This window comes from Bufo bufo, chromosome 8 (assembly GCF_905171765.1).
Source record: "Bufo bufo chromosome 8, aBufBuf1.1, whole genome shotgun sequence".
NCBI classification, from domain to species: domain Eukaryota; kingdom Metazoa; phylum Chordata; class Amphibia; order Anura; family Bufonidae; genus Bufo; species Bufo bufo.
Window position 1 is genome coordinate 191,701,729 of NC_053396.1, and position 141,632 is coordinate 191,843,360.

Here is a 141,632-nt window from a genome sequence, read left to right on the forward strand (position 1 = left end):
TCCACGGCACAATGAATGGAGCTGTGTAGTTCTGGCACCAGAGCTATTGAAGAATAGCTGATCGGTGGTGTGTCAGACCCCCGCCACTCAGATAGTGATGGCCTATCCCAAGGATAGGCCTATCACTTTGGAGTCAGGCTCCCTTTACTTGGGAGTCAGACCTCCACCCATCTCATATTGATGACCTCTCCTGAGGATAGGTCATCAGTATGTAAATCCCGGAGAACCATTTTAAGGTTCCCTACACACATGATTTAGAACTAGCATTTTTTCTATACCACATGCAGTTTTTATGGCATTTTTTTTTTGTAGCGTCTTTCCCCCTATAGAGGAGAACTGAGAATGGGAGAAAAAAAGGAAAAAGCTTCAGCATCCTGTTTTTCCCCAAAAAATGCCAGTGACCCTAAAAAATACCACCTGATTGATAAAAAAAAACAGTAGCAAAAAAATTGCTTTTGTGTTCTACGTTTCATATTTTCCATAGACTCTCAGCTAACATCTTGAGATGCCGTTTTTACAGCAAGAAAGGCACCAGAAATGCACACAGCTTTTTGTGGCAGTTTTTAATGCAGTTTTTTGAGCCAATGCCAGAAGTGGGTTTGAAAGGATTTAGACATATAATGGAAACTGCACTGCTCCTTCCTGCTAGATCCATTTGTGGCTTCTGTTAAAACAACTGCCACAAAAAAGCTGTGTGTGACACCACCCTAAGGGCTAGTGCACACAAACGCAATATACGGGCACTGGGCGTGAATGGGTCCGCAATCCGCAAGGTACGGAACGTAAGCCCACGTAAGCACTACAGAGCGCCTCTGCACCGCAGTGAGGACTTGAGAATCTTGTGGAGAGCTGTTCACTATGGATCGTTCTTGTTTTCAGTGCTTTTGATAATGCCAGTAAGTCCACACAAAGGCACCTGCAGACCATGCTACCAATGGTGTAACTGTGTAGGAGGAGCCCTGCAATCTGAATACATTCCAAGCCGAGGGTTTCACAAGCCTGTACTAGAGAGCTGTCAAGGTGAATCCAGCACAACTTCTCATAAGACTTCAATTTTTATTGGTCATAATTAAAAGAATCAGTCCATAAAATGCATAGTCAAATGCAACGCGTTTCAGACAAATTAAAGTCCTATGAGATGGGCTGGATTCACCTGGGCGGCTCTGTTCTGTGCACCGTCCTGGCATGTAAGTATCCGGATAAGGAGTAGTGGTGCGGTGAGCTGTAAATCTTAAGACTGTATTACACCAGCAGATAATCATTGCTGAAAAGCTTTCTTATGAACGCTCGTTAGCGATGAACGCTCGTTAGCCGTCTAATCACAGCCTGCTGGCAAACGATGATTTTTTATGGTGACGAGAGATGGCATTAGCAATCGCTCCTCCCCATGCTGTCGAGGAGATCCCTGCATGTTATAGCAGCGATCTCCTCCACTGACGAGCAGGTGATTGTTGGGAAGGAATGCTTTCTTTCCCACATTCGTCAGCTGCATCTGCTGGTGTAATACCAGCCTTACTCTCACGTGACTCCTGTATGTAAGACTTACTTGGTGTAGAAACCTGTCTGCAAGGTCATTAAAACCTCCACGCTTTCCTCCACGCACTTCATCGGCTTCACTGAAAGGAATGCAGATTTTCTTTGGATGCTTTATCCTGCATTTCAGTCATTTGAGCTATTGGTGTTTATGAAGCATTTATCATAAACCAGTACTTGAGGTTGTAAATGTGGAGAAAAACATTGCTGCGTTCTCCCTCTTGTTCATGGTCTGTGTCTCCTATTGTAGCTAAGTCCCATTCCATTGGGGTCCTGCATCATTTTAATGGGCATCAGTATCTTTGCATGGTGGCTTTCTGATAGACCTCTCAGCCCAGTAGAAATGCAGTTGCTTGAAAAGGGACTGTCGTTTGTCCCAACATGTTCCTTCAGTCTCTTCGATTGGGTCAAAGATTTGACCCTTTTCGTGCGAAAATTAAAGTGGAAAAAGTTATTCGCGACACATGGCAGACAGCAATGTGTGGAACTGGGTATCGATATCCAGGAGTTATCTGATGTCCGTCTCCTGGCAGGGTCAATGGAGGAAGTGGGGAGAAATTTAGGTGAAGGGCCCTTCACTGACCTTAAATTTCCACCCATAAAGAACCCGCCTGTGGGAGACGGTACACCCATGAATAACTTCCTCAGTGTGGTAACAGACCAGCTACGCACGCTGGAGAGTCAAAGATGGGGCACTTCCAACTTATCCAAGGCTGAGACTGAGACCCATTTTTCCCTTGAACGTGATTTTTCGATAATCATCAAACCTTCTGACAAAGCGGGGAATGTTACCATCATGGGCCGTGAGCAATACAAAAACGTGTATAAATATTTTAAAAGATGATCAATGCTATCAGGTTTTAGCTAACAATCCTACTGATGCCTTTCAGATCAAACTGAGAAAGATTCTATCGGTGGCGTTTCAGAACAAGCTATTCAATCAGACTGAATTTTCTTTTCTGTATCCAAAGCACCCCCAGACTCCATGCTTCTACAGTCTCCTTAAAGTCCATAAAGGTCTTACCCCTCTCAAGGGGAGACCTATTGTCTCGGGGACGGGGAGCCTGGCACACAATATCAGTACCTATGTGGATACGATCCTCCGACCGTTTGTCTTGGCTCTTCCGTCCTATGTCAGAGACTCTATGGACGTGATTAAGAGACTAGAGGGGATTCAGCTGAAGAGTGATACCCTGTTAGCCAGTCTGGATGTGGAGGCGCTCTACAGCTTTATACCCTATAACAAAGGGTGTGGAGCTGTGGCGCCCTTTTTATGTCAGCATGGGACACATCTATGGTCACATAACGAATTTGTGCTGGAACTGTTCCAGTTCATTCTGGAGCATAATGTGTTTCTTTTTGACCGCCGCACCTACCAGCAGCTCAGGGGGTTGGCGATGGTTAGCCCCTGTATACCCACTTATGCCAACCTCTACCTGGGCTGGTGGGAACAGAAGGTGTTTTTTTCTGATGAGACTAACAAATTGTCACCGCCAGATCTCTGAGAAGTTCTGATAGACGTTCTTCAGTACCTCCTGCATGATGTTCTTTTGTTTTGGTTTCGCTTTGACATCTCTTCTCCCTCTCCCAGCTGTCATCTATTAGCAGTGATTGCCTCCCTATATATCTCCTCCCATACTGCTTCACTTTGCGGTTTATACTACTTCCTGGATTCTGTTCACTGCTTGAAGTTGCTATTGCTGGTTCCTCAGATAAGTCTATTTCTTTATTTGTGTTTTCCTGTTGGCTTGATCCTAGGTGACCCTGACTCCCTCCGTATTAAGTGTAGGGAGCCGGTGGTCGTGTCCCCTCACTATTATAGGGTGTTCAGGTGTCACACAGTCGAGGTACGTGGACATGCAACTTTCTATCATTGAGATCTTTGCATGGGCTGAGCAGCCAGGGAGATCTCTAGGGCTTTAATAGGGCTCACCCTTTTGTTCCTTAGTTTGGGATCAAGTCAGTCGGATCTTTATTTGTTACTTCTTGTTTTCTGCAACGCCATCCATGACACAAATGGGCGGACCATATTGGCCTATGGCTACGTCACATCGATGACGTTTTGATTCTCTGGTCAGGGAACATGGAGGATTTTCACAACTTTGTGATGGACCTGAAAAAGAAAGAGTTGGGCCTATTTTTCACGTCAGAGATTCATGTGAACCAAATTACATTTCTGGATCTCACCATTTTCAGGGACCAGGCAGAAGGTCTTGGGACACGTCTCTTCCGCAAAAAAACGCCACAAATAGTCTACTGCAGTGGGATAGCTGCCACCTGATTCCTCTTAAAAGGGGCATCCCGAAGGGGCAATATTTAAGATTACACCGCAATTGCTCCAAGTTAGCGGATTACCAGGTGCCAGCAAAGGATTTGCAGTATCGATTTCGAAACAGAGGTTACCCACAACAGATATTAGGACAGGCATATCATTATTCCCTAGCTGCAGGGCCGGTTTTAGACAAAATGTGGCCCTGGGCAAAATCAAAAGTGGGGCCCCAAATCTTGTAATAATGGGCTAAAAACACAGTCACATTCCGTTGATTGTGAACATGTGTGTTCCCTCCATTCTCCAGGTCAGTATGATTACAGTGATACCACATTTATATAGTTTTTCCTGTGTTTTAAAAACTTGGGAAAGCATTTTCTTTTCGCCATATTCTGACCCCCCAAAACCTTACTGCCGCCGCCCACCATGCCCCGCACTACAGCATGCCTTGCTGCCCCTCCCACCCTCCCTGCACTGCAGCATGCCTCACTGTCCCTGCTGCCCACCCTGCACTACAGCATGCCTCACTGTCCCTGCCGCCCACCCTTCACTACAGCATGCCTCACTGTCCCTGCTGCCCACCCCACTCTACAGCATGCCTCACTGTCCCTGCTGCTCGCCCCGCACACTGGGCATGCCTCACTGTCCCTGCCGCCCACCCCGCACTACAGCATACCTCACCGCCGCCATCCGCCCAGCCTCACACTACAGCATGCCTCTGCTGCCCACCCAGCACTACAGCATGCTTCACTGTCCCTGCTGCTCACCCCGCTCTACAGCATGCCTCACTGTCCCTGCCGCTCGCCCCGCACTACAGCATGCCTCACTGTCCCTGCCGCCCACCCCGCACTACAGCATACCTCACCGCCGCCATCCGCCCAGCCTCACACTACAGCATGCCTCTGCTGCCCACCCAGCACTACAGCATGCTTCACTGTCCCTGCTGCTCACCCCGCTCTACAGCATACCTCACTGTCCCTGCCGCCCGCCTCGCACTATAGCATACCTCACTGTCTCTGCCGCCCGCCCTGCACTACAGCATACCTCACTGTCCCTGCCGCCCACCCCGCAGTACAGCTTGTCGTTGCAAGCCGGCCACCATGATTTTGGCACAATTACTCCCCCCCCCATTTTGGGGGGGAAAAAGTGCATCTTATAAAGCGAAAAATACAGTAGATAGATAGATAGATATGAGATATATAATAGATAGGATTAGATACGTAGCTAGATAGATATGAGATAGATAGATATGAGATATATAATAGATAGATAGATAGATAGATAGATAGATAGATATGAGATATATAATAGATAAGATTAGATACGTAGCTAGATAGATATGAGATAGATAGATAGATAGATAGATAGATAGATGGTCTCACCTACACACAGCATATATACAGTTACACATACTGTACACTTGCTTAGTACATATACACCTACTTGGGGATGTCAGTCTCTTCACATAACTTTGCTGTTATCCAGGTCTGGGAGAACTCAGACAAGTGCTGCAGATAGCAGACTGTGGTGCTGTGTGGGGGATGGGGGCCAGGAATCTTCTGCTTTCTACTGCACCAGGCAGTGGATCCCCTGTTCTATGACCCCTGAGAGCTTGTGCCATGTTGGAATTGCCCAGAGGATGCCTGTTAAGGCCCACCATCAGAACTGCAGCATCAGTGACAGAGAGCAGTAGAGAAGAAATGAAGCTCAAGAGAGCTGGTAAGCAGACAGCGCCCCTTACACTTTGCAAGTACCATGCGCCCTGTACCGCCTCACAGTATAGCAGCGCAGCGGCCGGCTTAAAGGGGTATTCCCATCTTAGACAATGGGGGCATAATTGTCTGATAGGTGCGGGTCCCACCGCTGGGACCCGCACCTATATCGAGAACGGAGCGGGGAGATATGCCCCCATTGTCTGAGATGAGAAAACCCCTTTAAGGCTAGGTCTACTCGACAACATTTGTCGTGCCACAATTTTTATAATGATAGCCTATGGTGTCGCACTGCAACATGCTGCGACTGCGACGCAACAGACTGTTATTATAAAAATTGTCTCGCTACATTGGTGCGACACATGTCATCGTGTAGACCTAGTCTAAAAGACAGGAGGAGTTCCTGAGTCTTGGCCCCTCGCGCCTGCATGGTTAATTAGCTGGCCCAGACACTGCAGTTTAAAGTGCAGCTGCCCGCTGGCTTCCACAGACGTTCAGCTGAACAGAAGCACTGAAGGAGGGGGCCCCTTAGACAATGGATGCCCTTCTGTCCAGTTTCCCCCCCCCCCCCTCCCCCAACGCCGGCCCTGCCTAGCTGTTAATCGGGACACTTTGCTTGATCCCAAGCCTCAGAATCTGGAAAATTAGCAGGTCCATATTATTGCTACATTTGATGAGGCACATGACACTGTACGAGAGGTCATAACACGTTACTGGGGTATCCTTAAGGGACCCAGATGTAGGGCACTTGGTTGGCAGTAAACCGGCCATTACTTACAGACTTGGGTGCAATCTCAGAGACAGGTTGGTCCACAGTTTCTTACAAACCCCTCCGGGTACAACCTGGCTCAATACGGGCCTCACGGGCACATTGTGGGAATTGTGTGGAGTGCGGCTCCATTAGGTCAGGCAATAGTTTCATCAGTACCATCACACAGAGGAGATTTGTAATCAGATCCTTCATCACCTGTAGAACCAGGGGAGTCATTTATCTGGCTACATGCATCCAGGCTCGGACTGGCCCACCGGGAAGGCAGGGGATTTCTCAGTGAGCCCCCAATCTCCTGCGCCCGAGATAAGATGGAGGAGTAATTATTTCTCCTTTCTCAGGAGAGATAATGGAGAGCACCCGACAGTAGTAGGGAGGGTGATGAGGGACTGATGGTGCCCCTTACCCTTCCCAGGTTATGAACAGGCCCCCTACCTGGTTATATGGCCCGGTGGGCAATATATGGCAAATGAGTGGTGATGGGATGGAAAGGGTTAAAGCGGAGAGTGGTGTGGCTATGGAGAAGGAAGGGGAGGTGGCAATTGCAGGGGATATATACACCCCCCCTGCGCCTGCCTCTTCCTCTGTTCGGCGAAGGCAAGCTGGTAGGTTCTGCTGGCTGCCTGTCCCCAAAAGAGCTATGGCCGCAGGAGACGCTCACCTCCGCGATGCGCTCCTGTCAAGGTTTAGTGAGGAAGGGGAGGGCTGGCTGCGATCCTTTTTAAGCAGCTTGAGCGCTCCCGCTTCCTTTATCCCTCCTGTGCCGCGATGCGGCATCTCTACCGGCACCGGTCTGACTCGTCTGGAACGCGGTGTACAGACAGACTCCCCTGAAGCGCCTGAGGACCCATCTGAAGACGACGGGGAGCGCCATCGAGAGGATCTGGACCGCCTACCAGTGCTTGAAGTGGGCCGGAACGCGGCGGTACTCAGTACCGCCACTTCCAAAAATTGCCCTGGAGAGTACCAGCACCTCTCCGTGCGCCCAGTACGTGGGTTTCCGGTACCGGAGCGCAGGGCCGGCCTTTGGGGTGTGCGGGCTGTGCGGCCGCACAGGGCGCCATAGTAACAGGGGCGCTGGGCGGCCGACAGCTCGCAATGTAATATGCGGCAGGCGAGGCTGAACTTGTGTTCTCCCTCGGGGCGCCCCCTCCATCTAGCCCTCCCCTGTCTGACCTGATTCGTTCCTCCTCCCCTGTCTGACCTGCCTGCTGACCCTGCCGCTGCCAATAAGAAGAGAGACTGGAGGAGGAGGGGAGGGGCTGTGGCCACTGCGCCACCAATGAAGATAACTGACCTGAATACAAAAACAGGAGGCGGGTGCTGGAATCAAATAGCCGGCACCCGACCTCTGTGACAGGGAGCTGCGATCAGCTGCAGTTGAGTTAACCCTTCAGGTGCGGTACTGGAGGGGTTAATTGTAGCTGATCGCAGCTCCCTGTCACAGAGGTCGGGTGCCGGCTATTTGATTCCAGCACCCGCCTCCTGTTTTTGTATAAGAAACGTTTGTGGCACAGTGCGCCCCCCCAACACCCCAGTATAAGAAACGTTGGTAGGCAGTGCGCCCCCACCCCCCCCCCTCAGTATAAGAAACGTTTGTGGCACAGTGCGCCCCCCCCCCCCAACACCCCAGTATAAGAAACGTTGGTAGGCAGTGCGCTTTCCCCCCCAAACACCCCAGTATAAGAAACATTGGTGGCTCAGTGGGAAGTGCCAGTGAGGGTTAAAAAATAATAAAAATTTTTTAACTCACCTCCTCCAGATGATCGCGTAGCTGCCGTTCTCCTGTTTTCTTCAAGACCTGTGGTGACGTCACTGAGCTCATCACATGACCCATTACCATGGTGATGGATCATGTGATGCTAACAGTGATGTCACCACAGGTCCTTTGACAGGTCATGAAGAAAGAACAGAAGACGATCAATTGGAGGAGGTGAGTTAATTATTATTTTTATTTTTTAACCCTCATTGGCACTGCCCACTGCGCCACCAATGATTATTATATTGAGGGGGGGCCCACTGCGCCACCAATGATTATTATATTGAGGGGGGGCGCACTGCGCCACCAATGTTTATTATATTGAGGGGGGGCCCACTGCACCACCAATGTTTATTATATTGAGGGGGGGCGCACTGCGCCACCAATGTTTATTATACTGGGGTGATGGGGGGGCGCACTGCGCCACCAATGTTTATTATATTGGGGGGGGCGCACTGCGCCACCAATGTTTATTATACTGGGGTGTTGGGGGGGGCGCACTGCGCCACCAATGTTTATTATACTGGGGTGATGGGGGGGCGCACTGCGCCACCAATGTTTATTATACTGGGGTGATGGGGGGGCGCACTGCGCCACCAATGTTTATTATACTGGGGTGTTCGGGGGGCGCACTGCGCCACCAATGTTTATTATATTGGGGGGGGCGCACTGCGCCAATGTTTATTATATTGGGGGGGGGGCGCACTGCGCCACCAATGTTTATTATACTGGGGTGATGGGGGGGCGCACTGCGCCACCAATGTTTATTATACTGGGGTGTTGGGGGGGCGCACTGCGCCACCAATGTTTATTATACTGGGGTGTTCGGGGGGCGCACTGCGCCACCAATGTTTATTATATTGGGGGGGCGCACTGCGCCAATGTTTATTATATTGGGGGGGGCGCACTGCGCCACCAATGTTTATTATACTGGAGTGTTGGGGGGGCGCACTGCGCCACCAATGTTTATTATACTGGAGTGTTGGGGGGGCGCACTGCGCCACCAATGTTTATTATACTGGGGTGTTGGGGGGGCGCACTGCGCCACCAATGTTTATTATACTGGGGTGTTGGGGGGGCGCACTGCGCCACCAATGTTTATTATACTGGAGTGTTGGGAGGGGCGCACTGCGCCACCAATGTTTATTATATTGGGGGGGCGCACTGCGCACAATGACGGGTTAGGGAAATTTCACAGCAGAGTGCGCATGCGCTGGGAGCCTCGCCGGCGGTTAGGGTAGGGAAAAATTATGGGCCAGTGCACAGGTGCGGTGATCGGATGGATGTTCTCAGCAGGACACCGGCCGACACTGCGCATGCGCTGGGAGCCTCACCAGCGGTTAGGGTAGGGAAAAAGCACTGACCCGTACATAATTTTTCCCTTCCCTAACCGCTGGTGAGGCTCCCGGTGCATGCGCAGTGTCGGCCGGTGTCCAGCTGAGAACATCCATCCGATCACTGCGCCTGCGCACTGGCCCATAGTTTTTCCCTACCCTAACCGCCGGCGAGACTCCTGGCGCATGCGCACTCTGCTGTGAAACTTCCCTAACCTGTCATTGTGCGCCTGCGCGGCGCTGCACACCTCCTCACGTCATGTCCGGTGCGACCGGAAGTGACGAAGGTAGGGAAATCTCACGAAGTAGGGAAGTATAACATTACACCGGCCTTTGGGGTGTGCGGGCTGGTAACTACTTGGTTGGATAGTCAGCCAGCCTATGCCATGATGCCAGCAACAAGCAGTGTTTTTTTGTTTTTTTTTGGGGGGGGGGGGGGCGCCACAAGGTTAGCTCGCACAGGGCGCCTGGACACCTAAGGCCGCCCCTGCCGGAGCGCAGCGGAGAGCTGGCAGTATCTCCTCCCTAATGTCGTTGGCTGGGCAGCTAGTGGAGGGGGGCGGGTCGTTGCAGAGTACGGCTCAGGCTGGCGCAGGCAGGGAGTTGACCTCACGTTAGGTGACGTCAACTCCTTCCCGCGCGCCTGTGACTGAGGAGCGATCAGTGCGGCGACCAGTGACTGGTCCTCCTTGGAGTCAGGAGTCGGACGGTGCAGCAAAGAACATCGACTTTGCTTTGGAATCCAACTTCTGAAGAGTACTGGTGAGTGACAGGCACCCCCCCTCCCCCCACACACATTAGTTCCTCTCTGTACCAGTACCCCCCCCCCCCCCCTGGCAGGGGGGTACTGGTACAGAGAGGAATTAATGTGTGTGATGAGGGGGGGGGGGGGGGGTCTGATGTGCAGGGGGGTACTGGTACAGAGAGGAACGAATGTGCGGTGGTGGGGGGGGGGGGTACTGGTACATAGAGGAACTAATATATATGTGTCTGATGGGTGGGTCTGATGTGTAGGGGGCCCCTGCACATCAGACCCCCCCATCACACACATATATATTAGTTCCTCTATGTACCAGGACCCCCCCCCCCACCACCGCACATTCGTTCCTCTCTGTACCAGTACCCCCCTGCACATCAGACCCCCCCCCCCCCTCATCACACACATTAGTTCCTCTCTTTACCAGTACCCCCCCCCCCCCACCACCACCACACATTAGTGCCTCTCTGTACCAGTACCCCTCTGCACATCAGACCCCCCATCACACACATATATATTAGTTCCTCTATGTACCAGTACCCCCCCCCCCCCACCACCGCACATTCGTTCCTCTCTGAACCAGTACCCCCCTGCACATCAGACCCCCCCCTCATCACACACACACACACATTAATTCCTCTCTGTACCAGTACCCCCCTGGCAGGGGGGTACTGGTACAGAGAGGAATTAATGTGTGTGTGTGTGATGAGTGGGGGGGGGGGTCTGATGTGCAGGGGGGTACTGGTACAGAGAGGAACGAATGTGCGGTGGTGGGGGGGGTACTGTACTGGTACATAGAGGAACTAATATATATGTGTGTGATGGGGGGGTCTGATGTGCAGGGGGGGGGAGCACCGGCGCCTAATAGAGTACCGGCACCTCTTTTGGCCCACTTAAAGCACTGCCGCCTACTATGTCTAGAAGAACGGGAACCGCGCCGCGAACGACGACTACACCTCCTCACTCCTCGGGTGCCCCTGTTGGATGCGGTGGGGACACCGCAAGTGGCTGCTGTACCTCCCCCTACCCCTTTTGCTATGCCGATCGGACCGCGTTCTGCCCGCACTCACCGGCCTCCGGTGCATTTGGGGCACTCACCTCCTCACTCCTCGGGTGCCCCTGTAATTGCCAGGGCTGTGCGCAGGCGCGAGACCTCTGGACGGCGGCCGGAGTTGGTTTCGCGCCGTCGGGGTGTAGCTCCGCCCCTTCCGCTTCCGCCTTCCCCGCTTCAGCATCGGGGTGATTTAGTGTTGCCGTTGGAAGGAGTGTTCGGTATGGGTTCAGGGAATAGCGCTCCGGATACTGGGGATCGCCCATTAACCCCTCCGGATTCACAGCAGACCCATCTCCCTAATTTCCCTCCTTCAATGCCAGTACAAAGGGATGCGTTCCCTCCTTTACCTGGGGATCCGGGTCTAGGGCATCCAGCTGCGCTTCTGCCGTCCCCTTCTGCTGGGGTTGTACCTGTTATTGCCCCTCCTCAATTACCTATTATTACCCCAGCTTTGCAGCCACCTGTGGTCCCCCCCCCTCTGTTCGGTCACGCAGGCACAGGGAGGTGTCGTTGTCCCCCTCCTCGTCAGTGGACGTCAGGAGCAGGGGCCGGCGGGACCGCTGTAGTCGTCGTTCGCGGCGCGGTTCCCGTTCTTCTAGACATAGTAGGCGGTCCAGATCCTCTCGATGGCGCTCCCCGTCGTCTTCAGATGGGTCCTCAGGCGCTTCAGGGGAGTCTGTCTGTACACCGCGTTCCAGACGAGTCAGACCGGTGCCGGTAGAGATGTCCAGGGCCTCTAGCCTGAGAACTTTGGCAGATCATAGGGATGTCTTGCCTGTACCTGCAATGGCGGCTCCGATGCCTTCTTCTGTTGGTGAGTACCAATATGCTGGGGCTTGGTGGGTCCAGTGCCGGGCTTGAAGTGTTATTGAAGTCCTTATTGGAAAAATTGCCATCCTCGTTTTCCCCTGCAGCTTCAGTGGCTACGGCGCCGGCAGCGGGGCCAGATTCACGGGAGGCCTTGTCCCCCTCTGAAAGGCCCCCTCCGGTGTTGGCAGGAGTGCACAAGGATTCTTTTTTCTGTGGGGTTAGTCCCTTGGGTTCGCATTTAGAGGAGGCGGTGAGGGAAAAAATTTGGTCCAACCAATATGTGGACATTTGGTCCCTGATATCGGTGGACCAACACACGGTGGGGAAAGAAAAACGTTTTTTAGATAAGCCATATGATAGGAGGATGAAGGTGTCCAGGACTATGGACAATTGGTTACAAGCGTTCGCAGTTTTGGGTTGCGTTATGGGGCAGCGTCATCTTGAGCGCTGTGCTGAATTGTTCATATATTTGGACACTATATATAGTGCTTATAAGGCTCATGGGGGCAGTGCGTGGTGGAGGTATGATGAGGAGTTTAGGAGACGTTTGGCGCTTCAGCCGGTGCTGGGGGGTGAAGGCCACGGATGTATGGCTTCGACTGATGGTGTCGCAGCGTCCCCCTTCCTTTCCAGGGGCGGCCGCTGGTGCTGGGGCCTCCACAGCCCAGGGACCAGTGGCCGTTAAACGACCAGGCGCGTGCTGGTTGTTCAATGAGGGTTTCTGCAAGTATGCCGGTTTGTGCAAGTATAAGCATGAATGCTCAGCTTGCGGGGGCCCTCACGCGGCAGGTAGATGTAATAGGTCCCAGGTTAGGCCCGGAAGAAACCCCACGGCTTTTGAGCAAAAGGACGCCAGTCAGCGTAGTAGAGATGTCGCCGTGGCTAGGCAGGTATCCTAATAGGGAAGCTGCGGTAACCCTTTACAATGGTTTTTCTGAAGGTTTTTTCATACCATTTATTCTTAGTCGGTCCCCGGTTTACTCTGATAATCTTAAGTCTGTTAGAGAAAATCCGGAAGTTTTAGAGACGAAGTTGCGGAAAGAAGTGTCTGCAGGTAGGATGGCGGGGCCTTTTATTGCCCCACCTTTTTCTAATTTAAGGGTTTCACCGTGGGGTGTGGTTCCTAAAAAAGAACAGGGAAAATTTCGCCTCATACATCATTTATCTCATCCCCGGGGTACGTCCGTGAATGATGCTATCCTTCATGAGGAAGCTTCGGTGACATATGTATCGTTTGATAGGGCGGTGGCGTTGGTGCGAACAGCAGGGCAGGGTGCCCTTATGGCAAAATCTGATATCGAATCCGCGTTCAGGCTTCTGCCCATTCACCCTGACTGTTTTCATTTGCTTGGCGGTTGTTTTAAGGGCCTTTTTTATTACGACATGTGTTTGCCTATGGGGTGCTCCAGTTCATCAGAGTTTGAGGGTTCTATGGTAGCAGCTAGTTTCTGTTTAGCCTTTTTTGCGGCTCTGAGGGTGGGTGAGCTGGTGGCTCCTTCGAGTGCTAAGCCTGGGGGTTTGTTAAAATCGGATGTTGTGTTGGGTAATAATGCTCTCAGAGTCCATATAAAGAAGTCAAAAACTGATCAGTTGGGGACTGGGGCGTGGTTGCCGATATTGCCAGTTCCGGGAATAGCTTGCCCAGTTAGGTTGGTTGGCGAGTATATGGCTGTTAGAAAGGGAGGTGTGAATTTTCTTGCGCATGCGGATGGGTTACCGTTTACAAAATTTCCGTTTTCGTCAGTTTTGCGCAACTACTTGAGGCATGCGGGGGTTGTTCCTGGTGAGTTTGGTACTCACTCTTTTCATATAGGAGCAGCTACTGAAGCGGCTAGGGCGGGCCTAGCTGAATCTGAAGTGATGCGTATTGGTAGGTGGCGATCTGCCTGCTTTGCGCGGTATATTCGTCCGGATTTGCTAGTTTGAATTATTCTGTTAAAAAAAAAAAAGAAAAAAAAAGTGTATTGGTGTTTACAGTACGTATTGTGGTATGTTCATCATTGTCTTTTTTAGGTGCTGTTCGTCCGGTGGTGTGGTTGTTGGGCCACTCTTATATATGCTGGGCTGCACAGAGAGCGGAGCGGAGGCCTGGAGGTCGGAGCCTGGGATTCAGGGAAGTGGAAGTTTTTTGGAAAGGAATAAGGGGCCTTCGGTGGTCACAGTTGTTACCTGAGGTGGTTGATTTGGGTCTCCGGTCAACTGGTCCGGTAATACTGGTGATTCATGCTGGCGGAAATGATCTCTGTGCCCTTCGGCTTACTGAATTGATGGCGCTCATGCGCTCTGATCTGGAGAGGTTCCCGGCCTTCTTTAGGGAATTGATCATTGTATGGTCGGAGGTGGTTCCCCGAGTGGTATGGCATGGGGCACGGGATAGTGAGGCACTAGAGAGGTGCCGGAAAACGTTAAATGCCCGCATTTCACGCTTTGTGCGATCTCGAGGTGGTATAACGGTCCGTCACCGCCAATTGGAAGGAGACAACAGGGCGTTGATGAGACCGGATGGGGTACACTTGACGGAAATCGGTCTTGATATATTTCTGTCTGGCATTCAAGACGGGATAGAACAAGCTTTCTTTTTACTGGGTGGTGGTCGGAGTCCTGTGTAAATTCGGCCTCCTCCGTGGCGGCAATGTGGAGAACAGGAGCATGATGGGAGCAGATTTGGCGCACGTGCCCTCTGGTGTCCAGGGGTTGGCACACGCACAGAAGGAGTGGTTGGAGGAGGAGTTTAAAATTGCTTTTATAATGTGAGCTGTGGCCGACAATCACCCAGTAAATGAGAGTTTTAAAGTTGAACGATGTCCGTGTCCTTTGTCTTAGAATAAGTTAATGATGGGGGGGCCTGAAGGTATGTCTTATCCTAACCACCTTTTTTCCTGAATACCAACAGTCTGGAGAGCACCCGACAGTAGTAGGGAGGGTGATGAGGGACTGATGGTGCCCCTTACCCTTCCCAGGTTATGAACAGGCCCCCTACCTGGTTATATGGCCCGGTGGGCAATATATGGCAAATGAGTGGTGATGGGATGGAAAGGGTTAAAGCGGAGAGTGGTGTGGCTATGGAGAAGGAAAGGGAGGTGGCAATTGCAGGGGATATATACGCCCCCCCTGCGCCTGCCTCTTCCTCTGTTCGGCGAAGGCAAACTGGTCCCGCCCGCCCTCCCTTGTTGAGGTTTTGATTATCTTGTGTTTGGATGGTCATGTTGTATTTCCTTTTTTCGAGGTTCCTGGTTGGTGTGGAATTCGGAAGTCACAGCTGGCGGCAATGTAGAGAACAGGAGCATGATGGGAGCAGATTTGGCGCACGTGCCCTCTGGTGTCCAGGGGTTGGCACACGCACAGAAGGAGTGGTTGGAGGAGGAGTTTAAAATTGCTTTTATAATGTGAGCTGTGGCCGACAATCACCCAGTAAATGAGAGTTTTAAAGTTGAACGATGTCCGTATCCTTTGTCTTAGGATAAGTTAATGATGGGGGGGCCTGAAGGTATGTCTTATCCTAACCCCCTTTTTTCCTGAATACCAACAGTCTTATTGTAACCACTAGGTGGCAGTATCACACAGTGATACAGTACATTGTACAGGAGGCCCTGCAGTATCTACTAGACTTCTGGGGCTGCTGGCTGTGAAGGAGGAGAGAACGTGTCTGCCTCCTCCTGCCCTCCCTGCTTTCAGGAAACCGTGGCTGCTGGAGAGAAGGACTCCTCTGCGGTGCGGTCATATTCTCCAGTATTGACACGTATGGTTTACATGGCGGCAGTGATGATATTCCGTATTTACAGACATCAGTGCTGCCATGTAAAGAGATACTGGTGGTGGAGTGGTGGAGGATTTAAAGGGGTTGTGCAGGTTTTCAAGTTATCCTCTCCACACCATAGGGCATAACTATATGATTAGTGGGGTCCGATTCTGCGACCCCCACTGATTCCAGGAACGGGTCCTGTTCCCCCTTGTTGATGTGTGACAGGCCACACATACTCCCTGCTGCTCCATTCATTCTCTTTGGGACCACTGGAATTAGCCAGCGCTGTACTCTGCCATCTCCAGCGACCCCATAGAGAATGGATGGAGAGGCAGTGCATATGCTTTACCTGCCACTCAATTTAAGAGTGGGGATCAGTGGTGGCTCCAGCGTTCAGACCCCCACGGATCACTTAGTTATCCCCGATCCTGTGGATAGAGGATAACTACAAAAGTGGACACAGGCCCTTTCACAGGTGAGCATTTCTATTTTAGTTTGACACATTTTGGGCCAGATTTTAAATTTTTTTTTACACCCAAAGAAAACCTTTAAGGATAGGGGATGTGAAAAGGTAAAACAGCTATGACACGACAGGTGATAAGTGTCTGATTGGTGGGGGTCTCACTGCTGGGACCCCCATGATCAAGGGAACGTGGTCTTAAAAGGATTGTCTCACTTCAGTAAGTGGCATTTCTCATGTAGAGAAAGTTAATACAGGCCACTTACTAATGTATTGTTATTATCCATATTGCTTTATCCTATTCTATTATCCTTTGCTGGGTGGATTCATTTTTCCATCACATTATATACTGCTTGTTTCCATGGTTACAGACCACCCTGCAATCTATCAGTGGTGGTCGTACTTGCACACTATAGGATAAAGCACTAGCCTATGTGCGCTCCCATGGTCCCGGCCACTAGAGAGGCTGACGCTTTTGCCTATAGTGTGCAAGCACGACCACCACTGCTGGATTGCAGGGTGGTCTGTAACCATGGAAACGAGCAGTGTATAATGTGATGGAAAAGAGCCAATATGGAGACTCAGAATAAATTAGTAAGTGCCTTTTGTTAACTTTCTCTACATAATAGATGCCATTTGTTGAATTGAGACAACCACTTTATGTGTGCTACACGTAATAGGGTTAGGCAAAAAATGTCTTGGTACGTGCATTGTGTGTTTCCTATGTGTGATAGGAACTGCATGTGTCTTGTTTCTGACTGACTTAAGAGCAGGATATCATATACAGTACAGACCAAAAGTTTGGACACACCTTCTCATTCAAAGAGTTTTCTTTATTTTCATGACTATGAAGGCATCAAAACTATGAATTAACACATGTGGAATTATATACATAACAAACAAGTGTGAAACAACTGAAAATATGTCATATTCTAGGTTCTTCAAAGTAGCCACCTTTTGCTTTGATTACTGCTTTGCACACTCTTGGCATTCTCTTGATGAGCTTCAAGAGGTAGTCCCCTGAAATGGTCTTCCAACAGTCTTGAAGGAGTTCCCAGAGATGCTTAGCACTTGTTGGCCCTTTTGCCTTCACTCTGCGGTCCAGCTCATCCCAAACCATCTCGATTGGGTTCAGGTCCGGTGACTGTGGAGGCCAGGTCATCTGGCGCAGCACCCCATCACTCTCCTTCATGGTCAAATAGCCCTTACTTTCAAAGTTTTCCCAATTTTTCGGCTGACTGACTGACCTTCATTTCTTAAAGTAATGATGGCCACTCGTTTTTCTTTACTTATGGCTTTTTTCTTGCCATAATACAAATTCTAACAGTCTATTCAGTAGGACTATCAGCTGTGCATCCACCTGACTTCTCCTCAACGCAACTGATGGTCCCAACCCCATTTATAAGGCAAGAAATCCCACTTATTAAACCTGACAGGGCACACCTGTGAAGTGAAAACTATTTCAGGGGACTACCTCTTGAAGCTCATCAAGAGAATGCCAAGAGTGTGCAAAGCAGTAATCAAAGCAAAAGGTGGCTACTTTAAAAAACCTAGAATATGACATATTTTCAGTTGTTTCACACTTGTTTGTTATGTATATAATTCCACATGTTTTAATTCATAGTTTTGATGCCTTCAGTGTGAATCTACAATTTTCATAGTCATGAAAATAAAGAAAACTCTTTGAATGAGAAGGTGTGTCCAAACTTTTGGTCTGTACTGTATGTGTAAGGCTACTTTCACACTTGCGGTAGCAGGGTCTGGCAGGCTATTCCAGTGGGGGAACAGCCTGCCAGATCTGTGCTTACGCTAGCCCACCGTGCCGCCAGAGGTCCGCCGGACAAGCGTTATCATGGATGTGGCAGGCTGGACAGGTTTCAGGGGATTGAAGTGATCAGAAGATCACCGAGAGGAGGAGACGACAACAAAAAAATGCTCCAGAAAGAGGCGCAATGGACGTTCAGACTGCGGACTGTGCATCTAGAGAGCCTCAATGAGCATATTTTGTTTGCCTGCTTCCTTTGAGATCCCTCAACCCTGTATGATAGGATACAATATGTACCCCTGCCTTTGTATAACACGTTTAGCGGGGTCTCTCCGAGATGTTTAAATTACATCTCGTGCCTGTATCCTTCCTCCCGTAACAGAGGTCCGGTGGTAATACTTGCCCTCACGCTAGCCTCACTGACCTGGTTAGGCAGTGACAACTAGTAATACAGGCAACAAGTGATTCTGTAATGTTAACTACGCTTCTAACGGACATACAGTGGATATAAAAAGTCTACACACCCCTGTTAAAATGTCAGGTTTCTGTGATGTAAATGAATGAGACAAAGATAAATCATTTCAGAACTTTTTCCACCTTTAATGTGACCTATAAACTGTACCACTCAATTGAAAAACAAACGGAAATCTTTTAGGTGGAGGGAAGAAAAAATATAAAAATAAAATAATATGGTTGCATAAGTGTGCACACCCTTGAACTAATACTTTGTTGAAGCACCTTTTGATTTTATTACAGCACTCAGTCTTTTTGGGTATGAGTCTATCAGCATGGCACATTTTGACTCGGCAAGATTTGCCCACTCTTCTTTGCAAAAACACTCCAAACCTGTCAGATTGCGAGGGCATCTCCTGGGCACAGCCCTCTTCAGATCACCCCACAGATTTTCAATCGGATTCAGGTCTGGGCTCTGACTGGGCCATTCCAAAACTTTAATCTTCTTCTGGTGAAGCCTTTCCTTTGTTGATTTGGATGTATGCTTTGGGTCAGGGGCGGGCTGGGACGGGGGGCAGGGAGGCAATTGCCCCCCAGGCCGCTCTAAAAAAACGTCCTCTGGGCCGTCTTTAACAAATATTTTAATTTTTTAAATTTTTTTCTCAGGGCCGCGCCACCGATCACCACAGGCGGCCCTGGATGTAATTGCGGCGGCAGTGGTGGCGGCAGGCAGTAGGAGATGAGCGCTTCCATTGTAGAAGCACTCATCTCCATATTCATCTGTATCTGATACAGATGCCTGTGCTGCGGCGGGGCAGAGGAGGGAGAGGCGTCTGTTCTTCTGATAGGCCGCAGGCACTAATGCCTGCAGCCTATCAGAGGCCGGCTCAGGCAGCGCGATGACGCCATTATCATCGCACCGTCTGAGCCGGGCAGCACACAGCGGGGGACACAGGCCGGAAGAGGCCTGCATCGCATCGCTGCTGATGGAGGTAAGTATTTGTGTTTTGTTTATTCTTTGCGGGGGGAGCTGGCATTTCTTACAGCCCCATTTTTTTGGGGGTGGCATTCTGGGGTCATTTATTTCTTGCCCATTTTAGGTGGGGCACTATGGGGGCATTTCTTACTGGCACATTATGGGGGGCACCATGGGGGAGAGGAGCACTATGGGGGAATCTGGGGGCTCTAAAGGGGATTTTTTTTAAATTTATTATTGGCACATTATGGGGGGCACTATAGGGGAGAGCGGCACTATGGGGCATCTGTTGGCACTATAGGGGCATTATTTGGGGGCACTATGGGGAAGTGGGGGCTCTAAAGGGGCCTTTTTACTGGCACATTATGGGAGGCACTATGGGGCATTATTTGGGGGCACTATGGTGGAGTGGAGCACCATTGGGGCATCTGGTGGCACTAACAAGGGGTATTTTTTACTGGCACATTATGGGGGAGAGGAGCACTATAGGGGCATCTGCTGGGGGCACTAAGAAGGGGCATTTTTTTACTGGCATATTATGGGGGACACTATGGGGAAGGGGGAGAGGAGCACTATGAGGGCATTTACTGGGGCACTATATAGGGGTATTTTATACTGGCATACATTATGGGGACATTAGCTCTACTGCGGGCACTAGTATTTCATGTACTGTCATATTATAGGGAGAATTATTACTACTAGGAGGTATTATGCGGAGCTTTACTATTACTGGGGGGCTATGAGGAACATGATTACTAGTATGGGCACTATAGGGGCATTATTACTACTAAGTGTGCTCTGGCAGAGAATTATTTCTATTGGTGGGATTTTGGGGAGCACTGTTACTTTGGGGGGCACCCTGGCACAGTATCAGCTTAGCACAATTATTTTTGGGGGACATTATCTTTATACTATTAGTGTCTGGGCGCAGTTATTTTTTAGAGCACTGTGTGCCACTAATTGTTAAAGGGGGCACTATCTGTGTGGTATTAGTATTTCCAGGGGGACTGTTTCTGCAGTATAGTATTGGGGGTGGCAGGAAAGGGTGTTCAGAAGATGTGAAGATGATGGAAATGTGGGAAACTAATGTCTGTTTGTCAATCTCTGCAGAGACGGGAGATGGCTGAAAAATCATCATGGCGGTCTGGTCTGAATGAAGAAGATAAAGAAAGAGAATGTCTGCAACAAAGGTGACATCACTGGATGTAAGAGGTAGGGGGCGCTATGTAGGAGAGGAGATGCTCCGGCTCCTCCCCCTGCCATTTGCAGAAGGAGGATTCAGAGCTTGGTGAAGACTGTCAAAGGGGGCAGCAGGCCACGGGCTGGTGGCAGATGGTGGGGGGGAACCACAGGCCTTGAGCAGGATCTGGGGAGGGAAGAGAGCGGAGGAGATTCCTGGCTGTAGCCGGCTGTCTATTGTATAATGTGAAGCAGGCAGTGCAGCCAGGACAGGTCCTCCCCTCTCCGTATGATGTGTAGAGACAGGCCTCAACAATAGAATTTCAGCTGTACAGTGTTTGTTGGGAATGGCCTATTATATGTAGGAGGGGCTTTTAATAATGGGCGGGGCTAAAAATAGGCCACTTGACTGGATTTGCCCCCAGGACTAAGGCTGCCAGCCCTCCCCAGTTTGGGTCGTTGTCATGCTGAAAGATGAAGTTCCTCTTCATGTTCAGCTTTCTAGCAGAAGCCTGAAGGTTTTGTGCCAATATTGACTGGTATTTGGAACTGTTCACAATTCCCTCTAGCTTAAAAGGGAACCTGTCACCAGTTTTATGGTGTCCTAACTAAGGGCAACATAAATGATTGATTCTCTTAGCAAAATGCTGGGTCACTTTCTTTAATTGACCCAGTCAATCTGCCAACATCTTGTATTGAAAATCTCCAGCTGATAATGATGAGTCATGAATATTCATGAGCTCCTGACTCTCCCCACCTACCTGCTGCTGATTGACAGTTATTTTCCATATGAATCAGCAGCAGGTTAGAAGGGGAGTGGCTATAGCTGTTAAATAAATAAACGCTGGACTCAATGACATCACGCTGGACTCAAATCAGCTCATTAGCATGCGGCATGTGGCATCTTTGTGTGTATATTATGAGGTAACCATCTGTCACACCAGTAAGTGAATACATCTAAGGTACTTTTTAGTAGTTAATGATTGTATATAATTAGTTAGATTATAATCAAATATCCACATGACAGGTTCCCTTTAACTAAGGCCCCAGTTCCAGCTGAAGAAGAACATCCCCTTGGCATGATGCTGCCACCACCATGCTTCACTGTGGGTATGGTGTTCTTTTGGTGATGTGAAGTGTTGTTTTTGGGCCAAACATATCTTTTGGAATTATGGCCAAAAAGTTCAACCTTGGTTTCATCAGACCATAACACCTTTTCCCACATGCTTTTGGGAGACTTCAGATGTGTTTTTCAAAATGTAGCCTGGCTTGGATGTTTTTCTTCGTAAGAAAAGGCTTTCGTCTTGCCACTCTACCCCATAGCCCAGACATATGAAGAATACGGGAGATTGTTGTCACATGTACCACACAGCCAGTACTTGCCAGATATTCCTGCAGCTCCTTTAATGTTGCTATAGGCCTCTTGGTCCCTCCCAAACCAGTTTTCTTCTCGTCTTTTCATCAATTTTGGAGGGATGTCCAGTTCTTGATAATGTCACTGTTGTGCCATATTTTCTCCACTTGATGATGACTGTCTTCACTGTGTTCCATGGTAGATCTAATGCCTTGGAAATTATTTTGTACCCCTATCCTGACTGATACCTTCTAACAATGAGATCCCTCTGATGCTTTGGAAGCTCTCTGTGGACCATGGCTTTTGCTGTGGGATGCGACTAAGAAAATTTCAGGAAAGACCAACTAGAGCAGCTGAGCTTTATTTGGGGTTAATCAGAGGCACTTTAAATGATGGCCGGTGTATGCTGACTCCTATTTAACAGGATTGTGAATGTGATTGCTTAATACTGAACACAGCTATATCCCCAGTTATAAGAGGGTGTGCACACTTATGCAACCACATAATTATTTTTTTTTTGTTTTCTTCCCTCCACCTAAAAGATTTCAGTTTGTTTTTCAATTGAGTTGTGCAGTTTATAGGTCACATTAAAGGTAGAAAAATGTATGAAATGATTTATCTTTGTTTAATTTGTTCACCATCACAGAAACCTGACATTTTAACAGGGGTGTGTAGACTTTTTACATCCACTGTATGTATGTTGTCATATGACATCGTCCCCTGGTTAGCCTTTGATTTGGTCTAGAGCGCTTGCTCATTCCGCCGTCACCAGGATGTAGCCTCACGTCCCTGGAGACGAGGTTGTTACTTTATAACATGCTTTTGGGCTCATGTATTTGGATTCGAGCGGACGTCACCAATTCACCTCCTAAGCCCATCATCCCTAAATTCTGTCCAATATGCTTTAACCTTTGCTGCACTTATATGGTTAAAGCCGCCGCACCGATCCCTGATTTGTCTATAGTGTTTTACACTTCCTTGCTGGATCGCCCCTGAGATGTCAGCAGGTATGATGGGAGGCGTTACATCGTGGTTTAGCCGCGCCTCCCCGCCCCTCATTGGCTGGTTTAGGAGCTTGACCAGCTTGAAGGGAGGGGTTTCTTTGATTTAACCTGCGCTTTTGTGCGGCCGCGTCACGGCCATCCTAGCGCAGATGCCGCCAACCTCATAACACGAGGTGGATGGCGTGCTGCATGTTTGTTCGTCTTAGCTCAATTTACCCTGTGTTCCCGATGAGCTACAGATAGGGTTAGTTTGAGGAAAGCGGTGCAGATAATTCATTACACCAAGCTCTGAGCCGATGATTCGGCGTTCATTTTCTTTACAGCTGGAGGGTTAGGTGCAGACATTGTATTGAGTGGTATCCCATTTTATCTAAGATTAAAGGACCTTATCTAAGATTAAAGGACCTTAACATGTATAGCTTGGAAGAAAGACGAGACAGAGGGGATGATAGAAACTTTTAAATACATAAAGGGAATCAACAAGGTAAAAGAGGAGAGAATATTTAAAAGAAGAAAAACTGCTACAAGAGGACATAGTTTTAAATTAGAAGGGCGAAGGTTTAAAAGTAATATCAGGAAGTATTACTTTACTGAGAGAGTAGTGGATGCATGGAATAGCCTTCCTGCAGAAGTGGTAGCTGCAAATACAGTGGAGGAGTTTAAGCATGTATGGGATAGGCATAAGGCCATCCTTCATATAAGATAGGACCAGGGGCTATCCATAGTACTCAGTATATTGGGCAGACTAGATGGGCCAAATGGTTCTTATCTGCCGACACATTCTATGTTTATCAGGCAAGAGCATTTATATCCACATTGATGGAACTTTAGGTCCTGGATCATTAGGTGCCTCAATTAGTCTCCACCACCAGTCCAGCTCAGTCCACAGTTGCCACAATGCAATCGTTGACAGTACCACATGTCTTAATTCTATCAATTAACAGATAGATTAGCGAACCTTGTTTGGCCAGATTGCATGCAACTGTGTACTGGTTATTATTTGGTGTTGGGTGCATTTTTGGTTTTTGCACACAGATACTCTCAGTGACGTTATTTAATCCACTGAACTTCACTGAGGCGTATACTATCTCGAGCCAGGCCCTCTATGATCACCTTAGCCTTAAGATACCTGATCACACAGGTCTTTCCCTTCTATTTATTTTATTGAGCATTGCAATAAAGTATTTTAGTTTTAGTTTTAAACGTTCCTCTTGGGCAGTGATTGGCTCTCTGCAATAATATTAAATGTTTGCCAGACTCCTTGTCTCCCCCTTAACCTTCATCCTCGGATTGGCTGGAGTGACTAAGTGATCCCTGTAGCCAAGGGCGGATTGGCCATAGACCTTTCAGGGAAATTTCCCGGTGGGCCAATGCCCAGGGAGCTGTCCAGGTCCTCCTCTCTGCCACAGACCAGATACATAATGAGCTCTCAGGGGTAATTAACCCTGTGAGAATCAGGTACTCATGTACCCATGACCGCATATGCCCCTCTGAATTCAACTGCTAGACAGAAAATGGCTGCTATTGATGGCCACCATAGAAGGACAGCTTTTGGGGCAATATACTGTACTGTAAGGCCCCTAGCAGACGAGTGTTGGTCACGCTGCGAGTCCACAGCGCAGCTCCGGCCTGAACTCCCAGCACTGACGGGGTCACATAGCATTATATTGATTTCTGATGCTATGTAACCCTTGCAGTTCTAGAATGTATTGGATAACACTGGCATAATGCTGTCAGTTATATACAATACATTCCAGAACTTTAAGGGTTACATGGCATCAGAAATCAATATAATGCTATGTGACCCATAGCAGCGCTGGGAGTTCAGGCCGGGAGCTGCGCTGTGGACTCGCAGCGTGACCAACGTTCGTCTGCAAGGGCCCTAAGGGTATTGCTGAACCCAGGTGTTGCCCCGTCTTCAGTCAGTTTGGACCCATTTATTTCTATGGGACTGCCGAAAATAACCAAGCATTGGCTCAGCTATTTCTTTTAGCCCCATAGAAGTATTGAAAGGGGGGGGGGAAGGCTTGCCACGCATGCGCAGTCCGATCTCCTTCACTTTACGGGCTCTGTTCTAGAGATAGATACGGGTCCCAGAGGTGGGACCTGCACTTATCAGACAATGGAGGCATATCCTAGCAATATGCCCCCATTGTCTGAGATGACACAACCCCTTTAAGGGATTGTGTTATCTGAGCATTGGTGCCATATCGCTAGGATATGCCATTAATGTCTGATTGGTGCAGGACCCGCATCTATCTCTAAAACAGAACATTAGTGGCATATCCTAGCGCAGTGGTGGGCAAACTTTTTAGTCAACTGAGCAAAATATCAACAAAACCGCGATTGAAATTTCTTTTAAGAGCCAAATTTTTAAAACCTCAAATATATAGGAAGGTACATTGTTTTTAGTTTCAATAAGTCCGCTGATGATAATCAATATGAAGAAGACAACTAGCGTAGTATGCGCATAAATCCATCAGGGTGACATAAACTTCAGGTGAAAACATAAAAAGACTATCAGCCGCAAAAGACACACTATATTGAAATTGCCTCAGGCGGCACCCTATTTTTGTGGGGCTTAATAACTAAACTGCAATATCTCACCTTTCTACAGTTTGATCATTGCATTGTCCATTGGTGAATTATAATACATCACTGCATTGCCTTTGGAGTCTGCACTTTTTATGTTGGCATCAGACTTTGCGCATGACATAAATGATTTCTATGTCTCATGTTTTAAATATTTTTATTGCGTCAACAGTACCAGTGAGTACTATTAGAGTGTGTTTTTACATATTTTTATATGTACTTTCTGGTATTGTGATCTTGATTATTATTTCATTTTTATAATTTTTTATTTTTTATTAAACTTGTATGCAGAGCCAGTGCAAGGTGTGCACGCCTATTTTATTACTTTTTCTGTTTAAATAGTTTACATGCCATGTAAATGATGATGCCAAATAATTAATGAGAGTCACCTGTAGAAGGAGGTAGCACACTTGACTATGCCTACTATGGCGTCATGTTTGTAGCACAGCAAGCGCCTGCGGCGGTGTTCTGTTATATTTCCCATACCCGGGAACTTTCACTACCCTCGTCACTTCCTGCTGTGACGCAGCACGTTCCGACGTTTGGAAGAAGGTGTGTACACGCAAATGCGTTCCACAGGCAAGAAGACTGTAGTGCGTGCTTCACAAATCAGCAGGAGGGGTTGGTCTTTCAGCTATGTGGGAGCCCGCACCTGTAAGTGCATTCAAGGGGCTAAAGAGCCGATTGTGGCTCGCGAGCCGCGGTTTGCTGACCACTGTCCTAGCGATATGCCACCAATGCTTGAGATAACACAACCCCTAGGATGTGCCTCCATTGTCTGATAGGTGTAGGTCCCACCTCTGGGACCCGGACCTACCTCGCAAAGTAAAGGAGATCGGACCACGGGGGAGATCGGCCCCCATTAATTTCTATGGGAGTGCCAAAAATAGCCGAGCAACGCAGTCGCCTATAAGTCCTATAGAAAAGAAAGAGAAGCACACTGCACCTATCAGACAATGAGGCATATCCTAGCAATATGTGTAACACCCCAGAGTGGTGTTACCACTGCTTCACCTTGCTACTGTCTTTATTGGTCTAACCTCATGTCATCTTGTGCATTTTATTCCAGGTCCTCCACACTGCATTTCTAATGTCATGCAACTGTTCATGTAATGTGCCTGGTTCACCAGCAGGTGGCAGCAAATATGGCAGAGCTATCTTAGATAGAATGGAACCTTCCATTCCATCCTAACCCCCCCCCTGGAGAGAAGTGGGCGAGTCCCACTTCCTGCAGGAAGGGTCGGGACCAGTTTCTAGTTAGTCTAGCTTATCCCCTGCTAGGGGACAGGTGTGCAGGGGCACGTCTCTGCTGGACGTGCCCATTGCCAGCCAGAGCACCCTCAGCTCTGCTGGCCATGGAGGCCAAAGCTTAGAGCCTCAGGAGCTAGGAGGAAAGTGCCCTGGCCTAATCTAGAGAAAGACCATACAAAGAGAAGTGCAGCATACAAGAAGAAGCAAAGATGAGATACTCAGACCCCTTGTGAGACCATATGCTGGTGCGGTTGGCCCTGGGTTCCTCCTAATGCAAGACAATGCTAGACCTCATGTGGCTGGAGTGTGTCAGCAGTTCCTGCAAGATGAAGGCATTGATGCTATGGACTGGCCTGCCCGTTCCCCAGATCTGAATCCAATTGAGCACATCTGGGACATCATGTCTCGCTCTATCCACCAACGTCACGTTGCACCACAGACTGTCCAGGAGTTGGCAGATGCTTTAGTCCAGGTCTGGGAGGAGATCCCTCAGAAGACCGTCCGCCACCTCATCAGGAGCATGCACAGGCGTTGTAGGGAGGTCATACAGGCACGTGGAGGCCACACACACTACTGAGCCTCATTTTGACTTGTTTTAAGGACATTACATCAAAGTTGGATCAGCCTGTAGTGTGTTTTTCCACTTTAATTTTGAGGGTGACTCCAAATCCAGACCTCCACGGGTTGAAAAATTTGATTTCCATTTTTTTTATTTTTGTGTGATTTTGTTGTCAGCACATTCAACTATGTAAAGAACAAAGTATTTCAGAAGAATATTTAATTAATTCAGATCTAGGATGTGTTATTTTTGTGTTCCCTTTATTTTTTTGAGCAGTGTATATAATATGTATGTATTCATTTATTGAGCCTTAGTTAGTCCTTCGCATAAGACAATCAGTAGGACATATATATATTTGTTTATATTATATTGTTATATGTTACGAAGACATGTATCCAGTATATTGTATATATTTCTCATTAGAAGAGTGTCTGTGAAGATGTGTGTTTTGTAACAATTAATCACATCTTTGGTATGACAGAGGAGGTACTGATATCTCTGTGAGAAAACAAGACCATTTATGATCCATAAATTAACAGTGTGAGAAACGTTCAGAGAGACGCCTAGAGGTCTGTCTCTAATTGCTACAAGTGTCAGAATTAATCCCTATGTCTTTGAATTAAAGCTTCTAAGGTCAAAATGTATATACAGACTTACATAAGTTAACCCTTTATGCTATGATGCAAATAGCTTACACAGCAGTGCCACCTAGGTATCAGTAGGTGACATTACAACAGTAGCAAAAGTGCATTCTGGGTAAGGTTATGATGTCACATTTTTTATCAATGGTCACGCCCATCCGACAATGATTGGAAAGTTCCAAACTAGGAAGGTGTGTCTAACTGATAAGTTTGTGATCATAAGCCATACACAAGAGGTAGAGAAGGGAGAAAAAAAAAGGAGAAAGGAAAAAGAGAGAAGGAGACAAGTAAAGCTCTCTAGAGGGGTTTATCAAGATGAAAGCCATGATGAGATGCGCTATGATGGACCGCCCAGCTTTCCTAGGAGCAGAAGTGAGATTCCTACTAGGACTTGGTAAGAGACACAGAAAATGATATTTCATTTTATTAAGACTAATTTGATAGTGTGGGTGAAATTATACCATCTAGATTGGCGAATAAATAAATAATTAAATTAATTGATCATCTCCATATTGAGATGCAGTCTTAGGATATTGTGAGGCTTCATTCTACCTGCAGAAGAATCTAGACTCATAATCTAGCAAAGCATTAAATAATTGCTTATATATATATATATTTATTGATTAGAACATTCTTCGCCAAGCTAAGTGATGGATTCCCACAGGAAGGACTTATTTCAAGTCCTTCCCATTTAAGATATGGTCTAGCAAAATCCTAGATCCCTGTTATTTTTCTTAATAGTCTCACCAAAGTTATATGTGTGAAAATAGTCCAGGATGGGGTGGAAAGATACAGTTATCGCTTCTAAGTTATATCCTTGGATGGAAGTGCCCATCTTGATATCATGAGGTTTTCTCTGAACAGAAGTAATGTATATAACTTATGTTCATATTTTGATATCCTAACCTTATAATAGCTTGGTTATAATGTGACAAGTTATTTCCACTTACATGTATTGTTAAGCTTGTAATGCTTTATATTAACGCTATATACAGGGTGGACCATTTATATGGATACACCTTAATAAAATGGGAATGGTTGGTGATATTAACTTCCTGTTTGTGGCACATTAGTATATGTGAGGGGGGAAACTTTTCAAGATGGGTGGTGACCATGGCGGCCATTTTGAAGTCGGCCATTTTGAATCCAACTTTTGTTTTTTCAATAGGAAGAGGGTCATGTGACACATCAAACTTATTGGGAATTTCACAAGAAAAACAATGGTGTGCTTGGTTTTAACGTAACTTTATTCTTTCATGAGTTATTTACAAGTTTCTGACACTTATAAAATGTGTTCAATGTGCTGCCCATTGTGTTGGATTGTCAATGCAACCCTCTTCTCCCACTCTTCACACCCTGATAGCAATACCGCAGGAGAAATGCTAGAACAGGCTTCCAGTATCCGTAGTTTCAGGTGCTGCACATCTCGTATCATCTGAAGGCAATCGTCTATGCTGTAAAGATACGAGATGTGCAGCACCTGAAACTACGGATACTGGAAGCCTGTGCTAGCATTTCTCCTGCGGTGTTGCTATCAGTGTGTGAAGAGTGGGAGAAGAGGGTTGCATTGACAATCCAACACAATGGGCAGCACATTGAACACATTTTATAAGTGGTCAGAAACTTGTAAATAACTCATGAAAGAATAAAGTTACGTTAAAACCAAGCACACCATTGTTTTTCTTGTGAAATTCCCAATAAGTTTGATTTGTCACATGACCCTCTTCCTATTGAAAAAACAAAAGTTGGATTCAAAATGGCCGACTTCAAAATGGCCGCCATGGTCACCACCCATCTTGAAAAGTTTCCCCCCTCACATATACTAATGTGCCACAAACAGGAAGTTAATATCACCAACCATTCCCATTTTATTAAGGTGTATCCATATAAATGGCCCACCCTGTATATTCATTTGCATGTATCATTGTGTTTATTTACTTATATATGTTTATAATCTTGTAACCAATAAATCTGCATATTTTTATAATACCTGTGTATTCTTGTATAATGCAGAACTACATTTTATCATTAACGTCATCTCACGTCAAAAAGAACTTATTTATCTGAGGAAATAGTCGGACTCAGATGTGAATTTTATCAATTAGGTTGTCTACAATTCACCAGGTCATGATTTTAAGAATTTATGACAAATTTAATAAATTTTATTTTTTTATGGTTAATTATTTTTATGACCATAATTAATAATTCTTAATTGAATTATTACCCCCCGACATATATATAGAGGGCCCTAGGGGGAGTCACCCATTGCATATGCCCCCATTGTCTGAGATGATACAACCCCTTTAAAGCAGGGCATACACATTCAATAATTGTTGGCCAAAGGTTCATTTGACCGACAGCAATCTCTCCCTATTGCCTCCTAGCTTCTCCATACACATTTGGCTCGGCCCAACTTGTATGTGTATTCAATTGGGAGAGTGGAGAAAGCTGCTGCAGTTCTGGCAGTGGCTTATCTTGCTGGAGAACAAAAGGATCAGGCAAAAATATTAATTTCGCCATTCACATATCTCCCTTAACATCATCTGTCCGAGGAGAGTCTGGAGCTCCCCAAAGACATTGATGGGTCAGCCGAATTTGCAGTTCTTGGTGGGTTCAGTCAACAAAAGTATAATGTGTATGGCCAGCTTTAGATATACAGTTATAAAAGCGGCTGATATTCCTGAGGATTTAATCCTGGAACCATGGCCTGATCTTCCTTGGCGACTTTCAGCAAGGAAAGCAATTTCTCTTCTCCATTTTGGCTCCCATTTATGAGCGCAGTGATTTACTCTTCCTTTACAAGGAGCTTTTAACCACCTCCTATAAACAGACCCGCAGAACTGTTTACACCATTACCAGCTGGATCCATATTGTGCTTCTGTATAAACTTGCGAAACTTGTATAAAAATATTTTGTCACCTCGTCTTCTAAGAAAAGACACAATTAAGCCTTGATTTATTGTGAGATTTTCACAGATTCCATCTTGAGGCAGCTGCGGGATATTGCAGAAGAAAGATCATTCATGAAATGATCTGACGTGTACGTAAAAATAAATAGCGTGGGTGAAATGCAGAATGTGAGGTAGGAAAGCCCTGAGAAAGCTGCTCCTTTAAGGGTTGTCTCACCTCAACTTTTCCATCAGTTGAATACAGCCAGCAGCAGCCACTGTGGAGGTAAAGTATATGATATATCACACATGTATAAAAGGGTGTCTGATAATTGAAAAACATAAATATGAATAAAAAAATCTCTATAAGGATCCCTAATCTTAAAGGGGTTATTCAGCTTTATAAAAGCGATGGCCAGTCCATAGAACAGGCCTTCAAAACTAGATCACCTGGGGTCCGCCTCTCAGCTGTTGAAGGGGTTGTGGTCCTTATGCATACTCAGAATACCAAACTTTTTGTAGCGAGCGGTTGCTCCGAGTACTGCCGCGGTGCCCCATACCCATCTGAAAATATATACTGTGCAGTGCGATGTAAACATAGAGCAGCGGGGCCCCTTCAAACACTTGATCATCACAGTTGTCAACCGTGCTGAATCTTTAAGGGGTTGTGCCACGAAAAATATTCTGCATTTTTCAAACCAGCCCCTGGATATGAATACTTTTGTAATTCCATGTCATAAAAAATTTAGTATAGCCACTGAGCTATTAAAAAAAATGTATCTGTATAGCGCCACCTGCCGTTTGTTTTTTTCCCCTCTTATTTCTTGTCCACCTCACCGAGGTGGTCACACATGCTCAGTTTAAATCTTCAACTGCCACCAGCCGGATCTACTGTTAGAAGCCGTGGTAGTTACAGGTAAAGAGCTACAGCAGAAAAGACACTCCTCCTGAGATGTAGCAGAAAGATCACGCCCCTCAGCTGCCAGTTGGAACAAAATCTAGCAGAACAATTGGAGCAATAAATGGGGAGATCTCTGGACCCATGTGAGGTACAGGGCTAGTTCTAGCTTTGTTAGAAAGAGATTGTATTGTACTATAGGATGCCTGGTTTTCATTTTTTACATCAATCATGGCATAACCCCTTTAACAGATTGTCCCTAATTTTCAAAGACAAGTACCAGTAAAAATTCATACTGTTCTGGCCCAAAAGGAGTGTGACTTATGCAAGCTCCACTCATGTGGGCATTCTCAGGGTGGGTTTGGCGGTGTTCCTGGGGTGGGGCTTGCATGCCCCGGATTTATAAACTACAGTGTTGGCAAGTATGCATGGGTGTGCTGAGGGTTGGACCCCACTGAGTTAATCATAATAATTTATCTTAAGGATAGGCAGAGGTGTACTTACCATAGTGCAGATCACACAACGGCTATGGGGCCCAGCGTTACCCTGTGTATGCACTCAAACACATACGGCTATCTTTGGCCAAAACCCTGGGATTTTTGTGGTGTTGGACAACTATCTGAAGTGTATGAGGGCCTGTAGATTCTCCCCTGACAGCGGAGAGAATAATCACGCATGATAAATTTCAGCACCCTAACCTCTTGTTTTGGCAGCGGATAAGTGTCCCTCCTCTTGCAAACCGAGCATGCATCTGTACGAGGGAGATAGAAGGACTATACTTATTTACTAACTCTTTAGAGATACAAACCTGACGATAGTTTAGGGTCACTTCACCAGAGCCAGTGGGGTCCGCAGCCTGGAACTTCTCTGCAGAGCATAAAGAAAATCATCGTTTTTGAACTTTCAGAAACATGTCACCTCTTAGTTACAGATCCATATAAGCAATGAATCAATATATTATTCTTCAATATTACTATTTTTACTGAAAATAGTCTCATTTAAGAAAGCGGAGGATGATCTTATTAGTATTAGTTATGGATAGCTCATTCCTAATGTCCACCATTGAACACAATCTCATTTTTTAAAGGGAACCTGTCACCATGAAAATGCTAAGAAATCTGAAGTCAGCATGTTATAGAGCAGGAGGAGCTGAGCAGATTGATATCCAGTTTTGTGGGAAAAGAGTCAGTAAAATTTGTATTTTATTCATTTAAGTTTCTGCTCATTCTGGGCTTTGAAGTCAAGGAGATTGATAGTGATAAGTGTATACACAGCTATAGAAGGAAGGCTGTCAATCACTGATAGGACCGCCTCCTGGACTTCAAAGGCCAGAATGAGCATAGAATTAAATGGATAGATTACAAATTTTACTGAATCTTTGCCCACAAAATTATACACTGCTCAAAAAAATAAAGGGAACACTTAAACAACACAATGTAACTCCAAGTCAATCACACTTCTGTGAAATCAAACTGTCCACTTAGGAAGCAACACTGAGTGACAATCAATTTCACATGCTGTTGTGCAAATGGGATAGACAACAGGTGGAAATTATAGGCAATTAGCAAGACACCCCCAATAAAGAAGTGGTTCTGCAGGTGGTAACCACAGACCACTTCTCAGTTCCTATGCTTCCTGGCTGATGTTTTGGTCACTTTTGAATGCTGGCAATGCTTTCACTCTAGTGGTAGCATGAGACGGAGTCTACAACCCACACAAGTGGCTCAGGTAGTGCAGTTTATCCAGGATGGCACATCAATGCGAGCTGTGGCAAGAAGGTTTGCTGTGTCTGTCAGCGTAGTGTCCAGAGCATGGAGGCGCTACCAGGAGACAGGCCAGTACATCAGGAGACGTGGAGGAGGCCGTAGGAGGGCAACAACCCAGCAGCAGGACCGCTACCTCAGCCTTTGTGCAAGGAGGAACAGGAGGAGCACTGCCAGAGCCCTGCAAAATGTGCATGTGTCTGCTCAAACGGTCATAAACAGACTCCATGAGGATGATATGAGGGCCCGACGTCCACAGGTGGGGGTTGTGCTTACAGCCCAACACCGTGCAGGACGTTTGGCATTTGCCAGAGAACACCAAGATTGGCAAATTTGCCACTGGCGCCCTGTGCTCTTCACAGATGAAAGCAGGTTCACACTGAGCACATGTGACAGACGTGACAGAGTCTGGAGACGCCGTGGAGAACGTTCTGCTGCCTGCAACATCCTCCAGCATGACCGGTTTGGCATTGGGTCAGTAATGGTGTGGGGTGGCATTTCTTTGGAGGGCCGCACAGCTCTCCATGTGCTCGCCAGAGGTAGCCTGACTGCCATTAGGTACCGAGATGAGATCCTCAGACCCCTTGTGAGACCATATGCTGGTGCGGTTGGCCCTGGGTTCCTCCTAATGCAAGACAATGCTAGACCTCATGTGGCTAGAGTGTGTCAGCAGTTCCTGCAAGACGAAGGCATTGATGCTATGGACTGGCCCGCCCGTTCCTCAGACCTGAATCCAATTGAGCACATCTGGGACATTATGTCTCGCTCTATCCACCAACGTCACGTTGCACCACAGACTGTCCAGGAGTTGGCAGATGCTTTAGTCCAGGTCTGGGAGGAGATCCCTCAGGAGACCGTCCGCCACCTCATCAGGAGCATGCACAGGCGTTGTAGGGAGGTCATACAGGCACGTGGAGGCCACACACACTACTGAGCCTCATTTTGACTTGTTTTAAGGACATTACATCAAAGTTGGATCAGCCTGTAGTGTGTTTTTCCACTTTAATTTTGAGTGTGACTCCAAATCCAGACCTCCATGGGTTGAAAAATTTGATTTCCATTTTTTTATTTTTGTGTGATTTTGTTGTCAGCACATTCAACTATGTAAAGAACAAAGTATTTCAGAAGAATATTTAATTAATTCAGATCTAGGATGTGTTATTTTTGTGTTCTCTTTATTTTTTTGAGCAGTGTATATCAATCTGCTTAGCTCCTCCTGCCCTATAACATGCTGCCTGCAGCTCAGACACCAACTTCAATGTGACAGGTTCCCTTTAAATCCTAATAGATCCACCATTATGGGCTCATTCATTTCTTAATATATCTTTCTAACATTCAGAGTTCAATTTTTCTGATGCAGAGCTCCAAAATCCCTTTGAAGACACAGGATTATAAAACAGAAATGTGATTACCTGCAGCAACCACCAGGGGGAGATTTTACTGCATACTGTTTCTACATTGAGCTCAATAATAAAATAGTATGCGCTAAGATTGCATGCTCCCCCTAGTGGTGGCTGCAGGCAATAAAAATGAAATCACTTAAAGGGGTTCTGCACTTTCATTTAACTGATGATCTATCCTCTGGATAGATCATCAGCCTCTGATCGGCGGGGGTCTGACACCCGGGACCCCCGCCGATCAGCTGTTTGAGAAGGCAGTGGCGCTCCAGCAGTGCCGCGGCCATCTCACTGTTTACCGCCGGCCCACTGACGTTACGACTAGTATCAACTAGCGTGGGCGCGACTAAGCTCTGTTCACTTGAATGGAGCTTAGCCGCGCCCACGCTATTTGACACTAGTCGTGACGTCAGTGGGCCGGCGGCCCGGCGGTAAACAGTGAGAAGGCCGTGGCGCTGCTGGAGCGCCGCTGCCTTCTCAAACAGCTGATCGGCGGGGGTCCCGGGTGTCGGACCCCCACCAATCAGAAGCTGATGATCTATCCAGAGGATAGATCATCAGTTAAATGAAAGTGCAGAACCCCTTTAAAGGGTTTTTCAAGTACTTTAATTTTGGTGGGCTATCCTCATAATAGGTCAATAATATCTGATCAGCGAATTTCTGACACCCCACACCACTGCTGATCAGGTGTTCTGCAGAAGCTCCATCAGCTCCAGCACAGCTGGTTACTGCAGTGCTGCTTCTATCGAGCTGTGTAGTCCAGTTGTGGCGTGCCGCCCCCCCGGGCCGATCGGATCCCAGTGTTTAGGAATGCCGAATGGTATGTTATTGCCTTAAAAGTTTGTGTCACGGTGCTCCTACCTGGATACTGTCGCACCCCGGGGTTAGGCTCCGTAGCAACAAAGGAGATGTATTGGTGGAGTAAGTAGAGTCCAGAAGTTAAACGGTTTTACTTGAATAAACTTGCAATAAACTTGTGTCATCCAAACGATATTTGACCTTTATCTTGGCTCCAGCAGGCTAAGGGTAAACTGGCAGGTAAACTTGAATACTTTGCTTTATCTCTCTGTCGCTGTGCTGATCTCTGGCTTCAGTCTGGTTCCTCTCAGCTTCAGTTACTGTTTCTTAATAGAGTGAGGTATCCTGTGACCTGTTTTGCTGAGTAGGGGTCTTTGGCTCCATTTTGCCTCTAAGAGGTACTAAGTCCTTTTATATATCAGGAGCGGGCTGCTCTTTGAGTTACTTTCCCAAAGCTTCTGCAGCAGTGAGTGGAACCGCCCCCTCCCCACGCCGTGCTACTTCACTCTCTTGCTCCAACTCTCAACTCTACTTCTCAGATTCTATACTCTCGACTAGGGATCGACCGATTATCAGAGTTACCGATATTATCGATTTTCAAAGTTATTGGTATCGGCATCTAATTTTGCCGATAATGCGTCCAGCGTGCTATCACAGAACATGAGCGCACTGCTGTCAGCGTGCTCACGTTCCCTCGGCAGCACAGGGGAGAAGGAGTCACTCTCTCCCTCCCCCCCGTGCCACGCTGCCAATGAGGAGAGACGGAAGGAGGAGGGGCGAGTGCACTGCACCACCAATGATAATTAACGTCTAATACAAATACAGGAGGCGTTGCCCAGCCTATATGACAGGAAGCTGCGATCATCGGCAGTTAACTGCTGCCGCTGATCGCAGCTTCCTGTCCCCTGTCAGAGGCAGGGTGCCGGCTATGTGATTCTGCCCCAACATTAATTATCATTGGTGGCGCAGTCAGCCCTCCCCAGTACTAAAAACATTGGTGGCGCAGTGCGCCCTCCCCAGTACAAAAAATATTGGTGGCGCAGTGCGCCTTCCCCCCCACCCCCGAATTAAAATCATTGGTGGCAGTGGCCTCAGGGTCCTCTCCCCTCCTCTTCATTGGTGGCAGTGGCAGCTTCTGATCGGAGACCCAGAAGTGTAATTCTGGGGCTCCGATTGGTTACCATGGCAGCCAGGACGCTACTGAAGCCCTGGCTGCCATGGTAAGCTCCCTGCTGCTGTGCGCACTATGCACAGGGCAGCAGGGACAGTGTGAAGTCCTATTCACCCTAATAGAGCTCTATTAGGGTGAATAGGACAAGGGATTAAAAGATCCCAGATTCTAGCCCCTAAGGGGGGAAATAGTTATTAAATAAAAAGTAAAAAAAAAAGAAAAAAGTAAAAAACAAAAAACAAAATATTAAGTATAAATCACCCACTTTCCCTATTTTACATATAAAATATATAAACAATAAATAAATAAACATATCACATATTGCCACGTCCGAAAAATATCCTATGTGGTGAATGGCGTAAAAAACATATATTTTTTTTTTCAAAAATGAAAATGCACAGAATATCGGCATAAATTATCGGCTATCGGCCTAAAAGTTCACAGGTTATCTGTATCGGCTCTAAAAAATCAATATCGGTCGATCCCTACTCTCGACTCAACTAGGTATAGCTTCCTCCAGCCCTTCCCTTGGTAGGAAACAGGACTATCCCACTTCTGCACAAAAGGGGGAGAATGGAATGGTAAGTTCCCTTTTATCTAAAGGTACTCTCTGCCAGATACACTGCCACCTGCTGGACAACCAGGCACATTATATGTAATAACAGTTGCCTAACAATAATATTAAGGCACAGTATCAGAGAACCTGAAATTAAATACACAGGTGACATTCTTTGCTAGCCATTAGAGACAGTAGCTAGGTGTAAGAATGGTAGTGCCCCCTCTGAGGTACTACACAGTTGCCGACTTCTGCCACCAGAGCTACGGCAGAACAGCTGATCAGCAGGGTTGCAGGATGTCGGGCCTCTGACAATCAGATATTGATGACCTGTCCTGAGGATGGACACCAATATTAAAGTACCGAAAAACCCATATAACCCTAACCACCTGCAGAAATGAAAGCAATTTTACACTTGGCAGTCAAGGTTTTTAGACGTTCAGCACAGAGCTTGGGACTGTCCTAAAGTTAAAAAAAAAAAGAAAAAGAAAAACTGGTGCGACAGCGGTAACATCACATCCGTCATTCATTCACATGGCCGCTGCAGCCAATCACTGGCCTCAGCAGTCACAGTAGGGAAAGAAAGCTCTTTCAGGACCCCAATTGGGACTGCAAAAGGGATTGGGTGGCTTAAAGGGTGCACTCACATAATTGCATTAGGACACAATATAAAAACCCCACAATATAAACATTCCCTTTAAATCCTTGGGACCGGAGCTGTGATGTGCGCCATAACCTCAATAGTCAGCATTGTTATGATGAATCAACACTTGGAATCTGTGCTACTTGCTGTAAAATATAACCTGTACGTGCCAAATTCCTTACACAAGATGTAACAGTTTCTGTGTTTCCATCCTAGGGGATAGAATTTCATTATATTCTATTATATGGCGGAGACGGCAGCATAACAAACAGCGGTTAGAACAGCTGGTGCCCACAGGAGTAAGGCTAGATTTGGAGGTTTACAACAGAAACACTTAAAGGGAACCTGTCACCAGGATTTTGTGTATAGAGCTGAGGACATGGGCCGCTAGCACATCCGCAATACCCAGTCCCCATAGCTCTGTGTGCTTTGATTGTGCAAAAAAACCAATTTAATACATATGCAAATTAACCTGAGATCAGTCCTGTATGTGAGATGAGTCAGGGACAGGACTCATCTCAGGTTAATTTGCATATGTATCAAATCGTTTTTTTAAGCAATAAAAGCACACAGAGCTATGGGGACTGGGTATTGCGGATGTGCTAGCGGCCATCTAGCCACCCATGTCCTCAGCTCTATACACAAAATCCCCGTGACACGTTCCCTTTAAGAAAGTTACAATAAATTCACCAATTAAACTAACAAAAACTGGAGAAGTGTAACTGTCTAATGGAGTGCAGCCTAGATCCCCGATGGTCCTCAAGCAGAAGAGGAGATGCTGAAGTAAAAACTGTGAGATGCTATGAAAACTGAATAAGCAGGTGTCCATGGGATAAGAAAAGCTCAGAATTTATCAAAATACATTTTTATTGAAAAAAAATCTGATTAATAAGACAATATAAGAGGGGGAAAAAATCTGTGTAGTAGGGCCAGGTCACTTCATTTATTGCCTTGGACTCTCCAAGCCCTGGGATTAGACCAGGTATGCCTGGTGGTTGATGCCAATTCTGCTGAGTATTAATTGTCAAGAGACCGAGATCTCTTTGCTCTCAATGGAGATTAAAGGGCATCTGTCAGAAAATTTGTACCTATGACACTGTCTGACCTGTTATATGTGCGCTTGGCAGCTAAAGACTTCTGTGTTGGTCCCATGTTCATATGTGCCCGCATTGCTGAGAAAAATGAGGCTTCAATATATGCAAATGAGCCTCTAGGAGCAATGGGGGCGTTACCCTTACACCTAGAGGCTCTGCTCTCTCTGCAACTGCCCTCCGCACTTTGATGGACAGTGCCTGACAGTGAAAATGTCATAATGCCTGGCCCTGCGAATCAAAGTGCAGAGGGTACAGCAGCTGCAGAAAAAGTGGTTCCTCTAGATGTAACGGCAATGCCCTCGTTGCTCCTAGAGGCTCATTTGTATATATTAAAACTTCAGTTTTCTCAGAGGGGAACATATGAACATGGGACCAACACAGGTGCCTTCAGCTGCCAAGCGCACGTGTAACAGGTCAGCCAGTGTCATAGGTACAAACCTGCTGACAGATGGGCTTTAAGGGCAATGGTGACAGAGGCCACGTTCCCTTTATCCTTCAAAGAGGTTCTTCAACTAAGTTCTGCAAAATATGGTATGGTAGTAAGAGACGGAGAAGTCATGTGTAAGTGCTGACAAGCCTTTTCAGCTTCTTTTTTTCCCCTACTATTCTACCAGCATTAAAGGGCAAAGGTAACCAAAATGACCCGCTGATATCTAGAACAGGGGTCAGCCACCTTTGGCACTCCAACTGTTGTGAAACCACAATTCCCAGAATGTTCCACTCATTTGTATGGGAGTTCTGAGAACAGCAGAGCAAGTATGCATGCTGGGAGTTGTAGTTCCACAACAGCTGGAGTGCTGGAGGTTGCCTACACCTGATCTAGAATTTGGGAGCTCAGACCCACAGCCATGTCCAGAAAGAAGAGGCTGCAGCCCTCTACTGAACGCCAAGATTTTGGTGAATGGAAATCTCTTGGATTTACAGGGTTTGGCATACCCTAGCCTAATTGTGGAAGTCCAAGCAGAAGCATACAGAGAAGAACAGGGGCCCTACTGCAGAGATCAAACTGGGCTGCTATTATGGTGCAGGGTTTTGCGACCCAGGACAGGTCTGGTGTTTGTTTCTACCTTTTTCTAAATAGGCAGTTCCCCTGAGAAGAAAGCAGGTTCTCACCAACCAGTAGGAAAGTATTGGAACCAACCATGACTGGACTCCCTTTCTCCAAGTGCCTCACAGCAGCCACATGGTCTATCTCTATGGAACACCTTTAAGTTCAGGCTCACAGATCCATGGATGCAGTTGCGTACATAGAGAAGTAAAGGCCCCATAGCAAGAATCAAACCAGGCCCCCCACACAGGACAAAAGTGTTTCTGCCTAAACTCTTTTCAATGACCCTTGAGCCCTCTTTCCACTGCCTCATTTGCTAAAAGTTGTTCCTTTAGAGCAGGGGTGCACAACCCGCGGCCCGCGGGCCGCATGCGGCCCGCACAGCCAGTTTTTGCGGCTCCCGTACTCCTGCACAGAGACACAGCTGATCGTCTGCCTCTGCGATCAGCGCGTCTCTGTGAAAAATAAAGCCGGCTCTGAAGGCCCCGCCCCCTGCAGCTGCTTTCACTTGATTCGGCTCCAGCCCGGAGCGCTCGGAATGCCCCGCCCCCTGAAGCTGCGCTCACTACTCACCGCCTCCCAGAGCCAACACACAGGTCCCCCGCCTCCCCCCGACGTCTCACTGACTGGGCGCTCCCTCGTGTGCCTGCACCGCATCACATACTGGGCCAATCAGCATTAGCAGTGTGCAAATACCTGCTGCTGATTGGCCCAGTGTATTGCTGGCAGGCAGCAGGCGCGCATCCTCCAGGCTGGAAGAAGTTATTGATTTGTTCTGCCCGCACACCTCACCAGTTCCACCCAAAACATTAATACCACAGCCATTCTGGACCTGTGCCACTGCCAGCCCGTCCACACAGTAAGACACCGCCCCAGCCACAATCTTTACATACAACCAGGGATTCTATTAAAAAAAACTTAAAGGGGTATTCCTATCATGGACAATGGGGGCATATCGCTAGGATATGCCCCCATTGTCTTATAGGTGCGGGTCCCACCACTGGGACCAGCACCTATATTGAGAATGGAGCGGGGAGCGCTGTGTCTGGAGGACCCCAGATTTCCCGGTGTCCGTCCACCACCAAGCGCTTCTCCCCGCCTCTCCCATAGAAGTGAATGGGAGAGTACAGCGCATGCGCGGCCCATGCTCCCATTCATTTTTATGAGGCCGACGGAAATAGCTGAGCCAGCACTCGGTTATTTTCGGCGGCCCCATAGAAATGAATGGAGGGAGGCTGAGCATGCGCAGTGTGCCCGCCTTCACTTTTGGGGCTCCATTCTCTATATAGGTGCGGGTTCCAGCGGTGGGACCAGCACTCTAAGACAATGGGGGCATATGCTGCTAGCGATATGCCCCCATTGTCCATGATGGGAATACCCCAAGTCATTAAAAAACCTTACCCCACGTGACTTCCAGGGGTGTGCGCCTCCGCGCAAATGCAGTACCAGGGCATGGGTAAGCTAAAATTACAGTGAGCATTGACTCATGGATGCGCCCACGGACACCGCGCATGCGCTCTCAGGGGTAAGGAGATCTGACAGTCTTTTTTCTTGTAAAATCTCCTTACCCTCACTACACAGCGCGCTTCAGATTCATTACTGGCTGGCTTCGATCAGGATCAGGTCGGTCTCTATGTGCAGTGAGGGTAAGGAGATTTTACAATCCGCGCGTGCGCAGTGTGAGGGTAAGGAGAATTAACAAGACAAAAGACCGTCAGATCTCCTTACCCCTGAGAGCGCATGTGCGGTGTCCGTGGGCGCATCCATGAGTCAATGCTCACTGTAATTTTAGCTTACCCATGCCCTGGTACTGCACTTGCGCAGAGGCGCACACCCGCGGAAGTCACGTGGGGTTGTGTTTTTTAACAACGTAAGATTTTTTGATAGATCACTGGATCATTAATGAAAAAAAAATCTGTACTAATAACAGTCTCTCTTAGCACTTGCATAATAAAAAAATTTTGAATGGACCCCCCAGCTGTCTGGCACCTCTGACCAGCAGAGACACTTGACTTCTTCCATAATACAGTCCAAATTCCAATTATTGTCCATAGACAAGTCATGAATATATATGTACATTGTACATATGAATGGAAATTTAAGTTATGGCTATTGTAAAGTGGCGAGAAAAAATTCAAAAATGAAAATGGGCTGGTACTTAAAGGGGCTATCCAGGAATAGATATTACTGAATTATCCTCAGGATAGGTCATCAGTATCAGATCTGTAGGGGTGCGACACCACAGACCCCCGCCTATCAGCTGTTAGAAAAGGCATTTAAAGGGGTTTTGCCATCTCAGACAATGGGGGCATATTGCTAGGATATGCCCCATTGTCTGATGGGTGAGGGTCCCACCTCTAAAACCTGCATCTACAATGAGACCGGAGCGGGTAAATGAACGGAGGGAGCACTGCGCATCTGCAGCCGCCCTCCATTCATTTCTATGGGGCCACCAAAAATAGCCGAGCACTGGCTCGGCTATTTCCGTCTGCCCCATAGAAATGAATAGGATCAGGGGCCGCGCGTGCACGGTACGCTCCCATTCACTTCTATGGGAGCAGCGGAGAGCAGCACTTGGTGGTGGATGGACCCGGGAAATCTGGGGTCCTCTAGCCATAGCTCTCCCCGCTCCGTTCTCGTTGTAGGTGCGGGTCCCAATGGTGGGACCCACACCTATCAGACAATGGCATTGTATGTAATGGGAATACCCCTTTTAAGCGCCACAGCCTCTTCCTAGGTAATGTGACATCACTGTACATCAGTCGCATGGATTAGTAGCGTATCAATAAAGGCTGAGCTGCAATACCAAGTACTGCCACTATAAGATTTTACAGGTTTTAGAAGAGGGGAAAAAAATCTAATAAAATATATTTTTAATTAGACTGCAGATCAGACCCGTATATCAAAGACCCCCCATGTCAGACCTCAGCTCAGACCCCCATACCAGATCAGACCTCCGATCAGAACCCCCATATCAGAGGCCCATCAGAAATAAAATAAATAAATTCACTTACCTCTCCTCCTCCGCTGCTACTCTCCAGGGCCAGCGATCTCTCTGCTGCTACTCTCCAGGTCCAGCGATCTCTCCGCTGCTACTCTCCAGGTCCAGCGATCTCTCCGCTGCTACTCTCCAGGTCCAGCGATCTCTCCGCTGCTACTCTCCAGGTCCAGCGATCTCTCCGCTGCTACTCTCCAGGTCCAGCGATCTCTCCGCTGCTACTCTCCAGATCCAGCGATCTCTCCGCTGCTACTCTCCAGGTCCAGCGATCTCTCCGCTGCTACTCTCCAGGTCCAGCGATCTCTCCGCTGCTACTCTCCAGATCCAGCGATCTCTCCGCTGCTACTCTCCAGATCCAGCGATCTCTCCGCTGCTACTCTCCAGATCCAGCGATCTCTCCGCTGCTACTCTCCAGATCCAGCGATCTCTCCGCTGCTACTCTCCAGGTCCAGTGATTTCTCCTGCAGTCACACTCCCTGATCTTCTCTGGGCTCATGCCGCATGCAGCCTCAGGTCATAGCGCGCACACTACTTTCTGGCGATGTACGCAGTCAGGACACAGCAGCGCAGCCCAGAAAAGACCAAGTAGGAGGGGGAGTACAGCGCTTCACTGACTGCTCCCCTCGACTCCTGCATACTAGTGAGCTCTTCTATAATGAAGCACTCACTAGTATTCGCTTTATAAGATGCACATACATTTTCACTGACAAGTTGGGTGAAAAAAGTGCATCTGATAAAGCAGAAAATATGCTATAAATTTGGTATCGCCAAGATTGTACTGATCCGAGTAAGGCCTCCTGCACACGACCGTTGTGTGCACCCATGGCCGTTGTGCCGTTTTCCGTTTTTTTTCGCGGACCCATTGACTTTCAATGGGTCCGTGGAAAAATCGGAAAATGCACCGTTTTGCAGCCGCATCCGTGATCCGTGTTTCCTGGCCGTGAAAAAAATATGACCTGTCCTATTTTTTTCACGGCCAACGGCTCACGGACCCATTCAAGTCAATGGGTCCGTGAAAGAACACGGATGCACACAAGATTGGCATCCGTGTCCGTGATCCGTGGCCGTAGGTTACTTTTTATACAGACGGATCCGAAGATCCGTCTGCATAAAAGCTTTTTCATAGCTGAGTTTTCACTTTGTGAAAATTCAGAACCGACAGTATATTCTAACACAGAGGCGTCCCCATGGTAATGGGGACGCTTCAGGTTAGAATATACTAAAAGAACTGTGTACATGACTGCCCCCTGCTGCCTGGCAGGTGCTGCCAGGCGGCAGGGGGCAACCCCCCCCCCCTGTAGCTAACACATTGGTGGCCAGTGGGCCCCCCGTAGTTAACACATTGGTGGCCAGTGCGGCCGCCCCCCCCTCCCTCCCTTGTAGTTAACTCGTTGGTGGCCAGTGGGCCCCCCTCCCTCCCCTGTAGTTAACTCGTTGGTGGCCAGTGGGCCCTCTCCCCTCCCTCCCCCTCCTAATTAAAATCTCCCCCCTATCATTGGTGGCAGCGGAGAGTACCGATCGGAGTCCCAGTTTAATCGCTGGGGCTCCGATCGGTAACCATGGCAACCAGGACGCTACTGCTGTCCCGAGTTGCCATGGTTACTTAGCAATTTGTAGAACCATTATACTTACCTGCGAGCTGCGATCTCTGCGTCCGGCCGGGAGCTCCTCCTACTGGTAAGTGACATGACCTGTCACTTACCAGTAGGAGGAGCTCCCGACCGGACGCAGAGATCGCAGCTCGCAGGTAAGTATAATGGTTCTACAAATTGCTAAGTAACCATGGCAACCGGGAAAGCAGTAGCGTCCTGGTTGCCATGGTTACCGATCGGAGCCCCAGCGATTAAACTGGGACTCCGATCGGTACTCTCCGCTGCCACCAATGATAGGGGGGGAGATTTTAATTAGGAGGGGGAGGGAGGGGAGAGGGCCCACTGGCCACCAACGAGTTAACTACAGGGGAGGGAGGGGGGGGGGGCGCACTGGCCACCAATGTGTTAACTAGGAGGGGGGGCACTGGCGACCAATGAGTTAACTACAAGGGAGCGAGGGGGGGGGGGCGGCCGCACTGGCCACCAATGTGTTAACTACAGGGGGGGGGGGCTGCCCCCTGCTGCCTGGCAGCACCTGCCAGGCAGCAGGGGGCAGTCATGTACACAGTTCTTTTAGTATATTCTAACCTGAAGCGTCCCCATCACCATGGGAACGCCTCTGTGTTAGAATATACTGTCGGATTTGAGTTTCACGATGTAACTCAAATCCGACGGTATATTCTAACATAGAGGCGTTCCCATGGTAATGGGGACGCTTCAAGTTAAAATATACCATCGGATTGGAGAAAACTCAGATCCTATGGTATATTAACTCCTGACTTTACATTGAAAGTCAATGGGGGACGGATCCGTTTGCAATTGCACCATATTGTGTCAACGTCAAACGGATCCGTCCCCATTGACTTGCATTTTAATTCAAGACGGATCCGTTTGGCTCCGCACGGCCAGTCGGACACCAAAACGACTTTTTTTTTCATGTCCGTAGATCCTCCAAAAATCAAGGAAGACCCACGGACGAAAAAACGGTCACGGATCACGGAAAAACGGGACCCGTTTTTGCGGACCGCAAAAAAATACGGTCGTGTGCAGGAGGCCTAAGGTTACTTTCACACCAGCATTTTTGCTGGATCCGTCATGGATCAGTAAAAACACTTGTCATGATAATACAACCATCTGCATCTGTTATGAACGGATCCAGTTGTATTATCTTTAAAATAGCCAAGACGGATCCGTCATGAACTTCATTGAAAGTAAATGGGGGACGGATCAATTTTCTATTGTCTCTGAGAAAACAGATCCATCCTTATTGACTTACATCCGTCTTGCTTTGCATCTCAAGACGCACTCAAAAATGCTGCTTGCTGAACGCAATGAAACAGAACGGAATGCATTCTGGTGCACTCAAATCCCTTCAATTCAGTTTTGTCCCCATTAACAATGAATGGGGACAAAACTGAAGTGTTTTCCTCCGGTATTGAGATGTGCGAAAGTAGGCTATTAAAGCCACCTAGTGGCATATTAAACTATTAACATAGCAATGTTCAATAAACTACCTTCATTCCAGCAAGGGTCTTCTTTGTTTTATTCAAGTTGTCATTTTGATAAAAAAGCTATTTTCCAGATATGCTAATTAACCTTCAAGTTGCCCAGAGGGGTGTTATTTCTCTCCTCTAGTGCACAGTAACGCCCCCTGCAGTGCCCACCCCGCCTTTATTTCAAGCCCAGCATGCCTCCTTATAAATAAATGTACTTCCACATCTGAGCCGAACAGCGCCGCCCCCTCAGCTACGTCATGTAATTTATTCACCCCACGATCCTTGCATCCTCCTTCCATGCCCATGAAATCTCGCGCAGCTGCAGTATCGCCGACTGCCTGGACCTGTCCTTGAGGGCAACAGCCTCAATAGTGTCACTGGGCATGCTCAGAGCCCAGTGACCTAATCAGAGCGCTGTTGCCTCTGCGGCTGCGCGAGATTTCATGGGCATGGAAGGAGGACGCAAGGATCGTGGGGTGAATAAATTACATGACGTTGTGGAGGGGGCAGCGCCGTTCGGCTCAGATGTGGGAGTACATTTATTTATGAGGAGGCGTGCAGGGCTTGAAATAAAGGTGGGCTGGGCACTGCAGGGGGGCCTTACTGGGCACTAGAGGAGAGGAAAATAGCCCCTCTGGGCACCTTGAAGGTTAATTAGCATATCTGAAAAATCGTTTTTTTAATCAAAATGACAACTTGAATAAAAGAAAAGACCCTTGCTGGAATGAAGGTAGTTTATTGAACATTGCTATGTTAACAGTTTAATATGCTCAAACTAGGTGACAGATTCCCTAGTTAAAGGATATCATGTCATTAATTAGTGCACAGTTAAACCTTATTTGAAAGTTTAAAATGTAACTGTCATTTTATTTTTGTAATGTATCGGGGCAGTGATACTGACCATTTTTGTAATATATTTTAAATTGTACATTTCTATTAGAAAATTAGCTCTAAAGTGGCCCTTTCTCAGCCTTAGCAGCGCTCCTCTGTCTTCTGCTTACATAACACAGTCAGTGTTGAGCGCGTCTCCACAGTTATATAAACAGAAGACAGAGGAGCGCTGCTAAGGCTCAAAATGGGCCACTTTAGAGCTATTTTTCTAATAGACAATTTCAGTAATTAAAGTATATTATAAAAATGGTCAATATAACTGCCCTGATACATTACAAAAAAAAATAAAAAATGACAGTTACATTATAAATTTTCCTGTTCCTCAACCTATATGTGATATGTTTTTCACAGATCTGAGACAGCTAAGGGTCTTTGCTGCACATACCTAAAATGGATGCTGCAGGCAGTGCAAAGAAGAGAAAAATTACAGATGAGAACAGGAAATTTAATGAGACCTGGACAGAAAAGTTCTTCTTTATTGAAGAAAGAGGAAAGCTAGTTTGCTTAATTTGCAAAAGTGTAGTTGCAGTGCCGAAGGAATTCAATGTTAAGCGGCACTACGAAACCAAACATTCCAATTTTGAGCAATTTAAGGGAGAATTGCGCAAACAGAAGATCTTATCTTTACAGCGCAGCTTAACTGTACAGCAGACTATGTTCACCAAGATATCTAAAGAAAGTGAAATGGCTATGGAAGTTAGTTATGAAATATCAGAATTGATTGCAAAGTCTTCCAGACCATTCACAGATGGTGACTTTGTAAAAAAGTGCCTCGTTGTTTCTTCACAGAAACTATGCCCAGAGTCTGTTAAAAAATTTGAATCCATTAGCCTCAGTCGTATGACTGTTCAACGCAGGATTGCTGATATGGCTGCAGATGTTTCAGGACAGACAGAAGAAAAGGCAAAAAAATTTATTTTCTTTTCTCTGGCAGCAGATGAGTCAACAGATATCAGTTCCACTGCTCAACTACTGGTTTTTATTCGGGGGATCACCACAGATTTTCATATTTTTGAGGGATTACTTGGAATGATCTCATTTCAAGGGCAAACAAAGGGAAGTGATTTGTTAAGCGGTATATTGGAATTATGTGCCAAGATGGATCTAGATTTAAGTAAGCTAGTTGGAATTGTTACTGATGGAGCTCCAGCCATGATAGGCTCCAAAAGTGGTATGGTTTCTTTGTTAAGGCAACACCTCGGAGAGCACAAGCACCATCTGATTCAGTTTCATTGCATCATCCACCAACAATCCCTGTGTGGAAAGGAGCTTGGATTTGAAAATGTAATGAAAGTTGTTGTCAGTGTTGTCAACTTCATAAAATCGCGAGGACTTAACCATCGGCAGTTTAAATCTTTTCTAGAAGAGATTGATGCTGAATATCAGGACCTAGTTTTTTATACAGAAGTAAGGTGGATGAGCCGGGGGAAAACATTGCAACGTTTTTTTGAATTGTTGGAAGAAATAAAATTATTTCTTGTTCGGAAGGATAAAATAGTTGAAGAACTACAAGATGACAAGTGGCTGTGTGACCTTGCTTTCTTGGTAGACATCACACAACATCTGAATGCACTGAATGCAAAACTACAAGGGAAAAATCTGTTTGTTAGTAATCTTTGTAACTATATCTTTGCATTTCAATCCAAACTAAAATTGTTCCAATCTCACCTTGAAAATGGCAATCTTGTGCATTTCCCAGCATGCAGACAAAAATGTGTCAGTGGCGCAAACATGTCTGAGTATGTCGCAAAACTTGCACATCTCCAGTCCATATTTGAGCACCGCTTCACTGATTTTAAAAATGAGAAAAAGGGTTTTGAAATGTTTGCAGACCCATTTTCAGTTATTCCTGATGAAGCACCCCCAGAATTCCAACTGGAACTCATTGATCTTCAGTCATGTGACAGTCTACGAAACAAGTTTAAGGAAGGGGATTTACTTACCTTCTATAAATGTGTGCCAGGAGATGAATATCCCAAATTGTGTGAAAGAGCAGCTATTTATGCCTGCCTGTTTGGGTCAACATACTCTTGCGAGCAGGCATTTTCTATTATGAACATTAGCAAATCAAAATTTAGGAGTAGACTTACTAATGAGAATCTTCAGTCAATTCTGCAACTAGCCACAACTGAACTGAGACCTAACATCCAAAAACTTGCGAAAAATATGCAACCCCAGAAATCACACTAACTCCTCTTTCACAAACTAAAATTTGGTGAAATCAACACCCAGTTGCTTTTATATTTGCAGTTCTAAAGTTTATTTTACTAATCTCTAATTAACATTTAATTAGTACTGTACTGTGCAGTATATGTTATTTAACTGTTACTGGTATGTAAACCTTGTTCTGTTTATTGTGAGCAGGATACATAAATAAACTGCATAACACAGCATATATTTGTACTCCCAATCCTGTTATGAGGAATTTTCTCATATTTTTCATGGCTTTTTAGTAGGCCTCTGTGCCATTCAAAACATGCAGTGGTGCATGAAAATTGTAGTATGAATTAATTGGCAATCCAATGGCGGGTTTACACAGCCTGATTGAAGGTTATCAGGTGCGAATGTTACTATGAATGCTTGTTCCTGATAATCGGCCTATGTAAGTGTGCTGCCGATTGGGTGAATTGATCTGTCATGCAGCACATTAAATCTGTGAACAAAGCTCTGCTGTCCAGAAACAATGAATCTGTATGAGGATGAGAGATGGTAGTAGCAATGTAAATGAAGCTTTTCACCTCAACTGATGAGCAGGCAGTTATTGGGAAGGAACCGTTCATAATCAACTTCTCCATCTGCTCCTGTGTGGTATTGCTATATGAATGCATCAATGTATACTAAATATTAATGATGCAAAACAAGTTATAGTTTTCATGCAGTAAACTTTTACAGTTTAAGCAGCTCAATTTTTTTTTGTGGCCCCAGGAGACAGAACAATGCGACAATGCGGCCCTCAGACCAAAATAGGTTGTGCACCCCTGCTTTAGAGGGTAGAGTCCTGACCAAGTTTTCACCTCTAGTAGAAGAGGAGATGATCCCAGCTAAGACTGGGCCCCCTCCGGAGTATGTAAGTATGTATTGTTGAATATGGCACCATTATACTTTTTACCATTTATATAATTGAAAAACATTTTAGAGTTAGTTTTGCTCTCTTTGGCAATTAATCTCTTGGTCTCTATTTTGGCTGCTTTTGTTTTTTTCTTTTTCAATTTTTCTCCTTATAGTTATTCAGTGCTTCCTTGCTACACTCCTGTTTTAGTGATTTAAATGCTTTCTTTTTGTAATTTATTGCTTTCTTTACAGTTCTATTTATCCACAGTGTTTTTTTCTTGTTTCTTAACCTTTTATTCCCATAAGGTATGTACCTCTTACAATTAGATTTTAGGATGCTTTTAAAAATATCCCATTTTGTAGCTGTATTTTTATTTTTGAGGACTTTGTCCCAGTTAGTTAGGCTATTGGCCTCTCTTAGTTGGTCTGATGCTCTCAGTAGTAATTAATATAGGAACATCAGGTACTTATGCACCTGGCTAGCAGCCGTGGGTGCCCTTCTGAATTCAACTGTATCACCATCCTTAGGACAATCATACAGTTAAATACTGTGGAGAGGGAAACAGTATTTTTTGGTGCATTATGGTATTGCTGACCCCGTCTACTTCTGGTGTCTCTACATACTTATGCTGATTTGCTGACCCTATCTATTGTGTTGATCTATCTTCTTGGACCCGCCTACAACATGGGGCCACATTTAGGTTTTTTCCACGGCCAGTCCCTGCTGAGTGAGCAGTCCCCAAAGATCCCTCTGCCATATAAGAAGAGACCAGTATAATAAATGGCAGATGGTAGGTGGGAGCCCTGTTACAGATTGAGAACGAGGGCCCAGAAGCTTCACCCCTGGCTTAGATAAACTAAAACAGCTAGGACTAGGAGAGGTTTAGTTTATTTTTGGAGTTTTGGAATTGAGGAAGAGAATTAAGTATGAAAGCACATGGCCTACAATGGGAAGAGGAACCAGGGATTTCCTATTCAATGAGGGGGGGCAAGAATAGAGGTCACATAATGAAAAAGCATGAGAACATTGAGAAGAACTTACTAAAAAAAAAATGATAATAAGCAGATACAACTTACGGTAGGTCATTAAGCCCAGTCCAGATGTGGCAGAAGTTTTGGAAATGTTAACAAAAGAGTAGATGTGAACATTGAAAAGAAGGGCCATAAAGTAAATATCTAAACAGGGTCCCTTTCCTGGTGGCCAGATCTCAACCCGCTATCTCAGGTCAAAAGGTCCATTACTTATCTTCTCCACCATCTCCACAGCGGGTGCATAGAATGACCAAACCCTGAAATATTAGTTTGGGGGTCTTCTAATATATAATGTAGGAAGTCCTCTCAATCTTCTGGCAACTAATAGAATACTGGGAAACCTACAGTATTTGGGACAACCAACCAACCTACAACTACTAACGCATGCACTATAATTGGGTGATATGGCTTCCATTCACCATTGGGTAGCATGGAGGAGCACCAAACTGCTATTGTGAAGCATTTTTAAATACCTACCTGTCAGACTCTGAAGCTTCAGGAGACAGCAGATAAAATCTGGATAACTGAGGAAGCCGTCTGGATCTGCATATCTTACTTGAGCCAAACGAACCAAAAAATCATCTGCTGGAAGACCTACCAGAAACAAAAAAATAATAATCTGCTTGTCACTGCATTAAAATGGCATGTAAGCCGCTGTTTACATCTGCAGTGGAGGTTATATTTGGAGCCTCTGTTGCAGATGTCATCATATATCTAGAAAAATTAGTGCAGCATGCAGCAGTATTTTTTTATGAAATGACAGACCCCATGATGGAACCCGACAGACTCCATTATAAGTCCGTCATGTGATGGATTCATCTTGGCTTGAATTCTGTTATTTTGGTTTCTTCTGCTGCAGTTGGTTTAAGGTTGGCAGCTCTGAGGAAACTTAACAAACCTGAATCTGTCTACAGCTCCTCTGCAGACAAACATATCTCTATGGTTACAGACTACACGCTTTCCTTGTGTAGTCTGATTCTAAAGTCATACTCTCTTCCACCAGTCCAGCTTACATTTAGACTTAGGGTACTTTCACACTAGCGTTCCGTCACAGGGGCTCTATACCGGAAAGGAACTGATCAGGCATATCCCCATGCATTCTGAATAGAGAGTAATCCGTTCAGTTTGCATCAGGATGTCTTCAGTTCAGTAGTTTTGACTGATCAGGCGAAAGATAAAACTGTAGCATGCTACGGTTTTATCTCCGGCGAAAAAAACTGAAGACTTGCCTGAATTCCGGATCCAGCATTTTTCCCCATAGGAATGTATTAGTGCCGGATCCGGCATTCAAAATACCGGAATGCCGGATCCGTCCTTCCGGCCTGCGCATACGCAGACTGGTAAAAATCTGTTCGCATGACAAGCGGAGAGACAAATCCGTTCTTGCAATGCATTTGTGAGACTGATCCAAATGCTTTCAGTCACATCCAAGTCGGCGGAGCTGCCCGCCAGATCACACTGCCGCAAGTGTGAAAGTAGCCTTACGTGCCTTAGGAGCGGATGAGATTTTTAATGGGCCAGGTCTGCGTTTTATGTACACAGAGGACCCTCTCTATGAGGTAGGTCACAAGCAAATCAACCTATGCTATGATAACCCTATGCCCCGCAGGGGTTGTCCAGTTTGGTCACACAAGACCAAAACCAACTCATATGACTAAGTATACAGGTAGACATAGCAAAGCAGCACAAACCAATATTAGGAGTAAGCCTGAGGATGAGGGGGGCATAAGCTGATTCTGTGATCTTTATTGTGGTGAGCAACAATTTTATGTATGCAAGTATGTATGTATGTAGTAAATATCCTTTATATGTATGTGTATGTAGGTATATACTGTATATGTGTGTGTATATACTGTATGTGTGTGTGTGCACGTGAGTGCACCCATCAGCATGTTCTTCAACATGTTCCCATCTTGTCTTACAAACGTTTCAGCATTATTCAGCATGTTGTTCTGTAACTAACACTTAATGCTGATTCACAACATTTATTTAAGTGCCAAGAATGTTACTAGCGACTAAAATGCTAAATAGCAGAAAGTGAAAAGTGTCTGGTTTAAAGAAAACATTTTCAAAGACCTAATTATTAATTAGAGGGGGTCGTTGGTTCAGTAGATTCTACTATAAACCGGAGCAAAAAGCCGCTAAGTTTTCTTCTTTAACTCTGGAGGATCTGGTGCATGCATGCATTACATGGACAGCCCTTTGATTTTAATGAGAACTGTGTAATGCTTCATTTCTCCTGCGGTGGCGCTGCAGGGAAATTGAACACTTGCTGCCAGGTTCCACTGCAGGCTACAACTTGGGCTTTCAGGGGCAGGAAATCCTGTGATCACTTGCATTTAGGGGACATTTCTAAAAAAAAAAAGAAAAAAAAAAAGGGGGTTGACCAAACCAAAGACAGCGTCTACTGGGAACACAATAGAGGGAAACGAGTCTTCCTGTGCACCATTTTTGGTAAACTGAATGACCACCACTAGCCTCCACCTACTAAATCCACAAATAGTTACGAAGTAATCTACTGTATGGTGGGCGACTATGCCAAATCTCGGGGTTACTGGCAGTGTCACTCACCACCAATGGCAGCTTTTATAATGCGGATTAATTGCCTCAATCTATGTCTATCTGGGGCCACATTGTTGTAATTGAGGGAGGCGCTTTAAAGTCTGAAAAATAGCTATATGACCACTTTTGATGGAACAGTAATTGCAGCCATGTTAGTTGTCAGAGGTTTTTCCAAGAACCATATATAGTTAAAGGGGTATTACAACTTTTTGATATTACTGACCTAGGCTATCAATATCAGTTTGGTAGAGTACCGACACCCCAGCACCTCAACCGCTGGAGTCAGAAACTAAATAGGTTTGGAATCAGAAACAGAAGACTCTGACCACTGTGTAGTGGTTGTACCGTAGTACTGCAGCTCAGTCCCTATTCACTTAAAGTCCCATCGTACTGCAGTTTAGTCCCATTCAATTGAAGTCCCAGCGAACTGCAGCTCAGCCCCCATTCATTTAAAGTCCCAGCGTACTGCAGCTTAGTCCCCATTCATTTGATGTCTCACCATACTGCAGCTCAGCTGCCATTTAGTTGAAGTCCCAATGTACTGCAGTTGAGTCCCCATTTACTTGAAGTCCCAGCGAACTGCAGATAAGCCCCCAATCATTTGAAGTCCAGCGTACTGCAGCACAGCACCCAATCACTTGAAATCCCAGTGTACTACAACTCAGCCCCCATTTATTTGAAGTCCCAGAGTACTGCAGCTTAGTCCCCATTCATTTAATGTCCCAGCATACTGCAGCTCAGCTGCCATTCAGTTGAAGTCCCAATGTACTGCAGCTGAGTCCCCATTTACTTGAAGTTCCAGCATACTACAGCTCAGTCCCCATTCATTTGAAGTCCCAGCATACTGCAGCTCAGTCCCAATTCACTTGAAGTCCCAGCATACTGTAGTTTAGTCACCAGCAGATGCTGAAAACAGCTGATTGATGGGGGTAGGGAATACCAGGTGTTGGACCCCCCTGATCTGATATTGATGAGCTATCTTAAGAATATGTCATCAATATCAAAAAGCTGGACTACCCCTTTAAAAAGCATGTTAGAATTTACAGCTTAATAGGCAAGGACAAGTCAAGGATTTGGGATTTTTTTTCCCATATTACATCGTCAATACCTGTCTGCAGGGGAGTATGCTGCAGTCAGTCACAGGGGGCTCCCCATTCTGCAATGCTGCTCGATTAAACATTTCAGCTCCTCTCAAATCTACTCAATTGACTGTGTGTTAAATAAGAGATGTCCAAGTACTGCAAGCCCTGCATACTGAGCGATCTGAGTATATCTAGGTCATGCTGTTACCTGCAGACTGGAGAGCCGCTACCAGCTGATCACCGGAAATTCTGTCAATCTTGTCTTTGTGCAAATTAGCAAATATACACTGCATGAAAAATCAGATTAATATTAGATGCCTCGAATAAAGTGGAGACTCTTATAAACCATGTCCACCCACGTAGGACTTCTACAAGTGCATAAAATCCACAGAATCTATAACATTTAGAGATTATTTTTTCACAGTTAAAGGTGTTTTTCGAGTGTTTTATCCTCAGGATAGGTCATCAGTATCTGGTCCGAAGGGGTCCGACTCCCGGCTCTGCAGCCTCCTTGCAGCATACCCTAGGCCTGTGAAGTCACATTCATCAGTGATATGGCCTAGGGGCAGCTTATTCCTATTCAATAGCAAACACAGCCGCTATCCAGTGTATGGCGCTGTGCATGGTGAGCTACAAGGAGACTGCGGCCCTCACCGGCACACTGAGCCCTCTTCAAGCAGCTGATCGGCACAGGTGCCGGGAGTTGGACCTCCACGATCAGTGTAAAACACTCGGAAAACCCCTTTAAATCATACCAGTCATTATAATTTTATTTAGCAGTAATCAGCAGTATATGCAAATACATGACACTTTGTAATATATTAGGGGTAAGTCGTATCTTCCTCATTCTCCAGAAGCTTCAAGTTCCCCTTTGTCTGTCAGCAAAACTCCTCAGTCACCAGAAATCCATCTACAGTAAATAGCACAATGTGGAGGAGGGGGATGGAGCTGCAGTTTCTGTAAAATTGATTGCTGTGAGAGGGGAGGAGAAGCCCCTTCTCTGTGTAGCTATCATTTAGTCACGAAGTCACCCAGGCATTAGAGAAATGCATAGTCCTTTCCTCTTCTCTCTTGTAACCGCCTACCCTGTCTTTCTTGGCTAATCTGTGGCAGTCTGGGAGTAAAAAAGCTAAAAATACATTATATTTGGATTAAAGAAGTCCTCTAGAATTTAAGCATTGATGCTCCATCCATAGGAGAGACCTCCAATGTTTCATCAGTAGAGGTCCTACATCTGGGACACCCACCAATCAACAGCATCAATGGTTCTTGTAAGAGCAGCTCCCCTTTCATTGTTTACACAGGCAAAATTGCTTGACTGTGAGGGTAGGTTCACATGGCGTATTTTGCCTCTTTCATTCTCAATGCCTTAGTCCACTCGTGGTTTAACCCCATTGACTGGAGCTAAACGGCAAGTGGATACTCGCCGGGGCTTCCAGCGGCCTCTGATTGGACTCCGTGCCAAGAAGGGACATGTCCTTTGTTGGTGTTGGACACTGCGCCAAGAAGGGACATGTCTTTTGTTGTTGTGGTTGTCCTTCGTCGGTGTTGGACACTGCGCCAAGAAGGGACATGTCCTTTGTTGGTGTGGTCGTCCTTAGTCGGTGTTGGACACTGCGCCAAGAGGGAACATGTCCTTTGTTGGTGTGTTCGTCCTTCATTGGTGTTGGACAACTCGCCAAGGAGGGACATGTTTTTTGTTGGTGTGGCCATCCTTCGTCGGTGTTGGACACTGCGCCAAGAGGGGACATGTCCTTTGTTGGTGTGGTTGTCCTTAGTCGGTGTTGGACACTGCGCCAAGAGGGAACATGTCCTTTGTTGGTGTGTTCGTCCTTCATTGGTGTTGGACAACTCGCCAAGGAGAGACATGTCCTTTGTTGGTGTGGCCACTCTTCGTTGGTGGTGGACACTGCGCCAAGAAGGGACATGTCCTTTGTTGGTGTCATCGTCCTCTGTTGGTGTAGGACACTACACTGTTGGTGTTGGACACACTGATGTGGTCCTATCTTTAAACAGCCAGCTATGTTGCCTCTCTTTGAAAACAATGTGAGATGGCTAATGCTGAAATTTTTGCGCTGTATCTGTGCCAAAATCTGTGCCAAAAAAAGGTAAACGACACCTTGTGAATGGGCCCTAAGGGCATCCATGCCTGGTACTGCAGCTTGTCCTATTTACTGCAAAACGATGCGCCACAGTACTAGGCACACAAGCTGGTATCTATTCCCAATGAAAGTGCAGTTCTTTTTGGAATTGCCACAGTGGTTACAATGGATGATATGGACTGCCTGCAACACATATAACCAGCCGTCAGCAATACTAGAATACACATACAAAGGGACGAACGCACCGTTCCAGCTATAATTTTCTTCCAAAGTATGCAAAACTGCTCCAACGCCAGGGATCCAGCAGCTGATATCTGTCTAGAGTCACATCATCATAACATAGAGATTCGGAAGGAGTCGTGGAGGGGGCCAAAGTGTCCCAGCAATATATATTACCTGTTATTCTTGAGGGTATATCCAGGACCGGATGACTAGATGAACTTTCATCAACAATCTCCATCTGTACTAAACCTCTGGTCATTGTGGGGGGAGATTTATAAAAACTGGTGCAAATGAAAACTGGCTCAGTTGCCTATAGCAACCAATCAGATTACACCTTTTATTTTACAAAGGAGCTCTTTAAAATGAAAGGTGGAATCTGATTGGTTGCTATGGGCAACTAAGCCACTTTTCCTTTGCATCAGTTTTGATAAATCTCCCCCATTATGCTCTTTATATGGGGAGCTACAATACAGATAAGTCATCACATAAGGATACATCCATTGAGGCCATTAACGAGCGGCAGATCTCCAAGGAGAACTTTGGCAAGAGGGGAACTGCAAATATATAGAAGTACATGATGTGACATCACTATACAGGACATCTGTATGCAGCAGCAGATCACAAAGGAAGATAAAAAAAAAAAAACATAAGACACATTCGGGGAGATTTATCTAAAGGAAAACTGGCTTATTTGCCCATAGCAACCAATCAGATTCCACCTTACATTTTCCAAAGGAGCTGTGAAAAATGAAAGTTGGAATCTGATTGGTTGCAATGGGCAACTAAGCCCGTTCTACTTTACACCAGTTTGATAAATCTCACCCTATAATCTACATGGCTACTAGACGATGGCTTCTGTGCCATGGGCTGTAGGAGGCACATTAAGAGATTTCAATCAGAGTATTGTCAGCAGAACCTACTGTTTCTGGGCTGGCAGAACCTACTGTTTTCGGCGGGCCCAGCCAACAATCTAATGTGTCTATAGAGCTCCCAACTCTCCCCTGATGCTTGTCCCGATAGATAAGCCCAGGGGCGGACTGGGAACTTAAAGTGGCCCCTGATAAAAATAATGAAAGTGGCCCCATGTTGTAGGCGGGTTCAAAGTGACACAAGACAAGGCAACACAAGTAAGCAGGGACAACACAAGTAGGCGGGGCCTACAATATCATATCACAAAATACCGCCCCTGCAGAACCAAATACCACAGTGCAGCACAAAATGCTGCCTCCCTCACCACAGTATTCAACTGTATCACCGTTCTGAGGACAGGAGGGAACATGCGGCCGCTGACCAGCTACATAAGTACCCGATGCTCTCAGCATTAATAGTGCTGAGAGCATCAGATTAATATGTAGCCAGCCGGCAGCTGTGAGGTGGGCTCGGGCGGCCCCCTGGGAATAGGCTCACCGGGAAATTTCCCTGTAGGGTGTATGACCAGACATCAGAGGTGTCTGGCACAAGATTTCTCCTCTCTTGCCATTGAAAACATATACAGGCTCGGCCGAACCAAGAGTGTATGGGCGACCTGGGAGAGATGATTGTTCGGCCGAGAGCTATTGAACGTGTATAGGCACCACACAACAAGGGGCAACCTAAGCCAGTTGTAGGCTGAGCCTCTCACATGGCTGGAGCATTGTATAGCCGGGGGTCAACAACCTCCGGCGCTCCAGCTGTTGTAAAAACTGCAACTCCCATCATGCACACTTGCTCAGCTGTACTTGGAACTGAATAGAATAGAAGAGAATGAAGGAAGCTGGGATTTGTAGTTTCACAACAGTTGCAATGCTGGTATAACCATTGGTTCTGGGCTGGGGCATAGGTTGCACACACTCCTTGTCCATGAAGCAGTTCTCTGATCACAGATAACCCTTTTCACAAAAAAATCTGCTGCAGTCCGACTCCTGGCACCCCCAGCAAACAGCTGATTTTACCGGGGCAGGCTTGCTGCCAGCCAGGCGATTCTCATCCAGTGTCGTAATACAGTATATGGACAGGGTCTGTCTTCATGAGATGACCTGTTTAATAGGTACATACTTCTGTCTTAATGGGATCAATTAAGCATGCCATAAAAATATGCTAGAAATGCCCGTATATATTGCAACTTGATAGTCAGCAGACCATGTAGCGTGCATGGTGGTCACCAGACTTCCCTCTGATTGTAGATGTTAGGAGAAAGAAGGATCGGGCAGGTTGGATTTTATGCCCCATTCCAAAGCAAATTTGTTTGTGAAATTCGGCAAAGCAGCCGAATCAAATTTTTGAGAACTTCGCTCATCCCTAATGGGAACCCATGGCTCCCCGCCCTGCTGTTCACCTTCTAGGCCACAATATGAGACAGTGTACAAATGGCACAGGAACACAGGTGTCTCAGGCCACAGGCTGAAAAAACCTCGTAAGCTCCCTCACCGCTTACGTGGCCTCACCTCGTAAGCACCCTGCTCACTATCTTAATTACAGACAATTAGAGGAGGAGGACAGAACGTGGCAGCTATTGATGGCTACCACAGAGGAACAGTTTGTGGGGCATGCACTGTCATATTTAGTTCTTCTGGGACTGTATTTTTTATATTTTTTTGCTGTCCTATGGCCTACCCCATCTACTTGTGTTGGCCTGCCTTCTGTCAGATTGGTCCAACCTACAGCATGGGCACACTTCTAGTTTTATTTTTCCAGAGCCACTTTAAGTTCCCAATCCGCCCCTGGCTCTCCTTCACTTTGGTAGCCATGTTCTGGAGACAGGAGCAGGTGACAATGATGGCATATCTTAGCGATAGGATATCAATGTCTAAGATGAGACAACCCCTTTAAGGGTCTGAACTCGGGATCCTCCAAGGTTACTATTTCCGGCTGGTGGGTTGGTCATTGGATACAGACGATTCTCAAGTATAGTTGTTTCCAGTTTCTCCATTCACAGCTGTACGGCACGTGGAGCATGAGATCCCTATTACTAATACTGGTAGGTATTGAGGGACATTGCGGTATATTGTGCAGGGATGGAAGCCTAATCTGTCAGAACGCTGCCTCCCTGAGTCAGGGAAGGGTACTGCCGCTCCCCTCCTAAGACCTTATTGTAACTGTGAACTGAGGCTAAGCAATGACAAGGGGTCATATAGAACGCTACAAGTGCTAAGAGCATAGGTATTACACGTCCACCAAACCTAGCACAAGACTAGGTGACTCAGAGCTGAGCTACGCTGTCCATGGCCATGTTTGTGGAAGGATTTACTAGGTGTGGAGGGGATGTTTGTCATCCACCAAAGCATCTACAAGCAGGAGTGGCATCATAAACACTCACATGTGATTGAGCTCTGCTAATATGGCACCTTCATAGCAGAATGACAGCAGTAAATTGTGGGCGTACGTGGGCGAGATTGGACTTGGGATATAAGTTAGCGCATGAAGGGGCAGACGGGTGGGATAAGATGAGGAGTCAGTCAAGACGTAATGAAAGGATAGTTTCAGTGGATGGATTTTGTTCACTGTACATGTATATAAAAGAGGGTATGTAGACTTTTGCAAACATTTTTCATTGCTCTAAGGCTGGAGTCACAAGTCGCCGTTTTTGGTGCAGTTCTCGATGCAATTAATTTTTTTTGCCAAACCAGGAAAGTAGTCAAAACAAATGTGAAGGACTCCAGGATTTTACTGTTGATGGCCTATTCTAAGGATAAATGTCTGATCGGTGGGGGTCCGAGTCCCGGCACTTCGCCGATCATCTGTTTGAATAGGCCGTGGCCTCTTTCTAGTCTGGTGATGTCACATTCTTTGGTAACATGGCCTATTTGCATCTCAGTCCCAAGTGAATGGACCTGGGCTGCAATACCAAGCACAACCACTATGCAACGTATGGCGCTATGCGTGGTATGCTGAAAGGAGGCTGCAGCGCTGACTGGAGCACCACTGCCCTTTCAAACAGCTGATTGGCGGGGGTGCCGGGTGGCAGACCTCCATCGATCAGATACCGATGACCTAACCTGAGGATAGACCACTTTAAGTCCTTCCTTTAAATTTCACAATATCAAACTCCTGGAAAATCCCTTTAAGGTGGTCAATCTCAAACTCCTGGAAACTTCCTTTAAGGTGGTCATACACCTTCAACAGCTGTTTCACCCAGCTGCACCATACCCATGCACTCTCAGTTTGCCCAAGTGTGCACATATCCTCAATAGGGAGTGAGAACATTGGATAGGGCATGTAAAAATTTAGCATGCCAGATCCTTCCATCTCATCTATATTTATTTTATGCACTTACTGTATATAGCGCTACTATATTCCGCAGCGCTTTACAGACATTATCAGCACGCTGTCCCCAGGCTCACAATCTAAGTTCCCTATCAATATATCTTTGGAGTGTGGGAGGAAACCGGAGTACCCGTAGGAAACTCATGCAAACACGGGGAGAACATACACGGGTCCTAGGTTTCGAATCTAGGACCCCAGCGCTGCAAGGCACCAGTGCTAACCACTGAGCCACTGTCAGCAGACAGTCGGCCACCCTAGCTGTTATGTGTACGCTCACCTTTAAACTTCACATCTAAGGGCTCTTTCACACTTGCGTTATTGTCTTCCGGCATAGAGTTCCGTCGTCGGGACTCTATGCCGGAAGAATACTGATCAGGATTATCCTAATGCATTCTGAATGGAGAGTAATCCGTTCAGGATGCATCAGGATGTCTTCAGTTCCGGTACGGAACGTTTTTTGGCCGGAGAAAATACCGCAGCATGCTGCGCTTTTTGCTCCGGCCAAAAATCCTGAAGACTTGCCGCAAGGCCGGATCCGGGATCAATGCCCATTGAAAGGCATTGATCCGGATCCGGCCTTAAGCTAAACGTCGTTTCGGCGCATTGCCGGAGCCGACATTTAGCTTTTTCAGAGTGGTTACCATGGCTACCGGGACGCTAAAGTCCTGACAGCCATGGTAAGTGTAGCGGGGAGCAGGGGAGCAGTATACTTACCGTCCGTGCGGCTCCCCGGGCGCTCCAGAGTGACGTCAGGGCGCCCCAAGCGCATGGATCACGTGATCACATGGATCACGTCATCCATGCGCATGGGGCGCTCTGACGTCACTCTGGAGCGCCCGGGGAGCCGCACGGACTGTAAGTATACCGCTCCCCCGCTCCCCGCTACTACTATGGCAACCAGGACTTTAATAGCGTCCTGGGTGCCATAGTAACACTGAACGCATTTGGAAGACGGTTCCGTCTTCAAATGCTTTCAGTACACTTGCGTTGTTACGGATCCGGCAGGCACCTCCGGCAACGGAAGTGCATGCCGGATCCCAACAACGCAAGTGTGAAAGAGGCCTAACTCTGGGTCAAAGAACTGCACCAAAAACTGCATTTCTTATGTAAAAATTGAGACAAGTTTTCCTACAGCCTTGATTAAAGCTATTCTGCCTTGTTGTGTACACAGCTCCAATGCCGAGCTATATGTCTCCATGTACAAACAAGATTGTGTGTAGTCTGACCTTGCAGTCATGCTACTGTTTCTAGGTTAGGTTGAAGAGAGGGCAGTGCTGGTAGTGGAGTAACACAAGACTGCAGGACTGGGCTTCCTGTGTCCATGGAAAGACATAGGTCTGCATAGGAGCTGTAGACACAAAACGGGCCTCAAAGAAGTTGTTTGCAGAAAACAATCCTAAAACACAATACAATGTCACCTACAGGACACCAGATTCCTTGACCCCAGTGTATATTTTTTGGGCTCTTTGTACAAACAATTATTTGCTTTTCTGAGAAGTCTGCATTTTTCTACTGACTGCTGAAGCAGCAGTCTGGAATCTGCAGCGCTGAGTGTTGTCCATGGGCTTAGATTTACTCACCAAATTCGTTCAGTAATGAAGCCAAAAGCTTGTGAAGTTGAACGCTATTAACTCGATTGTCCTGCGAGAGGAGAGGAGGTTTGGGGGAGAGAAAATTGTAGTATTTAAAGGGGATGTGCATGAGTGGTATATAGGGTTAGCACTGTAATAAGTTACAGCTGTCATATACATTACACTGAACTGCGACAGAGGAGCATTGGAGAAAGTGAGACAATAAAGGAGCCCAGACTTGCTTTATTCCTGTCTATACATGAAACTCTTAAGACAAAGCTCCTTACATAGAAGTCAATGTAAGGCGCTACATTTTTGCCGCCCACATCTCACCCAATCATGTAGTCATCAAATCAGTATAAAAGCCAGAAGGCAAGTCAGAACAGTACCAATTCAAGCCCGTATAGCTAAATAATACTACCTAGAGAGGTCACTGTATAGTAAGCATGCTACAGCTAAAGTGAAGCTACTTTAAAGATGTTGGCTTAACAAGACAACCACTGTAGGTATACATTACTAGGGTATATGGACATCACAGTATGGAATGAGTTCGTAATCCTGATTATAACATTGTGTCCAGAGTGTCCCAAATCCCTTTTCTAGACACATAAAATGTAAAACTCTGATTCCCTTCAGGCACCACTAGGGGGAGCTTACTGCATACAGTGTTCTAATTCATTTCAATGTATCAACAGTATACAGTAAGTTCCTAAGCTCCCTCTAGTGGTGACTGAGTGGGACTTAGCATAATGGGTTGTGGCCTCCCATGACCCAACAGATTTATAATAATCTAAATAATTTCAATTATAGCACATATCTGGTGCCAATTTATTAAAAGGGTTATCCAGGGCTTTGACTAAGTTCTAGCTTTCAAACAACTTGTGGAAGGAAGGTCGATTTGCTGCTATTTATTATATCGTCACGCCTCCAATTCCGCAATCTGAGCTATGCTCATGTGACCGCCCGACTCTGGCATCGGGCTCTTCCGCTGATGTTTGGACCGGATCTGCCCCTGTTTCCGTCTGTTGAGCTGCATATACATTATGCAAGTGAACAGGAAGGCATGGGAGCCCGCGTGGTTGACATGTCAGCGGAAGAGCCTGTAGCCAGAGTCAGGAGGTCACATGGGCACAGCCCAGATTGCGGAATCGGTAAGGTAAGAGGCATTTGCCTTAAAGGGGTTATCCCATGATTAATGTAAAAAAATGAAAATGATACATAATCTATTACATGAGAGCCTCTTTGTAACAAACCTAGAACCAGCCCTGTACCTCACATGGATCTAAATTGCTCCAATTGCTCTACTAAATGTATTTCAAGCTGGCAGTTTAGGGGGCGTGTCTTTTCTCAGAAGGCGCGTCCTGTCTGCTGCAGCTGGTGGCAGTTGAAGGATAGAAACTGAGCATGTGCGTCCACCTCAGTGAGCAGGACAGAAAAATTAGAAAAAGAACAAACGGCAGGTGGCGCTATACCGATACATTTCAGTGAATAACTCAGTGGCTATACAATATTTTTAATTACATGGAATTACAAAAGTATTTAGATCCAGGGGCTGGTTTGAAAAATGTAGACTATTATTTATGGGACAACCCCTTGAATAAATTCACCCCTAAGTGTATTACATGGGATTTTGAGCGATAGATAGATAAGATAGCTAGAGAGAGAGAGATAGATAGATATTAGAGAGATAGATAGATAGATAGATAGATAGATATGAGATAGATAGACTCATAATTTTGGGTTTATTTAAATTAAGATTTTTTTTTAATTCAAGGCCTGTTCTCATAGTTATCTCATTACTATTACATTATTTTGTCCCCATCCCTGTGTATTTAGTGTAATATATATCGTACCTCATTTGCAAACTGTAGAAATCGGCTCAAACACTGGTCCTCTGTGGGGAATGCAGAAAGCGCCTGTAACAGAACAACATGGAGCTGTGTACCCAGTAGGCAGGCGTTTGTGAATACAGAGCAGGATAGTCAAGATGGCATTGCCGTAATCCCCATGGATTATGATGGGAGATGCATTGATTGATCTTTGTTGACTTTCGTTATGAAATATTAGTATATCTTGCAGTGTCGCCAGCGTAATACTTGAAGGGGTTTCAATAATGGCTTAATAACTCTGCTCGCGTTACGGCAGTATTTCTCTACTCCAATTCTCACGTCATGCTTTCAGGATGTCCTCTGTATGACACTGGTGCTATGGGATATCCTCAAATCATGACCTGTTTGGGGTATTTATGGGATTGTTTCATAAAGACAGCCCATCTTAAAAAGAAGATGGTTGAGTTGGCTTCTCTAACTTCTAGTGATCAGCTGTTACCACCGGGGAAGCCGCAACCAGTCACGCACTTCCACTCCAGCGGATAAAGGGGCAGATTTACTAATTCTGTCAAATTTTTAGACAGTCTAAAAATGCACCAGATTTATTAAAATTTTTGGGCAAAAAGTTTTGCACGCACTTACAGGTCTTAAGCCTTGCACCTTTCTGCTAGGCCACGGAACTTGTTACTGTAGATGAGACTAAAAAAGTGTCTAAGGCCTCCTGCACACAAACGTGTGCTTCCCGTTGCCGTATTGCGGACCGTATTTGCGGATCCGCAATACACGGGCATCGTTCCGTGTGCATTCGGCATCACAAATGCGGACCCATTCACTTGAATGGGTCCGCAAATCCGGAGATGCCGAATAATACTATAAGGGTCCATTCACACGTCCGCAATTTCGTTCCGCATTTTGCGGAACGGAATTGTGGAACCATTCATTTCTATGGGGCAGCACGATGAGCTGCCCGGATCCGGAATTGCGGATCCGCACTTCCGGGTCCGCAATTCCGATCCCGAAAAATATAGAACATGTCCTATTCTTGTCCGCAATTGCGGACAAGAATAGGCATTTTCTAATAAGTGCCGGCGATGTGCGGTCCGCAAAATGCGGAACGCACATCGCTGATGTCCGTGTTTTGCGGATCCACACACACGGACGTGTGAATGGACCCTAATACTGTGTAATCCCATCAGAGGAGTGGAGGCCAGAACGGGAACACACTCACTGACACACGCCGAGAGTTCCTTGCATTTAACTCGCTCGTGTGTGTCTGGCCTAAAACACCTAAAAATGTGGTGCAAGGCATGTACAGCAGTATTTTTTGCGTGCAAATTGTCCTTAATCCTCCCCCATTGTCGCATTACATGGCAGCCATCCAGATGAATGGTCGTAGGTGTAATGAATTTGCCCAGCAGGTCCATCAGGGCAGATACTGCTCTTATAGAACAGTTCTACATACTTTCTGGCATATAGAGATCTTGGTCCCTTGCCCGAGACACCTCCCCCCATCCCCCCCTTTATGATGTCCAGGTGCTCTAGTGAGGCAAATGAACTGGCGTTCTGTTATAGAAATTGGTGACATTTTGATAATGTTCAGTCGGCCAGTGTCTGACCAGTGTGAACCCTGTCAAACATGGCAGTAGTGCGATGCCGGACCCATGGATGTACTGACTATAGGAGCCAACAGGAGGGGAAGTGACCCAGTGCGGGACTCCATTTTGTTCTAGGGATCTGTGTAGGTCACATTGTTTGGACCGGTATTGACCAGACACTGGTGGAACGGTCTAGAGATATTGAGAAAAACTGCCCTATAGTAATACATTAATTACCACTGAATAAAAAAAATGCATTCTGTGGACACAAGTGCAACAGCGCCCCCAACTGTACTGGAGCCAAGGCGACTTCCAAGGTCTATAGGTCCAAATATAATTCATATTGTACTAAGCTGTGACGTAAACTAGAACATGGCGTGTAAAATCAGCATCATACATGAAGTTATGAGTATTAGAAACTTACCGGAATATTACTGCAATTTGCTTGATTCTCCATTGGCCTAAAATTAAAAAGCAATCAAATCCATTATTTATCACATGGTTTCCACACATTGTATATACCAGGGTTTATAGAGGTTCTTCCTGCAAGGGTCAGTACCACCAATGGTGTATATAAAGCAGAGAGGCCCCATAGCAAAACCCAAAACGGGACCCCCATAGTCATGCCATCACATCCCAGTATCCAGGTGCAGAAGAGCCCAGAGCTTGTAACCCCCTCACCCCTTTCCACCACTGAGGGAGCATTATCGGCTAGAGCTGGGCTTATTTCTACCATGGGTCCCATAGCACCTGCATAGGCTGCCTTTGTGGTATATACACCCTTGAGTACTACGCTGATAGCTCATCATATCAACATCATCATCTTAAAGACAAAAGAGACTTTTGTAAAAGTTTGATTTGATCAGAGATGACTTCCACCAAAATTAATGCCTTAAAGGAATTGTCCATTTCTGTAAAAAGAAACTTTTCAAAGTCATTAATTAAGGTATTTTAAGTTTTTTTTTCTCCATTTTTGACAATTGCCTTTTTATTGGAAGGTTCCCTGGTCATAGAGAATGTGGTCACCGATCAGCCGTACACTGTGGGTGGGCACCGTAGGAAGAGTTTAATTCCTCTGCAGTGCCACCACAGGTGAAAGGAAGCATTGCATGTTGAATTCAGTGGGCTGTCTATGTAAGCCATGGACATGGTTGGTCCTCCTGAAGGAAGGATCCTCTTTGTAGCCACTCCTCACTAATGTAAAAGGGTTACAACTCAGACTTCCCTACTAAGGAATACATTTTAGAACCCAGACAATTTGAATGGACAATAGTTCATTATTAGGGAATCCTCAATTTAAAGGGTTGTCCGACTGTTTCAGATACTGATTACCTATCCTGAGGTATCTGGTTGGTGGGGGTCCAACTCCCAGCACCCCCGCTGATCAACAGTTTAAAGAGGCCTCGGCGTTCCGGTGAGTGCTGCAACCTTTTCCTAGGGCAGTGACATCACGTTCATCGGTCACATGGCCCAGACACAGCTCAGTACCATTCAAGTGAAAGGAGCTGAGCTGCAATACCAAGCACAGCCACTAGCCAATGGATGGCGCTGTGCTTGATAAGCTGCGAGAAGGCAGGGGCCATCACTGGAGCCCTGTGGCCTCCTCAAAATCAAATCTGGGAATCAGATCCCCACCAAACATTTACTACTAACCTATCCTAAGAATAGGTATTCAGTACTAAACACTTGGAAACCCCTTTAAATCCTTAAGTTACTTATTACTTTTTCACTTTTACCTGGAACTGTTTCCCTTCTCAGTTAGGACCCGAATCAGAAACTCGCCCTCGTCAGACTCCTTCTCTAAAGATGGGATGATTATGTAGCGTCCGCGTGGCAGGCTGGAGCAGAGGACAACTTCCCGGTGATTATCACACGGTCCAGCACTAAGAAGGGGCTGAGAGGAACGGAGGGCGTCTTGGAATAGATACACATGGGTGTCATCTCCCTGATAAAAATACACACCGACAAAGCTTCATGTCAGAGGATATCCTGTGGACCACAATATGAAGCTTACTGAACAGCATGGCTTGTAGGGCAAAGTCCTTGAGTCTGGCTGACGCATTGGCCCACACTTACACTAACGCTGCCTAATAGGCAGAGAGCGTAAACTTAGTCTAGGCCGTCACAAGATGCGCCAAACTGATTACAGCGGCACAATGTATGATAGATTTTTGCACATTTTGTAAGAAGTTGAACGCTTAGGCACACTGGCCTTGTGCCGTATAGTATAGAGACCAGTAACTGGCTGCAGCGGTAATGTGCGGTATACAGCCACTTCACTGCTGCAGTTGTAACGCCCCCGAGTCGCATTACCACTCCCACGCCTTGCTTCTATCTGTGAATGCTAATATAATGTTATCTTATGAATTTATTTCTAAGTCCCTAGACACTGTGCATTTATAATAATGTTATATAATTGTTCATGTAATGTGCCTGGTTCACCAGCAGGTGGCAGCAACTATGGCAGAGCTACACTTAGAGAGAATGGAACTCACCATTCCATTCTCCCCTCCTTTCTTGATCGGAAGTGGGCCAGTCCTGTTTGCTACCAGAAGGAGGTAGGGAGTTCTGGTGTGTTCTGGTTGAGACTCCATGTTGGAGCTGCCAGGATTCTAACCTATTCCCTGGCATAATCCAGAGTCAGACTACAGAGAGAAGTTTCAGCATCCTGCAGAAGCAGAGATTCCATTTAAGTCTGTTAGTACATCAGAACCAAAGAGAAACCGATGTAGCAGAGTTGAGATTGTTTGCCTGCCAGAGTTAATGCTAAAGCCTGCTGGAACCAAGATAAAGTATGTAAACCGTTTGGAGAAACGTTTATGCAAAGTAAAGCTGCCATTGAACTTCATCACAAGGTCTGGACTCAAATATTTCTTCAAATCCCTCAATTGTTCACCCTATTTTTCTGCTTCACAGCCAACGCCTGGGGTTCCAGAGTATCCAGGTAGGAGCACCGTGACACGTACACAAAACATTAAGGGACATTATAGGCCACACTATATCACTCAGCCATTCCTACACCTGAGTACCAACACCATTTCTTAAAGGGACTCCATCCCGTCACAAAACACTTATCTCATCTTAAAGGGACCCCTTGCGGACCGCTGTTGTTGCACAGTCATGTGAACAAAGCCTGGTGATAGGGACCAGACGAGCAGTGCAACACAGGATTACATGGGTGAGTATAGGTTCTTCTTTCACGCAAAACCCTGTCTTTGGGCACGTTTTTCATTATCTCAGACCAGGGCCGGCCTTTGGGGTGTGCGGGCTGTGCGGCCGCACAGGGCGCCATAGTAACAGGGGCGCTGGGCGGCCGACAGCTCGCAATGTAATCTGCGGCAGGCGAGGCTGTACTTGTGTTCTCCCTCGGGGCGCCCCCTCCATCTCCCCCTCCCCTGTCTGACCTGATTCCTCCTCCCCTGTCTGACCTGCCTGCTGCCCCCGCCGCTGCCAATAAGAAGAGAGACAGGAGGAGGAGGGGAGGGGCTGTGGCCACTGCGCCACCAATGAAGAAAACTGACCTGTTAATACAAATACAGGAGGCGGGTGCTGGAATCAAATAGCCGGCACCCGACCTCTGTGACAGGGAGCTGCGATCAGCTGCAGTTGAGTTAACCCTTCAGGTGCGTTACCTGAGGGGTTAACTGCCGCTGATCGCAGCTCCCTGTCACAAAGGTCGGGTGCCGGCTATTTGATTCCAGCACCCGCCTCCTGTATTTGTATAAGAAACGTTGGTGGCACAGTGCGCCCCCCCCCAAACACCCCAGTATAAGAAACATAATTGGTGGCTCAGTGCGCCCCCCCCCCCTAGTATAAGAAACGTTGGTGGCACAGTGCGCCCCCCCCAAACACCCCAGTATAAGAAACATAATTGGTGGCTCAGTGCGCCCCCCCCCCCCTAGTATAAGAAACATTGGTGGCTCAGTGGGAAGTGCCAATGAGGGTTAAAAAATAATTTTAAAAAATTAACTCACCTCCTCCAGTTGATCGCGTAGCTGCCAGTCTTTCTTCAGGACCTGTGGTGACGTCACTGAGCTCATCACATGACCCATTACCATGGTGATGGATCATGTGATGTATCATGTGATGAGCACAGTGATGTCACCACAGGTCCTTTGACAGGTCATGAAGAAAGAACAGAAGACGATCAATTGGAGGAGGTGAGTTAATTATTTTTTTATTTTTTAACCCTCATTGGCACTGCCCACTGCGCCACCAATGTTTATTATATTGAGGGGGGGCGCACTGCGCCACCAATGTTTACTATATTGAGGGGGGGCGCACTGCGCCACCAATGTTTATTATATTGAGGGGGGGTGCACTGCGCCACCAATGTTTACTATATTGAGGGGGGGCGCACTGCGCCACCAATGTTTATTATATTGAGGGGGGGCGCACTGCGCCACCAATGTTTATTATATTGAGGGGGGGCGCACTGCGCCACCAATGTTTATTATATTGAGGGGGGGCGCACTGCGCCACCAATGTTTATTATATTGAGGGGGGGCGCACTGCGCCACCAATGTTTATTATATTGAGGGGGGGCGCACTGCGCCACCAATGTTTATTATATTGAGGGGGGGCGCACTGCGCCAATGTTTATCATACTGGGGTGTTGGGGGGGCGCACTGCGCCACCAATGTTTATTATACTGGGGTGTTTGGTGGCTCGGTGCCCCCCCCCAATGTTTATTATATTGAGGGGGGGCGCACTGCGCAAATGTTTATTATACTGGGGTGTTGGGGGGGCGCACTGCGCCACCAATGTTTATTATACTGGGGTGTTGGGGGGGCGCACTGCGCCACCAATGTTTATTATACTGGGGTGATGGGGGGGCGCACTGCGCCACCAATGTTTATTATACTGGGGTGTTGGGGGGGGCGCACTGCGCACAACGATGGGTTAGGGAAATTTCACAGCAGAGTGCGCATGCGCTGGGAGCCTCGCCGGCGGTTAGGGTAGGGAAAAATTATGGGCCAGTGCACAGGTGCGGTGATCGGATGGATGTTCTCAGCAGGACACCGGCCGACACTGCGCATGCGCTGGGAGCCTCACCAGCGGTTAGGGTAGGGAAAAAGCACTGGCCCGTACGTAATTTTTCCCTTCCCTAACCGCTGGTGAGGCTCCCGGTGCATGCGCAGTGTCGGCCGGTGTTCAGCTGAGAACATCCATCCGATCACTGCGCCTGCGCACTGGCCCATAGTTTTTCCCTACCCTAACCGCCGGCGAGACTCCTGGCGCATGCGCACTCTGCTGTGAAACTTCCCTAACCTGACGTTGTGCACGGCGCTGCACACCTCCTCACGTCATGTCCGGTGCGACCGGAAGTGACGAGGGTTGGGAAATCTCACGAAGTAGGGAAGTATGACATTACACCGGCCTTTGGGGTGTGTGGGCTGGTAACTACTTGGTTGGATAGCCAGCCAGCCTATGCCATGATGCCAGCAACAAGCAGTGTTTTTTTTTTTTTGTGGGGGGGGGCGCCACAAGGTTAGCTCGCACAGGGCGCCTGGACACCTAAGGCCGGCCCTGTCTCAGACAACCCCTTTAATGATTACAAAGCCATGGACAGCACCATTAGTAGGCAACTGGGCAATTGCCCAGGGTTCATCTTTCCCAGGGGGACCCCCCAAGGACTGAATTCCCAGGAGCAAAGTGAGAGTTGAGCATGTAAACCTTCTTGGCCTTCAACCACCAGAATAAGTAGTGCTATGTGCATGTACTGCATGGCAGTATTATTTAAAGGGCCTCTGTCAGCAGATTTGTACCTATGAAACTGGCTGATACTGGGAGTCTATGGGTTATGGGTGAACTACATAGTATATTCCTTTACCTGAAATATGTGACATGCTACACGGATATGTCCAGTCTTCCGTAACCTCTGATGCTTCTGCATGACGGATACAATAAAGCTGCACGATGTCTGAGGGTCAGGTTGGTCATCATCATCGTTATTCCCCAGAATGAGGGAAAATTGGGGGTTCATCCAGTAATAATCTGTAAAGCAGAGAAAAACCTAGTTTTTGGATTTGCCTATTCCTTCCCTTGGGATGTAAAATTTTTTACACCCATCTTATAGGGTTCACAGGTGTTTGCTTTCGAGCATCTACAGTCGGTAAGTGCTCTGACGCAGATTCGTTGCAGTCCATTTGGATTGCAAGAAATGGAACTTGGCAGCTGGATTTTGAAAGCCCCATTAGTGCTTTCTCTATGTGGCCTTAAAGGGGTTGTCAAGCTTTGAAAGACTTTTGGAAAGCCACCTCGCTCCCTGGAGGACCTGTGGAGGGAAGCATACTTAGTTGTTTCTCCAGTCAACATCCGGAGTGGACAGGGGTCATGTGTGCTGCTGCATGTGTCCTCTAAGTGGCACATCACTGGGTCACATGCCACTTCACATGCCAAGTCATTGCCTGCAGCGCCACATGTAACACCCATCCATTCTGGCTTGGACTGGAGTGAGGTGGACCAAAGGAGCCAGAACCAAGCAATGGGGAGCAGGTATGAAAAAGTATGTGTCCCTCTGCAGGTCTGGCTGGTAGGGTCTACTGCCCAAAAGAGTTTCAAAGGTGGACAACCCTTTTAAATCATTACTTTTGAGAGATGCAGTTTTTTCATATATTCATGCTACTTCTTAGAGAACATGTACATGGAAGGTACCCGAAATACTGCAATGGATTTTCAGTAACAGATCTCCAAGGAAAGTCAAAAGCGGTCAGATCCTTTCATTGTGGAAATCAGCGGTGGTCTAAAGTTGACCAAAAACATCAGAATAATGTCAGCCTAACTAGTGGATTTTGGAAGAACCGGTGGACTATCTAATGGATACAAGGTTCGGCAGAAGGAAGCCAGAGAAATAAAGGATCAGGCACGTTGAATTTCAATATTCCTGATCTCGTGTTCTGAAGAAAGATAAGCTGCCTCCAGACATATTCTTTTCCCACTGAGAACAAGAGCACGCTCGGCCGAAATGAAAGGGGTCAGGAGGTATAGCCGAACATTCAGCGACAACTATTGAAGCTGTATGGCCATCTCCTTACATGCACCTACAACACTGCAGATCAGAAGATCTACATTTTGGACCTTTGTGTAGAATACTCTAAAAACAAGCAGAAGTTGACCTCTCTAAAGGATTGGGGCCTACACCCCGAGGCTACCAGCCTGGTAACTGAATGGCAATAGGAACAAGAGGAAGCTATAGTGCATGCACTCTGTTCTTACCACTGCTGGTGAGGCTGCCCCCTGCAGACAGTCCTTTCACCCAGCGTCCTTCGTAGGTGGCGTATTCCCAAGGCTTGGCTGCTGCACCAATACGCAGAATACTCTGTGGCCCCAAGTGACATATCTCCAGAAAATGGAAATTCTTTTGGAAGTCCTCCACTGCCATCCTGCATAGAGGAAAACATAGCTGATAGTGATATATCTATGCCAGATATTCATGTCATTTAAAGAGACCTTGTCATCAGGATCAACCCTAGTGAAGTGGGCTTGGTAGCGCTGATCCTGCTGATTAATACCTGTCTTGTGAAAATTGTGTTGCGTCATTCCAGGGGACAAAAATACTTTTATTCTTTATGCAAATAATGGCCTCAGTGCACAGACGGGGGGGGGCACTAGCCCCTCAGTGCACCTCATCTCCTCCTCGTTCCAGTGCCAACTATGCCCATTGGTGCACCAAAAAGCCCTTCTTTGCATAACCCTTTGATTAACCCTTTACTTCTCTTTTTAGCAAGCCCCAAAGATTATTTTTCCAGTTACTTTACTATAATTTACACCATTATTATACTTCCCTGGTTCGGAAACACCAAACTTTCCTGGTGGTGCCCTTTTTTTGGGTGGGGCTTACATAAGCACACCCATAACTGCTCTCTATGGACATGGTTTGTATAACCCCCACCCATTTTTCCACCCGAGACATCCAGAAATCACAGGAAGTGTCTCTATAAATTAGGGACAGTCCCTAAAATTCAGGACTGTTGGCAACTATGCCTTATCCAGCAAAAGGGTTTTATTTTATTTGGGTTAAAATGTACCTTTTTTTACATTATCCTTTTTTATTCTTTAAATTTGCAAACTGAAACCATAATATATGATTAAGGGTCCATTCACACATCCGTGTGTGTTTTGCGGACCGCACATTGCCGGCACTGAGAGAATATGCCTATTCTTGTCCGCTATTGCGGACAAGAATAGGACATGTTCTATTTTTTTCAGGATCGGAATTGCGGACCCGGAAGTGCGGGTCCGCAATTCAGTTCCGCAAAATGCGGAATGGAATTGCGGATGTGTGAATGGAGCCTAAAACAAGTTCCCTAATTTGTGTTGGCCATTTAAATGCCTTTTTATGTATAGTCCCTGATGAGCGGGCGGGTGTGGCAATCGTTGGCGTGGACTTCGCATTTTTAACTGAAATTGAACATGGGTTCTTTTGGCCACACTTTGTCACCTGTTAATTCTAACCCATGGAAAATGAACCCTATTAATAGGTGCTCTTTTAAAGGGGTTGTCCTTTAAAAGTACAACTCATGGATATGGATCTACGTCACAGATGAAGGACCCCGCTATGACCCAGAAAAGACAGCTGCCTCCACTATGGTGGACTTGAGTTGTCCATGTATCACAAGGATGGCCGATAAACAGGCAATGGCAAAATCATGTTTGCTGGGAAGTCTCTGGACCAAACCCATTGGCAGCTCCCATATTAAAGGGGATATTTATGATGATGATGGGTAACCATGATCCTCCTCATCCGGAAGGAGCGTGCACCCTGCTGACTGCAATGATCTTCTTGATGGAAATGACCATCAGACACTCAGGAAGGATACTTGACCTTTAAAAAGCAGTTCAGAGTTAAGTTTAGTCTTAAAGGGATATTCCAGTTAAAAACAATTTATCCTGTGACCACTGGATAGGGGATTACTGTTAGATCCGTAGACGTCTCACCACCGGGACCCCAGCGAATGACAAGAATATAGGGGCCTGCTCTCCTGTATGAACAGGCTGAGCATGTGCAATGCCGTTTCATTCATCTATATGGAACTGCCAGCTATTTTGAGAAGTCCTATATACTTTGAATGCTCATGCTCAACTATTGCTCCATTCAAATGGGAGACGTGGTTCCCTTGTTCTCGTAATCGGGACCCCACTGATCTAACAGTTATCCAGTGCATAGGGCATAGATTCTGTCTGGGAAAACCCCTTTCATTTTTTGGACGATATTATTTTTTTTGAACTTTTACAATCATTTTCTTATTTTTTTTTACCAGAATTCTCCATCTTCTAATATCACATTCTCGGACTGCTCCGGGTCTGTTACACTCTGCCATTCGGGCCCCCTGAGAAGACAAAAATATATTGTCCACGGAGATCTCGTGTCTCTGTACCTGACAGCTCATCATCTGAATGAGGGAAGAACTCCTACCCATCTCTCCAAGGCCCGATCCACTCGGTGTGTCCCCAGGGGTTACGAATTCTTAGCAGAGACTCAGAGCCACGCAACGTCTGAACCTGCAGGAAAAGACAGGTGCTGAATCGGGTGAACGCTCTGCACAGAGAGACGACTCTGGAATGACTGATGTCATCGCTGCTTAGTCATAACAGCCCTAAACAATGTGCACCAAGGAGGCAAATTGTCACTCATTACAATAGAGCTGCGAGGCAAAAGTCAGGAGCCTTATTTCGAGCGACTACAGAAAAGCGTGAGTCAGAAGTTGTCATCCATTGTGCCCGAGAGCTGATTAGGTTCACACATTTGTTGTAGTTTGTTCTAATTGTTTTGTTCCTATTCAAGGCTTAAACAATTATTGCCTATAATTAGAAAAATGATGATCTATCGATGGTGATCTAACAGGCGCTCACACACTGGAGCGGCTGGAAAGAGAGTCACTTGCTTCGGGCAATAACAGGTCACCATGCGGGGATTACGTTTAGGTGCACAACTTCTGTCTAATACCCCGCTGCTTGAAGGGGATCTGTCAGCAGATTTGTACCTATGACACCGGCTGACCTGTTACATGTGCGCTTGGTAGCTGAAGACATCTGTGTTGGTCCCATGTCCATATGTGCCCGCATTGCTGAGAAAAATGATGCTTTGATATATGCAAATGAGCCTCTAGGAGCAACGGGGGCGTTGCAGTTACACCTAGAGGATCTCCTCTCTCTGCAACCTGCTGCACCCTCTGCACTTTGATTGACAGGTCCAGGTGTGATGACGTTTTCACTGCCTGGCCCTGTCAATCAAAGTGCAGAGGGCTCGACAGTTACAGACAGAGAGCAGAGCATCTAGGTGTAACGGTAACGCCCCCGTTGCTCCTAGAGGCTCATTTGCATATATTAAAACATCATTTTTCTCAGCAATGCGGGCACATGTGGACATGGGACCAACACGGATGTCTTCAGCTGCCAAGCGCACATGTAACAGGTCAGCCAGTGTCATAGGAAGAAATCTTCTGACAGATGGGCTTTAAGGACCAAGCAGGAACAAAGGAACTTGGATCAAAAGTAGGAGCTGTCCGTTCAAAAAAGGTATGCATACGAGATAGATGTAGGCTGAACGCCCATTCATCCGGCAGCCATTTCTCCTTTCACTACCTTAAAGTGTCTCTGTACTTTCAAGAAACGTATGATAAGTCATAGCCACATATCAAGGGTTTTTATCATTGGGGGTCTGAGTGCTGAGACCTCCTCTGATCGCTAGAACGAGGCAAAAGTAGCGCCCACATAGAGCACAAAAACTGAATGAGAGGGTTGATAACCCAAAAAGCACCCCATAGAGCACACTGTCTATCCATTGAGCCCATCTTCAGGAGGGAGGAAAGTCTATGCCGATCGGCCTGGATGGAAGGGGTTCAGTGCAGGGACTATGGTATCTTTGTGAAGCCTGGGCGACTCTGTGACTAAATGATAACTATATAGCTGCCTAAAATTACTCCTGTAACTTAGCTTCTTCTTGGACCCAGCTGCGCCATGGGCATATAATAATGATAATACATTTACACAGTCTGTCCATCTAGTACCGCTATAGGAAAGAAGAATTCTCAGCACGCCTACATTTTTATTTTTCAGCATAGACGCGCGTTAAGATTTTGACAGCTAATCTCTAAATGGTTGCTTTTTCACTTATATTGGATCATGGGATCCGATGTGACTCTTACCTCTTTTGCCCCTGTCACTGAGTACATGTGGTAGCTGAGAATTCCCATTAGATTTGAAGTTTCGATTTCTCCCTATAGGAAAAAAAAAAAAGTTGCAATTTAATATACAGAAATTATAAGGATCATGGAAATTGAAAACATTTTCACTTATTACAGACAAAAACATTTTTTTGCCAACATGCCATATGTAAAGAATAACTCTATGCAAAGCCTATACACCTGTGCAGAGGGAGGCCACTTGCTTCACCCCAAAAAGGCAGACATTCTAGGCCACTCCCCAACCCCGCTAAGCCACGCCTTCTCCCAGTAACAGTGCCCGGCAAAAGAAAAAAAAAAGACTGGAAAACCTTAAAGGGACTGTGCCGCGAAACACATTCTATACTTTTCAAAACAGAACCTGCATCTGAATACTTTTGTAATCACATGTTATTAAAAATGTAATATAGCCAGTGAGCTATTCAATAAAACATATCTGTATAGCGCCACCTGCTGTTTATTTTTTTCCTAATTTCTTGTCCACCTCTCTGGGCTGGTTACGTGCTCAGTTTAAGTCTCCAGCTACATCTTATGTTAGAAGATGTGGAAAGGAAAGAGCTACGACATAAAGAAAACGTCCCCTAGTCTGCCAGCCTGAAGAGAATCTAGCAGAAGAATTGGAGCAATGAATGTGGAGATCTCTGGATCCATGTAAGGAACAGGGCTGGTTTTAGAAAGAGATTGCCGTGTACTATATGATGCCTGATTTTTTTACATCAATCATGGCATAACCCCTTCCTCGGCCCCGGAGTGCTTCACTCCCCCTCTGTCAGTCACAGGGTGACATGTCCGCCGGCTTTAGTGACTGATTTGGGGTGAGGGAAGCCTCAGTCAGTCAGTTTGTGGATACACGTCACACAAATGAGTGAGGAACCACAGAAAAGGAGGACACCACATCGTCCGTCCAGCCAAGAAACCGGACGGTTCGGCCTAAAGCTGGATGTCTGGCCACTCTAACTGGGGGCAGCAGAGCATGACACAAGGACTCAATCTTGACTTGCCCAGAACAGAGATCTTCCTCTAGTTAGTCAAGCACATTAGATGTATGTTGGCCAAACCTGCCACTTTTGGTGGGACCAGTCAACCATCCAACTGTCCCCCGACAGCAGATTTCTGAGGCGAGTTTTAAATATTCGATTCTTTTGTTTTTGGGCAGATAAGCTTCTGCCAAAGGTGCCTGGAACCCCCTTTCTCCCATATCCCACTGCCAACACATGCATCCTCAGCTGCGCTGAACATGTATGTGTGTGTGGTGGGAATAGGGGGAGATCAAGGTCAGGTGAACAAGCTTTTGGTTGACAATTTTCTCTTGTGTGGCCAGCCTTATGGTTGTGGAACCTGTGCAGTTGCATAGGGCGCTCCACCTTTTACTACTGACAGTGGACAGTTATTTAGGCAGTTTGGCAATGCTATTTGGGCAGTGTATGACTGTATTCTTTGGGTACTATATGGTACATCATACGTGGGGGTGTGACACAGATGTTGCATGGGGCGTGAACCACACCTAAGACCAACATTGTGTTGCACTTTTCCGTGAAGAAGCATACATTAAAAAATGTATACAGTACGGTCAGGTGGCGACGTCAGGTCATGTGTCTGTTGGAGGTGCATGTCATTGAAGAAGATGCAGATGTCTTACCTGAGTGTTCCCACAGCAGATAAGAGCTCCTCGCCCAAGCATATTGTGTAGGTGACTCCACAAGTCTGACATTGGCCCTTTGGTATCACAGCTCTGCACCACACCTCCAGTCATATCTTCCAAAGCTTCTCCTGCAAACCCCATCTGAAGAGCGGAGTAACCACCTTTCAGTCTGCAACAAGAACAATCAAGGTATGATCTCAAACCTATATGAACCCAGTTTGTCTATAGAGCATTCGACATAGTACTAACTTTGCATAGTCTGCAACAAGAACAATCAAGGTATGATCCCAAACCTATATGAACCCAGTTTGTCTATGGAGCATTCTACATAGTACTCACTTTGCATAGGCCTTCTCCAGAAGCGAGCTCCAGAACTCATCCTTATCCTTAGAGTGCACAAAAAGTAGATTATATTGAGTCCTTCCATTGCTCTGGGCGGGAACTGTAGGCAGAAGGTCATCCACCATAACGTCTACCCAATGTCCATACTGCCAAAACTATAAAAGAGATATAATAGCTTTTGTATCGTATCTTTGTCCAACTGGTGTCCAACAATTTCTTTATAAAATGGTATCTTACGCGGAATCTAAATTTGCCACTGTAGCCATCTCCAAAATCTTGATCCATGGGGACTACTTGTTCTAGCAGCTGGGGGTACAGAGAAAGACAAGCCACAGCCGAGAGGAACCAACAATTACCTGTAAAAGTAAAGTTTTCACTGAGGAGCCCTCATTATAACTACCTATCCCAGATTGGAATGAAGACCATCAAGCATGAAGTACACATATACAGTTGCAAGAAAAAGTATGTGAACCCTTTGGAATGATATGGATTTATGCACAAATTGGTCATAAAATGTGATCTGATCTTCATCTAAGTCACAACAATAGACAATCACAGTCTGCTTAATCTAATAACACACAAAGAATTAAATGTTACCATGTTTTTATTGAACACACCATGTAAACATTCACAGTGCAGGTGGAAAAAGTATGTCAACCCTTGGATTTAATAACTGGTTGAACCTCCTTTGGCAGCAATAACTTCAACCAAACGTTTCCTGTAGTTGCAGATCAGATGTGCACAACGGTCAGGAGTAATTCTTGACCATTCCTCTTTACAGAACTGTTTCAGTTCAGCAATATTCTTGGGACGTCTGGTGTGAATCGCTTTCTTGAGGTCATGCCACAGCATCTCAATCGGGTTGAGGTCAGGACTCTGACTGGGCCACTCCAGAACGCGTATTTTCTTCTGTTTAAGCCATTCTGTTGTTGATTTACTTCTATGCTTTGGGTCATTGTCCTGTTGTAACATCCATCTTCTGTTGAGCTTCAGCTGGTGGTCAGATGGCCTTAAGTTCTCCTGCAAAATTTCTTGATAAACTTGGGAATTCATATTTCCTTCGATGATGGCAATCCGTCCAGGCCCTGACGCAGCAAAGCAGCCCCAAACCATGATGCCCCCACCACCATACTTCACAGTTGGGATGAGGTTTTGATGTTGGTGTGCTGTGCCTCTTGTTCTCCACATACAGTGTTGTGTGTTTCTTCCAAACAACTCAACTTTGGTTTCATCTGTCCACAGAATATTTTGCCGGTACTGCTGTGGAAAATCCAGGTGCTCTTGTGCAAACTGTAAACGTGCAGCAATGTTTTTTTTGGACAGCAGTGGCGTCCTCTGTGGTATCCTCCCATGAAATCCATTCTTGTTTAGTGTTTTACGTATCATAGATTCGCTAACAGGGATGTTAGCATATGCCAGAGACTTTTGTAAGTCTTTATCTGACACTCTAGGATTCTTCTTAACCTCATTAAGCAGTCTGCGCTGTGCTCTTGCAGTCATCTTTACAGGACGGCCACTCCTAGGGAGAGTAGCAGCAGTGCTGAACTTTCTCCATTTATAGACAATTTATCTTACCGTGAACTCATGAACAGCAAGGCTTTTGGATATACTTTTATAACCCTTTCCAGCTTTATGCAAGTCAACAATTCTTAATCGTAGGTCTTTTGAGACCTCTTTTGTGCGAGGCATCGTTCACATCAGGCAATGCTTCTTGTGAAAAGCAAACCCAGAACTGGTGTGCGTTTTTTATAGGGCAGGGCAGCTGTAACCAACACCTCCAATCTCATCTCATTGATTGGACTCCAGTTGGCTGATACCTCACTCCAATTAGCTCTTGGAGATGTCATTAGTCTAGGCTAGGGGTTCCCATACTTTTTCCACCTACACTGTGAATGTTTACATGGTGTGTTCAATAAAAACATGGTAACATTTAATTCTTTGTGTGTTATTAGTTTAAGCAGACTGTGATTGTCTATTGTTGTGACTTAGATGAAGATCAGATCACATTTTATGACCAATTTGTGCAGAAATCCATATCATTCAAAGGGTTCAATACTTTTTCTTGCAACTGTATAACAAATAACAGGTACTGTGAAATATATAATATATATGGCAGGGATGCTAGTTAGAGATGAGCGAATCGAAGTTGACGAAGTGGAATTTGATCCGAATTTCTGAAAAAATTAAATTTGCTCCGAATTTCCTCCTGCTTCGTGGTAACGAATCACATTTTTTCATGCTGCACATGTTAGGACATGGAGCAAAAAACTCTGGGAACGAGGGGTTACCCACAATGCCATGCATGCAGCCAATCAGCAGCCAGCCAGCCCTGTGATGTCACAGCCCTATAAATAGCCTTAGCCATCTTGGATTCAGCCATTTTCCAGTGTACTTATGTAACGCCCCAGAGTGGCATTACCGCTTCTTCACCCTGCTACTGTCTTTAATGTGCTAATATAATGTCATTTTGTTTATTTATTCCAAGTCCTTCACAATATGCATTCCTATTTCTAATTTGTAATGTGCCTGGTTCACCAGCAGGTGGCAGCAAATATGGTAGAGCTGCAGTTAGAGAGAATTGAACCTTCCATTCCATTCTAACACCCCCCTCTGTGGAGGAGTGGGCGAGTCCCACTTACTGCAGGAAGGGTGGGGACCAGTTTCTAAAGCAGTCTAGCTTACCCCCTCTGCTAGGGGAAGGAGGGTGTGCTGGGCACGTCTCTGCTGGACATTCCCAGACTAAGCCAAGCCAGCCAGAGCACCTTCAGCTCTGCTGGATGTGAAGGCCACAGCTTAGAGTCTCAAGGAACCAGGAGGAGAGTTCCCTGGCCTATTCTAGAGTCAGACTACAAAGAGAGAAGTTGCAGCATAAAGAAGAAGCTAAGTTATACAGCTACCCTGTCAGTACAGCAGAGCCGGGGAGCAACAGATGTAGCAGAGTTGAGTTTGCCTGCCAAAGTTTTAAAGGCAAAGACTGCTGGGACCAAGACAATGTTGGAAGATTGTGTCTGATGAATGTTTACCAAAGTAAAGCTGCTATTCAACTGCATAACAAGGTCTGGACTCAATTATTTCTTCAATTCCTCAATTATTCCCCCCTATTTTTCTGCTTCAGAGCCAACACCTGGGGTCCAGCCGTATCCAGGTAGGAGCACCATGACACAAAACATTAAGGGACATTTTAGGCCACGCTATACCACTCGGCCATTCCTACACCTGGGTACTCGGGACTTTTCCTTTAAGGCCCCAGGGGGCGGCACACTGCACTTAGTGCAGGGAGAGACGTCAGCAGGCGCTAGGGACAGTGGTAGAAAAGACTTTAAAACTTTTATTTTGCTGAATAGAAGTTCAGGGAAAGATCATTAGAAGTGTAGGGAAAGGATAGGGAGGAATTATTCCCCAGTATTGAAGCAGAACAGGGTCCAATAGGGGAGTACAAAACCAATTTGATAACAAATGTGTGATTATGACCACCAAAATCAAGTAGCAATATGGAAGATGATCAGTCTAAAACTTAACTTTTAATAGATATGCATATAGAAAAATAGGTCCCAATATAAGATACTTCGATATTGACTAAATACATCTATGGAGTATTGGTAAAAGACCCTTAATACATAATGACACTTAGTGGCCAAGAGTACTTAAGATATAACAGTACAGTGCTCGGCGGCACCTCAAAGTGTAACCATTGGTCCTACCGCTCCAGTAGAAACGATCCTTGTCCACCAATGGCCTCGCAATGGTAGATGTCGTCCGAGGCTAAAGAGGATGGCAAGGAAGGGTTAGGGAGGCTGGCTACCTTGCCCTAAAATGCTCTGCAAGGTCCTACACTAGACCCTGATCACCTAGTCACGGGCCCCCGCGACCAGGTGCTACAGGAACCTAATCCTGGAATTGTGCGCCCTAGTAAGCCCTCTCCTGCCTAATCCCTACATGCACGTTTCGCTTCATGATGAGTAAAAAGCTCATCAGGGGAAACGCAAGGGAGCTGCGGGCTGTTTGGTAACTGGGACATACGGAGATAGATGCCATCCGTGCCGCCCTGACACCAAAAAGTTGTCCAGAGCCAAGATGGGGCTTCAATTGGACATAATAACAATGGAGCAGGGGGAGGTCAATTGATAACTATGTCCTTCCTCCTACAAGAGCAATGGCGCATAGACCTGATGTAGTCCGCGGCGGTGGCAGTGGATCCCGCCACCATTTAAACGCTACCCCCAGAGCGAGGCTTGGTTAGCGTCCCGCCCTTACTACGTCACATTGTGTGTCAAGTCCTCGCATGCGCGGTTAGATATATCCACATGACTGAAGGACGGATCGCTGAGCGGACGATGGTGAATACAATGACGTCACCACATCCGGTCTCATTGATTCACACGAGACCAGAATGACTTGGTTGCCGGGCGACCGGGACACTCTCCCCAGCCCCTGTCATATGCGTGGCCGTATATATGTATGGCATTTATGGCAAATTAGATATAATAGAAGAAGGTTGAATATGTTGGTCCAAAGGAGCCATTGGAGGAGGGTGCGGGGCAGGAATTAGCGCCACCCTAGATGTCGCACACTGCGGGACAACCATGTTATATCAAAACAGGTGCACCAAGCAGGAAACGGCATCCATGGCACTACAGAAAGAGGGGAGAAGGGGAGCAAGAGGTCTAAGTCAGTCTCAGATAAAGCAGCTGAAATTAGGCTGCTCATTAAGACCCGTGAGTGAGACAGTATGTAATGTAAATATCCAGCGAGCTTTATGCTGGAGTAGAATACGATCCCAATCTCCTCCACGGAGTTGGCGTCCAACTTTTTCAATTCCCATGGCTTTAAGACACCTTGTGTTACCCTGGTGACAGTCGTGAACATGTTTGGACACTACTGTGTCTCTTCTGTTCTCAATGTCACCAAGGTGCTCACCCAGTCGTTTGCGAAGTTCACGCCTTGTCTTCCCTATATATTCGATACCACACTCACAGGTGATTTTATAAATTACACCTTGAGTCCTGCAGCTGATAAAATCCATAATAGGGTATGTGCTTTTTAGATTAGAGCTATAGAATGTTTTGCCTGTCTGTACCATAGTACAAGCTATACAGCCACTACATCTAAAGCTGCCAATTGGTCTGCGATCCAACCAGGTCTCCTGCTGGGGGGCAGGGGTAAAGTGGCTATGGACAAGCACATCTCTCAGGCTATTGCCCCTCCTAAATGTGATTTGAGGATACTCATGTATCACCTCCCTGATGTCCGGGTTCATTAGGAGGATGGGCCAATGTTTCATGAGAATCCCTCTTATGCGGTCAGCCTCCCTGACCCTTCCTTGCCATCCTCTTTAGCCTCGGACGACATCTACCATTGCGAGGCCATTGGTGGACAAGGATCGTTTCTACTGGAGCAGTAGGACCAATAGTTACACTTTAAGGTGCCGTCGAGCACTGTACAGTTATATCTTAAGCAGTGGCGTAGGGATCACTATAGCAGCCATAGCAATGGCTATGGGGCCCTACGCCACCGGCTGAGGATTTAAAAATAAATAAATTCATGTGGCGAGTGGGTTGCGGTACGATAGGGGGCGGCCCCCCCCCTCATCATTGGTGGCAGCTGCAGTTCCGATCGGAGTCCCAGCAGTGTAATGCTGGAGCTCCGATCAGTTACCATGGCAGCCAGGATGCTACTGAAGTCCTGGCTGCCATGGTCAGTTACTCTGCGGCATTATACTTACATGCGCTGTGGCCGCCCGGCGCTCCTTCTTGTAACTCATCACAGGTCTGCGCGGCGCATTGCTATAAGCATAAGCAATGATGCGCACAAACCTGTGAGTTACAAGAAGAAGGAGCGGCCACAGCGCATGCAAGTATAATGCTGCAGAGTAACTGACCATGGCAGCCAGGACTTCAGTAGCGTCCTGGCTGCCATGGTAACCGATCGGAGCCTCAGCATTACACTGCTGGGACTCCGATTGGAACTGCCGCTGCCACCAATGTTGAGGGGGGAGGGCACACTGGGGGGGGAGGGCACACTGCCCACCAATGATTTTAATACCGGGGGGAGGCTGCACTGCCCACCAATGATTTTAATATGGGGGGGCGCACTGCCCACCAATGATTTTAATACCGGGTGGGCGCACTGCCCACCAATGATTTTAATACCGGTGAGGGCGCACTGCCCACCAATGATTTTAATACGGGGGGGGGAAAGGGTGCACTGCCCACCGATGATTTTAATACCGGGGAGGGCGCACAGCCCACTAATGATTTTAATACCGTGGAGGACGCACTGCCCACCAATGATTTTATTACAAGGAGGGGGGGGCACAGTGTGCGTCCTGGCTGCCATGGTAACCGATCGGAGCCTCAGCATTACACTGCTGGGACTCCGATTGGAACTGCTGCTGCCACCAATGTTGAGGGGGGAGGGCACACTGGGGGGGAGGGCACACTGCCCACCAATGATTTTAATACCGGGGGAAGGGTGCACTGCCCACCAATGATTTTAATATGGGGGGGGCGCACTGCCCACCAATGATTTTAATACCGGGTGGGCGCACTGCCCACCAATGATTTTAATACCGGTGAGGGCGCACTGCCCACCAATGATTTTAATACGGGGGGGGGAGGGCGCACTGCCCACCAATGATTTTAATACCGGGGATGGCGCACTGCCCACCAATGATTTTAATACTGGCGGGGGGGGGGGCGCACTGCCCACCAATGATTTAATACCGGGGAGGGCACACTGTCCACCAATGATTTTAATACCGGGGAGGGGGGGAGGGCGCACTGCCCACCAATGATTTTAATACCGGGGGGGCGCACTGCCCACCAATGATTTTAATACTGGGGAGGGCGCACTGCCCACCATTGATTTTAATACCGGGGGGGGAGGGCGCACTGCCCACCGATGATTTTAATACCGGGGAGGGCGCACTGCCCACTAATGATTTTAATACCATGGAGGATGCACTGCCCACCAATGATTTTATTACAAGGAGGGGGGGCACAGTGTGCCCTCCCCCCTGCTGGGACTCCGATTGGAACTGCCGCTGCCACCAATGTTGAGGGGGGAGGGCACACTGGGGGGGAGGGCACACTGCCCACCAATGATTTTAATACCGGGGGGAGGGTGCACTGCCCACCATTGATTTTAATACCAGGGAGGGCACACTGCCCACAAATGATTTTAATATGGGGGGGGCGCACTGCCCACCAATGATTTTAATACCGGGTGGGCGCACTGCCCACCAATGATTTTAATACCGATGAGGGCGCACTGCCCACTAATGATTTTAATACGGGGGGGGCGCACTGCCCACCAATGATTTTAATACCGGGGATGGCGCACTGCCCACCAATGATTTAATACTGGTGGGGGGGAGGGCGCACTGCCCACCAATGATTTTAATACCGGGGAGGGCACACTGCCCACCAATGATTTTAATACCGGGGAGGGGAGGAGGGCGCACTGCCCACCAATGATTTTAATACCGGGGGGGCGCACTGCCCATCAATGATTTTAATACTGGGGAGGGCGCACTGCCCACTATTGATTTTAATACCGGGGGGGGGGGAGGGCGCACTGCCCACCGATGATTTTAATACCGGGGAGGGCGCACTGCCCATTAATGATTTTAATACCGTGGAGGACGCACTGCCCACCAATGATTTTATTACAAGGAGGGGGGGCACACTGCCCACCAATGATTTTTATACCGGGGAGGGGGGTGCACTTCCCACCAATAATTTTAATACCGGGGGGGCGCACTGCCCACCAATGATTTTAATACCGGGGGGGAGGGTGCACTGCCCACCAATGATTTTAATACCGGGGGGAGGGCACAGTGAACACCAATGATTTTAATAACGGGGAGGGGGGGGAGGGCGCACTGCCCACCAATGATTTTAATACCGGGGGAGGGCGCACTGCCCACCAATGATTTTAATACTTGGGGAAGGGCGCACTGCCCACCAATGATTTTAATACCGGGGAGGGCACACTGCCCACCAATGATTTTAATACCGGAGAGGGGGGGAGGGCGCACTGCCCACCAATGATTTTAATACCGGGGGGGGCGCACTGCCCACCAATGATTTTAATACTGGGGAGGGCGCACTGCCAACCATTGATTTTAATACCGGGGGGGGGGGGCGCACTGACCACCGATGATTTTAATACCGGGGAGGGCGCACTGCCCTCTAATGATTTTAATACCGTGGAGGACACACTGCCCACCAATGATTTTATTACAAGGAGGGGGGGGCACACTGCCCACCAATGATTTTAATACCAGGGAGGAGGGGAGGGGGGGGGGCGCACTGCCCAGCAATGATTTTAATACCGGGGAGGGGGGATGCACTGCCCACCAATGATTTTAATACCGGGGGGGCGCATTGCCCACCAATGATTTTAATACCGGGGGGAGGGTGCACTGCCCACCAATGATTTTAATACCGGGAGGGAGGGCACAGTGCCCACCAATGATTTTAATACCGGGGAGGGGGGGAGGGCGCACTGCCCACCAATGATTTTAATACCGGGGGGAGGGCGCACTGCCCACCAATGATTTTAATACCAGGGGGAGGGCGCAGTGCCCACCAATGATTTTAATACCGGGGAGGGGGCGCACTGCCCACCAATGATTTTAATACCGGGGAGGGGGGGTGAGGGCGTACTTCCCACCAATGATTTTAATATCGGGGAGGGCGCACTGGGGGCTGATGGAGAGGCACTGGGGGCTGATAGAGAGGGTACTGGGGGCTGGTGAGAGGCACTGGGGGCTGATGGAGATGCACTGACTGGGGGCTGATGGAGAGGCACTGGGGGCTGGTGAGAGGCACTGGGGGCTGATGAAGAGGCTACTGGGGGCTGCTATGAGGCTACTGGGGGCTGCTATAAGGGTACTGGGGGCTGCTATGAGGCATGGGGCTCTTATCTGAGGTCTGATTGGGGGTCATTCATATTAGGATCTGAGGTGTGATCTGAGGTCTTATTTTGGTCTTATTAACATTGGGGATCTTATTGGGGTTGTTAGCTGAGGTCTGATTAACATTGGGGGTCTGACCTGAGGTTTAATGAAAAATATTTTTTTTCCGGAGCAGCTTGGAGAAAAAAGGTCTCATAGTCTCCCACACTCCTTCTGCCCGGCCAAGCCTGTCAGTACCCCTGAGGCCAAGCCTGTCAGCACCCCTGAGGCCAAGCCAGCCAGCACCTCTGAGGCCAAGCTACCCAGCACCCCTGAGGCCAAGCTTGCCAGCACCCCTGAGGCCATAAAAATGTTTTGCTATGGGGCCCAGTCATTTCTAGCTACGCCCCTGATCGTAAGTACTCTTGGCCACTAAGTGTCATTATGTATTAAGGGTCTTTTACCAATACTCCATAGATGTATTTAGTCAATATCTAAGTATCTTATATTGGGACCTATTTTTCTATATGCATATCTATTAAAAGTTAAGTTTTAGACTGATCATCTTCCATATTGCTCCAATAGGGGAGTGTACAGCCTGGGTAATAGGAACAATCCTATTATACGTGGCTGCACTGATTGGGGATCCAAATTGCTATTATACTGCTGCTTTCAGGTTTGCAATAGATGATACCTCTGTAATTCCAGCAAACCATTATTTTTATTGGGGTGCAAGTTCTGTGTGATACAGCTATTAACAGGGTGTATTACTAGGAAATATTTATATGTCTTATTAGCCCTTGTGCGGTGCAGTTATATGTTCTAAAGCCTTTTTTTGGCGTGTATTAATGGGAAAAAGGGGCTTATTAGCCGTTGTGTGGTGAAGTGAGAAAATGACAGCCCTTTTTGGGGGCCTTTTTTACACCTGCTAAAAGAAAGGACAAACTGAACTACTATAGAGACATCCTGTGTAGTCAGTTGGCCACTGCCTATCTGCGCCATCGTCCATCCTCTCGCAGGTCTAACCGGGGGGCCCTCTGCGCTCTCGTTCCACCACCATGGCTGCTGTGGCGGGGTGGGGTGGGGGGTAGGAGCAGTACCAGCTCCATCAGCAGCAGCTTGAGTCTAGAGTCGATGATGAGCAGCTTTCTTAACCCGCCTAGCAGCAGCACTAGCAGCAGCTAGACCTGGAGCAGAACCTGAACCAGCATGTGGTGGCATACTTGGACAGCACCCTGCCACCCCACATTGAAGATCCGCTGGATGTCACGTTTCGGTGTGGGAGGGAAACGCACACCAAACGTAGGAGGGAAAGGGGAGAGGGGAAAAGGCCTGGAAGCTAGGGAAAGGAGCAGGTCACCTCCTGGGGAAACCCTAATCCAAGTCCTGACTTACTGCCAATATGAACTGACCCCAGAGGTAGGTGAGTTCATACACTGGAACCTAAAGTCCTAATTCAGCCTGTAGGACCCTGGTACTAATGTCAGGACAAGAGACAACCTGTTCCTCCAAAAGGTAGGATAACCAGGAGTCTCCCTCAGGCCTAAACACCAAAGACAAGAAACCCCAAACAACAAACAAAAGGGAAAAGACACTTAACTTTAAATAGCAATGAAAGCACAGGAACTCAGCCGAGATCCAGACATAAGCAATCCAAAACAAGACTGAAGCAATAGACTGCACCAGAAGGTGGGAGAAACCCCAATAAATAGGGAAGGGTAAATGACCATGAGCAACAGCTAAGGCAAGGGGTGTGGCCATCACCAGAAACAACACAGACACAAAATGATCGACAAAGAACTTGTTAGATCCCACCACGTGTTGGCAGTCTCACCGATCTCCTGGCACCTGTCACAGGAATGTCCGTGACAGTACCCCCCCCCCCTTTTACGGATGACCTCTGGGCACCCAGGACTGACCTTATCCGGTTGAGACTTGTGAAAGGCTTTTACCAAATGACTGGCATTCACGTCAGATGCTGGTACCCACATCCTCTCCTCTGTTCCATAACCCTTCCAGTGCACAAGATACTGAAGAGATCTACGGAGAACTCGAAAGTCAATTATCTTGACGATCTGAAATTCCATACTGCCGTCCACCATGACAGGAGCTGGTGGCAAGTAAGACGGTTCCAAAGGTTCAACATATCTCTTTAACAAAGGCCTATGAAACACATTATCAATTTTAAGAGCCTAAGAAAGTTCAAGATGAAAGGCTACCGGATTAATATTGGCAGTGATCTTATAAGGACCAATAAACCTTGGACCTAACTTCAAAGAAGGTACCTTCAACTTAATGTTTCTTGTGGACAGCCACACAGAATCACCCACTCTTAGGTCCGGACCATTTATACGTTTCCTGTCAGCCGTACGTTTATACTTGTTGCCCATATTCCTCAAGTTATTTTGAATTTTCCGCCATATAGATGATAATGATGACGAAAAACTTTCCTCCTCAGGGATACCAGAAGTATCAGAACCAGAAAATGTGCCAAACTGCGGGTGAAACCCATATGTGACTTATCAGTGGACTACTGTCTACGATTGTTTATGGCAAACTCTCCCAAAGACAAAAATGAAGACCACTCCTCCTGGTTCTCAGAGACAAAACATCTCATATAAGTCTCCAGACTCTGATTAGTGCCCTCCGTCTGTCCGACTGAGGATGAAAAGCCGAAGAAAAGGACAGTTGTACCCTCAGTCAAGTACAGAACGCCTTCCATAATCTGAAAACAAACTGAGTCCCACAATCTGAGACCACGTCAGAGGGAATGTCATGTAGTTTCACAATGTTATCAACAAACACTTGTGCAAGAGTTTTAGCATTAGGTAGGCCCAGCAATGCTATAAAGTGTGCCATTTTACTAAAGCAATCAATTACCACCAGAATAACTGTCTTTCCTGAAAAATTTGGTAGATCAGTGATAAAAATCCATGGATAAAGGAGTCTACGGTCTGGACGGGATGGGCAGCGGAAGTAGAGATCCGGACGGCCGAGTATGTGACACCTTAGCTCGTGCACAAGTGCTACAGGCTGACACATAGTCCTCAACACACTTATGCAACTCCGGCAACCAAAATCGACGAGAAATGAGGTCAGCAGTCGATCTGCTCCCCCGGTGTCCTGTAAGAACCGTACAGTGATGTTCCTCAAACAACTTGAGTTGTGACGCAATTCAGAAGGAACAAACAATTTCCTAGAGGGACAAGAATCCAGTGCATCTCCCTGAGCCTCTAACACCTTCACCTCTAGGTCAGGGCATAGAGTGGATATCACCACCCCCTCCGACAGTATCGGACTTGGATTTTCAAAATCACCACCTCCAGGAAAGCTACTAACCAATGATACCACTGCTCAAAAGCCAATTTAATGGCCAGCAATTCTCTGTTACCCACATTGTAATTTCTCTCTGCGGCAGAGAGTTCTTTTAGAGAAAAACGCACATGGTGGCCATTTACCCGGTGACGGGCCCTGCGATAAGATGGCTCCTCGGATGCATCAACCTTCACAATGAAAGGCTATGACACATCCAGCTGCACCAGTATAGGGGCAGAAGCGAAACACTCCTTAACCGCAGCAAAGGCTCGCAATGCCGAATCGGACCACACAGAGACATCCGTCCCCTTCTTAGTCATGTCACTTAAAGGTCTCACCACTGACGAATAGTTCTTAATAAATTTTCAGTAATACAAACCGGATTCCAAAAAAGTTGGGACACTATACAAATCGTGAATAAAAACTGAATGCAATGATGTGGAGGTGCCAACTTCTAATATTTTATTCAGAATAAAACATAAATCACGGAACAAAAGTTTAAACTGAGAAAATGTACCATTTTAAGGGAAAAATATGTTGAATCAGAATTTCATGGTGTCAACAAATCCCAAAAAAGTTGGGACAAGGCCATTTTCACCACTGTGTGGCATCTCCTCTTCTTCTTACAACACTCAACAGACGTCTGGGGACCGAGGAGACCAGTTTCTCAAGTTTAGAAATAGGAATGCTCTCCTATTCTTGTCTAATACAGGCCTCTAACTGTTCAATCGTCTTGGGCCTTCTTTGTTGCACCTTCCTCTTTATGATGCGCCAAATGTTCTCTATAGGTGAAAGATCTAGACTGCAGACTGGCCATTTCAGTACCCGGATCCTTCTCCTACGCAGCCATGATGTTGTGATTGATGCAGAATGTGGTCTGGCATTATCTTGTTGAAAAATGCAGGGTCTTCCCTGAAAGAGATGACGTCTGGATGGGAGCATATGTTGTTCTAGAACCTGAATATATTTTTCTGCATTGATGGTGCCTTTCCAGACATGCAAGCTGCCCATGCCACACGCACTCATGCAACCCCATACCATCAGAGATGCAGGCTTCTGAACTGAGCGTTGATAACAACTTGGGTTGTCCTTGTCCTCTTTGGTCCGGATGACATGGCGTCCCAGATTTCCAAAAAGAACTTCGAATCGTGACTCGTCTGACCACAGAACAGTCTTCCATTTTGCCACACTCCATTTTAAATGATCTCTGGCCCAGTGAAAACGCCTGAGCTTGTGGATCTTGCTTAGAAATGGCTTCTTCTTTGCACTGTAGAGTTTCAGCTGGCAACGGCGGATGGCACGGTGGATTGTGTTCACTGACAATGGTTTCTGGAAGTATTCCTGAGCCCATTCTGTGATTTCCTTTACAGTAGCATTCCTGTTTGTGGTGCAGTGTCGTTTAAGGGCCCGGAGATCACGGGCATCCAGTATGGTTTTACCGCCTTGACCCTTACGCACAGAGATTGTTCCAGATTCTCTGAATCTTCGGATGATGTTATGCACAGTTGATGATGATAGATGCAAAGTCTTTGCAATTTTTCGCTGGGTAACACCTTTCTGATATTGCTCCACTATCTTTCTGCACAACATTGTGGGAATTGGTGATCCTCTACCCATCTTGGCTTCTGAGAGACACTGCCACTCTGAGAAGCTCTTTTTATACCCAATCATGTTGCCAATTGACCTAATTAGTGTTAATTGGTCTTCCAGCTCTTCGTTATGCTCAAATTTACTTTTTCCAGCCTCCTATTGCTACTTGTCCCAACTTTTTGGGGATTTGTTGACACCGTGAAATTTTGAATCAACGTATTTTTCCTTTAAAATGATACATTTACTCTGATTAAATGTTTGATCTGTCATCTACGTTCTATTACAAATAAAATATTGACATTTGCCTTCTCCACATCATTGCATTCAGTTTTTATTCACAATTTGTTTAGTGTCCCAACTTTTTTGGAATCCGGTTTGTAGTTGGTGAACCACAAAAACCGCATAAGGGCCTTCAGATTTTCAGGTCGGTCCCAGTCCAATACAGCACGGACTTTCTCTGGATCCATACGAAAACCCGAGGATGACAACAGGTAATCCAAGAACTGCACCTCCTGTACAGCAAAAACACACTTCTCCAATTTCGCATACAATTTATTATCTCGTAGGATCTGTAACACCTGTCTAACGTAATCCTGATGAGTCTCCACGTCTGGAGAATAAATTAGTATGTCATCCAAATACACAACAACAAATCTTCCCACCAGGTGATGAAAAATATCATTTAGAAAATGCTGGAAAACCGCGGGAGCATTGGTAAACCCAAAAAGCATGACCAGATTCTCAAAATAACCCTCAGGGGTATTAAAAGCCATCTTCCATTCATCCCCTTCCTTGATCCTGACCAGATTATATGCCCCCTTAAAGAGGTCCTATCATGGGTCTGAACATTGTAAGATAACTATCTGGACATGTAGAGCGGCGCCCAGCGATCTCACTGCACTTACTATTATCCCTGGGCGCCGCTCCATTTGCCCGCTGTGGCCCCGTTACCTTCTCCCGCGCTGTATGGTAATTGCTTCTATCGGTAAACCAGGGAGGAGTCTGCCCTGTTTCTCCCTGGGCGTTCCTTCTCCCTGGCTGTAGCGTTGTCCAATCGCAAGGGCAGAGCTCACAGCCTGGGAGGAAACCCACCGGAAACGTAGGAGGGAAAGGGGAGAGGGGGGAAACCCTAATCCAAGTCCTGACTTACTGCCAATATGAACTGACCCCAGAGGTAGGTGAGTTCATACACCGGAACCTAAAGTCCTAATTCACCCTGTAGTACCCTGGTACTAATGTCAGAACAGAGACAACCTGTTCCTCCAAAAGGTAGGACGAACAGGAGTCTCCCTCAGGCCTAAACACCAAAGACAAGAAACCCCAAACAACAAACAAAATGGAAAAGACTCTTAACTTCAAATAGCAATGGAAGCACAGGAACTCAGCCGAGATCCAGACACCAGCAATCCAAAACAAGACTGAAGCAATAGACTGCACCAGAAGGTGGGAGAAACCCCAATAAATAGGGACGGGTAAGTGACCATGAGCAACACCTGAGGCAAGGGGTGTGGTAATTACCAGAAACAACACAGACACAAAATGATCCACAAAGAACTTGTTAGATCACACCATGTGTTGGCAGTCTCACCGATCTCCTGGCACCTGTCACAGGAATGTCTGTGACACTGGACTACTGGGCAGCCAAACTGGATTTGTGGCCACAACTGGTCGAGTTTGCCCTGGAAAAGCTGTCCTGCCCAGCCAGTAGTGTGGCATTAGAGCGGGTGTTTAGTGCGGCGGGGGCCATAGTTACCCCAAAGAGAACTCCAAAATGTGGAGAGACTGACCTTTATCAAGATGAATCAGGCATGGATCAGCCAGGATTTTCAACCACCAATGCCTGATGCACCAGATTAGATCATCCATGCTGCCTCACCCAAACCTTGACAAAAAATATTGGTTTCTTCTGGCTACCTGCCTCAGCTACTATTCTTATGCTGCCACCTGCCTGATGCCACACATCTGATGCCAAGTGCTCCTTCTTACACCCACCGTCATCAACGTGTACTGTTATTGCCACCCACCTCCCCACTCTGTCACGGGGTCACTCTGTGGTCTCCTGATGCTGCTGCCACATCACCACTCAGGTCTTCTCATGCTGCTGCTGCCACCTCCACACTCTGTCATTGTGCAACTCTGTGGCGTCCTCATGCTGCTGCCAACTCACAACTCTGTCTCTTGGCCACTCTGTGGTCTCCCCATTCAGCTGCCACCTCCACACTATGTCATTGTGCCACTCTGTGGCCTCCTCTTGCTGCTGCTGCCACCTCCACACTATGTCACCTTGCCACTCTGTGGCCTCCTCATGCTGCTGCTAAATCAACACTATGTCACAGGGCCACTCTGTGGTCTCCCCATTCAGCTGCCACCTCCACACTATGTCATTGTGCCACTCTGTGGCCTCCTCTTGCTGCTGCTGCCACCTCCACACTATGTCACCTTGCCACTCTGTGGCCTCCTCATGCTGCTGCTAAATCAACACTATGTCACAGGGCCACTCTGTGGTCTCCTCATGCTGCTGCTAACTCACAGCTCTGTCTATGGACCGCTCTGTGGTCTCCTCATGCAGCTGCCAACTCACAACTCTGTCTCTCGGCCACTCTGTGGTCTCCTCATGCAGCTGCCACCTCCACACTCTGTCATTGTGCCACTATATGGCTTCCTCATGCTGCTGCCACCTCCACACTATGTCACCTTGCCAGTCTGTGGCCTCCTCATGCTGCTGCTAACTCAACACTATGTAAATGGGCCACTCTGTAGTCTCCTCATGCTGCTGCTGTTACCACCTCACCACTATGTCACTGGGCCACTCTGTCGTCTCTTCATGCTACTTCCACCTCAATACTATGTCATTTGGCCACTCTGTGGACTTCCCAAAGCATTCGAAGCTCGCTTCGCTCAACACTAGTCAGTACCTTTAAAAGGGGTTTTCCAGGCCTCAGATTTTTATGACCTAGCCTCATGTTAGGTCATCAATATCTGATCATTGGGGCCCTGGAACTAGCTCTTGAGTGGAGCAGGAAGCACAGCTTAGTAGAGAATAGTGGGGTACAAATGGGGATCCCATGTCATGTAGGCATTGTCAGTAAGACATGGACTAGGTTCGACCCCAGGCTCCTAAAATACCAATTTGCATGAGTCATAGGTCTTGCACAGACTTACTCAGGTTACCCTGGCACACATCCATCCTGGTAGCTCCATCTACTATAAAGCGGGGACATTGACAGATTTCCTACAACGAGAATACAGCATGAAGGACACATGTTTTGACATTAGTTGTGTAAAGTTCGAAGGTAAGTACAATTCATGACCTTGGGTCTCTTCCACTTGATTCCATCAATGTGTAGAGCATCATCCTGAGGGAAGGTGTTGTCCTCAAAGAGGGGTCCTGAGGAGGAGGATGGTGGCACAGGTGCTTTTAGAACTAGGTTCTCACATGGAGAGATTGTAGGTTTGAGTTTCTTGGCTGGAGGAGGTTCCATGACTGGCTACAACCAACATTAGCACATGTCCATGACCTGGTAATAAGTAAACATAAGGTTAAGTGTAAAAATATGCTGGCGAGTAAGCAGAAACATATTGGGCTCCCAGGGCATTTAGAGTCATTGGGGGAGATTTATCAAAACTGGTGTAAAGGAAAACTGGCTTATTTGCCCATAGAAACCAATCAGATTCTACCTCTTATTTTCCAAAGGAGCCCTGAAAAGTTAATGCTTTTCCCACTTGTCACAGATTAGAGCTAGGTGCTTGAAAATGTGATCATCTAGAGATCTTAGTGACACCTGTTGCAGAACCTTACGACTTGTCCTTCTTGGTGTTGCAATTTCAATGTTGCAGTACAGGCCAATTTGTCATAAATTAGGCGCATCTCTGAGGCTACTTTCACACTTGCGTTGTTCTTTTCCGGCACTGAGTTCCGTCACAGGGGCTCTATACCGGAAAAGAACTGATCAGGTATGTCCCCATGCATTTTGAATGGAGAGTAATCCGTTCAGTTTGCATCAGGATGTCTTCAGTTCAGTCGTTTTGACTGATCAGGCAAAAGAGAAAACCGTAGCATGCTACGGTTTTATCTCCGGCTAAAAAAACTGAAGACTTGCCTGAATGCCGGATCAGGCATTTTTTCCCAAAGGAATGTATTAGTGCCGGATCCGGCATTCAGAATACCGGAATGCCGGATCCGTCCTTCCGGTATGCGCATGCGCAGACTGAAAAAAAGGTGAAAAAATAAATGCCGGATCCGTTTTTGCCGGATGACACCGGAAAGACGGATCCGGCATTTCAATGCATTTTTCGACTGATCAGGCATTTTTAAGACTGATCAGGATCCTGATCAGTCTTACTAATGCCATCAGTTAGCATACATTTTGCCTGATCCGGCAGGCAGTTCCGGCGACGGAACTGCTTGCCGGATCTCTCTGCCGCAAGTGTGAAAGTAGCCTGACCTGGAGTGAAAAACTACTCCACTTCCTGAGGCCTATTTATCAAGTTTGCCTGTTTTTGGCCATAAGATTGGACTGGCGTATTTCATTTGGCTGTCTTTCTTTTACAGAGTATTTATTTAAAGTCGCACAGAAGCTGATGAATTAGACAAGGTGTATTTGTATTAGGATACTTTCACACTGGCGTTTTGGCTTTCCGTTTGTGAGATCCGTTCAGAGCTCTCACAAGCGGTCCAAAACGGATCAGTTTTGCCCTAATGCATTCTGAATGGAAAAGGATCCGCTCAGAATGCATCAGTTTTCCTCCGTTCCATCTCCATTCCGCTTTGGAGGCGGACACCAAAACGCTGCTTGCAGCATTTTGGTGTCCGTCTGACGAAACTGAGCCAAACGGATGTGTTCTGACACACAATGTAAGTCAATGGGGACGGACCCGTTTTCTATGACATAATCTGGTTCATATTCACTTAGACTGGTCGAATTTATCTGCGCATGAAAAAAAAATCACATCTTTGCGGAGAAAAGTCACATTTCGACAGGAAACAGCGACTTTTAATGCAAAAAAAAGTTGCCTATTATCACTGAAAACAGATGAAGAAAAGTACCCCAGCCCTGGAGTGACGTAGAAATTAGACTGGCGCCAAATACAAAAAAAGGTCGGGGAAAAAATCCCAACAGTTAAAGAACAGGCGCAATTTCAGTAGTAAATTCCACTATAAAATAAAAGAGCATTTTTTAGATTAAAGACAGGCGCAAACACTAAATGTGTCCCCCTGAGTTTTTTGCCAACATTTTCCAGGCGTAAATGTTAGTAAATTTGCTCCTAAGTAGCGAGGATGGCGTAGAACACCAAAATATTGTATTTAAAAAGTCGCAAAAAGGAAGCCGGCTTAAATGTTGGTGAAAAACGACTTCAGTCAGGGCCTGGAGTAGCTGTTACTTTTGGCACACGGACCCTCCGCTACCGCAGGGGGAAACAAAGACTGTCTTGAAACGCCTGTCTTTGTAAATGACCCCCAACATCAGGAAAGTAGGATAAAGTACGGGAACTTTTATAGCACAGATACTACTTTTTTATCTTCTTGTTTTGGCTACAAAAACTGCATCCAAATGAGATGAGAGTGACCTAACATGATCTACATGAGCTGCAGTCTCCTCTACTTTCCCAAACAGCCCATTACCTGAGTAAATCACAGGGTAAGGAACCCAAGGTATCGCAGGACAGTCCTGACCAGAGACATTCAGACACGCTGACTTACACAAGGAAGTGACTGAGAACCTGAACAACCAGTAGCCCGCAAAGCCTCATGGGAAATCCTTGTCTTTACTCTCAGCCTCTCGGTATAACGCAGCAGGCAGGTTACTGTGAAACTACAAGCCTCAGCCTGTCCTGATCCATTGTATCCACATGTGCTACATTATACAAAGTGTGACAATTCCCAGTGGATTTCCTGTGTGAATCAGTTCAGTTCAATTATACAAAATGACCGATGACAGGTAAGGCCTCGTTCAGACGGCCATAATGAGGTTGTAAGACACGAAACCAATACAAACGAAGACTAAAATGTAGACACATTGGGGGTCATTTACTATTGTCATTTGCGCCTTTTTTTTTATATTTTGCAATTTTTAGACTGGTTTGCTGTGTTCATCCCATTTATTGTGCTCTTTTTTTTTAAAACTTTTTTTTTCAGGAGATTTGTGCCTGTTTTGACGTTGACAGTGTTTACAGTGTTTTAGGGGCTTGCCTTTGTATATTTTTTTCGACTTCTTTGGAATTTTACTGTGGGAGTTTAGGTCTTGTACCTGTCTGTTTTTGGTGATGTCATTTACAAATGTGCGACTTTTTTTTATGGTGTAAGTAGTTGACCATTTTGTCGTAATTCTACTCCACTCAGGCAGTGAAGTAAAGTATTACGACGAGGCTTGCAAGCATAGGAAACACTGATGTGCCCTGCCAGCATGTAGCCAAGTTCAGGGGCCACAGACAGGAGCAGCGATCGATCGCCGTGGGCCGTGTTGCTACAGTGCAAGGAATCAGTACTCCGTACACCGCTGAGGGATCAGCAATGTACAAATATAGCGGATGTAAAGCGTGGGAGAAATCAGGACTTTGGGTGCAAATTTCTTTAGTAAGAAAGAAAAGACTAAATCCTTTAAAGGGGTTATCCGGGAATTAATATTGATGGCCTATCCTCAGAATTTGGCAATGAGTTTTTCACGGAAGCCCCATTCACTTCTATTGGGCCAGGGCTGCGTGAAAAACGCAGAATATAGAACATGCTTCGATTTTCACATAACGCAGAGATGATGCGTGAAAATCAACGCTCGTGTACACAGACCCTTTGAAATGAATGGGTGAGGATTTAGCGCAGGCGCAATGCGAATGCAAAACTCGCTTGTGGGAAAGGGGCCCCTTACTGAAACCTAAAAATCCAGAAAAATAAAAAAGTTATGGCTAGTGGAACATGGGGAGGAAAAATTCAAAATGAAAAAAAGAAACTAGGCCCGGTCTTTAAGGAGTTAATGACCTATGCTGAGAATAAGCCATCAATAACCATATCCCAGAAAACCCTTTTAACAGCTAAGGCCTTGTTCATCTCCGTCAAGGAGATCCGGCTGCCTGATCCAACACAAATGCCGGCTGTCCAGCCAAAACCCGGCATTTATGTCAGGCCGGATCACTACCAGATCTCATTACAGGCAATGGGGATCCGGCGGTGAACTAGACAATCTGGCACTGTGCTGGAACAGCCTGCCGGATCTGCTTGATGGATATGTGAAGGAGACCATAAAGTGGTTTTCTGAGACTTTATAACTCATGACCTATCCTCAGACCCCCACCGATCAGCTGGTTGAGAAGACACTGGCGCTCGCAGTAGCACCGCGGCCTTCTCTCAGCTTTCCCTGGGCCAAGTGACGATACGTTCATCAGTCACGTGTCCTATGCGCAGCTCAGCCCCATAGAAGTGAATGAGGCTGAGGGCGATACCAAGGACAGTCACTATACAATGTACGGCGCTGTGCATGGTGAGCTGAGAGAAGGCCGCAGCGCTCACAGGAGCATCTGTGCCTTCTCAAACAGCTGATCGGTGGGGGTCCTGGGTGTTGGACCCCCCAGCGATCTGATACTGATGACCGATCCAGAGGATAGGTCATCAGTATAAAGTCTTAAGCATCCTGCGCATGATTTGTCCAATCCTTAGAACACACACATATATACAGTCAGGTCCATAAATATTGGGACATCGACACAATTCTAACATTTTTGGCTCTATACACCACCACAATGGATTTGACATGAAACGAACAAGATGTGCTTTAACTGCAGACTGTCAACTTTAATTTGAGGTATTTACATCCAAATCAGGTGAACAGTGTAGGAATTGCAACAGTTTGCATATGTGCCTCCCACTTGTTAAGGAACCAAAGGTAATGGGACAATTGGCTTCTCAGCTGTTCCATGGCCAGGTGTGTGTTATTCCCTCATTATCCCAATTACAACGAGCAGATAAAAGGTCCAGAGTTCATTTCCAGTCTGCTATTTGCATTTGGAATCTGTTGCCGTCAACTCTCAAGATGAGATCCAAAGAGCTGTCACTATCAGTGAAGCAAGCCATCATTAGGCTGAAAAACACAACAAACCCATCAGAGAGATAGCAAAAACATTAGGCGTGGCCAAAACAACTGTTTGGAACAATCTTAAAAATAAGGAACGCACCGGTGAGCTCAGCAACACCAAAAGACCCGGAAGACCACGGAAAACAACTGTGGTGGATGACCGAAGAATTCTTTCCCTGGTGAAGAAAACACCCTTCACAACAGTTGGCCAGATCAAGAACACTCTCCAGGAGGTAGGTGTATGTGTGTCAAAGTCAACACTCAAGAGAAGACTTCACCAGAGTGAATACAGAGGGTTCACCACAAGATGTAAACCATTGGTGAGCCTCAAAAACAGGAAGGCCAGATTAGAGTTTGCCAAACGACATCTAAAAAAGCCTTCACAGTTCTGGAACAACATCCTATGGACAGATGAGACCAAGATCAACTTGTACCACAGTGATGGGAAGAGAAGAGTATGGAGAAGGAAAGGAACTGCTCATGATCCTAAGCATACCACCTCATCAGTGAAGCATGGTGGTGGTAGTGTCATGGCGTGGGCATGTATGGCTGCCAATGGAACTGGTTCTCTTGCATTTATTGATGATGTGACTGCTGACAAAAGCAGCAGGATGAATTATGAAGTGTTTCGGGCAATATCATCTGCTCATATTCAGCCAAATGCTTCAGAACTCATTGGACGGCGCTTCACAGTGCAGATGGACAATGACCCAAAGCAGGGGGCGGACATACCGCATGTGCAGCCGGTTCAGTTGCACAGGGGCCCAGAGCAGGAGGGGGCCCCTTCTTACCGGCTGCAGGGTGAGATAAGAAGCAACTCCCAGGGCCGTCTTTAAAGCGAGGCAAAGGCAGCTGCCCCGGGCCCAATTGCTCCTGGGGGGCCAAAGCAGGGGCGAACAGGCCTGGCGGGGGGAGGGGGCCCGCTGCACTCCCATGTAATAGGAGCGCTCTGACCGGGCCCAACATAAAGTACAGTGAGTATGCCGGGCCCAGTCAGAGCGCTCTTCAAACAGGTGGCGCAGAGGCAAAGAGGAGGGGGAGGGGGGGCGCACTCACCCGGCCCGACAGTTCTCGTCACTGTCGGGCTGTTAGTTTCTATAGTGAAGCAGGGAGACCTCTCTGCTCCCTGCTTCACTGATATTCAGCGCTCAGGCGCTCCCCCTGCTGGCCGCACATTGCGCTGCTGGCTGTGGGAGGAGCGATGAATGCCCGGGAATCTGCCTCCAGCACAGCCAGCAGCACGATGTGAGTGTGGGAGCCTGTCATCAGGGAAGAAGGTAAGTATAAAAAAAAAATAATTCCCCCCATAAAGCTGCAAACAGGGGGCAACCACTAAAGTGAGAGGGCACAAAAGAGCCACTGTGAGGGGCACATATCTGGGTAAAACAACTACTGTGAGGGGGCACAGATATATAGGCATAACTACTATGAGGGGCACATATCTGGCATAACTATGGGCACTGGGCACATATTTGGCATAACTGCTGTAAGGGGGCTCATATCTGGCATAACTAGGGGCACATATCTGGCATAACTGCTGTGAGGGAGGCACATATCTGGCCATAATGACTGAGGAGGCACATATCTGGGCATAACGACTGAGGAGGCACATATCTGGGCATAACGACTGAGGAGGCACATATCTGGGCATAATGACTGAGGAGGCACATATCTGTCTATAATCACTGTGAGGGAGGCACATATCTGGGCATAACGACTGTGAGGGAGGCACATATCAGGGCATAACTACTGTGAGGGGCACATATCTGGCATAACGACTGTGAGGGGCACATATCTGGCATAACGACTGTGAGGGGGCACATATCTGGGCATAACGAATGTGAGGGAGGCACATATCTCGGCATAATGACTGTGAGGGAGGCACATATCTGGCCATAACGACTAAGGGGGCACATATCTGGGCATAACGACTGAGGGGGCACATATCTGGGCATAACGACTGTGAGGGAGGCACATATCTGGGCATAACGAGTGAGGAGGCACATATCTGGCTATAATGACTGTGAGGGGCACATATCTGGCATAACGACTGTGAGGGGCACATATCTGGGCATAACGACTGTGAGGGGGCACATATCTGGGCATAACTACTGTGAGGGGGCACATATGTAGGTATAACTGCTGTGAGGGGAGGACATAACTATTTTGACGGCTTAATTACTGTGAGGGGCCACAATGTGGGCATTAGTACTGTATGGTAGCACTAGATTACCCTGCTATACATTGGCATGGCTCAGTCTTACAGGACCAGCACAGCGCCCTCTGCTGACGATTTCACAGGGGCAGTCATCATCCCTTCCTTAGGTGATTATTATTTTTCTCTATCACCACAGGGACCTTGTTCTGGATCCAGCGGACATCACGCCGACGCCAGCGACATCCTGGATGAGGTAGGACCAGATTTTATTAGGACTGGGTGAGTGTAGTCATGCATTGGGCTTAGGGCTCTTTCACACAAGCGGATCCTGTGCGGGTAATCCGCTGCGTGAAAGAGTGCCAAGCCCCGCTCCGGACAGCAGAGACACGGAGCATTAACATGATTGATAATGCTCTTTGCCTCTCTGTGACCTTTTTACTACAAAATCACGGTGACACTGTATGTTTTGTATTGCTATAAGTAATGTTAGGACGGAATTGGTTATGTTGAGAACTTGGCTTGGAGGAGAGGGGGCCCAGGCACATTCTTTGCACAGGGGCCCTCTGCTGTCTGTGTCCGCCCCTGACCCAAAGCATACTGCAAAAGCAACCAAAGAGTTTTTTAAGGGAAAGAAGTGGAATGTTATGCAATGGCCAAGTCAATCACCTGACCTGAATCCGATTGAGCATGCATTTCACTTGCTGAAGACAAAACTGAAGGGAAAATGCCCCAAGAACAAGCAGGAACTGAAGACAGTTGCAGTAGAGGCCTGGCAGAGCATCACCAGGGATGAAACCCAGCGTCTGGTGAGGTCTATGCGTTCCAGACTTCAGGCTGTAATTGACTGCAAAGGATTTGCAACCAAGTATTAAAAAGTGAAAGTTTGATTTATGATTATTATTCTGTCCCATTACTTTTGGTTCTTTAACAAGTGGGAGGCACATATGCAAATTGCTGTAATTCCTACACCGTTCACCTGATTTGGATGTAAATACCCTCAAATTAAAGCCGACAGTCTGCAGTTAAAGCACATCTTGTTCGTTTCATTTCAAATCCATTGTGGGGGTGTATAGAGCCAAAAATGTTAGAATTGTGTTGATGTCCCAATATTTATGGACCTTACTGTATATATATATATATATATATATATATATATATATAAATAAATTATTAAAGCATATGCGAACCTATTAACCTATTAAAGTACAAGGAGGGAAATTCTGCAAACTGACAAAATAATTCTGTTGTGTCCAGTAAATGTATATGAGAAATGTACTGTATGTGCGCTGATGAGAGATGACATGGCCAGCAGGGGGAGCTGTAGGATAAGATGGCGGCCATAAGCTGCTATACATTTATTACCACTAGTCTCCGTTTTATATTAGGCTAGTGCTGCTTCAGCTCCCGAGCCCTAAAGAAAAATGTGCTCCGTGGCCTCTGAACTACTATAATACTGGTCTTGTTATGTGGTAGATAGGCCTTGGGTCCCGCTTTGATACTAATGCTAGGGTGCACTGCAGCTACTACATTCGCACCCTCTATAACAGACACATGGATGTGGACATCACGTGTGAAATGAATGGGTCCATGTGCAATCCGCAAAAAATGGAATTGGACAGATACAAAATATGGTCATATGCATGAGGTCTTAGTCTTAAATCCAAGTGTGTGTGCAGTACCCCAGTACAGGGTCACTGCAAAAGATTATAAATGTTAAAATGTATTATTAAAGGGAGTTATACCATGATTAATGTTAAAAAATGAAAATCAGACATCATATAGGACATGACAATCTCTTTCTAACAAAGCTAGAACCGGCCCTGCACCTCACATGGATCCAGAGATCTCCTCATTCATTGATCCAGTTGCACTGCTAGATTTATTTCAAGCTACAGTTCAGAGGGCGTGTCCTTTCTGCTCCAGCTGGTGGCAGTTGAAGGATGGCACTGAGCATGTGTTGTCCACCTCAGTGAGGTGGGCAGAGAAATTAGAAAAAGAGAAAACATCAGGTGGCGCTATACAGATAGATTTTTAGTGGTTATACTAAATGTTGATTTACATGCAAACGTTTTCAGATCCAGGTGCTGGCTTGAAAACTGTAAAAAAAAAATATGTTGTAGGACAACTCCTTTAAGTAGAAATGTTCTGATGTTATTTATTTGTGCAACCAGCAGCATTGTATGGATAAGTCAAGGTTAAGACCCTGACTCAACCCCTTTTATGTTGCTAGGGAATGGACCTGGGTCCACCCCCTGATTAGTAAGTCAGTAAAGGGGGAGAGAGAGGACCTACTTGTGTTTACTCCTCAGAGCTAGGCCAGAGCTCAGAGAACCTCCATCTCTGAGGCATCTATACACAGCTACAGCTAAAGCTACTTCATCTAAAAGTGCTCCAGAGTGAGAAAAGTAAGATTAGAAGGTCCAGAATCTTCAAGGCCGAGCACTGGAGTCAGACAGCAAGGTATTGTGCTTGTGTATGGCTGAATGAGACTTTGCCAGTGTGAAACGCACCCTTTATCGCTTTGAGATGGTTTGACCAACTGTATCTTAAAGGGGTTATCCAACCTCAGAAATGCTGCCCCATATACCCGGCCCCTCACATACAATGTACCTACCTCACTCTCCGGAACCCACGCCAGTCCTAATACCCGCACTGCCGCTGCATCTCCCCGTCTCGCGGATGAAAACATCCGGCGTTGGGGGGGAGCCAATAGCATGTGGTGACGGGAACGAGCCTCCCTAGCTTCACCTGCGATGCTAGGGAGGCTCGTTCCCGCCACGGCCTGCTATTGGCTGACCCCCCAACGCCGGATGTTTTCATCCACGCGATGGTGAGAGCGGCGGCTGTGTGGGCTTCAGATCGACGTGGGTGCAGAGAAGCGAGGTAAGTACATTGTGTGAGGGTCCCGGGCATATGGGGGAGCATTTGAGGGGTTGGATAACCCCTTTAATTCTATAACCCTCAGCCCCGGAATTTACGGAACATATACCCAGAACTTCAATTGCATGGTTAAGGTTCCACAGAGAGAGGGATTTTAGAAAGATGGAGAGAAGGAGTACTACAACTCCCTTCATTGCTGCTTTTCATGCATTGGTGTTGGGGAGGACCTGCACAGTGATTTGCTTGGAAATGTGCCTTTATACTGTTTTATATACTACTACTCCTATCCTGCGCTCTAGTAAAGAGAGACTCATTTATTTACTACAGCCGGCCTGGTTACTGAACATATACCGGCCACTGTACCTCGATCTCCTGCCTTGCACGCGGCAAGGTCATCCCCAAATACCACCAGACAGGAGCCTCAACATCAGGGTGTGAACCAAGGGAAGAAAAGTGTGTGCCCTCCTGTCACTGCCCGGCCCTAGGGGGTATGGGTTGAGAAAATTGCCACTGTGATCCATATCTACAAACATCATTTCCAGAGCTACTACCACTCCCATCCTCCACTCGCTCCTCCTGGGCTCGCTGTTTGTGTAGACGAATTCATTGCATTATCTACAAGGAAATATAACAATATATATGATCCAGGACGCGAGGCGCTTGCACATATTCTGTACGATAAAATCTGAGAGATTAGACGTAGAGGGAAGTGGAGTTGTATCTGGTTTACTGGGTCAATAAACTTGAATGTGAAGTGACAGAAAGGTGACTGTAGACTAGAGATGAGGGAATCGAAGTTGACAAAGAAAAATTTTATTTGCACCGAATCCGAATTTCCTCATGCTTCGTGGGATAAAATGGCTGCTGCACGTGTGAGAACATGGAGCAAGGGACTCTGGGAACGTGGGATCACCCATAATGCCATGCATGCAGCCAATCAGCAGCCAGGGCGCCCTGTGATGTCACAGCCCTATAAATAGCCTCAGCCATCTTGGATTCTGCCATTTTTCAGTGCACTTAGTGCAGGGAGAAATGTCAGGAGGCGCTAGGGACAGTGCTAGGAAAGACTTCATTGTAATAAAAAAAAACGATTTACAAGTTCAGGGAAAGATTATTCAAGGTGTAGGGACACAATAGGGAGGAATCATTCCACAGCATTTATGTAGAACAGGGTTCAGTAGGGGAATGTACAGCCTGGGTAATAGGAACAATCCTATTACACCTTGCTGCACTGACTGCGGATCCAAATTGCCATTATACAGCTCTGTAATTCCAGCAAACTGTTCTTGTTATTGGGGTGCAAGTGCTGTTTGATACAGCCATTAACAGGGTTTATTACAAGGAAGTATTTATACGTCTTATTTGCCCTTGTGCCTTGCAGTTATATGTTCTAAAGCATTTATTGGCTTGTATTAGTGGGGAAAAGGGCTTATTAGCCGTTGTGTGGTGAAGTGTCAAAATTACAGCCCTTTTTGTCGTGTATTAGTGGCAAAAGAAAAATATATTTGCCATTCAGCAGTGCAGTTATATGTTCTAAAGCCTTTTGTGGAGTGTATAAGTGGAAAAAAATATATATATTTGCCGTTCAGTGGTGCAGTTATATATATACTCAAGCCTTTTGTGTCGTGTATAAGTGGAAAAAAATAAGGGCCTAGTTGCCATTCAGCGGTGCAGTTATTATGTTCTAAAGCCCTTTTTGTTGTGTATTAGTGCAAAAGAAAAATATATTTGCCGTTCAGCGGTGCAGTCATATGTTCTAAAGCAGGGATGCCCAACCTGCGGCCCTCCAGCTGTTGCAAAACTACAACTCCCAGCATGCCTGGACAGCCTACAGCTATCAGCCTGTGTGATATCAACCGGGCAGATGCGTTGTCTCCCAGAGTTCTCCCCCAACCCCTCAGCTGTTGCATCTGTGAGGAAATAAAATATAGCCAGGGATTAGGAATAGAGAGACCTCCCGCATCTTTCCCTCTCTGTAAAGTTTCTAACTGGATCCTGGCCCGTTTTTTTATTATTTTTATACAGCCTTTGTATTCTAAAAAAAATCAGTTTTGGAATCCACACAGGGGAGTTATGTAAAACATACATAAGCTTTGGCATAAGAACAATTTTAAGGAGATTACTCCTACCTATTTCAGGCATTGGAAGTTTACACAACGCATTGATTTTTTCAGACATTTTGTTCAGTAGTAAATCTATATTATTTTTCACGTAATGCCCAATGTTTGATGAAACCACTATTCCCAGATACTTGAAATTGTGGGCAACCTGCAGCTAGGTGGACGAGAGGGAGAGGCCAGCAGGGACCGGGTCTAACGGAAACATAACAGACTTTTCCCAATTTATGCGGAGACCAGACCTGTCTCCAAAATCATGTATAAGGGAGATTATGGGCCCAAAGACCCCTCCACATCTAACCCAGCAGTTCTTGAATGGTTGACTCTGTCATCCACTTCGTTCCAAGTGACATCAGACACCCCCCAACCTGGTGGGTTCGTCAGACACAACCCTTAGTTGGCATGGCCCTGGAGCAGACCCTCTGCTCTCACCTGTCCTCAACCTGCCTCTGTCCTTTTCTGTTCCCTCAGCCAGAGAAGTATTATATGCTGTGGGCTCAGATCCACTATACAGCGAGGACGAGCTACTAGAGGACAGTCAGCAGCTACTGGCCAGCCAAGATGTGGAGGAGACATCCTCCGCTTCCTCCGCTGGGCAGGCAAGTAGTGATGAGGAGAGTGACGTGGTTGCTGGTGTTGCGAGTGGTGAGGCTCCTGACCCAGAGATGGTTGAGGAGGACATCAGTGACGTGCAGACAGTACTTGATGATGATGATGTAGTTGATCGCACTTGGGAGCCGAGTGAATTAGGGGCTTCATCATCATTAGGAGAAGAGGGTGGCAGCTTGCCCGTGAGGCAGCAGCGGAGCCAGCAAGTCGCTAGTGTGGCAGGGGGTCAGTAGGGTGGCAGCAGTGGGAGGTCGGGAGCCAAACGTGCCCGGGGTAGACCACCTGCTTCGCAGGAGCCTACCTGCCCGGAAAGTAGTGGTGCACGGGTTCACGGAAGCAGTGGCGGTAGCAGTCAGTCAGTGCAGAGTGTTGGGGGTAAAATCACCTACTCGGCGGTGTGGCAGTTTTTTGTTAAGCCGCCGGAGGTGGTGAACATGGCCATATGTAGAATCTGTGGGCAGAAGGTGAAGCGTGGCCAGGGTGCCAATGTTGGCACCACGGCCCTGCGTCAACATATGCAGCGTCACCATAAAGTGGCCTGGGAGAACCGTGGCTCCGATGTGGTGGTCCAGCCTGCCGCAGCAACCGCTGCATCACCCAGTGGCACGCACCCGGTTTCAGGCAGTCAAGGCTCCACCACCTCAGCCGAAGGAAGCTGTCTGTCGTTCCCATCATCTGCTGGTCCTGATGCTCCTGCTCCTCCTCCTACTCCTCGTCAGTCATTCCGTCAGTAATCGATCACCGAAGGGATTGCCAAGAGACAACAGTCTCTCGCTCTACTTGCTGTACTAAGTGGTCTTGTGAATAAGTGGAGTTTAAAGAACCGGAGTGCTGGTGCTGAGTGTGATTTTGTGGGAGTGATTGCAAATAGCTGCATATAGTTTATAGCAAAGGTCCTTGTGAGTTAAAGGGAACCTGTCCCCATGTTCTGACATCTATGATATGTGGATTCACCTGACGACGGTGTAAAAGGAGCACGCTTCTTCTTGGAGCTAACATTGACCTGTAAGGCTGAGTTCATACTTGAGTTATTTGGTCAGTTTTCGCCCTGTGCAGCGATTCTAAGTGTGTCATCTGCGTGTCATACTGACTCACACTATTGTTTCACTACCACAGCAGACTCCCTATACGTGTTACTGCAAGGCACAGTGTTCTACACCACTAGAAAGGCTCTCTGCAGCCAGGAAATAGCAGTTTTTAACGCGATTCGCCGCAAATAAATTCTGATCGAACCAAATTTTTTTGAAAAATTGGGCGAACCGGCTGAATTGAATTTTTGAAAAATTTGCTCATCTCTACTGTAGACGTTTACAAGATAAGTGGTTCATTGTGGGCGCAGTCTGTGTACTCTCATATCTCACATATATGCGGATCACTAGGGTTGGACATAAAGAGGACCTCTCATGGGATTTTTTTTTTACTTACTAACCTTTTTTTTTTCCCAGATAGACCCCTCTGTTGCGCCGCCATACCCAGGGGTGCACCACCAATAAGGCCTGGTGAGGTGATCGCCTCAGGCAGCACCAGCTAGGGGCAAGAGGGGGGCAGCGGAAGGGCCATGGCAATTAGTGCTTTCATTGTGGCAAAGGGGTTAGGTTAAGAAATTGGCATTGGGGGGTTGGGGCGCCATTTCAGTTTTCGCCTCAGACAGCAGAAAGGCTAGGTGCACCCCTGGAAATGCCCCCCTTTGCTTTCCATGGCTACATATGCTCATTAGAACCATTGGTACAAGGAGGACATTGCAGCTCTCCTTTTCCCTGAGACCGCTTCACAGCCATGGAGAAGGGTTGGTTGTTCTCGCGAGATTTGGTAAATTTTACGAGAACCGTCCACGTAAGCGATTGTAGTACAGTCTGTGGTTCTTATGGTAGGATGACCTTTTAAAGGGGTTATCTGGTAATGAATATTGATGAGCTATCTGACACCTGGGACCACTGCCGATCAGCTATTAGAAGAGGCTGCGGCGCAATTCAGACAAAATGCTTTCACAAAGACAAAATATAAAAAAATGCACATTACACTGTATTCATTATAATGGGCTTATTTAGTTACCCATAGCAACCAATCAGATTCCACCTTTTGGACAGCTCCTTTGGAAGATGAAAGGTGGAATCTGATTGGTTGCTATGGGCAACTAAGGCAGTTCTACTTTACACCAGTTTGATAAAGACCCTGTTAACCTATATATTGCATGGTGCCAATTCTTTGGGGGCAATTTTTTTAAAACTGGTGTAAAGGAAAACCAGCTCAGTTGCCCATAGCAACCAATCAGATTCCATCTTTCATTTTCCAAAGGAGCTGTGAAAAATAAAAGGTGGGCTATGGGCAACTAAGCCAGTTCTACTTTATACCATTATCTTTAGACTTTACCCTGTGTAGTATATCTGGAAATATCCAGTCCTATCTGGTACACAGCATTATCTGAATACACTGATATCAGGGGAATACCTGTCTACAAGAAATATCCGGGTGAAATAAGGGATTTACAGTAAATGTAGTTAAAGCAGTTACCGTATCTGTACGAGAAATACAGGTTCCTCCGCATTTTATTTGACAGCCCTGAAATCAAGTATCATACCACACGAACGTTAAAGGGGTTATCCCATGACTAATGTAAAAAAAAATATGAAAATCAGACATCATATAGTACACAACAATCTCTTTCTCTTTCTAACAAAGCTAGAACCGGCCCTGGACCTCACATGGATCCAGAGATCTTCCCGTTCATTGCTCTGCTAGATTTATATCAAGCTGGCAGCTCAGGGGGAGTATTTTTTCTGCTGCAGCTCAGGGGGCGTGTCCATTCTGCTGCCGCTCTCTCCCTATCACAGCTGAAGGATAAACTGAGCATGTGCGACCATCTCAGTGAACAGGACAGAGAAATAAGAAAAGAAAAAAAACAGCAGATGGCGCCATACAGATACATTTTATTGAATAGCTTAGTGCAGGCATGCTCAACCTGTGGCCCTCCAGCTGTTGCAAAACTACAACTCCCAGCATGCCTGAACAGCCTACAGCAGGGCATGGTGGGAGTTGTAGTTTTAGAACAGCTGGAGGGCCGCAGGTTGGGCATCCCTGGCTTAGTGGCTAGGCTAAAATTTTAATTACATGCAATTACAAAAGTATTCAGATCCAGGTTCTGGTGTGAAAACTGTAGAATATTTTTTTGTGGGACAACCCTTTTAACCCCTTTAGGACACAGCCATATTTCACCTTAAGGACCAGGCCATTTTTTGCAAATCTGACCGGTGTCACTTTATGTGGTGATAACTTTAAAACACGTTTTTTCGTCACAAATTATACTTCATGACACTGGTAAAATGGAGTAAAAAAAAATATATTTTTTATTTATAAAAAAAATACCAAATTTGCCAAAAATTTGGAAAAATTTGCAAATTTCCAAATTTCTATTTCTCTACTTCTATAATACATAGTAATACCTACAAAATTAGTTATTACTTTACATTCCCTATATGTCTACTTCATGTTTGGATCATTTTGGGAATGATATTTTATTTTTTGGGGATGTTACAAGGCTTAGAAGTTTAGAAGCAAATCTTGATATTTTTCAGAAATTTTCAAAAACCCACTTTTCAAGGACCAGTTCAGGTCTGAAGTCACTTTGTGAGGCTTACATAATAGAAACCACCCAATGACCCCATTCTAGAATCTACACCCCTCAAGGTATTCAAAACTGATTTCCAAACTTTGTTAACCCTTTAGGTGTTCCACAAGAATTAATGGAAAATAGAGATACAATTTCAAAATTTCACTTTTTTGGCAGATTTTCCATTTTAATAATTTTTTTCCAGTTACAAAGCAAGGGTAAACAGCCAAACCAAACTCAATATTTATGGCCCTGATTCTGTAGTTTACAGAAACACCCCATATGTGGTCGTAAACCACTGTACGGGCACACGGCAGGGCGCAGAAGGAAAGGAATGCCATGCGGTTTTTGGAAGGCAGATTTTGCTGGACTGGTTTTTTGACACCATGTCCCATTTGAAGACCCCCTGATGCACCCCTAGAGTAGAAACTCCAAAAAAGTGACCCCATTTTAGAAACTACAGGATAGGGTGGCAGTTTTGTTGGTACTATTTTAGGGTACATATGATTTTTGGTTGCTCTATATTACACTTTTTGTGACGCAAGGTAACAAGAAATAGCTGTTTTGGCACAGTTTCTTTTTTTTGTTATTTACAACATTCATCTGACAGGTTAGATCATGTGGTATTTATATAGACCAGGTTGTCACGGACACGGCGATACCTAATATGTATACTTTTTTTTTTATTTATGTAAGTTTTACACAATGATTTCATTTTTGAAACAAAAAAAAATCATGTTTTTGTGTTTCCATAGTCTGAGAGCCATGTTTTTTTTTCAGTTTTTGGGCGATTATCTTGGGTAGGGTAGGATTTTTGCGTGATGAGATGACGGTTTGATTGGCACTATTTTGGTATGCATATGACTTTTGGTTTATTTAGCACAGTTTTTAATTTTAATTTTTTACGGTGTTCACCTGAGGGGTTAGGTCATGTGATATTTTTATAGAGCAGGTCGAAAAGGACGCAGCGATACCTAATATGTATACTTTTTTTTTTATTTATGTAAGTTTTACACAATAATATAATTTTTGAAACAAAAAAAAAATAATGTTTTAGTGTCTCCATATTCTAAGCCATAGTTTTTTTTATTTTTTGGGCGATTGTCTCAAGTAGGGGCTCATTTTTTGCGGGATGAGGTAACGGTTAGATTGGTACTATTTTGGTGGGCATACGCCTTTTTGATCGCTTGTTGTTGTACTTTTTGTGATGTAAGGTGACAAAAAAATGGTTTATTTAGCACAGTTTTTATTTTTTATTTTTTACAGTGTGGTAATCTGAGGGGTTAGGCCATGTGATATGTTTATAGAGCCGGTCAATACGGACGCGGCGATACCAAATTTTTCCCCCTATTTTGTTACCAATTTTTTTTTACTTTATTTGGGAAAAATTACGGTACGTTTTTTGTTTATTTTTACTTGAAACTTTTCATTTTTGGGGGGGAAAACTTTATTTTTTAAACTTTTTTTTCACTTTATTTTTTGTCCCACTTTGGGACTTCAACTTTTGGGGGTCTAATCCTTTACAATGCATTCCAATACTTGTGTATTAGAATGCATTGGCTGTATGAGTAATACAGTGAGTATTACTCATACAGCTTCCGGCCTGTGAGATCCAGGGGGCTAGATCTCACAGGTTGGTCACCGGAAGGCAGCGCCGATGCCTAAGGAAGGCATCGCGCTGCCTTCAATGCCATCGGGTCCCCCCTACAGCCCCACGGGGACCCGATGGCACCGCCACCGCAACATTGAAAAGCTGCAAACCGCAGATCTGAATTGACCTGCGGTTTGCAGCGATCGCCGACACGGGGGGGTCACGGGACCCCCCCCCTGCGCATTTAGCCAAGGTGCCTGCTCAATTATTTAGGCAGGCACCTTGTTCCGATCACCGCCCACCACTGCCGAGCTTTCATTAAAGCAGTATTTAGACCATAGGCGTCTAGGACAAGAATAGGCATTTCTATAATGGGCCACCCGTTCCATTCTGCAAATTACAGAACGCACACGGCGGCATCCGTGTTTTCCGGATCCGCAATTTGCGGACTGCAAGACACGGCACAGTTAAGCCTCATACACACGTCCGTGGAACACGGACCGTCAGATACCGGCCTGGATTCCTGCTGAGTGCAGGAGCGCACGGCGTCATTGGCTGCTATGACGCGGTGCGCTTCATGACACCGCTGATGTACAGTAATACACTCGTATGATCTATACGTGTGTATTACTGTACAGCAGCGGCGGCACAAAGCGCACAGCGTCATAGCAACCAATGATGCCGTGCGCTCCTGCACTCAGCAGGAATCCAGGCCGGTATCTCACGGTCCGTGTTCCACGGACGTGTGTATGAGGCTTTACTTTATGTGAATGCTCCCTTAATCAGGAGATGTGGTGTCCCGGGGCACATGCTGCATCAATCAAAATGGACGATGAATGGCAAGAAAGAGAAACTAACGAGAGCCAACTATCTAACGTGTGTTGGTGTGTCACGACCTTCCCCCCCCCCCGACAGAAGATTGTCAGTGGGAAAGAAGAATTGGACATGTTGTATGTCAGCATGCCTGACCCTTTGTTCATGCGTCAGATAAGCCGCCGCCAGATCACATGCTACGTTTATAATGGTCACCACGAATGACTACGAAATCGGTTAAACGTTCTGATCGATGGGGCAGAGCATAGCGATAATTGTTAAAGGGGTTTTCTGGTACTTTTACACTGATGACCTATAAGTATCTGATTGGTGGGGATCCGAAGGCACCAGTGCTCGCAATAGGGTCGCTGCCTTTTCCGAGCTTACCAAGCACAGCGCCGTACATTGTATATTGGCGATTCTTAGTTTCGCGCTCTGCCAAATTCACTTCTATCGAGTTGAGCCACGCCGGTGCCTTCTTGAATCGCTGATTCTCGGGGGACCCAAGGTGTCGAACCCCCACGGATTGAATACTAATGACTAGTGGACTAGTGATGAGCAAAGTATTGAAAAATTAAATTTGGCTGCTTCGCCGTATTTTACGAAAAAATTCACTTCATGGCGAATTACTTCATCACGAAGCGCATTTCTTTGTATATAGTGGGTGCAATGACAGGAAGAGGCGATTGCACCGTTCCGTCATTGTACCCTTCAGATGCTGTGTTCATAGCTGATTGCGGCATCTGACAGCAATAATACAGTGTAAAATAAAATATTTTTTTTTATAAAATCATACTTAGCCTCATCCATTTGATCGTGAAGAGGCGGCCACCGCCACCTCCACCAATCCCGCGCGGCCCGTGATGACATCAGCCGGCATGGTAAAGTATTCGTGCGCGATCTTCAATCAAGATGGCGGAGGGCGGCTCTTCTCGCTCAAACTGATGAGGTATGTATGATTTTTTTATTTATTTTTTGCCGCGAATCAGGGAAAATAGATTCGCTACCACGAAGCACGAGGAAGTTTGGCTTTGCAGCGAATAAAATTTTCATGAAATTCGGATTGAATTCCACTTCGTCAGGTTCGCTTCGCTCAACCCTACTGGTCATCAGTATATAACTCCCGGAAAACCCTTTTAGTCTGCACTCTTTTAGTCTGCGAGAGGAGCAGCAGGTTGTAAGTGAACGGCAGGGCACCTACAGTATATGCCCTGCTCTATCCACTTGATAATTTTATCAATCTTTTATGCATTTCAGTTTTTTTTGTGATTCTTTTTATCCTGCTGATTTCAAAGGCTGCATGTTGCTGTAGACACTGCTCATGACAGTGCTATATACATATTGTCACAACAATATGCTCGGCTTCAAGGGCAGTGGAAATGCTATCCTGTGCTTATATTTTCCTATCTACATTCCGAATGCTGGGTGGACCGCAGCCCCGCCCGGCCTTGTGTAATGTATTTACTTTTGATAACAGCATGGAGCATAGTCTTTTGTATGATTCATCCTATTTGGTTCAATACACCGAACACAAGAGCCATAGTCCATGACTATGAAGTCATTGCAATAAAAAAAAGCTGTAGTCTTAAAGGGATTCTCCAGGAATTAAAAAAATGAAAATACTTAAAAAGTATTTTATAATAAATATATTCCCAAATACCTTTCATTCCTTAGAATGGCTTGTTTTGAGCAATCATTAGGGGAAATAAAATGGCCGCCATCCTATTAGTTCACACAAAACCTGTCCTGATCACACAGGAGGACAAGTTACTTCACCACAATGAGCCATAGAGCTGCCTCATCCTCCTCTCTGCTTGTCAGGAATCATGAATTCTGAATACAGGTGAATCTCTGGGAATGGAGATGATGAGGAGACATGAGAGGAGGGTGAGGTGTGGCTCATTTTGTCTGGGGAGCAATCATCAGGGGAAACAAAATGGCCGCTGTCCCATTAGTTCACACAAAACCTGTCCTGATCACACATGAGGACAAGTTACTTCACAACACTGAGCTAAAGAGCTGCCTCATCCTCCTCTCTGCTTTACTTGTCAGGGATTATGATCCTGAATGCAGATAAAAACTTTAGCAGAATCTCTGGGGAATTTAGTTTATAAGAAGACATGAAGTACAAAGAGGACGGACAGGACAGGATGTGGTAATGTGTTGCTGTGGTAATGGAGGCTGCATACAAGAGCTGCTGCTCATCAGCCACACCTCACCCTCCTCTCATGTCTCCTCATCATCTCCATTCCCAGAGATTCACCTGTATTCAGAATCATGATTCCCGACAAGCAGAGCAGAGAGGAGGATGAGGCAGCATTATGGCTCATTGTGGTGAAGTAACTTGTCCTCCTGTGTGATCAGGACAGGTGGCCATCATTACTTTATGCTCAGGTAGCCCGTGGGGCAGGTAGGGTGGCCATTAAGGCCACACTCAAAAGGCGGACTTAAAAACTCCACCCCCAGGTCCTGCTAAGCCCCGACCCCTCCTACTCCGCAGCCGCCGGGTTCGAACAAATTAAGGTAAAAATCAACTTCTGTCAGCTGCAGGGGTGGGAGGGAGGGTGACTTTCTCCCTGCAGCTCATGCTCCCCACATGCTCATGCACAGTGCTGCTGTCTGAGAGTGAGCTGTTCAAAAGAACATCCCTGCGCCGGAAGGAGGACAGGGAGTCTGAAAGCTGGACTGTTCTGCCTAAAACCGGACCTCTGGCCACCCTAGGGGCAGGTTTCTGTGGAGGTCAGTGGTAAGGGGCAGATTGCTGTAGAGGTCACTGTTAAAGGGATGGGGTGTTGTGAAAATCACTGTGGAAATGGGGTACTGTGGAGGTCACTAATAAAGGGGCAGGCTGCTGTGGAGGTCACTGTTAAGGGGGCGGGATGCTGTGGAGGTCACTGTTAAAGGGGCGGGCTGCTGTGGAGGTCACTGATAAGGGGACGGGATGCGGTGAAGGTCACTGTTAAAGGGGTGCGCGCGGTGGAGGTCTCTGTTAAGGGGACAGGGAACTGTGGAAGTCACAGTTAAGGGGCAGTACGCTATGAGGGATGTTACTGTTAAGGGGCAGGCTGCTGTGGAGGTCACTGTTGAAGGGGCGGGGTACTGTAGATATCACTGTTATAGCGGATACTGTCGATATCTTTTAACAACACACACAAACATTAAATGAAATAGATGAAATATACTCATGTGAAGCCGGGTCCTTCTGCTAGTTATAATTAATGAAAGGTATTTGTGAATATATTTATTATAAAGTAATATTTAAGTATTTTCATTTTCTTAATTCCCAGAGAACCCCTTTAAAGGGAATGTGTTTTCAGAAAATTATTTATTGTTTAAAGAGGTTATCCCACTCAAAAATATTTAACATTTATAACAAGTAATTAGAAATGTGATATAGTCACTGAGTTAGCGCCACCTGCTGTTTTTCCTCTTCCTTATTTCTCTGTCCACCTCAGTAACTTGGCTAAGGTGGTCACACATGCTCACATATTCCATCCTGTCAACTGCGATCAGCTGGATCAACTGTTAGAAGCTGTGACAGTTAGGCCTATTGCACACGTCCGTATGGTTTTGCGGTCTGTTTTAAACAGATCAGTTTTTTTGTTTCAGTAGTGTTTCCATTTCCGTTCCGCTTCCGTTCCGTTTTTTTCGTTTGGTTTCCGTTTGTGATCCGTTTTTTGCAGATCGCAAATGGAAACGGAAGCAAACAATAATGTTTAAACAGTAAGTACATAAAAAAATTGGGCTGGGAGTAACATTTTCAATAGATGGTTTCGCAAAAACGGAACGGATACGGAAGACATATGGATGCATTCCGTATGCCTTCCGTTTTTTTTGCGGAACCATTGACTTGAATGGAGCCACGGAAAGTGATTTGCGGGCAATAATAGGACATGTTCTATCTTTGAACGGAATGTTAATACGGAAACGGAATGCATACGGAGTACCTTCCGTTGTTTTTGCGGACCCATTGAAGTAAATGGTTCCGCATACTGACCGCAAACGGAATTCGCAAAAATGGAACGGAAAAAAAATGGAAACACAGAAATGGAAACACTACTGAAACAAAAAAATGGACCGCAAAACCATACGGTCGTGTGCAATAGGCCTTACAGGGAGAGAGCTGCAGTTGAAAGGACACACACTCCTGAGCTACCAGCTTGAAATATCTTTAAAAGTGCAATTGGAGCAATAAATGGTGAGATCTATGGATTTATGTGAGGTACAGGGCTGGTTCTAGCTTGTAACAATTCAAAAATCCTTCCATTTTTACACTGACCACTAAGAGTGAGTTCACATCTGCGTTGGAGGCTCCATTTCTGGTGTCCGTCGCAGATTCCTTCAAAAAGACAGGACGAAAATGTCCTGCATACAGAACTTTTTTGTCAGGTAAAAAACAGGATTCCAAAGGGAAATTGAAGGACTCTATTGTAGTCAATGGAGTCTGTTCAGCTCTATTCAGGTCAGTTATGTGCCCTATCTGGTACTTTCAGTATTTCCATTGTTCTGCTCCTAAAACTGATCAGAACAACGGAAATATATAGCGGTAATGTGAACTTGGCCTTAGTCTAATAATCGCTGTTGTGTAGAGATCCCTTTTCGGCAGTCATTTCATTATCATCAAATGTGGGATTACAATGAAAGAGGACACTTTTGTACAGATAACACAGAATCCCCCATTCACTATACTGTATGTAATGTACAGAGCTCACCTCCTCCCCCTCCCTGCACAATGAAATATACACAAATCACAGAGCATGCCTAGAAAACTGTCCCATAGAAGTCAATGAACATCTCATGTCCATTATGTCTATGGTCCATGTGGCTGCTGCAAAGTGTATCTCTGAAAACTGTTTAACACCAGATGGCCTTCCCCAATAATCATGTGCACAAAACAAATTTAAAAAACAAATTGACAATCAGGAAAAAAATAATATATGAATCACTATTCACTATCTGGTTTTAAATGGTAAAAATACAGGTGACACATTGATTGTAAAAGAATTGCCTGGTTCAGAAAAGTATTTAAATATATAATAGAGTATATTGAGGGCCTCCATCAATTATCCAGAGCAGAGAGGGGCAATGAAGAGCATCTCTTGCTGTGGAGGACCTGCAGTACTCACACATCCTATCGACTACAGTAGACATGTGTAATGCCTTATATGCCCTGCGGTGGCACTGCAGGAAAATTGGACACTTGGCAAAGACTAGAACCGATCACAAGGCTTTTCAGCAGCTAGGAAACTGTGATCAACTTATCGTAAGAGAACCTTCATAACGAAGAGGGAATGTCCATGGCACACAACCCCATTATTTCACACATCAGGTGATGCCATTTCAGATTACAGTAGTGGAGAGATAACTATCAACTCTAGAACTTTATGTATTCATTCGAAATGAGGACAGATTTGGACTATGTTTCCTATAGTGACTAGAGATGAGGGAATTTTTCAAAAATTCGATTCGCCTGTCGGCAATTTTTTTTGGGGGAATTTGGTTCAATCTGATTATATTCGCGGTGAATCGTGTTAAAAACGGTTATTTCCTGGTTGAGGAGAGCCTCTATGGTGGTGTAGAACACTGTGCCTTGCAGTAACACGCATAGGGAGTCTGCTGTGGTAGTGATGACATGCAGATGACAGGCGTCACTCTTAGAATCGCACACTTCACTTATCTGGGCAGTCACGGGGCCAAAACTGACCAAATAACTCAAGTATGAACTCAGCCTTACTGGTCAATGTTAGCGCCAAGAAGAAGCGCACTCCTTTTACACCGTCGTCAGCTGAATCCACATAGATGTCTACAGAACTGGTTCTATTAAACGCTTATACAAGTAGAGTCCCCCCCGACAGAGTGGAGAGGATGTCAGCAGTAAGTTTGTGTTGACGTCACTGATTATTTTGCCCTTCCTCTGATCCGTCAGAACAATAACCGAATGAACTGAATTCCATTATCCTTTCATTGGTGAATTTTATTTTGTGAAACAGGCATTTTTTGGGAAAATTGATGGGTGATTGTAGTCTTCCTTTTGCAATAAACATAATGAAGACGCCGATGACAACACACCAGCAGACTTTGTCTTTACCATCTATTCACAATTAAATCAAGCAGCTTCAGTAAGTTGAAAATATTCATGTGTTTTTATTTGGTCTGTCTGCATTCGATCTCCACAGCACACAAGACATGACAGGAGAACTTCTGCTTTGGAGTCCAAGTCCAGTTTCTTAAGATCAGGAGTTCCATCAGAATTGTGCGTAACATTCTTGCTCCCTGTGCAAAGTCATAACAAAAGGACTCCGTAGGCATACACATCAGAGGAGGCTGAAGCTGGTTGCCCCTTTTTTAATTCAGGAGCAGTAAACAGTGGGAAGCAAATAGAGGTGGCTGAACTCCGCTGCTCTGTATCTCTTGTGGAGTCAATGGCCCTGATTTATCATACCTTCACTCCAGAATTCTGGCATCAAAAAGTCACAAAATAGGGCTTTTGCAACTTTTTGCATGTGTACACCACTCACTCCAGTTTTGTAATATGGATGGAAAAGTGGGCGTGGTGAGCTATGTTAATGAGTTTCACTCCAGATTTATCATTGAGACTTTTTTAAAAAGTCGCAAATAAGTCGCAATCTCACTCCAGTAGCAGGGTGGAGTAGGAAAATTGGAGTAGCTTCTCTAGACAGAAGTGTTAGGTTTAAGGTCAAGCCAAATAAATCAAACAACATGCAACATTTGATAAATGTGGCACAAAGTACTCCAACTCAGACTGAAGCAAAACTGACTTCAAATATTCTCCTAATGATAAATTCCCCCCAATGTCTTCAACTATGCCCCTCTCGCGATTTACAGCAAATACGTTATTTTCATGTAGAGATCCAAGAATTATGTTGGAGGCATGTAGTGTATGCAAGCCTTGTCCGACCCCTCTCATCACTCTCATGCTTTTCTGCACCTGGCTTGCCTGGACGAACAGAGTCCCACTAAAGGCTTTCCAACACATAACATCGGTTTATACAGAACAAAGTCTACAATTACCCATCAATTTTCCCGAAAACATTTTTCCCACTTTTGAACTACACTAAAGGCTTTTCAACATATGACATCAGTTTATACAGAAAAAAAGTCAACAATAACCCATCAATTTTCCCAAAAACATTTTTTCCCACTTTTACACTACACTAAAGGCTTTTCAACATATAGCATCGGTTTATACATAACAAAGTCAACAATCACCCATTCATTTTCCCAAAAATAACAAAAGGACTCCGTAGGCATACACATCTGAGGAAGCTGAAGCTGGTTGACCCAATTTAATTCAAGAGCAGTAAACAGCGGGAAGCAACTAGAGGTGGCTGAACTCCATTGCTCTGTATCTCTTGTGAAGTCAATGTCTCCAACTATGCCCCTCTCACGATTTACAGCAAATACATTATTTTCATGTAGAGATACAAGAATTATGTTGGAGGCATGTAGTGTATGCAAGCCTTGTGCGACCCCTCTCATCACTCTCACGCTGTTATGCACCTGGTTTGCCGGGGCGAACTTAGTCACATTAAAGGTTACACTACACAAAAGGCTTTTCAACACATTACATTGGTTCATACAGAACAAAGTCTACACTCACCCATACATTTTCCCCAAAAAAGCCAGTTTCACATAAAAAATTTCACCACTACGTAATTCGGTCCATACCACAAAAAGGGATTTAGAACATATAACAGCGCCGCTGAACGTCAATTAGGCCCTCATTTTTTTTCCTCTTGTACACTACACAAAAGGCTTTTTAACATATAAGTGCAACGCTGAACGGCGAATATATTTTTCTTTTGCCACTAATACACGACAAACAGGGCTTTACAAGATGTAACTGCACCGCACAAGGGCAAATAAGACATACTGTAGAAATATTTCCTTGTAATAAACCCTGTTAATGGCTGTATCAAACAGCACTTGCACCCCAATAACAAGAATGGTTTGCTGGAATTACAGAGCTGTATAATGGCAATTTGGATCCACAGTCAGTGCAGCAAGGTGTAATAGGATTGTTCCTATTAGCCAGGCGGTAACCTCCCCTACTGAACCCTGTTCTACATAAATGCTGTGGAATAATTCTCCCTATCCCAGTCATCCGGCATCTATTCACCCCGCTGAAGGATTATTTCGAAAGTGTGTAGAAGCCACACGGGGCACCCACGCTGCAGATTTATCATGGAGACAACGGATTTTATAATATTACATTATTATATAAAGAAGAAAAAAAAATATATGAAGCCCCTTCGCCACCGGGCTCCCAAATGCAATCAGCTACATCATCATCATCATCGAGTACTGTCTGCACGTTACTGATGTCCTCCTCAACCGTCTCTGGGTCAGGAGCCTGACCGCTCGCAACACCAGCTCCCACGCCACTCTCCTCATCCCTACTTGCGTGCTTAGTAGCTCGTCCTTACTTAATAGTGGAGCTGAGCCCACAGCATACAATACTTCTCTGGCTGAGGGAACAGAAAAGGACAGAGGCAGGGTTGTGTCTGACAAACCCACCGACTCTTGGCTGGGGGTGTCTGATGTCACTTGGGACGAAGTGGATGACCGAGTCAACCATTCAAGAACCGCTGGGTTGCTGGTCAAGACACGACCTCTAGCTTTCACCGGGAGCTCAGGCCTCTCGCTGCGACTCCTGCTGCCACACCCCCTTACTCTGCTGCGACCTGTGCCTGCGTCAGAAACATTTAGGCCTCTGCCACTCCACAGTAATACACGCCACAAAAGGCTTTAAAACATATACTGTAACTGCACCGCTGAACGGCAAATATATTTTTGGTTTGCCACTAATACACGGCAGAAATGGCTTAAGAACAGATAACAGCACTGCTGACTGGCAAATATATTTTTTATTTTTACGGTAATACACACCACAAAAGGCTTTAAAACATATACAGTAACTGCACCGCTGAACGGCAAATATATTTTACTTTTGCCACTAATACACGGCAAAAAGGGCTATCATTTTCGCACTTCACCACACAACGGCTAATAAGCCCTTTTTTTCCCACTAATACAAGCCAAAAAATGCTTTAGAACATATAACTGCACCGCACAAGGGCAAATAAGATGCAGAAATATTCCCTTGTAATAAACCCTGTTAATGGAATTACTGGAATTACAGAGCTGTATAATGGCAATTTGGATCCCCAGTCAGTGCTGCAAGGTGTAATAGGATTGTTCCTATTACCCAGGCTGTAACCTCCCCCACCGAACCCTGTTCTACATAAATGCTGTGGAATTATTCCTCCCTATCCTTTCCCTACACCTTGAATAATCTTTCCCTGCACTTGTAAATCATTTTTTAGCACTTTAAAGTCTTTTCTACCACTGTCCCTAGCGCCTGCAGACGTCTCTCCCTGCATTTAGTACACTGGTAAATGGCAGAATCTAAGATGGCTGCCGCTATTTATAGGGCTGTGACATCACAGGGCTGGCTGGCTGCTGATTGGCTGCATGCATGGCATTATGGGTGATCCCGCCTTACCATAGTTCCTTTCTCCATGTCCTCACACGTACAGCAGCCATTTTATAAAAAAATGTGATTCGTTACCACAAAGCGCAAGGAAATTCGGCTTCAGTGCGAATCACATTTTCCTGAAATTCGGATCGAATTCCACTTCATCAGCTTCGATTCGCTCATCTCTAATATTGACAGAATCAACAGGTCTCAATACCAAACACAACTAGTGCAACAGCAATCCACGCATACCTCGACTCACAAAAGATATTCCGGATGTTTTTATAAAACAGACCACATGGCCTGATGCTAACATCATGCTAATGCAAGAGCTGGTCAGTCAGTGGAGCTGCAGAAGACACTAAAACCAAATCAGATGGACCTAAGAACGTATCAAAAACCCTTACAAGTGAAAGCTGTAGTGGTCTTGGTCACTGACCAGTCGGTGGACACAGAGTAAACCCAACACAATACTAATAAATTTGGCTTAGAACTGAGTGGGGTGGGGGGCAGGTGTGTTCAATCCTCTTTTTCATGAATCCCTCACAAAGGTTTTGACTTTCAGAAGAAAATCTCTAGCGTGCAACCTAGAGTAGTCTTTCGCGGTGACAGCTGACGTCTTAGATATGGATTTCTGAAGCGTTGTAAGTGAAACAAGAGCAGGAAGCCTGGCATACAAGTCATAAAAACAGATCATATTACATCCCTTTATAGTCAATTTTATGACCAAGATGTACTGTCATTAAAGTAAATTAGATCTTTCTATAACCAAACAATTTTATTTACGTGTGTTGTTGGCATAGGATGGAACTGAGATTGAGGAGATGTGCACTAGTGTTTTTTTTTTTCAAGATATTGATCTTGAAGTATCTGTATGGGGTAGAGAGCATCAGTGTTCTTCCAGTTACACTATTATCACTGCTTTGCTGCTATCTAGAGGTAGACTTTAAGCTCTCACCTTCATCTTCTACAATCCATGTTGTCAACATTGAATTCTGATCTAAAGGTTAAGTAGCTGTTTGCACATCCTCCACCCATCAAAAGAGGAGCAAGCAACTTGAATGCTCTCATTAGGTCTGCTGGTAGGGTCTAAAGATCTTGTTTGAAGACCATCACTCAGGTCTATTAATTGTTTGCTCAAAGTAGGTGTCTAAGGTTTTCATATTGATGGCCTTGTCTTGGGATAAGCCATCAATATCAGATCAGTGGAGGTCCGACTTCTACCACCCCTACCGATAATCTGTTTTAAGAGGCCGTGGTGCTCTTTCTAGGCCAGTGATGTCACATTATTCGGCCACATGGCCTCGGTGCGGCTGATTCCCATTCACGTGAATGGGTCTGAGCTGGAACACCAAGCACAGCTGCTATACAATGTACAGCACTGTGCTGGGTAAGCTGTGAGGAGGCTATAGTGCTCATTGGAGTGCCGCAGTCATTTCAACCAGCCGATCTGTGGGGGTGCTGGGTGTTGGACTCCCGACAATCTGATATTGATGACCTATCCTGAGGATGGTTCTTTGATATTAAAACCCCAGAAAACCCCTATAAAACCAAACATATTCCTAGACTCGCTCAAATGTCTATTGGGTGGCTAAGGTCAATGGCTTAATATAATTTAATTGGAGAATAAAGAACCCTTTTGAATGTCCGGTTTAGCTATGTTATTATGTCTGAAAACCTGTTTTTGTCTAAAAAAAACTGCTGTGTCATTGCCATTTAGTATCATTGAAGCTCTAATGCAAGTCTATGAAAGACGGAAAGTGTAACATTATATTTGTTTGTGCTGAGTTTCTCCACTCCACCCCTCCCACTAAAAGGTTCTAGTTCAGCTATAATATGTACAGTCAGGTCCATAAATATTGGGACATCAACACAATTCTAACATTTTTGGCTCTATACACCACCACAGTGGATTTGAAATGAAACAAACAAGATGTGCTTTACCTGCAGACTGTCAGCTTTAATTTGAGGGTATTTACATCCAAATCAGGTGAACAGTGTAGAAATTACAACAGTTTGCATATGTGCCTCCCACTTGTTAGGGGCCAGAAGTAATGGGACCGAATAATAATCATAAATCAAACTTTCACTTTTTAATACTACAAATCCTTTGCAGTCAATTACAGCCTGAAGTCTGGAACGCATAGACATCACCAGACGCTGGGTTCCATCCCTGGTGATGCTCTGCCAGGCCTCTAGCAACTGTCTTCAGTTCCTGCTTGTTCTTGGGGCATTTTCCCTTCAGTTTTGTCTTCAGCAAGTGAAATGCATGCTCAATCGGATTCAGGTCAGGTGATTGACTTGGCCATTGCATAACATTCCACTTCTTTCCCTTAAAAAACTCTTTGGTTGCTTTTGCAGTATGCTTTGGGTCATTGTCCATCTGCACTGTGAAGCGCCGTATAAAGGGTTAAATAGAATAAGCTATATGATCTGTATGAAGGACAGGAGGTTGGGTGACATCATACTAGAGGGAGAATATATATTTACATTGACCTTCTGTCTGTATAAGGAACTGTTCCTAGTCAGCACTATTGTAATGAGAGCCGCAGCTGTTCTTGTATGGATGGATGGATGTATAAAAGGCCCGTATGGTCAAGAATAAACAGAGCTGTTACTGACATCATACTGCATGTGTCACTGATAGTTCTCCGGGCCTGTCTTCGGGGACAAAGAAAGGAATCAAGGTGCATTGAGAAGGAAAGGATACTTTCAGCTGGGGGCTCTGTCCGGGTTAGAAAATACAGGAATTCGGTAAGTAACGGAACATTCCTGTCTTTAAGGACTGGGGACATTCCGATGCTTTCTGTAAAATTTTCGGTTGCTTCTATTTTGAATCCACTTTAGACACACTGAAAGGAATACTATCTATCTTTAGGCAAGATAGACTATAAATAGACTACTGGCCAAGTCTAACAGATAAATTCTTTAGGGAAGGATTTAAAAGAGGAATTCTTTTGGGAAGAATTCAATTAGAGTCTGCACCTTGATTTCTCTTGTTACCCAATTTCTATCGCTTCTTTTCTGTCGCTTTCTTATGCTTTCTGTTATGTTATGATGTTATGAAGCATTAAGTAATTTTTAAGCTGAAGGTAAGCAGCAAATGATACTGTGAAAAATGTACTAACTTTATTGTGTGTGTCCTGGATTAACCCGCTAACCCAGAAACTGGTGAACGCAAGTAATGGTTTTAAGGGATAATACTAATAGACAGTTGAGAAGGAAGTTGAGCATAGACATAAGTCCTCTCTAACCAGTTGACAGGAATTGTCTGAGCCTTTACGGTTCAGTACAGCCAGTCCTGGGGAGATTTCTACTCTGCCTCCTTCTCAATTAAGTTATAAGAAATGGGTGCAAAGCAAGGAAAGGTCTCTCCACCCCCTCCGAATGTAGGAGAAACATGTAAGGATTATGTAGCCCGGGTCTGTGGGACTGATTATTATTTAGTTACTCCCTGGGTAGATAATATGGCAGGATGGACAGAGGGGATGACGAGTATAAATTTGTTCCCTCGGGAAGGGGCTAATGACACCTTCCATATGGATATGGTAAAAGGGTTATGTTTGGGTGACACTGAAGCTTACCCATATTATGGTCCAGACCTCCAGTGGGACATGCAGTATATGCAGACGGGAGGTGAAAATTGGCTTACTTATGCACCATATTGGTATGATAGACCAAATAAAAAGGTTAACAAACAGAAGGCAGAGAACCAGGAGGGATATAAAAAGAAACATGAGTTAGAAAAAGAATTGACAAGGGGTTGACTCCAGAAGCCCCCTCCTCCCTATTTAGGAAATATCCCACAGATATATCCATCCTTTTCAAAAGATGACTTAGATTTACTGGCTGCATATACTGCTACCAACATCCAACCACCTACAGCTCCCCAGCTCCCGCAGCCACCTCCGCAGTTGCCACAACCTATGCCTGATCAAAGTGGTCAGGATCCAGCGGCTGGTGCTGTTGGTGCTGGGGATGTCATAGCTCCCATGCGCCTTAGATCACAAAATAATTTTCCCAAACCTGCACATATACCTCATCATGATGAGGACAGTGACCATGAGGAACAGTTCCCTTTTATGACTGTAGGGGACACCTTGTTAAAGAAACCTATTGAAGTAGCTGATATTAATAAGATTGTTAAACACTGCCCTAAACCCTCTTCATCTTCATCTGGGACATTTCATTATTTGAAGAGAGCTTGTAAAGGGAGATGTCTGACTCAGGAGGATATGCGCCTTATAATAGATGGGATAGTTGGACACAATTCCCCCTGGGATTGGAGTACGGTCCCCTCTATAAGCACTATAGAGCCTCCGAATACGCCTGCTGGAAATTATAAATTAAATACTGAGGCAGGCATAGACACAATGTGGGAAGAAATTAAGTGTGAAAGTGCCGACTGCTGTAGCCTGTAAACAAAAATCAGGAGAGTCTGTTATAGACTTTTGGAAGAGGTTCAATGAAGTTTGGAGTCTGGAGGCAGGAATGAGTATTCGGGATAATATGCATTCTATGCTCATTCAGACTTTCCTTACCAATCTACAGCCACATCTCCAGCTTACCGTTAAACAAATGATCTCCGTATGGCCTAGTCTTAATAAAGATCAATTCAAAAATAAGTTACTGGAGAAAGATACGGTGGGTTGTTTTGAAATAGTAAGACCTAAAGAGGCCCATTACCAAACTCAGGATAGGAATTGTCCCTCAAATCAGCTCAATATGGGAAGTGGCAGAAGACGGAGTGGAGGGCCATGCTCTGGGAGAGGAGGGAATAATAGAAATCGTCCTGCAGGTTGCTTTAATTGTGGTAAGACTGACCACTGGATCAGTCAATGCCCTTACCCACTCAGGCAACATGCCCCAAATGATACCCTATCTCAAGGCACCCAACCTTACCCACAAGCTCAGATCTGAGATCTTACCCCACCACTGCCACAGCCCCAGAATAATACCCCTCGTTTTCCCGTAGCCTGGGGGCAGCAGACAATGAGGATGTCCGGGGGACAGTATCCCAGCATTCACTCTCATCACAAACCACTATAAGGAATCACCACTGATTGTGTTAACCATAGAGGGACGTCCTCTCCCTTTTCTTGTGGATTCTGGTGCTACTAGTAGTACTATATGTGAGGATTATTATAGTGGTCCAAGAGAGAATGCTGAGCCCTCTGTGGGAATTAATGGGATACTGACCAGATACTCCTCCTCTCTCGATCCAACATCCATACCAGCACCAGTCAATGTTGGTTTTAGGGTCATTCCAAATTGTCCTGTGAATTTATTAGGGAGAGATTTGTTTGTTCTGTTAAAGTTGCAGTTGGGGATTAGCAAGACGGGACACCTACATGTCACATCCTCAGTTATGCCCATTCATGTTCCAAAGGATAATTGTTTTTTATATTTGGAATGCCAACCTCAGGATCCGCTACTTGATCCGGTACCTCCTGAGGTTTGGGCCTTATCTCTTGTACAGTACACCATATAAGGCAATGTTTAAGCCCGGCGCTGCACCTGTTTACATTAAACAATACCCCCTTTCCCCAGAAAAAGAAAAGGGGATTGAGTCTATGTTGATGGAATTCCTAGAGGCAGGGGTTATTGAGGAAATTATCTCCCCCTATAATACACCTATTAACCTAGTGAGAAAGGCAGATAATACCTTTCGGTTTGTCCAGGATCTTAGAGCGGTAAATGCACAGATCATACCTATAGCCAGGGCCGGACTGGGACAAAAAATAGGCCTGGGCATTTTTGACTGAGCAGCCCAATCACATGACCCCCAACAGGCCCCACCCCCTTGTAGTCTAGGGGTGGAGCCAAAACCGGAAAGACAATTGAGGGGCAGGGCCAGCCACCAGTAAGATAGGAAGGCTTCATCCTAAACACAAGCTTTGCAACAACCAACATACAGACCTTGCAACAATATAGGAAGCTACAGAAAAGTCTTATAATATCCTCAGTGGATCTCAACCTCCCCATCCTCCACACCCTGTACAGGTCAGTGCCCCCGAAATAGCACTCACAGTTCTCCAGCAACTCTGGCAAATACCACGAATTCCGTTCACAGGCGAACCACAACACCACCTCACTGACAGCTTTTTCCTGGTCTGTCAAAGACAATACTCTTAAGGCTAGGAAGTCTGCTGTGATACGCAATTTCCTCTCCAAATTGAAAGCTTTGTTGGTAGCAGAGAATGCTGACACAGGTGATAACATGTTATCAGAGGCAGAGCAGACAGATGTAAACGAGCGCCGGTCAGTCAGGTACTAGTGCAGTATGCATCAGCCTGCTCAGATGACCAACGCTCGTTTACATCTGCCTGCTCGGCCTCTGAGCCCGGCAATGAGAGGGAGGAGCTACCTCAACATGTGCATCGGGCATAACGGCCGTGCCCGGGAAATGGAATAGCGGCCGTGCCCGGGAATAGCGGCCGTGCCTGGCCGAACACAATCAGGCTAACCAGGGGTCAAGTCCTGGGAAAAAAAAGTGTGGGAACTCCCCCAAGTGCCTCCGCGTAAGCGTTCGCAAAGGGCAGGGGAGGTCGGCTGGAGCAAGCGAGTACTGTATTTTTTGCCCTATTAGACGCACCGGACCATAAGACGCAGCTAGGTTTTAGAGGGGGACAATAAGAAAAAAATTTTTTTCATTACACCTCAGGTCAGACCACCAATCAGACCCCCAATGTTAATCAGACCTCAGCTAACAACCCCAATAAGATCCCCAATGTTAATAAGACCTCAGATCACACCTCAGCTCAGACCCCAATATGAATGACCCCCAATCAGACCTCAGATAAGAGCCCCATGCCTCATAGCAGCCCCCAGTGCCTTTCAAGCAGCCCCCAGTGCCTCTCATCAGCCCCCCAGTGCCTCTCATCAGCCCCCCAGTGCCTGTCATCAGCCCCACAGTGCCTCTCATCAGCCCCCCCCAGTGCCTCTCATCATCCCCCCCAGCGCCTCTCATCAGCCAGTAATAACAGCCCCCCCAATCATCTGCCAGTAATAACAGCCCCCCCAATCATCTGCCAGTAATACCAGACCCCCCCCCCAATCATGTGCCAGTAATACCAGGGCCCCCCCAATCATGTGCCAGTAATACCAGACCCCCCCCCCCCTAATCATGTGCCAGTAATAAAAGGGCCCCCCAATCATGTGTCAGTAATAACAGGGCCCCCCCAATCATGTGCCAGTAATACCAGGGCCCCCCCCAATTATGGGCCAGTAATACCAGGGCTCCCCCAATCATGTGCCAGTAATACCAGGGCCCCCCCCCCATTATGTGCCAGTAATAACAGGGCCCCCCATTATGTGCCAGTAATAACAGGGCCCCCCCATTATGTGCCAGTAAAAAAACGAAGTATTGTATATAGTTTAAAAAAAAATTAACACTTATACTTACCTCTTTGGAGAGATGTGATGCAGGCCTCTTCCGGCCTGTGTCCCGACACCAGCGCTGTACGGCTCAGGCGGCGCGATGACGTCATCGTGCTGCCTACGCCGGCCTCTGATAGGCTGCCGGCCTAGTAGTGCCGGCAGCCTATCAGAGGAACAGGAAAGGGACACACCTCCCTGCCCTGCTCCTCCACACAGCCTTCTGTTTGTAAGGCTGTCCTGAGGACGGCGATACAGAGAGATCACTATGGAGATGAGCACTTTGCTTCCACAATAGAAGCGCTCATCTCAGTGCTTGCCCCGCCGCACACACTGCCGCTGGGGGATATTTGACCAAACCTGTCCCCCCCGCATTATTTCCTGGGGGGGATTCGTCCCCCCCGCTTCCTACACCCATGGTTCCCACCTGTTCCCCCTCGACTCGAGCCCTGAGGCAGGCGGCCCGGCCCACCGGGCAAATGCCCGGTCTGCCCTATGGCCAGTCCGGGCCTGCCTATAGCCCGTATGGTTCCAGACGTACCATCTCTGCTATCAGCTATTCCTGCCCATGCAGAGTTTTCTCTGTTATTGATTTAAAGAATGCATTTTTTTCTGTCCCAGTTGACAAGGAGACACGGCCACTTTTTGCTTTCACATTAAAATTTCGCCAGTATACTTGGTTTAGAATGCCTCAGGGTTATGTAGACTCCCCAGTAGTCTACTCCATTGTCCTCCAAGATACACTGCGCCCTTGGACTGCCCTTCATGGTTCTGTCCTTCTACAATATGTGGACGATCTCCTCATATGTAGTTCTACTCGAGAGGCCTGCCAGGCAGACTGTGTTAGTTTATTACTGTGGTTATGTGAATGTGGTCACAAAGTTTCTAGGAAAAAATTACAATGGTGTATGGAAAGTTTTGAGTATTTGGGCTTTGTTCTCAGTAAGGCCTCATGCACACGAACGTTTTTTTTTCACGGTCCGCAAAAACGGGGTCCGTAGGTCCGTGATCCGTGACCGTTTTTTCGTCCGTGGGTCTTCCTTGATTTTTGGAGGATCCACGGACATGAAAAAAAAGTCGTTTTGGTGTCCGCCTGGCCGTGCGGAGCCAAACGGATCCGTCCTGAATTACAATGCAAGTCAATGGGGACGGATCCGTTTGACGTTGACACAATATGGTGCCATTTCAAACGGATCCGTCCCCATTGACTTTCAATGTAAAGTCTGGAGTCCCTTTTATACCATCGGATCGGAGTTTTCTCCAATCCGATGGTATATTTTAACTTGAAGCGTCCCCATCACCATGGGAACGCCTCTATGTTAGAATATACTGTCGGATATGAGTTAGATCGTGAAACCTCATTTCCGACAGTATATTCTAACACAGAGGCGTTCCCATGGGGTTAATTGTACTATCATATCCCCCTGTAAGAGATCAGGGCTGCCAGGCAGCAGGGGGCAGACCCCCCCTCCCCAGTTTGAATATCATTGGTGGCCAGTGCGGCCCCCCCCCTTCCTCCCTCTATTGTAATAGATCGTTGGTGGCACAGTGTGCGCCCCCCATCGGCCCCCCCTCCCTCTATACAACATTGGTGGCCAGTGTGCGGCCTCCCATCTCCCCCCCCCCCTCCCCGATCATTGGTGGCAGCTGGTTACTAGCAATAGTACAATAGTAAAAGATTCATACTTACCTGGGAGCTGCGATGTCTGTGTCCGGCCGGGAGCTCCTCCTACTGGTAAGTGACAGTTCATTTAGCAATGCGCCGCACAGACCTGAGGCTGTCACTTACCAGTAGGAGGAGCTCCCGGCCGGACACGAACATAGCAGCAGCAGGTAAGTATGAATCTTCTACTATTGTACTATTGCCGCACCTAAAGGGGTTAATTGTGCTGATCACGGCCCCCTGTAAGAGATCGGGTGCTGCCAGGCAGCAGGGGGCAGTCTTGTACACAGTTTGTAGTGTATTCTAACTAGAAGCGTCCCCATCACCATGGGAACGCTTCTGTGTTAGAATATACTGTCGGTTCTGAGTTTTCACGAAGTGAAAACTCAGCTTTGAAAAAGCTTTATGCAGACGGATCTTCGGATCCGTCTGTATAAAAACTAACCTACGGCCACGGATCACGGACACGGATGCCAATCTTGTGTGCATCCGTGTTCTTTCACGGACCCATTGACTTGAATGGGTCCGTGAACCGTTGACCGTGAAAAAAATAGGACAGGTCATATTTTTTTCACGGCCAGGAAACACGGATCACGGATGCGGCTGCAAAACGGTGCATTTTCCGATTTTTCCACGGACCCATTGAACGTCGATGGGTCCGCGAAAAAAAAAACGGAAAACGGCACAACGGCCACGGGTGCACACAACGGTCGTGTGCATGAGGCCTAAAGGTGAGAGAAAAATCAGCCATGCCAGAATTACCGCCGAACTGGATCTGCCCCGCCCACAAACCAAGAAAGACATGTTGACCTTTCTTGGCATGATTGGTTACTGCTGCCAATGGATTGCTGATTGTTCCTACTATGATAATATTCTGAGACAAGCCACTCATACTGATATGCCTGACTTCATTAAATGGTCTGATGAAATGTTACAAGCTTTTAGTCATTTGAAATGTGCAATGGTTTCAAGTCCTGGTTTGGGCCTACCCGACTATGGAGTGATGTTTCACTTATTTGCCAGGGACAATTGTAAAACCATGGCAGGAGTCCTGGCGCAGGATCATGGAGGCAAATTCCGCCCTGTTGCTTTTTTCTCAAAAGTGGTTCCCGTACAGGTTCAGGGCATGCCTGCGTGTCTCAGGAGTTTGGCAGCTTGTGCTATGGTCGCTGAGATGGCCACGCCTATCACCCTAGGTCATCCCACCACTCTGCATACCTCACACAATGTCCAGGCCCTATTGAAGAACATACATACACAACATAGGTCAGCACAAAGACTGAGTGGATATGAAGTTTTGTTGCTATCTAATCCTCAACTTCATATCAAATACTCAGCACCCACATTCGGTCCAATGGCTATACTGAATGCCCTACTTGGCTACAAGGGAGAGCAGGATGATTTGCCTCCTCCCAATGTATGTACTGAACTTATACATGAACATACCTCACCTAGGCCTGACTTACAGTCCACACCCATTGAAGGAGCACCTGATATTTTTGTGGATGGATCTTGTTCCCGCCCTAATGACAACACTTATCATGCAGGATACGCTGTGGTTCAGCTCCCTGATGTTATACTGGAATCGAATCCTATACCTTTTCAGTCGGACCAAGCAGCTGAACTGATTGCCCTCACTAGAGCTTGTTGTCTTTTTGAGGGGAAAGGTGTACATGTATACACCGATTCCAAGTATGCCTTTGGGGTTGTACATGATCATGGGGTAATCTGGCAGAGGAGAGGCTTCATAGCTGCAGATGGGAGACAAATCTCACATCTCACCCTAGTACATGATCTCCTGGCCGCCATCCAATTACCAAGCAAAGTTGCTATTATCCATTGTAAGGCACATACTGGTCTACAAACGCACATAGCTAAAGGGAATGCCCTAGCTGATCAGGCAGCAAAAGAGGCTGCTAGTAGAACGGCAGCAACAGTTCAAATGCCCTCCCTAGTTCCAGACATTACCCTTACTGACAATCTATTGCTCAGCCTCCAGGATTTGGCTACCAGTAGTGACAAAATAGAATGGCAGTCGGTAGGTGCAGTACAAGACCCTAATACGGGTTTTATCTGCAAAGAGGGGAAGCCATGTATCCCAGTTGCAAGCTCCCTGATTTTAATTGCACAGTATCATGGTCTTGGCCATAGGGCAGCACAGGCAACCACTGACCTCATTCGGAGAGATTTTTTAGATCAAAGGTACAATCTTATGTTTCACGGTGTATTATATGTCTCAGAAACAACCCAAATAATTCAAAGAAGGCCCAACACCAGCATCTGAATTACCCAACTTCACCATTCACTCACTTACAAATTGACTTCACCCATATCCCAAAGACAGGAAGAAAGCAGGAGTATGCCCTTGTAATTGTGGATATGTTCTCTAGATGGCCGGAGGTCTTTCCTACCACCAATGAAACCGCACAAATTGTGGTAAAAATTTTGCTACAGGAGATCATCCCTAGATGGGGGTGTCCTGTTCAAATTGACTCAGATAATGGCCCAGCTTTTGCGTCCAGGGTATGTAAGGAGCTTTTCAAAGCCCTTAGGATTGACTGGAAGAATCATCTTCCTTATCACCCGCAGAGTTCAGGGGTAGTAGAAAGAATGAATAGAACAATTAAAGAGAAAATAAGGAAAATTACTGGAGGCACATTCACTAATTGGAAAAAGTTCTTGCCTATAGCCCTAGCAGAAATTAGGATGCAGCCTAATAAGAATACTGGTTACTCACCATTTGATGTCCTAATGGGAAGACCCTTCCCCACCCCTTGGGGTCCAAAGACCCCTGTGATAGAAAAAGGGGATCTAGAAGTGGTACGTACAGGCAGAATATGTGAGGAAACTTATAGAAACTTTAGATCAAATTGAACGAGATGTTGCTCGTGCCTCTCCTTTCTCTCCACAGGAACCTACGCATCCTTTCCAACCAGGAGACGTGGTGATAGTCCAGCGCCTGGCAAAAGGACGAAAACAGACTGAGTTCCCGTTTGGACCACCCACCCGAGTGGTAGCAGTCACCAGAACAACGATTCTCACAGAAGAGGCTCCAATCTGGATTCACGCTAGCAGAGTGAAAAGGGTCCCTGAGGCTTCTTCTCCGGTGACAGACAAAGATAAAGAGGGTGAAGCAGGTGTGAATTCCCTGAACAAAGAGGGGAGCTCAGAAGAAGTTTCCCTGAAAAGTGCCTTGCCACAGGCTGAAGATGATGACCCCACAATATTCTGGGAGATTTGTTTGTCTGCTGATAATTATTAATCTTTGTGTTTTCTTGCCAGTCTGGCTTATTACTACATGTATTTATCACCCAGATGAGATGAGTTTCTTCTGCGGTGCACCAAATAATCGGCCAGTATATAGAAGAGCTCAGGAGCAAGATCCCTTTGCTCCCGTCCACTTTTATTCTGAACAGAATAGTATAGTCAGGATGGCAAATGCCCTAAATGTTAGTTCATTGTGCCTTAAAGACTTACAGAGCCCACGGGATCTTATACAAACATGTGTTATTGCTGTGCCTACACCTGATGAATCCCTCCTTGAAGTCTGGGCGATGGCTAACAATACACAATCCTTTATTCCCTTGTATGACTTCTGTGGGGAGTGTCAGAAATTAGGAAATAGCAGGGATAATATTAGAATAACTACTATTAACGTGACTGCAGCAGAGACTTGTTTTACCTTTTCCCAGGATATGACTTTATATTGTGATAATAGAGACATAAAAAGTGGATTACCTAAGAATAGTGTATATGATTATATTGACGACACTTGTAAAAAGAATAGTAGACTTGCTAGCTCCCTGGATAATTCCATGAGTTGTAATAAGACCATTGTGACTCCCAGTTTTATCTATAATACAGTGTGCGCAGAATTATTAGGCAAATGAGTATTTTGACCTCATCATCCTCTTTATGCATGTTGTCTTACTCCAAGCTGTATAGGCTCGAAAGCCTACTACCAATTAAGCATATTAGGTGATGTGCATCTCTGTAATGAGAAGGGGTGTGGTCTAATGACATCAACACCCTATATCAGGTGTGCATAATTATTAGGCAACTTTCCTTTGGCAAAATGGGTCAAAAGAAGGACTTGACAGGCTCAGAAAAGTCAAAAATAGTGAGATATCTTGCAGAGGGATGCAGCACTCTTAAAATTGCAAAGCTTCTGAAGCGTGATCATCAAACAATCAAGCGTTTCATTCAAAATAGTCAACAGGGTCGCAAGAAGCGTGTGGAAAAACCAAGGCGCAAAATAACTGCCCATGAACTGAGAAAAGTCAAGCGTGCAGCTGCCAAGATGCCACTTGCCACCGGTTTGGCCATATTTCAGAGCTGCAACATCACTGGAGTGCCCAAAAGCACAAGGTGTGCAATACTCAGAGACATGGCCAAGGTAAGAAAGGCTGAAAGACGACCACCACTGAACAAGACACACAAGCTGAAACGTCAAGACTGGGCCAAGAAATATCTCAAGACTGATTTTTCTAAGGTTTTATGGACTGATGAAATGAGAGTGAGTCTTGATGGGCCAGATGGATAGGCCCGTGGCTGGATTGGTAAAGGGCAGAGAGCTCCAGTCCGACTCAGACGCCAGCAAGGTGGAGGTGGAGTACTGGTTTGGGCTGGTATCATCAAAGATGAGCTTGTGGGGCCTTTTCGGGTTGAGGATGGAGTCAAGCTCAACTCCCAGTCCTACTGCCAGTTTCTGGAAGACACCTTCTTCAAGCAGTGGTACAGGAAGAAGTCTGCATCCTTCAAGAAAAACATGATTTTCATGCAGGACAATGCTCCATCACACGCGTCCAAGTACTCCACAGCGTGGCTGGCAAGAAAGGGTATAAAAGAAGAAAATCTAATGACATGGCCTCCTTGTTCACCTGATCTGAACCTATTGAGAACCTGTGGTCCATCATCAAATGTGAGATTTACAAGGAGGGAAAACAGTACACCTCTCTGAACAGTGTCTGGGAGGCTGTGGTTGCTGCTGCACGCAATGTTGATGGTGAACAGATCAAAACACTGACAGAATCCATGGATGGCAGGCTTTTGAGTGTCCTTGCAAAGAAAGGTGGCTATATTGGTCACTGATTTGTTTTTGTTTTGTTTTTGAATGTCAGAAATGTATATTTGTGAATGTTGAGATGTTATATTGGTTTCACTGGTAAAAATAAATAATTGAAATGGGTATATATTTGTTTTTTGTTAAGTTGCCTAATAATTATGCACAGTAATAGTCACCTGCACACACAGATATCCCCCTAAAATAGCTAAAACTAAAAACAAACTAAAAACTACTTCCAAAAATATTCAGCTTTGATATTAATGAGTTTTTGGGGTTCATTGAGAACATGGTTGTTGTTCAATAATAAAATTAATCCTCAAAAATACAACTTGCCTAATAATTCTGCACTCCCTGTATAATGCTCCCTAAGGGATGGTTTTTGTCTTGTGGTAACAGCACTTACAATTACATTCCTGCTAATGTTATTGGAGGTCCTTGTGCGTTCTCCAGGCTGACTTTGTCCCTTCCCAGTCAACCCCCTATCAGGAGAGCTTACAGATCAGTTACCAAGACTTTATCAGAAGACTGTGACTCTACTTTACCCCTTCTCAGCCATACAGAATATACAAGTTTGGGCGCCTCTATATTAGGAGTGCCTGGACTGGCTATATATAATACTCATACTATAAATTCTATTGCATGTGACTTAGCTAAATCTCTGAATCATACCTCTATCGCCTTATCAGACATGCTTTTAGATATACAAGGCGTAAGAGGAGCAGTGCTAGAAACTAGATTTGCTGTGGATTATCTGTTACTTAAACATAATATAGGATGTCAAGATTTTAAAGGAATGTGTTGCTTTAATTTATCTGATCATTCCAGATCAATTCAGTCCAATATTCAAGCATTACATGAAATTGCTAATAATATCAAGAAAGATGTTGATTCATCCTCTTGGTGGGACTGGTTATTGAGCTGGCTGCCGGATTTGAGTTGGTTAAGAACATTATTGATCAGTATTATAATTATAATTGCTTCCTTGATTGTCATATGTTGTTGTATCCAATGTATCCCTTCCCTCATACAGATGTTTTGTGTAATGTGTCCAAAACCCACAGACCCTGGACAATCATATGCTACTTACCTCAATATGAGAGAAAAAAGATAAGTCATATTCATGACTTAAGAGGGGATTGAAGGGTTAAATAGAATAAGCTATATGATCTGTATGAAGGACAGGAGGTTGGGTGACATCATACTAGAGGGAGAATATATATTTACATTGACCTTCTGTCTGTATATGGAACTGTTCCTAGCCAGCACTATTGTAACGAGAGCCGCAGCTGTTCTTGTATGTATGGATGTATGGATGTATAAAAAGCCCATATGGTCAAGAATAAACAGAGCTGTTACTGACATCATATTGCATGTGTCACTGATAGTTCTCCGGGCCTGTCTTCGAGGACAAAGAAAGGAATCAAGGTGCATTGAGAAGGAAAGGATACTTTCACCGTCCAATGTGTTCTGAAGTATTTGGCTGAATATGGGCAGATAATATTGCCTGAAACACTTCAGAATTCATCCTGCTGCTTTTGTCAGCAGTCACATCATCAATAAATACAAGAGAATCAGTTCCATTGGCAGCCATACATGCCCACGCCATGACACTACCACCACCATGCTTCACTGATGAGGTGGTATGCTTAGGATCATGAGCAGTTCCTTTCCTTCTCCATACTCTTCTCTTCCCATCACTCTGGTACAAGTTGATCTTGGTCTCATCTGTCCATAGGATGTTGTTCCAGAACTGTGAAGGCTTTTTTAGATGTCGTTTGGCAAACTCTAATCTGGCCTTCCTGTTTTTGAGACTCACCAATGGTTTACATCTTGTGGTGAACCCTCTGTATTCACTCTGATGAAGTCTTCTCATGATTGTTGACTTTGACACGCATACACCTACCTCCTGGACAGTGTTCTTGATCTGGCCAACTGTTGTAAAGGGTGTTTTCTTCACCAGGCAAAGAATTCTTCGGTCATCCACCACAGTTGTTTTCCGTGGTCTTCCGGGTCTTTTGGTGTTGCTGAGCTCACCGGTGCGTTCCTTCTTTTTAAGACTGTTCCAAACAGTTGTTTTGGCCACGCCTAATGTTTTTGCTATCTCTCTGATGGGTTTGTTTTGTTTTTTCAGCCTTATGATGGCTTGCTTCACTGATAGTGACAGCTCTTTGGATCTCATCTTGAGAGTTGACAGCAACAGATTCCAAATGCAAATAGCACACTTGAAATGAACTCTGGACCTTTTATCTGCTCATTGAAATTGGGATAATGAGGGAATAACACACACCCGGCCATGGAACAGCTGAGAAGCCAATTGTCCCATTACTTTTGGTCCCTTAACAAGTGGGAGGCACATATGCAAACTGTTGTAATTCCTACACCGTTTACCTGATTTGGATGTAAATACCCTCAAATTAAAGCTGACAGTCTGCAGTTAAAGCACATTGTTCGTTTCATTTTCAATCCATTGTGGTGGTGTATAGAGCCAAAAATGTTAGAATTGTGTAGATGTCCCAATATTTATGGACCTGACTGTATATAAGGAGAGCAGACAGAGCCCCTAGTGTTCTGCAGTTAGGGAACAGTGCTAAGAAGAGGAGACTCTCCCAGCGTACTTGAGTGACCAGAAGAAGACGCTGAGGTGGTGATACTCACAGACACTGATTCACCAGCTTGGTTCCAGCCGTCTGAGAGAGAGAGGGACAGCTAGCTCAGGCCTTTCC

General features: G+C 46.1%; 1 protein-coding gene across 1 annotated transcript; it reads right to left on the bottom strand.

Moving 5' to 3' along the window:
- Positions 1–30,442: 30,442 nt before the first annotated feature.
- LOC120978270 (calpain-1 catalytic subunit-like) lies at positions 30,443–99,177 on the bottom strand. Its single transcript, XM_040406503.1, has 21 exons — positions 99,091–99,177; positions 96,779–96,985; positions 96,630–96,699; positions 79,901–80,019; positions 79,661–79,818; positions 79,319–79,490; positions 77,644–77,715; positions 75,912–75,997; positions 75,754–75,825; positions 73,712–73,878; positions 72,327–72,490; positions 68,230–68,438; positions 66,918–66,954; positions 64,923–64,985; positions 63,079–63,139; positions 57,752–57,810; positions 57,280–57,348; positions 55,141–55,219; positions 51,766–51,882; positions 32,567–32,625; positions 30,443–31,138 (listed from the first exon to the last, which is right to left on the bottom strand). The coding sequence occupies exons 2-21, from the start codon at positions 96,947–96,949 to the stop codon at positions 31,112–31,114; spliced, it is 2,031 nt and encodes a 676-aa protein (XP_040262437.1). The 5' UTR covers positions 96,950–96,985; positions 99,091–99,177; the 3' UTR covers positions 30,443–31,111.
- Between the last annotated feature and the right edge of the window lie 42,455 nt (positions 99,178–141,632).

What these genes read in the sequence shown, in the direction of transcription:
- LOC120978270 (XM_040406503.1), bottom strand. Translation starts at nt 96,949, where the DNA reads ATGGAACCTCCTCCAGCCAAGAAACTCAAACCTACAATCTCTCCATGT. An exon ending in ATCGGGCCTTGGAGAGATGG is followed by an intron (nt 75,826 to 75,911) that starts GTAGGAGTTCTT and finishes TTGTCTTCTCAG; the next exon opens with GGGGCCCGAATGGCAGAGTG. An exon ending in TTAGAAGATGGAGAATTCTG is followed by an intron (nt 73,879 to 75,753) that starts GTAAAAAAAAAT and finishes TCCTCTATGCAG; the next exon opens with GATGGCAGTGGAGGACTTCC.